This window comes from Plectropomus leopardus, chromosome 9, assembly GCF_008729295.1.
Source record: "Plectropomus leopardus isolate mb chromosome 9, YSFRI_Pleo_2.0, whole genome shotgun sequence".
Classification (NCBI taxonomy): domain Eukaryota; kingdom Metazoa; phylum Chordata; class Actinopteri; order Perciformes; family Serranidae; genus Plectropomus; species Plectropomus leopardus.
This window is the reverse complement of record NC_056471.1, coordinates 33,800,057-33,924,722: the sequence shown is the minus strand read 5'-3', so window position 1 is coordinate 33,924,722 and position 124,666 is coordinate 33,800,057. Positions and strand designations below refer to the sequence as shown.

Genomic DNA, 124,666 nt, shown 5'->3' with positions numbered 1-124,666 from the left:
TTTTTTTTTTCATCCTGCTTTGATGTGCACTCTCGGATTATAAGCGTCGTAATGAGCATCGTAATTTTTCGCAAATCAAACGGGTGCACTTTGTGCCAATACACAATAGAAGCAAGTAAAGCAAAAATTAAGGCCATTCCAACTTGTGCAAAGAAAATAAATAAATAAATATCATAATCATAATGTTTCCTTTAAATTCACAGCAGTTCAGGAGTCACTGTATCCCCCCCCCCCCCCCCCCCCCCCCCCAGGGCATCGGATTGTACAATACATACAATAAAATACAAGAGAATCAAACAAAACCCCCCAAAAACCAAGAGAATCATTAATCATTGACAAATCAAATCATGCTACTTTAAAATCCAGTTCAGAACCGAAGGATTTAGAAACTTCCGCAAAAACACGTCTCTCTTTGTTCAGTCCGAATGCATCACGTCGTAATGCAATATAAACCCAGAATCTATCTGACGTTATGAACCCCTCCCTCCCCCGACCCCGTACAGTATAAACAATGATTAATACAATGACGTGAGGCCTCATGACCAAGCTTTAAAATGACGATGATACACACAACAGCCACGCCTGAGGAGAGGGGATGACTCATGGAAAAATGGTCGTTGAATAATGCACGATATGCTTGTAGGTCCTCGTTTTTCAGTTGCATATTCAACCCCCATATGGCACGAGAAGATATGTATGTACGAAAATGGACGACTGCTGTTGGCAAAGAGGCCGATGGGTCCGAGTGATTTATTCGGGATGCAGTGTCTATGGCACGGGAGGAAAATAACGAATCGTCCGAGTTAGACCGAACCTGCGTTTTCAGGCGTGTTAAGGCTGTGATCACAGAGGAGGTTCTTTAAACGCCACTCTGTAGCGCTGAAGGGTCTCAAAATGAAGCTGGTTTATTTTTTTCATTCAGCCCTTCGAGTTCGTCAAATCGCGCCACTCTGTCAGTGCTTTTCGGTGTACGAGCATGATGCCACAAAACCACCATCCGCGTCCAACCAGAACGCAGTTAGAAGGCGTCAGATGAAAACGCCCTCACAGAACCAGAGGTGCTGTTATTACATGCTGCTGGACGGCTGGACGCCGTGGGCGTGTTTACTTGCAACTTGCACGGGGCGGCGTCACTTGAGAACACGGCCGCACTGAACCGGGTACGAGCACATGAAACGCTGACGGACAGCGTCAGGTAATAACTGCTGCTAATAATGTGACATGAGGTGCACGAAAACAACAGACTTTCGTGTGTCTGGAGTTCGCTTTCTGTGCGGATGTGTTTTTTTTCTACACTTTACCATGTGACTTTTTTGCCTAAATCTAACCGTCCGTGACTTTGTTGCCTAATCCGAACCATCGTGATAGTCGCCGTTAGTTGCTATGTGCTGTTGTGTAAACATAACGACGGTGCTGCATCATCCCACCACGGTTGTTTGCTGACATCACAGTAACAGCATCCCGGAGCGTAAACAGCTGATGCAGAAGGATACCCAAAAAACGTAAAAGTAGACGCAGAAAGTCACTGACAGAACGGCACCACGTGACAAGCTCGCATGAGAACGTGTTGTCCTCACCCAAAAAAACTGCCAAATAGTTGGTCTATGCAAGCAGCTATTTTTCATATTTAATTGTTAGGCGGCGACCTCTAGTGGCCGCAGTAATTATGACGGGAGCAAAGGGGGAAGTCAGATGATGTCATTAAAGAGCGGCAAAGTTGGAGGACGTTAGGGTAGATGGATGGGTCAAACAAACACAGGACTTTCACTCAGGACACTGCTGTTTGTGTCCTGTGTGAAATCATCAGTCCATCCAAACCGCCATCTTTTTTTCTAAATGAAACCACATTGTTTTTGTGTTCAACACTGTTGGTATATGCCTCTGTTTCTGGTACCGTTACGCAGTTTTGGAGTCATAGGCAGATGTCTTTTGTCCCTCTGTGCTGAATTTGTCTAAAAATGTCGTTGTCATTATAAACACCTGCTGCATTCTAACAACAGTCACGTATCTGCTGTAACCACCGAAAAATAAAGCATCCTGAGTGATCACGGCCTGAAGAGTTTTACGTCTCTGTATCTGGGAAAGAACCGCTGAATTAAATGCATAGTTACTGCGATGGAGCGTATTTTATGGCACTTCCACTTTGACGTTACATGTTTGAATGTGAACAGAAGGATGTGTGTGCGTGGCGTAGCCCTTCAGATCAGTCTAACACACTCTCAAATAATTCAACTCAAAATTTAAATTTAGGGTGGAATAAAACAGAAACATCTCCCACAGTAAACGCACATGTTGACACACCGTAAAGATAACTTCTCATAATTTAAACAATCTGTGCTACCAGATCCTGATGTGTCATTTTTACTGAAACATGTTTTAAAAGTAAAAACTGTGTTAGAATAAATGGGATTATTTGATACAGAAATACACAAAATGACTACAGCCTCTTAAATTTGTATTGCACGACGGTGGCGTGTAGTTAGTTAAATTTACATGCTGGCACTACAGAAACAATAACAATGAATTTGACATTGAGTTTTGAATCTGTTTTTTCCGATCTACCGAGGGACCGTAGATGCAAATAAGCTCTAAAATATAATCTGGTACGGAGCATCAGCTGCTAACATTTATATTTTTAACTGTATTTGGTTCCTTTTAATTAAAATAAAGACACAGAAGAGTTAATTAGGATCCTCTGGTGTGGAGGAGACATGAAGTCCACAGATAACACAACACAACAGACAGTAAAAGAGCTCAAAAGTCAGAGTAGAGTCAAACAAACACAGGACTTTCACTCGTGAGGTCGACGTTTGTGTCCTGTGTAAAACCAGAAGTCAAGGTTGAGTAATTTTACCTACTTGCGTACTTTTTAGGGTTGAGCTGAATACTCAGATGAAATGAGTATCCAGTACAGTTAATGTACTTTGTACAAGCATAAGTTTCATCAGAGTAAAATCTATCAGTGTGAGATTAAATATTAATACTTCTCTTATCTTGTGATCATAAATGATCTGAAGCTTAATGCTGAAGCTCTTCTGTAAATAGTTTCCAGAAATTAAATATAGAAACTTCTGATTAACAACAACAATTTCAGGCTTAAAAACATTAATTTCTGACCAAACTACACCCAATTACCGGTTAAGCCGCGTCCATTCAGAGTGCAGATATGGAGATAATTTAGTAGGTTAAAAAGATACAGATCGTGCTGTAATAACTCGTACCTTGTACTTTACGTAACAACAGTCCATAACAATGTGGCCTATTTCCCGTACCTGCTAATTTCAAATGAGAGCACAATCTTTTTCTAAACCTAAACAAATCTTCTTTTCCCTGAACGAACCCAAACTGAAACTGTTTCTCAACATCGACTACATGTTAAAAACTTCAACTTTACATATGAACTTAATTTTGGACACATCATGTGAAACCACCACCATGTTTAGAGGTTGTGGTCATTTCATGTGTTTCTGTGAGATCAGTTTGAACAAAAAGGTAAGTGACTTACAAACAAAAATAACCACTTTTCTTTTTCATAAATAAATAAATAAATAAATAAATAAATAAATAAATAAGGGAATACAAGAATGCAGAGGGAAAATGCATCAAGTTTCTATATCAAAATATGTCTCTCTATATATATTTGGAATATGTATATCTGAAGGTAATCTGGCAAACCCGAAACACTGCATCTGGCAATCATATGATAAACACAGACCGAATGATATCACATCCTGCAACGAATCTTCATCACCTGCCTCACAACAGCAGCAAAAGGCAATGAGAAGAGCGTCACTGGAGAAAAAAATAAAACATATCTTTGGTTTTGCTTCAAAACCAAGTTGGACTCGGGCTTAAACATTTTGCTGAACCACACTTTGTTTCTTTATGTTTTTGTTTAAACTCGGTGTGACTGAGGTAATCGCTCACAGTAAAGTGGTTTAATACTGTGGGAATAGTTTTGGAAAATAGAATTATTCACTTTCTTTGAAAAAAATTAGATTAGAAGATCAATATCACTCGTGTGTGTTTTGGAGCTGGATGCTCATTCGCCAGCTAAAACAATTTTTAAATTGAATAATTGAGAAATTCAAAAGAAAAAATTCTGATAAAAATACAATAAATCTTAAAAGCAGTATGAATTTGTTCAGTTTAGCTTTGCTACAAAATTTCACCCCTTTCACCTTTTTACATTTGTGAAATAAAAAAGTGCTTTGAGATTTTTTTGAATAAACATGACAACATGAATGAGAAAAGAAATTCACTCATTTGTGCAGAAAAAAATCTAATTTCTGCACTTTTTTTTCCAAGTTGTGTTTGGCTCAGATGTTTTGGCTCAATTCGTTTCTCTGGACATTAATCGTCATGCACCGAGTCAAAGTCTTTGCACACGTTTGATTACTTTACCATTTTATCTTCTCCTTTCTTTCTATATTTACCGATGAGCTTTAAAGACCGTTTTGCAGCTAGCGGTGGGAAAAATGAGCCAGAAAACAATGAAAGGTGACGTTTTTTTTTTTTTAGATGGATTTGCTGAAAGGAAAAAATCATAATTGCATATACTGATCATTGCATAGAGAAGCCTGGTGCAAAGTAAAAAAAAAAGACCAAAAACCCTCAATGACCTGCAGAACGATCAAACCCAACATGGCTATGGCAAAATAAATCCTGCTTTTATCCTCCGTGTGCGTGATGAAGTAGCTTTTCACAGATGACGGCGTTTGCAGCTACAGTCGTGTGAATGAGATGGAAATACAGTCAATTAAGGTATAACAGGTGCTATAATCTGTATAGTTTACTACATATGTCCTCTCAGCGGGGGAAGGGTGGGGTGTCACATTAAGGCGGGGTCAAAGCAAGGAAGCACTAATAAGATGTAAACGTATCTGTGGTTCAGTCCCGATGAACACAACCAGGAAAGCAAACGAGGATCCGTCCAGGATTCGCTCCAGTCGATGAAAGCAGGGATTTAAAAAAACAAAACACCCTGCAGAAGCCCGAGACGTCGACCGACACGACGTGACGTCAAACCTCCTCTCGGCGAAAAGGTCGGAGCTGCAGAGCGCTGCACAGCCACAAGCGACATGTTTACTTGGCACATAAATTTAAAGAAAAACAACAAATGCAATATGAAATAAATTAGGAACACCACAGATAAATGAGATATTTTGTCTCAAAATCTTCAGCACTGCTCGTCCAGTGTTTCTTTATTTTTTTATTTTTTTCGTCCAGTCGTATGATTGACAGCGGCAGCAGCGAAACCTCGAGTGTCTCTGCAGTTTCGAGGTTTGTTGGCGGCGGCGGGGGCGGGGGCGGGGAGGAAAAGCGTTGAGGAGTGCTTGCAATACACGTTTGAAGCAAATCTAGATATATAGAATGCGTGATCCTTGCATCGCTTTTATTGAATGGAAGCACCGATCCGCCGTCCGTCCTTTTTTTTGGGGTGAAAAATCCCTCGTTTCCAGATGCCCCGCCTTTGCAAATAAAGTTTATTTTCTCCACTTACGATAGATATATGAGTATATTACACTGCTGTATGCTTCTCGCACGTCCCCCACCCCGGCCCGACATCACTTTGTCATATAGAACTATATTTCTGTTCCGCACAAAAAAGAAAACCCGAAAATCAAATACAAGACCCTTCACAAGCGTCTTCTTTCCTTCCTGTCCGCCCACTCCCACACAGTCTGTTGGGCGTGCCTGCAAAAAGTCTGTGTTTGTCATCTTTTCATTAATATATTGCCACATTCATATATCATGCATTTTACTGCATTGCTATTGCACTGGTCCGGATTATTCGGGAGGTGGGAAGAGCCGGAATGAGTTGGGATTTGGGGCAGGAGAGGAGGATAAAGGGAAAAGAAAGCAATAAATATCTCAAATATAGGAGCTGAGGGGCGACTGCCACAAAGAGCAACTTATCCTCGTCCACGAGAAGAAGAAGAAGAAGAAGAAGGGCGAGGAAAGGAGGCGTGGTTGGCGTGAAAAAAGGGGGCAATGATATCTCCGATAGAAGTCGTCTCTCTCTGTTTCCTTCTCTTTTTCTGCGTTCTCCTCTTCGCACTGTTCTCGCCCTCTTCCTCCTCCTCCTCCTCCTCCTCCTCCGCCTCTCGACTACTGCTTGTGGATGTCCTCTCGCTGCGGATGATCTTGTAAATGATCCAGTAGAAAATGTTAAAAATGAGGAAGACGAGCGGGAAGGCCACGCGGGACACCGTGTCGATGCGTTTGGCGCGGCCGATGAACAGCTTCTTCATCTCCTCGATGCTCTTCTCGGGCGCGGCCGAGGCCGGGGCGTTGTTGTTGTTGCCCTTGATGGCCATGCCGTCTTTGGCCTGCAGGCAGGCGGGGCCCATGCCGTAGCCGGGGAAGCTGAAGCGCCCCTCGCCTGTCTCATCCTCCTGCAACACAGGCCAAGACTCAGGCTGTTAGGAACCAGAGAAAGACGTTACTGTTGGAGGTGTGTGTGTTTGTGAACGTGTGTTTGTGAACGTGTGTATGTGAACGTGTGTGTGTGTGTGTGTGTGTGTGTGTGTGTGTGTGTGTGTCAAAGGTCAGTCTGATTTCAGTTCAGTTCATTTCAAAGAGATTCTGACATGAAAATCAAATATTCCAGATGACATGAAGATGAAAAGTGAGAAAACAAACTTTTAAAGTTCAAAGTTTTAGGTTGAATTTGGTGTTGAAATTTAAAGAGCACATGAAACAACATTTTTGGGATTGATTACAGATCATAAAGTCTGTCGGAAGCCACACATAGAATATATTAATCGAAAGCAATCGCTATTCTTCATAAAACAGGGAGCTGTTGAGTAAGAAATGTCTGTATATAATGTACTGAAGTTTGGGGAAATGCACGTGAAACAAATCTACAACCTAAAATTAAACTTCAGAAAAGACTCTTAGAATAATACAACAATACATACATTTTTCTATTATGAATCTACTAATATCTTTTGACAGGATGATCCTCCTTCAAATCTGTAGACATTGTGAATTTAAAACATTGGAAATTCTTTTTCGAGCTGTACACAAAAGCCTTCCTGTCTGTATTTTTTAGATTAAGAAAAAGAAATCATAATTTAAGAGCGCTGTTCATTTTTAAAACATGTAAAGTGAGAACAAATTTAAATTTATTTCAGTTTTGGGAAATTGCGTTGCTCTCTGTTGAGATTTTTAGCCTTAAAATGTAAAATGATTACAAATTATTATTAATATATATATATATATATATATATATATATATATATATATATATATATATATATATATATATCCTGTTTGTTATTATTATTATTGTTACTATTCTATGTTTATTCCTTTTATTTTGTTATTCTATTTTTCTAACATGTTTTTGCATCGAATCTCTTGTTTAATTCTACTTAATCTTTCCTGCTTTAGTTCTGCATCATTGTTTGGCGTCTATTGTTATTTTGCCTCTGGGGTTCGTCTCTGTTGCTTTAAAAGTCATTATCATCATTATTATAAATGGGGATCACATTTTTGTAGAAAAGAAGGTAAATAGACGGCAGTCGTATTCTTGTAATAAAGTATTAACGAATATCACGGCATTAAATGCGTTTAGGTGTTTGTGTTTTTGATGTTCATTCGTCAGAGAAACATATAAAGATTTGATTTTATTGTGTGACATTTACAGCGTGTCCCATCAGCACACACACGCTGACACCGTGACATTTCTGATATCGTTTTTTTTCAGCGGTCACTTGTGGCACATTGATTTGTTTCTGGAGTTTTAGTCCACATAATGAAAGAGCATCGAGCTGATTTTCTGCACGGTTAGTCGCCCTCTGGAAAAGGCCGATATTCAAACCCTCCGTTCTTTACATGTTCATCTCATCCATGACAGCCAGTCAAAACCAGAATAAATGCTGACATTGAACTTTCCTGCAAACCACAGAAACTTTTTTACAACCATATCCAAAAATTCTGTTGAAACTTCTCAATCTTTTAACAATAACAATTTCAACAAAAACCCTTTTCGTATCACTATCCCAGAAAATGCAGCCGCGTCTGGGAAAAAAAACAACCCAAAAAACACAGATTTTTGTGGCACTATCACAGCAGGAAATGCAGCAATGTCTCTGTAAAAAAACAACTGGTTTCACTGTTCACAGGTTTTGAACGGCGGTCTGCAGGCCGTCTACCATCTGCCGATACACTACGTCACTTTAGAAATGTTGATAAAGATACGTATTAAACATAAAATGTGACGCCTCAGTGGTTTGCAGAAAGGCTTCACCTGTTTACACCTACAGGTGGTGCAGAGTAACAAACTTTTACAGCGTCAAACTGCACACAGACATGAGAAGAACTTGTAAACTCCACACAGAAATCCCCCAAACGGAGGATTCATGATCAGGAGCTGAACACTGATCACACGGCTCGTGTCTCGCCTTTGTCAAAGTCATCAATACGAGACGAAGCCGAACAGCGAGCGTGTTTATCTCAGCCGTCATGGAGACTGAGGCGGGTGAGCCGGGGGGCGGCGGGATGGATCGGATTGATTGACACGTGCTGCAGTCAAGGTTATGGCGCGTGTGCGCTGCGTTTTCACCCGAGCACGCCGAGATATTGAAAATCCTATCAGCACCGCCACCCCGCCTTTTCATTACAGGAGACACAATGACTTCCTTATCGGGTTCAGAGACTCCAACACAAACACTGCGATGGGCTGAGAGACACTGAAGGTGTGTGTGTGTGTGTGTGTGTGTGTGTGTGTGTGTGTGTGTGTGTGTGGAAAGTAAACTAGGGAAATAGCAGGCGTTCCAAAGTGCCCTTCAAAGTAAAACAACACCCATGAAATTAAAAAATCAGCAGACAAAAAGCTCTCCAATGAGCCAAATTTATTGTGATTCACATTTTTCATAAAAAGACGATGTCGAAGGCTTCATGCATGAGCGCAGCGTCTGTTCCCTTTGGGGCGCTGTGGGGAAGCCTATCAGCGGGGAATCTTTCCAGTGCATTGTGGGTAAGAAAAAAAGGAGCATTTTGTGATCAGAAAACAAGCGAATGCAGCCCGGAGCAGGAGGAACTGTTGGCAGCAGGAGAACTTAACGACTGACGCAAAACCTCTGCAGCAACAACAAATCAACCAGCCAGGAGGAAAAAAAAGGCGGCTCGACTCTCTTCTGTTGCAGCAGCGAAGGAGACGAGGCAAAATAATCAATCAATAAGCCGATAATTGACCATTTCTATTGATAAAATAATAAAAAAAGAGGTTAAAAATGTCACAAAAATCAAATTAAAGGAGGTAAACGCGAGCACAGGTGGGAAATGTCTTACTTGTGTGTGTTTGCTGGTATGTATAACATTCGTGTGTGTGTGTGTGTGTGTGCATGTGTGTCAGTGTGTATCTATAGATGTGTGTGTGCGTTGGACCACCAGGTAGCGATCCATTTTTAGCGCCCCGTGTCCCCGTTCTGTCCTTGCATCCACACCAAGCCATCTATTACTGTTAATACATGTACACACACACACACACACACACACACACACACACACACACACACACACATTAGCCACGATGCTAGCCGACCTCTGCCCGTCCTTCAGTGACGCTGCTAAACTATTACAGATGCTCTGCTTTATTCTCCCTGCCATGTGATTAATGTGGAGGGCGGAGGGACGTGAGGAGGAGGCGCAATGAGGAGGGCGACGGAGGGAGGGAGGAGACGTGATGAGGAAAAGAAAGAGAGGAGGAGGAGAACAATAAAGGAGGAAGGAGGAAGCCCTGCAGCCTGTCCAAAAACCTTTTGACGTCAGAGGACCCCTTACTGAAGTCGAACCCACGACCTTGGAGGGTCCAGGTGATTCATCACCTTCACGACTCTTCAGAGTTTCCTCCATTAAAGCAGAAGGACTGTAAGGTTCATGGATGGGATGGATGGATGGATGGATGGATGGATGGACAGAGGAGATAAACAGTTGTATGAAAGAAAGAAGCTTTGCCCTTTGAGTTGGACAAGAGATTCAATTAATGGCGTTGCTTTAGGATGCAGCTCACTCCTCCTTCTGTTCTCCCCTCCTTCCTCTCTTTATCTTTCTCCTCCTGCTCTCCTCCTGCATTCAGCCCGTTCTGAGCGCAGAGCGATTTCTACGGTAATTAACTTGCAGGTCATTGAAAATGAAGCGACACACACTGATTCACTGTGTTTTCACCTGTGATAAGATTCAGTGACGCCACACGTGCAAACAGCTACAGCAGCTAAACGACAACAATGAAATCCTGTTCGGATACAGTTCAAATGAGAAAACTTGTCAATAAACTAAATCACGTTTGTTTATTATAACCTCTTAATAAAAAACGGCGCTGAGCAAACGGACGAGGAACAGCCGAGATACCAAGAAAAAAAAGGTTAAATCTTGTTGTGTTTGGGGGAGCTGCGTTCGAGTAAAGATTAGAGACGGTTTCAGGTTTTTCAGGTTTTCATCTGCAAAGAGCAAACGCTCACAGACAGACAATCTCTTCTCTTTTCAGTATCTAAAAAAAGATCTGACATTTGGGACAGACCAACGACTTTGGTGAGTCGCACAGAGGCGACCTTACGGTGTCGGGAGTTGGGGAAATCAGGCGGCCTCGTCTCCATGACTGAATTTGTTGGAAGCACTTTGTGACAAATAATTAATTTTCAGTAATCAAATTTGATTGATCGACTGTGATGTTGTCTCCTATGTATTAGATATAACCTCCCAACATATGAAGTATTATCTCATATGTACTGATGTTATCTTTTGTGTGCCAGATGCATTTTTAGGTTGAATTTTGGGCTGTTTTGAGAGTGAGAAAGTCGTGCAGAAAGAAGCACGTGATATACAGGGAAATTAAATTTCATCCAAATGCAGCAAAAACAAAAGGTTTTACCTTCTCAGGTAAATACAAATGTCTGCAATCAAACATTATGGAAGGCCCGCCTGTAACATCTAGGTTCCCCATGCATGCACACATGCAAAACACCAAGCAAGCCAGTGAGCGAGCAAGAGAAAGAGTGATTTCTGAATTAACGTATCCGATAAAACGCCACCATAAAACTCTGATGAGCCCACAGCACACGTTTCAAATGCCAGCTGTTATTTCAGCACCACGGATAGCACCGCTCTCCATCGACTCGCAGTCGAGACGCCTGCCGAGCTTTGGACCGCTGTTCAAAGCCAGCAGACAACAAAACTAGCTGTTTTAGTTACTTATATTTAATATATAAATATATATTATGGTATGTTCAAACTATGTGCAGCAAAGTTACAAACCGGCTGAGCATGGCTAGTTTCATTGTTGCCGAGTAGCAGTTCAAGTGAACAGCAGGTTAGTTAGTTTATTTTCTTTAAATGCTACAATAGTGACAAAATGTATAAGCGCATAAGTACAACAATCATCTGTCTGTATCTATCAGGAATTATTACAGGCAGAATACAGACCATTTATAGAAGTATTTAAAACACATTATGCATTTTTTTCACGTCTTGAAAATGATCTGGGGTTGTTGAAGCGCTCTTGATCTCGGCATTTCTCACACTGTGACTGCAGCCTTGGCGGCGGCTCCACAGCTCGGTGACGGTGGTTCAGGGGTGGTCTCTGCCCCGTCACTGACACATAATTCATCTTCTTGCCATAATGGGCACAGCTGAGATCTGAGCTTCTCAAAGGCAGAGCTCGTACATCCGAGACTAATTCAGACTGGCTCACCATTATTTTCCCCTTTTTGTCATATGAAAAAGTTTTTAAAAAAATAACTGAAGAATCCAATCAGACCTGCAAAATGGTGCAGGTTCCTTTTTTGTTGAAGCCGATCAGACAAAGCGCTTTTTTTGAAGCTTGCTCTGCGCTGTTGAAAATATTTTACCAGGTAACCACTGAATCACTGGTCCTTATCTTAAACTCAAAGATCTGTACCTTAAAATCTGCATTTAAAAATGGACAGACAACTTCTGACTCAGGAGAAATATGAAAATAATTCAACAATGACCTTTTTTCCATGACCAAACTGAAGATGTCGAGCTAAAAACAGACCTTGATAATGAAAACTATGACAGAATCTGTTTCATTTTCATTGATGAGATGAAAATGTTAGTGGTGGAGTATCAGACTTTCAAAATGAGAGACTTGGATAAAAAAAGGATAAAAATTACTTAAATGTGACTAACACTGATGAGCATTTTCATCTCAACACAAAGACAAAATCTAAATCATTGCCAATCTGAACCGTCTAAAACTGCACACTTTGAACATCAGGCGGGTTTCCATAAAAGATTTGTGCACAACTTGGGCGATATTTTTGAAATGTTGATAAAACTCAACATGGAGCTGACTGTGTTTCCTCTGAGTGATGTCATGTGACTTCTCCTCTGGTGATAACATCCCAGTAACCATGGCGACGGATGTTCAAAACATCAGCAGCTTTATTTCTATTGCAGCCACCGCACTAGCCGTCATTATTTCCAATCCAAGGCCACGTAGGCGTGTTATGGAGCCATGGTGGAAAGGCGAGCCCCTTATACGTGGGAGTGGACACATATGAGGGATTTCTGGGAGATGTAGTCCACGATTTCACAGAGGAATTGTGGATTCAAAACTTTCTCAGAGTTATGTGATGCAGTAACAGCTCTTGTAGCTCCTGCTGCTGCTTCATGAGGGAGCCAGTTCAGTTTTTAGGATGTCATGTGACTCTACATCATTCGACCTAAAAATGTGTTTTCATGACATGTTTGAGAAATATGGCTTTTTCAAATCACCTCATATGAGCGTAAAAGCCCTTCTGTGATAAATAGGATTGGCGTGTTTCCATTAGGCGTATTTTATATTCGCAATTGAAATTTGCACAATTTGAAAGTTAATGGAAATCTGCCTAATAACAAGAAAGGGGGAGAAAAAGGAAATTGGATGAAAGAGAAGTCAGAGCGCAGGATGGAGAAAGAGACAGTAAGCGAAGAAATAAAAGGGAAGAACAGCTTGAAATGCAGACAGAAAGAGAGTAAGATGCAAGTATAATGAAAAAGATCGACAAATCTGGAAAAAAACGAGAGAAGGAGACTTTAAAATGCAGAAAGAGGTTGAGAAAAATTGAGCGATGGAGAGAGAAGAAGATAAAGAAGGGAAAGCAGAGGGAAAAAGAGAGCAGGTGGACCTCTTAGCTCACTCATCCATCATTCTTTCGTCTCCCGATTGAAGCCTTTCTGTCCGTGCCGCCGCTGATGTGATTAATCGAGCAGATTAGCAGGAAGCAGAAAGCAAACTGCGTCCGGCCCGCTATCCTCCGCCATCTCCTCTACAAATATTACCCTTGGATATTGTTTTAGGGACCCGCATTTACATAAAACACGATTCGGAAAAGGTGTCAGCCCCAACTAACGCCGGCATCAGTCTCCGCTGAACGAGGCCGCGGGACGAATTCCTCGGCTTGCGTTCCGCTTTATGATTTCCCCCCAGAAGCAATTCCAGCCGAGCGCAGGGGAAGGAAATATATTATAAATTTGCCTTTGCTGATCCATTTTCTGGTGGATTCATTTCAAACCGTCCTCCACCCTTCCTCCCCTGTTCTCCCTCTGCATCTCGCCTCGATTAAGGCCATTTGAGGCTTTTTAGGACGTTTCAGTATCAATATGTCAGCGGTGAGTGGATTCTGAGAGTAATGTCGTAGATTCGTGTTTAGGAAATTATCCTTTTTTTTACTTTACGGTTCAAAAGATATTTAAAAACTAATATTTTTTCTTGAGCTGCCCGTGGTTTTATGTATTGACGTTCGTTCTTTTTTAATTTAGGACGGGTTTGATTGATATCAGCTGTGATCGACTTCACATCCAAGTGAATGTGTGTAAAGCTGCATTCACAACAACCTCTAGTGGGTGTAGTAATGATGACGGGAACAAAAGAGGAAGTCCGGTGACGTAAAAACGGCTGTACGAGGAGTTCAGGGAGGACATATGTGTCAAACAAACACAGGACTTTGACCCAAGAAACCAGTTTGTGTCTCCATGAAAGAGTCACTGTTGACTTATTTTAACACGATGCACTTTTCTTACGTCATATGTGCAACGTCAAGTTATATACTTAATATTTTTATATAACCGAACCAAGAAAAGGTGCTTATTTTAATCACAGAGCCTGAAAACCTCTTTGTGCTCTGAAAGAGATATTTTAAAGACATACTACAGTAGATTTAACCCTTTAAAACTTAGAGCCCAAACTGGCTTGATTTTTTGGGAGAAAAACATGGGAGGACCACAAGCAACTTATCAAATAATGGCCCAAAAATGAGCAAAAATTTATAAAAAAAAAAAAAACCCCAAACAAAACCACCAAAAAAAAAAACAAAAAACAAAAACCAACTAACCAACCAAACTAAAAAAAACAAAAAAAAAAAAAAAACAACAACAAAAACACATAATTCTAAATAAAATTAGAAAATACCTTTGTTTTCTGGACATTTTCCCCTAGTTTAAAAAAAACAAAAAAAAACAATCCACTAATTTTCTGATAAACACTATTATTTTTTTTTTGATTTGCGGGGAATTTCCAAGTTGTTCATGTTTTTCAGGCTTTTTTAAGAGAAATAAAACCAATTCTCAGAGGCCAGAGACGTCCAGCAGGAGGACTGATGTCGATCCAGTTTTCGGGGGGTTGGAGACTAATTTGTTGGTAAATTTTTATGTCATATGAGTATAGTGTTGTCTTTGACTCTCCATCCACTCATCCATCCCTGCTTTTCTGTGTGTGTGTGTGTGTGTGTGTGTGTGTGTTAAAGTCTCTGCGTCTCATCAGGCCGCTGACCTGAAACGATTATCCACATGATCTGCTGCATCGCTCCTTTCTCTCTCTCTCTCTGTCAGCATCTGATCTGAATTATATTCCAGGGAAGCCGCGACACCTTTAGCTTCATGCATTAAATCTGACGTTTAAATGTGGATCGGGGGTCACTTCAGCCTAACGTACGGTTAAATTTTGCCTCCATGTCAGATGAGCACAATGAAAACAGTTTTCATGTTGACCTACCACTGAAACACTGTACTATAAACCACAGCTTTAATTAATATTTTATATTTTCATGTTAATTTACTGTAAACATATTCCATGAAAAACCAAAAACAAAGTTTAAATCTTCTGGTGCTCTCATGAAAAGTAATCTTTTCATTTTAATAATAAAAAAATATTATTATTTATTATAATAAATATTATTATTACAAAGGGTAAATAAAGTGTATATTTGTAGATTTTTTCCTTTTTTTTCGCAAAATGTTTTTAAAATTAAAAAAAAAATTTAAAAAAAAAAAACAGCAAATATTCTTTAAAGAAAACACACAGGCCTGTGGGTTTGGACGGTATGTTTTCTTAAAAAAAACAAAAAAACAAAACAAAAACTTGTTTAGCAAAAATTTGTAGAGAAAAAGGAAATCACCAAAGGATTTTAAAAGAAAAAAAAATCAATAAAAAAAAAATCCTTTAATAAATAATAATAATAATAATAAATAACAACAACAACAACAACAACAATAACAATAACTGTTATTATTATATGTTCCTTTTTATTCTGGAGACTGTGCTGACTGCAGCAGTTTGGCTCACTTCTGTTTTTAAGAGTTTTTGGAAATATGGAGGAAGATAATAAATCAGGATTTAGAGATACAAATCCATTCTGTAATGTTACATATCATATCAATTTGCACTTTGTTTATAGTTTAATTGCTCTCTGTTTTGTATTTAGTGATAGTATTTTAACCACGTGGCTCATACAGTGATGCAGCACATCCAAAATCAAATGAAAAGAACCGGCGTTACAGCATCAGAGAGTCCAAAAGGTCGACCCTTTGGAGTCTTGTAGGAACACGCAGCGCCTGATGATGAGAATCCGTGTTTTTTAACTAATCCACTGGCTTTTAGGAGCATAATCAGGCCAAGAGGTCGCAGCATTTCCTCGGCCGACAGGAAACCACATAAATATGGATTAAACACACAGATCTGCGAGGTAATGTGCTAAAGAAGCTGCAGAGAGCTCCAGACACAAAGTATCGCCGTGCAGAAAACACGCTGCAGAGAAACAACGAGGCCTTCCTCTCTGTCAATTAAGCTCTTCTTCTCCCTCTAATCAGGAGACAGCGAGCGTGTTGCACGTCGCTTCTCAGCCGAGCCGTCAATCAGGAGGTGGAGTTCAGCCCGCGGAGATCACTGATCGCTCCTTAATCCCCGCGCTCTCTTATCTGCCTTTGTTCTCAAAGCTGCCGAACAGCCTGCGAGATCAAGGCATTTTAGAGCAAACCAGCATGTAGAGCCCCCCCCCCGCCGAAAAACGCCTAATCACAGCTAACGAGCTGATTACAGACGATCAGTCAGGGAGTCCGTTTGCCTAAAAAGGCTCTATCATTGTTTAACAGCGTGCACGAGCCGGGGTCACGGCCCCCAGGTCAATTCTCAAATGTACATCTCTTTTCCCAGAAGGCCGAGCGTGCCAAAAACAGAGCGAGCTGCAGGCGAGGAATCATCTGAAGGCTTCACGCTCACTCTCATTTCTCCCCTCGTGTACCGTCCGAGGCTTCAGCCCCGAATGTTTTAGAAATAGCCCCAATCCTAAATATGTGTATAGATTTTCAAAAATATGAACAGGCCTTCGGTGCTGTGTTTTATTTAGCAGAGGAAGTGGGATGGCTGTTTTTTCATTTAACCCTCCCCAAAGCTACAAATATTTTTCCTTGAGCCTCTGTGAGTGACTCGCAGAAAATGCATCAAGTGTTCATCCCTCCTAATGTGCTCAAAGACCGCTGAGAATTAAAAATCCAACAATAATTTGTGTTTTCATAGTTTCTGGCAATAATAAATGGTGTAATTTGGGCTAATTTTATTTTGAAGGGCCAAAATCAACAAAAGTTGTAAGAGTAAAAAGAAAAAAAATGCCACTATTTATTTACAGAAAACCTGCAGAAATAAATTCTACAAAAACTTTTACAGAAAATGAAAAAAAAGAAAAAAACATCAAAAAGATTGTTTGTGAAAAAAAAAGAAAATCACCCCAAAATCTTAAAAGTAAAAAAAGTCCTTTCTTGGTGCTTTACAGATTATTTAACATCACCCCCCTCTCCTCTCATACATAACAAACAGTCCCTAATAATGATAAAAAGCCCCGGATCCAATAATCTGTCCATACTTCAAAGTATTCTGTTTCCTCTCAGTACTTATTACACAGCTACTAATATTTTTAACATCAAATCTCAGAATTCAAGTTTTTCAAGGTAAATAAATGCCAGAAAAAGCCTTAAATTGAGCTTGTTCATCAAAAAGGAGGATCTCACCACCGGCCTGCCCTACAGAGGTTTCGGGCTAAGCCCCCAATGTCCCTAAATCCTGGGAACGGCCCTGCCGAGGACAGCCGCCAGACTTCAGCCGCTTTCTACCTCCAGGCTGATGTTTCACTGTGATACCGGCCGGGATTTCTCATGTCGGCCGGTTTTTTTTTAAAGCATCTGACAGCGGCGCTCAGATAATTCCTCACAAATCATTTTATTTTTTAATGAAAGCCTTTTCTGGATGTAAAAAACACTCATTTGCATTCTGCGCCCCGAGTCTCACAAACGAGCCGAGGACGCACGAAGACAGGCCCGACTGAAACTGAGGCGAGAGGCAGAAATGTTCCGACTCGCCTTTGATTTCTAAAGCGGCTCCTCTTTCTCAGGCTGGAGAGCCATCTGTGTTAAACAAGCGAGCTGCTGCCGGGCGGCCGATCCTTCAAGCACGAGCGCCGCTATTGATCTGATGCCTCTGCAGCTGTTTCTGCAGCCCAGCAGGGGGAGGTGTCACTCCGGCCTGGACGCTGTGGAGCTCTCCCTCTCTCCTTTCTCCCCTCCTCTCCCTCTCCCCCTCCTCTCCTCCTCCTCTCCCTCTCCTCTCCTCCTCCTCTCTCTCTCTCTCCTCTCTCCCCTCCTCTCTCCTCTCTCCTCCTCTCTCTCTCTCCCTCTCCCCTCCTCTCTCCCCTCCTCTCTCCTCTCCCTCTCTCTCCTCTCTCCTCTCCTCTCCCCTCCTCTCTCTCTCTCTCCCTCTCCTCTCTCTCTCCTCTCTCCCTCTCCTCTCTCCTCTCCTCCTCCTCTCTCTCTCCTCTCTCTCTCCTCCTCCCTCCTCCTCTCTCCTCCCTCTCCCTCTCCTCCTCTCTCCTCCTCCCTCTCCTCTCTCTCCTCCCTCTCCTCTCTCTCCTCCCTCTCCTCTCTCTCCTCTCTCCTCCTCTCTCAGGGCTGCAGCATCCGTCTCTTCGATGCCCTCTCGCTCTGTCTTTCTAATTAGACAGCCTTCTGGAGCAGGTAGCCTCAGTCCGATTGCTCTCGTTCTTTCTCTCTCCAGACTATCAGTGTCACTGACGAATCAATAAAGCATCAGAGTAGAAAGCACAGAAATCAGCACACCTGGGACTGCCCCGACTGCTGCTGCTGCTGCTGCTAACTGCTGCCGCTGCTGCTGCTACTAACTGCAGCTACCTGCTGCTGTTAACTGCTGCTTCTGCTGCTGCTACCTGCTACTGCTGCTGCTAACTGCTGCTGCTACTGCTGCTGCTACCTGCTGCTGCTGCTGCTGCTCCTGCTAACTGCTGCTGCTGCTGCTGCTGCTACTGCTGCTGCGGCTGCTTCTGCTGCTGCTACCTGCTGCTGCTGCAGCTGCCTGCACTGCAACTTCCACTCCAACACTGAGACACCAGACAAAGAGCAGCCATGTGTCCATGTCAGAGCAGGGACGGTGGGTCTGTGAGGCAAGTTTGACCTTTTCAAACCTGGAGAGACATCTCTTTTTCTTGTCATGTTTTTAGACGCCATTTACAAGTATGTAACCCATTGAATCCCAAGCAAGTTGGTGCAAAAAAAAACAAACTTGGCAAAAAATGTTCCACAAACTGCAAGAAATTAGTAGATTTAGAATTTTATTTTAGGAAAAAGCTAGGGAAAAACTATATTTGTAATTATCACAATTACATTTCCACGTTACAGAAATGTTATAACATTTTAGGCACTTTCTCTAAGTCTCGTTTGCCTTGTTTGTGTTATCCATTTTTTGATTGCTTTTTTTTGTTTTCATACTAATTTTCTGGTATTTTTCTTGTACTTGTTTATGGATTTCTTACTATTATTTCGGTCATTTCTGTTATTGCTTCTTGCCATGATTTTGAAAGAAATCAAAATATTTTTCTCAGGTTTCAAAGGGTTAATGTCTGTTTTAAAAGATTAATGTTTGTGAGAGGACCAGACAATTTAAACTGTGGTTTTGGTTTTCTTTAAAAAAAAAAAAAATATCGGAAAAAAGACAATGACCAATTTGGCAAGAAATGCTCCACAAATTGCAAGAAATTAATAGATTTAGAAAATTATTTTTAAAACAAGCTACAGAAAATGTTAGGGCAAAAGGAAAAAAGCCAGGGAAAAATTCTATTTATAATGATCATAATTACATTTTTTACATGTTACAGAATTGTTTTAAATTTTAAGCATTTTTTTTGTATTTGTTTGCTAGTTTTCTTTTTTTTTCATAACTACTTTTCTGGTATTTTTATTGTACTTGTTTTCTAATTTCTTGCTAGTTTTTGGGTAATTTCTTCTTTCGTGGCCCATGTTTTTGACAGAAATCCAGCCAGTTTGCTCAGGTTTCAAGGGTTTCATTCAGAATTACATATCTGCAAATTTCAGCAATCAGACTGATCAAACACTTTTCCACCTCTCTGATTCCTCAAAAAATCTTGACTGTTGCTTCCAGGAATCACAGTCTTATATATATGTACTCTCTCGCTGCTTCAAACAACAACAGCACACATGCACCCAACAGTTGCATAAAAGCCACAAAGCCCTGGAGGACAGATTCTTCAGATTCGGGAGACTTCTGACTGCACCTCAAAGCTCCTCATCACTGCTGCGACCACAATCACAGTAAACAAATCCCTCCGGGGAAATATCGCTCTAATCCCACACATCCTACCGTCCTAACACAATTAGCACACAGCACTGAAGACGTGTGCTAACCGTGCTGCTGATTCCCATCGAACATGACTGCATGTGCGGCACACTGTGTTCTTTCTAACACCAGCACAGATCGTTAAGTTTCTCCTGTTTCGACTTTCACACGCCGCACGTGTATCGGTAATCGCTGTCTAATAAACCCTCTGGAGAAATGATGCATTTCTAATGACGGCAATAAAACACAGTCCTGATGCACTTTTTATATATTCAACAGAACAAAAAAAGTTCTTGAAATGAATCTTTACTTATTCTGTTTTACACAGGGAGCACTGAGCACAGACTGAAATCTTCCGAACACTCGGTGGGTTTACATTAACCCTCAAATTGGGCAAATTGTAACTGTGACTGTAAGATACGCCTAATGGAAACATGTCAATTTTGGGAAAAAAACATTTATCCCTCCAAAAAGTTTATATGCTGACATGAGGTGGTATTTTAGGCAATTGGAAAAAGCACATTTCACTAAACTGCTATGTAAACACTTTTTTTTGGACTTTTAGGGGTCACATGATGCTATGGCTATGAGCTCTTTCGGTAAAAACCGGCTGGAACAGCGATGTCTTAATAAAAAAAACAGCTGCTTTTCGTGGCGCTCTCTTGGCAGGAAATGTGGTCACGTCTCTGTAAAAACCAACCACTTTTCATGGCATCAAACTGGCAGAAAACACAGCGATATTCTGCTAAAAAACACTGATTTTTGTGCTTTCCCAGCATTGCACACAGCAGTGTCTTGTTAAAAAATAGACACCTTTTGTGGCACTATTCTGCCAGACAACTCTGTTTTTTGTGGCAATACCCCAGCAGGAAGTGCAACAATAGTTGGGTTTCTATTAACCCTCAAGTTGCGCAGATTGAAACTGTGAATATAAAATATGCCTAATGGGAACATGTCAATTTAAAAAAAAAAACAAAAGTTTTTATACTCGCATGGGGTGGTATTCCATGACAGTCGCAAAGCTCCACATTGTGTTATATCGATATTTTGAAAATATCGTTTAAGTTTTGTCTAAGTCTCTGATAAAAACACACCGATGAACCTGGATCGGTCAGTTGCACCTTTATGTATGCATGACAGCGAACACATGTCCCTTGCGTCGGTTTTGTGCGTCGGCTGTGTGTGTCCTCAAAAATGAATGTGACGCGAGATGCAGTACCTATATTTAACCAGCGGTGGCAGCGTAGAGCAGATGTGACAGAGTAAACACAGCGGACACGTGCTCCCCGTCCTCCTGACGGGTTTCATTTAGAGGACTTACGTATCACCGACGTCGCCACTGTTGCCTTTTCTACCATGATCTCAGCATTAACACGATAGTAACCTCCTCGAGTGTCGCCATGTCTGACGTTTACGCAGTCAGTAGCCGTACACAGCCTGGGCTCTCTGGTGTGCCCTCTAGAGGCATCCTCCAGTAACACACGTCGAGTATAGAAAAGGATATATACAAAAACGCTCATGGCTGTGGCTCAGAGGTAGAGCGGTCGTCCTCCAACAGGAAGGCGGTACATGTCAAAGTATCCCTGAGCAAGATACTGAACCCAAAATTGCTCCCGATGCTGCGTCATTGGTGTGTTAGTGCGTGTGAATGGTTACGGAGTAGCAGGAGGCACCTTGTGTGGTAGCCTCGGCCACCAGCGTGTGAATGTGTGAATGTGACGTGTAGTGTGAAAGCGCTTCGAGTGGTCAACAAGACGAGAAAACTGCTACACAAGTGGAGTCCTTTCACCGTGACGCAGCCGGACACGGACGTCAGGTTTAAACATTAAGTATATTTCAGCCTTTACAGTTTCTGGTGTTTCACAGTCGTGCTGCGTTCACAGTCTCCACCCGTTCATTTGTTTCTGGACAAAGAGAGTCGAGTGTGCGGTGAGCGGCCGCACCGCGGCGTCTCTGCAGGGAGGTTCACACAAGCTGCAGGCCAGCTGAGATGGTGTCCTCAAACCTGACAGATCGCCCTCTCAGAGCCGTAATGGAGGTCTGTGGATCACATTAGACTCACATTAGAGGGACTGGCCAGAGAGGTTAATTAAGAGCGTGCGCCGCCCGAGGACTCCTCTCGCTCTCTCTCCCGCTCTCCACCATCGCCGGCTTTCTTTACCAGCACAGCAGCTGGGATTAATGGTGATGATCTTACCGAGGATGCTCCTACTTTTAATAACGGATTTTATTCTTGCGTCCCGAGGAGCTGAATTTGAACTGTTTTACACTTTAAATGAGTCCCACATTTAGAGCGCATTATGCAACCCTCTCAGCAAAATCCGGTTTACAATGCAAATAACCAAAAATTGTTGTTTTCTTAGTGTCCTTAAAAGTCCTTTTAGTTTGTGGTGGAAAACAGAAATCTCCTTAATGTTTTACAGCTGTCAGGTTTGTTTTTTAGTAGTAGTCGCAGTGGGAGTTGTAATTTATTTTGGTCCTTGTTAGGAGTTTTTTCAAGAAATCCACATAATTAAGAATAAATAACAACAAGGTGATGAATGAAAAGGGAGAAAGAAAAAGGAAAACAAAAATATAGACCAAGAAAGTGTAGACTGAAACTTAAGTGTATTATATCTACACGTATTATTTATCATATTCTCACAAGTAACTTCACTGTCAGAAAAACTGTATGTCTTTAGTACAGTTTTGATCAGAGTTGATTCTGTTCACGCAAACTATGACTAAACATGTCCGCCAACGTCCTTTTTAGTCTAGATGAGGAGGAGCAATGTCAGTAAACACCAACGGCTGACAGGTAAGGATAAAAATTTAAGTTTAAAAACAGAAATATTTACTAAAAATCTCTATTTTGGTTGCTGCGTCTTAAGCTGTGTTAAGGTGCGTTAGCCAGCTGCTGACTGTTACGAGATCACCAAGCTTTGTTTGCCTGAAAGCTAATGAGCACGTATGAATTTAAATCTGTTTTCGTTCAGTTTCCATCCAATATTAATTTCCACTTTCAGAAACATCTCTGTCATTTAGCTGATGCTTTCATCAGATGGCCTGACGGTGCTACAGGAACATTTATTTTTCACCGTGTGGCTTCGGTTCAGTGTGTGTTCACATATATTCGCCTCCTGCTGCTGCATGTTATGGATGGAAAATCCTGAATAAATAAATCACACAGCACGAAAAATAGACTGTGGAGTCACCCGAATTCACCTCCAGACAGGAAAAACCCGTCAGTCACGTGTAACGAAGGAAATTAAACAGCAGCTTTTGTTCCAGATTCTCCTCCAGCATCACAACATGACATCAAAAAACTCATCGTGTTACGCAACAACACCTGGATTCACCTATTTTGGGATATCAGCTAAAAAAACACATTAATAAGGATTCCTTAATAATGAAAAATGCTGTCAGCTGAGAGATGTTTGACTCAGCTGAACAGATCGTTCATTAACCCTTTGAGACCTGGATCCACATCCGTTTTCTTCTGCTGCATTCAGACGCCTTTAACAAGCATTTGAAATGTGTGCAAATTAGTATGATCATACTGGGAAAAAAGGCAGTCAGCAACTACATGTAATGTCCCCGACACAACAATAAGAACAAGAAAATGACCTAAAAATTAGATGAAAGAAAGGAACAAGAATCATTTGGAAATTATTAAATAATAGGGGAAAAATTTGCAAGAAAACAATATTTCTGATTATTTAAAATATGTTTACAGAAAAAAATCAAATAAATTTATTATTTCTATTTTAGCACGTTTCTAGGTAATATTCTAGTTTTATTCTTTTTGTTATTTTCCTTTTTGCTAATTTGAGGTAATTTTCTTGTAACTTTTTTTAATATAAATCTCTTGTTAATTTTTCGGTCATTTTTTGCTATGTTGCTCATGGCCTTCTTCCTGTGTTCTTGAAAGAAATAAAGGTTAGGTTAGGTTTTAGAACAAATGAGGTAACAGATCGACGGCCTTGGTTCACCTCATCATGTGAGTAAAAATAAACCATGTAACAGTTAAAAAAAAAAAAAAAAAGAGGCGGTAGACGTCAGAGTCTGATTCACCTGAAAGTGCAGCAGCAGCCGGACCGCTAATCTACCTCTTCACCCACCAACACAGCTCAGGGGATTGGAGATTACAACAACAGGATTTAGGATTTAGACTTTTTAAAAATGTTTTTATTCATTTTGCCCCAAAACTCCCCTCAGGTCTCTGACTCCCCATTCTCTCTATGTTTTTTAGAGATTTATTCTCTTCTCTATGCGTCATTTATTCATTTAAACTGAATTTTAATCCTTCAATTTGGATTTATACGAGTTAGAAATTACATTTTGTTTAAGAAAAATAAAAATAAAAAGAATAATACTAATACGATAAAGATACAAAAAAAAAGCAATAAACGAGTAAAAAGTTACTAGAAAAGTACCTGAAAATAAGAAATAAGATAAATTAAAAAATGCAAAAAGAAACAACAAAATAAATGAATGAAACTGTTTAAAAATTTTAAATGTATTTTTTCCCCTTTTTTTTCAGCAACATAACTTTAAATACAAAATTACAAGAATTCCGAATACAGTTTTGTGGATTTTTTTTCTTAGTTTTTTAATAACATCCATAATCCCCCCAACTATTTTCAGATAATTTCTTGATCATCATTACTTTTTCTTCCTCATTTTTGCATCTTTTAAGTTGCTCATTATGTTTTTTTTTTTCCTTTTTACTTTCTTGGTTTTCAGAAGTTTAATAATTTAAGTGTCCGTATGAGAGCTGCTCAGTAGTGCATGAAGCAAAAAAAACAAGATATTTCAGCGCTAAAAACCAGACTTTCTGGGGCCCTGATAGCATCTGCACTGGAGAATTACGGTGGCCAAATGTGCCCGTGCGGGTAACTCCTGCTGGCGGAGCGACTGGCGTCCGGTTTAGTGCGTAGCGAGCTTGAATGACGTGACAGAAAATCTAATGTTGTCGCTTCTTTAGACTTTCTTAATGTTACTGAACTTGGTTGTTTAAAACTGGATAGTGAAATGAGTCATTTTTCAGGGGTTTTGACCCTCAAAAAAAAGTATCCACTGATTTACAGACGTCTCTTTCCTGATGTAAGCCAATACGGAAAAAGTCTTTCTGGGCCTGTTGGCATCACGACCCGGACGCTGTAATTCCACTTTGGAATATTATGTAAAATTTGCATCAGAGCCTGGTGCACTTCATGGTAACATGTAGGTAATATGTAGGTTTTACGACAGTGGTGTTGCACTCAGAAACCTTTGGAGGGCGCCAGAGTGCACAGAATTACATAAACCAAAAAAAAAAAAACATTTATTCTGGTGACTGGTTGCAATTTATTGAAAAAGAAAAAGATCAATGGATACTTATGATCTGACAATAATCAGCCCTCACAATAATAAATATAAAATAAAAGATGACCTTTGGACCAGACTCTCACCTAAACCTGATTGTGCCTCAACGCTTTCACCAGAAACTAAAACAATCTCATCCTGAATTGGACCTTCTGGCACAGTGTCCTCACTTCGCAGGACCGTTGTCCCCTTCACCATCATTGTGACACAAGGTCCTCATAAATACTGAAACACACGAACACATTCACACACACTAAAAACGTGTCAGACTCAATCAAGCAGCGCGAGTCATGGCAGGCACGAACACATGCCCTACAACTCCGAAACGCACAACAGCACTCGTGAATGCACTCATGCATGTTCACCGGCTGTATGGACACACACACACACACACACACACACACACACACACACACACACACACACACACGGTCGGGGACTGTATGGATACTTTACTGCGGGCTCATCGTTGCGTTTCTTGTGGCTGTTTGTGTGTTTTGCCCTCCGCCCACACAAACACTCAAACCACCAGTTTCACAATCAAGCAGCGCTTCAATATTCCCCCGCAGGCCTGACAGCTTTACTCCTTATTCAATACGACCGCCTCGGACTGAGAAATCCAAGCGGACACACACAAGTGATTGATTAAATGCTTCAAAGACAAACCAACGAAAGAAAAAAAAAACCCTCCTCAGTCCTCCAGGGAAACATTGACATCGTGCTCTGTCATTTTTACTAAATATATCCAAATCAGTTTGGATAAATTAAATTAACTGACACATTTTTCAGGTCTTCGCTTTATCTCAGTTTCATCAAAGGCAGCATTCTTCAGCCCGGAGACAGTTAATAAAAAATTAAGGTGGTTTTGAGGTTGATATATGTGTGTTTTAGACTTCACAGGGATGTCGAAACAGAGACAGACGAAGGTTGTCTGAAGTCATTATTGTGTTTAAACGCTGCTGTTTTTTTCCGTCAACAGTGGTTTAAGCAATACTTTTAATACACAAACACATTCACTAACACACATCAATACGACCCTCACAAACACAAAACACCTTCCACCAAAAATCTGGCAAAAAGTTAAATTTTGTACTTTTTCTCAAGCTTTTTATCATATAACCTGATTTTAATCAGCAGGTAGAGTTTACTCAGCTGTCATTGATATTTTTTCTGAGTATTTTAGAGACTTCCTGTTCATGCTGACTTAAAAACTAAGATCATTCTCAGCCTCAGAAACAGAAAATAATCTCACTTTAAGGGCCATTTAGTGGCTGATCCAGAGCTTTTGATCATATCACATAAACTTATTTCCACAATATATATCTCGATATTTTTAAACATCCTCGAAACTACTAACTACTAAAATATGAAATTATTAAACAAACTGCAATAAAGTGAAATAAAGTTGCCACTGTCATATAATAAGGTTGAATACACAACTGTTATAATAACATTTAATAAAATCCAGTTAAAGGATGTTAAAGAACTTTAATAATGACATTTTTAAAAAGTATTGTTATGATTAAATAAATCAAAGTAGGACCCGCGGTGCTTTTATTTTGAAGGATCCTTATTTAAGGATCTGAGAGTGAGAATATGTTTGTTATTGGGAGTAAAAATCAGGATTCAGTCCAACACAGACACACACATTCAGTCAAAACCAAAAAAACCTGCGACACTCTCATGGCTGTTTCTCCTGAATGATGCACTCCAACAAAGAAAAGTTTCAGAGCCGGAGGGGAAAGTTTCTTTGTTTTTCTTCTCGTCTGCATTGTGAATCCATTATGAGGCTCGTCTGTTTGCTCTGAAGCTCGGCTTTTAATCGCGCTCAACGCTCAACGCTCCGCCCATGAAACATTGATGCCACGAGTCTCTGTGCGGTGATGAGCTCCAACACAAAGCGATTCTGCAAAAAGGCCCGAGGACGGACGGAGGGGAGCAGGGATTTTATCCAAACTGCATACTGCATACGTGTTTACACTGCCAAAAAGTGAAGGTTTTAAACTATTTGTTTCTCTTCTGTTTGGAGACATCAACACCAGTTTGGACAAAGCTGAAGCTCGTGTGTGAACAAAATAACCGTTTGTGTTTGAACACTTTGAAACAGAACTCGTCTGTGCGCTCCTGCTTCTTAAAAATCATTTCTCAAACGTTTTCTCTCTTTATGCCCTTTTTTCATTTGCATTTTAAACAAAGATTATGGATTCAAGTTAAGCATTAAACTATCCAAATTCATCTTTGTCAAATCCTTATGTCAAGTATTTTGGTGGTGTCAGAATCACCGTCGTCACGTGGATAACTTCTGACTTTTAAGAACTAAAAACACACTGGTTTATGGATTAAAACATGATGAATGTGAATGTTTGTCTGCGTCACAGATGCGACAGTGTGTTCACCTTCATGTGTCGTCGCCTCCGTCTGAAGCGCAGCAGCTCCTTGTGTTGGCGGGCGATGAAGTTGACGGCGGCGTACTCCAGCAGGGCCGAGAACACAAACAGCAGACACACGGCCATCCAGATATCGATGGCTTTTACATAGGACACCTGCAGAGAGGGGACGAAGCGCCAGAGTTTGAGGAAGTGTCAGTGAGATCATCGTGGTTTAGTGCCGAACGATGGAAAAAAACAAACTGCGATGACGAATATTGATCTAAAGCTCTGGTGCCCAACAAGAGGTCACCAAGACCTTTTTGATTTTCAGCCGTACAAAAAACTTCGTTGGGTCAAATTTAGATTATGATTCAAAGTATAAAGTATAAACTCCTGAACATGCTAAACTGCCTTGTATTGAAATAAAAAATACGCAATAAAAACATCATTAACAACAAAATCAAACAAAAAAACAAAGAGCTACTAGAACAATGACCAAGAGTCAGCGAGAAGAAAATACTGAATTTGACAAAAAAGAAGCGTCTTATATCTGTGGAAGTGTGTGACAATCACAACAAAACAAAATTCACACAAGAAATCACATAAACAGTTCAAAAAATCGCACTTATTGCAATCAAAATTTAGGTTTGTCGTACAGTTTATCAGTTATTCTGCACTGTTGTTGTTGTGCATTAAATATAACAGGAAATTCTATACAACATCTTATCGGGGCGTCAGTGTCCTTAATGAGCGGGAGCCGCTGTTCTTTGGGTCGCCGAATATGGGATCAGCCACCGCAGTGTGACGTCAGCTTGTGTTTCTCTAAAAGTTGAGTCTTACGGCGTTTTCCCAGCAGCAGCCCAGATTCACCATCTTCATTCATACGAGCGGGAGAAGTTGCATTTTCATCGCAACACTGGATTTGGTGTGAATGCAGTCTTAACTGTGCCCAAAACGTGTCTAAATATGTGGCCGTGGGGTGATTCAGTGGAGCGAAAAAGCTGCAGAGTCTCAGGTTTTGAGGCGAGGAAGAGACGCGAGCGGTCAGTTGTGGGTTAATCCAGTTTGAATGGAAATTCTGAGAGAGAGAGGGAAATTAAAACACTCTCCGCTGATTAAAACTCTTCAGCTGAAGTGCTCCTGAACGCGACTTTTCACCTCCACAGAGTCAGACGTTAAACCACTCAGCTGGCTTTGCTCAGGGGCCGCTTTGGAAAAATGACAGGAGGCCGGGGGCCGGGGGCCGGGGGCCGGTGGGGACAGCTCACAGCATTTAGCATGTTTCTAGGATTTAAAGACATTTCTCTGATTTTAGGACATTTCTCTGATTAAAGGACATTTTCCAGATTTTAGGATGTTTTTAGGATTTAAGGATGTTTCTCTGATTACAGGACATTTTATAGATTCTAGGATGTTTCCAGGATTTTAAGGCATTTTTCAGATTTACTGACATTTCTAGGATTTTAGGACGTTCATAGGATTTTGGGATTTCTACAGGATTTTAGGGACAATTCTTGGAATTTAGGACATTTTCCAGATTTTAGGATGTTTCAAGGATTTTAAGGCATTTCTCAGATATAAGATGTTTCTAGGATTTGGGGATGTTTCTATGTTTTTCCAGATATATCTGTGACTTAAGGACATTTTTAGGATTTTAGGACATTAGGGTCTTAGCCAAGACCTCTGTCAGGGAATGTGGGGGCTCATTCACTGACACTTTTTTTGATCAACAAGCTCTATATTGATAATGTTTTATGCACTCTGGCACCTTATTTATACTAAAAGTACTAAAAAAGGTCCCAGTGTGAATCACTTTATTTTTATTGTGAATTAGAATCGTTGAGGGGCCACCTGGTGCCGTATTGGGGGCCAGCTTTGGCCTGCGGGCCGTAAGTTGAATATCACCAGTCTGGATCAAATATTATGATGCCGGTTATATAACAGCAGACTGAACAGACCAAAAGCTACAACACGAGGACTCAGCACACAGAGCCGGCCGCCTGTCAGGAGCTTCCTCATACAATCAGAGACGGACAAGGTGAGCTCCGTCCACGTAATGAGGGCTAAACGATGTCTGCTTGGATCTTTGTCTGATTGCTATCTGCCCGCCAAGTGCCATTTTTCAAGTGCATTCACTCCGACCTGTCATAACGGCGCTCCGCGTCTGCACGCAATTACAGCGTGCAGCCTGAGAGGGAGATCCCCGCTCTGTCGCACAGAGAGAAAACCCACAATCAGCCGTTTAAAAACCAATTAAACTCTGACTTCAGATCACTTTCACAAACACACGCAGTGCTCATCATCGCCGCTCGGCCTTGTTGTGATTCATGAGTCTGATGCACATTTATCTCCGAATGCCCGACTGATTCTCCCTCAGAGCTGCAGAGAGCCGCTGAGGCCTAAACGGTCAACTGGTTCACTCGGTTTGATGGTCATCGAGGCAGAGCGAGAGAGCGAGAGAGAGTGAAGCAGAAAAAGAACAAGAAGAGGATTCTTAGATCTGACCAGTTCAGAGATATGACAGTATTTTAAGAAATGGAGAAAAGGAGAGAAGACTGCCTGCTCCGGATAATCAAACGTAGGTCAGAAACTTGAGTCGGGTGCTCATGGAAAATCCCGGCACTCCAAAAACTGAGAAAACGAGGAGGAATTACATTAAAAAGCCTTGATTGTAGTGGCTATAATCATTAAAAATCCAACATGTTTTCACCACTAACGGCCTTCGTCAGGACTTTAAAACATTTAAATTTATAAAAAGGACTTACCATCTTTCTGTGTGTGAAATGGTTAATGACACACGTCAAAAACATTCATTTTCTCATATAAACAGAAACATTTGTTTGGAGATGCTTCAGTCAGAATTCTGTTCTCAAAATACGGTTTCTATATTTCATTTTTTTCTGCTGTGTTATATTTACTTTTGGAAACTGTATGTGTTGCTTTAAGGTTTTATTTTGAAGGTTTTTGGATGGAAATTTAAAATAAGCTCTTTGTTTTGGGATAAAAGCAGATTCAGAAAAAAAGTCAAGAACTCTCAACTTCTATGAAGCAATTTAGGCAAACACATCAAACCCTCCCCCCCCCCCCCCCAGCCTGGAAACCTAAACACAAAATGAATCTCTCTCTGAGAGCCGCTTGAAAGGCATTCTGGGAAAGAAAACCACTAAGTGAAGTAAATGAAGCCGGTGGAGAGAGAACAAATTGTTGGACATCATGTCTCTAATCAGTTTATTTCCTGCTGTCCTTTTCTTTTACTGCCAGTTTGTAGCTTTGTAACGTTCTGTAGAAACATTTACAGTCAGAGACAAACTGAAAAAAAAAAAGCTGTTTTATTGTGTTGGTTAAACAGAGCGCCACGGGGACGGCGTTTTTCTGCCGGCCGACCCTGAGGCTAATATCACCGCAGTTTCCTTCGTCAAAAAGCCGATGGGATTTTTCCATGGGATTTTGGATTATTGCAGAAAAAAATAAGCTCTGTCTGACATTTATGATAATTACATGTTTTGTTCAGTAAGATAATTTTCATAAATAAACACCACTTTTAGGATTTTTTAAGCCTTAATGCAATCAGAGGTAAAAAGCTGACACTAGGCTATAAAGAAATGGTCACGTCGGGTTCACTGCAAGACTGTACAGCCATATTTGGCATGAGCAACTGCCTTTTTATCCCTAATACCTTTTATTTATTGTATTTTATTTATTGTTTTGCTTTTTCAGGTATTTTTTTTATATTTTCCTTTTATGATCTAATTTTTTTTTTTTTTTTTTACTAATTTTGTTATTTCTTCTTAAATTGCTTATTGCCTTCTTACTATTTTTAGAAAAAAAAAAATAACCAAGCCAATTTTCTTAGGTTTCAAAGGGTTAACCATGGCACTGTATTGGATATTGGGGTGCCAATCTTGATTGTGTTTTCCCCAGTCTGGAAATAAAATACTGGATTTCCTAATTGTCACATTAAACACATCATGTAATGTGCTAAATAATTCTCAAAAATCAAATATTTCCTCTCCCGCCTTTATTTTCTCCTCCCTCCTCTCCTCTCTTTGCTTCGCCTGACATGGCAGCCCTGTGTGGCATGTGAGAGGAGCCGTGTGTTTAGGTGAGTGTGTGTGATTGATAGTACACACACACACTCAGATGTGTGTGTGTGTGTGTGTGTGTGTGTGTGCGTGTGTGTGCGTGTGTGTGTGCAGTATGCCCACCTAAGCTCAGCTGTGCTGTGTGATCATTATTGTGACAGCTGAACTGCAGAGGAATCACGGTTCACTTGTTCAATTTTTAGAGCGCATGAAGCACCTAATGTCAATAAACAGTGTGTGTGTGTGTGTGTGTGTGTGTGTGTGTGTGTGTGTGTGTGTGTGTGTGTGTTGGGGATTACAGCTTCCCTGGACATAATTATACAATCCTACTGGCTCACGCAAAGTCGGACCGTTTTTTTTTTCTCCCCTTTAATCTGAAAATCCCTCACAGGAAAAGATTTCTCTCGCTTTTTAAAACTTATTTTTCTCATCTTTGTTTCCTTCAGCTTCCTCTGTTGAATGTGTTTTTTTCATTCCTCTCCTCCTTTTCCATTATTTCTCTCTCATCCCTCCATCTGTCTGCCTCTTTTCTCTCCTCTCTGACAGAAATGATTCAATGAAAAGGACATTTTTGTCTTATCTCTCCCTTTATTTCTTTCTCCACCTTTCCCTATTTGTTCCATTAATTCCCCTCCGTGTCTCTATTTCTCTTTCCTTCATTTTGCCTCTCCTTGTTTTCAACGTTCATTTCTCAGCAGAAACTGAAATGCTCTGTCTATCTATTCCAATTGTCTCTCACATCCGTCTTCTGTTCTTCAGCTCTCTCGCTGCATTTGTTTATTGGAAATCTCTGCTGAAAACATCAGCCGTCCTCAAACTTCACGCCACAGCTCAAACATCTTTTTTCAGCTGCTGATAAAATAAAGTTTACCTCCTGTATTTAGCCCGATGTGTCCTGATAAGCCATGATCGAAACAGACACAGATGTACTGTAAATGTAATTTGTTCTTTGACCCAAATATTTGTTTCTTTAATTACTTATTTGATCACTATTTTATACTTTTTTATTGTTATACCTAAAGGAAAAGTTTGAGGAAATCTCCTTCTCTGTTTCTTGCAGAGTTTGGAGAGGAGATTGAAACCATTCTCATGTCTCAGTGGGTGAGTTTGCATCACAGATTCGTGCAAAACGTAAGCGATATTTTAGATATTTAATCACACAACACGCTCTCGTCCCAGCTCGTCACACGGAGCCGCTCCGTCAGCGACCTTCTGAGTCTACTTATGATGATTTAGGTTTCCTTCTGCGTCAGCTGTTCACGCTCCAGGGTGTCGTTACCGTGTCAACAAATGCACATGGCGGGATGATGCAGCACGCTATTTATGTTTACACAACAGCACACGGCGACCACGGCGGACCGTTGCGATGGTTAGGTTTAGGCACAAGAGGCATATGGTAAAACCCCGAACACATCCCCACAGGAAGAGATCTCCGGACTCCTGCACCAGAGTCACTTTGTGGGAGCGTTGCGCGCGCCCTAAAGCAGCGCACTCTTGTGTTATTACCTGACGCTGTCCTTCAGCGTTTCATGGGCACGCTTGTCCAGCTGCGTTCTTAAGTGATGCCGCTCATGCATGTTGCATGTGGACGCGCCCGGTGCAGTCCGTGGTTCTGTCCGAGCACGATGTTATCTGAGTCCGTCCAGCCACGTTTCAGTTGGACACCGAAGGCGGCTTTTGGCATCACGCTCGTACGAGTGGCGTATTTGATGAGTTGGGAGAGGTACCAGGCTGACCAACACCTTTAACGCTCACTAACTTACAGGCTGGTTTCAATTACGGACAAACCGTCGGGTTAAAATGACTATTTGTGAATTTAGTGGGAGTTACAGGAACAGTTGTTTTTTTGCAAACAGGCGGGTACAGTAACGTCCTGGTGATGTATTCAGGGAACTACTGGAGACACAGCACAGAAGTCCTGGGCCAATTTTCCAATTTCAGTCCCAAAATATGACTGTTTCTCACTTTAAAACTCTTAATTTTACACTGTTATTGTCTTACAGCAGCTCAGTCCGGCTGGCTCTGAAAGGTGCGTTTGATTCCTCACCTTGGGCAGCGAGGCTCTGGAACCGGAGCTCTGTGTGGTCATGGTCAGCACGGTGGTGATGCCCAGACCCACCCGGGCGGGCGCCGCGTCCATGTTGATCCAGAAGGAAACCCAGGACAGGATGACGATGAGCAGCGACGGGATGTACATCTGGATCAGGTAGTAGCCCATCTGACGCTCCAGGTGGAAACGAGCCTCGATACAGGTGAATTTACCTGCCGGGGGAGGGGAGAAAATGCATCATTTCATTAAGAAGGAGAAAATACATCATTTCATTAGGAAGGAGTTTACGAAGAGGAAGATATAAATGATTCTGACAAACAGTCAGTATGTTTCGGTGCAGTGAAGCCACGGTTATAGATCGATCAGGTCATGGTGTGTCACTTTTTTATCTAAAATAAATCTAAAATATGCACTGAGCCCGGGAGGTGACAAGGATGTGTGTTTTTGTTGTTTGTTTAACTTGTTTTTTTTAATTGTTACTAAAATGTACCCGCAATGTATTTGTGTTTCACGCACGCAATCTATTAAAATGTGCACGCAAAACATAAATAAATGAAGTTCATAGGAGGTGGCATCAATCCTCTCTCAATTTAGCCAAAACAGGTCAAATATGACGATCATGAATGAAACCAGGTCATACCGAGGCAGAAACAGCCTTTCAGTAACAAAATGGGAGCTGCAATCACTTTTTCGGCAGGTTGAAAAGTGCTTTTTATGTGCTGTAATTTGCGCATGCTTTATTAAAATGTGCAAGCAAATACGAATGAATTGCCTGCGCACTTTAGTAAGATGCTGGTGTGATTAAGTAATTTGTGCATGCGGAAAAAACAAAACAAAAAGCCCACATCTTTGTCACCTCCCAGGCCCTGAGCCAAAATTACAAACGCAAGTCCCTCCTCACCCCCCCCGCCATAAAAAACACACACTCACTGTTGTAAACACGCTGGTGCGTCACCACGTGACGGAAAAGCTCGACTTCTAATCGAATTATCTGGGTGCGTTAGTCCGATTTCGTATTTATTCGATTTAGTTCGATTTCAGTCGCACCAACACGTTCACATGGATTTTAAAAGTCCAGTTTTAGTCGGACTGCCACAATAATTCGAACTTTTCTAACTTTATGTAAATGCGCTGAATAGATGCTTTCTTACATCAAATGAACCATAACAAAGCTCAAACTGAGCGGAGCTGCTTTTCAGTATTAATTCTGAGCATAAAAGATTCATTTCTACAAAACTTAAAAGCAAATCACAGCTCACAGACAAAGTAAAAACCTCCTGTTATGTTTTACTCCGTTTTGTTGAAATCTATTCTGATTTTAAAAGCAAAAGAAAACGAGTCGACCCTCCAAAAAGGTTATTACTTTGTAATGAGACGGCTGCTGAGACTTCCAGCTTCAAACACGCTCACGACTCACTTCTGTATTCAGGGAGCCAATCATTTTGTCTCAGTGGGTGTCCTGTTTTTCAGCATCTCGTTGGGAAAATTGCAGCACATCAAGAACAAGAGGTTGATTCCAGGAAAAATAAATAATAACGGCCGGTCGATGTTTAAACTCGACTTTAAAGCAAAATGTGCTCTCATCAGTTTCCCCGAGGCGCCACCGTTTCATTAGCACTGAGGAGCGATTCTGAATTCTCTATTATCTTCATCTGAACAGGCACATTATCCCAACAGCGACACCGCCGCGTCCCCCGGAAAGACACAGGTGATGAGACGGAGGGTGTGTGCTGAAAGAGGCGAGGAGAGAGGGAGGAAGGAGGCGAGAAGGAGGGATTAGAGAGGGAGAGGTTGTTGGACCGGCAGTGAAAAGGAGGATAAGCCGCGGAGGGAAAAATAGAGGGACTGAAGACAAAGTTGACAGCTTTGAGACAAAATGTCATCTTTCTTCAGCTCCGGCACTCTAAGCCAAAGTGTAAATCATGAGCGGAAAATCAGAGGGACACAAATGCTCGGCTTTGCTGAATATCAAATGAAAGCAAACACGGTAAATACTTGACAACAAACACAGCAGGTGGTTTTAAACTGCCAGTTACTTGTTGCAGGAAGAGCAGAGTCGCAGATCAGACGAGCATGTTCGACTGAAGAGGGAGATGTTAGCGCCTTGTCTTCCCTCATAAACGCAATATTTTTGTGAGGTGGTGGCACATTATTAAAGCAAACTAAAAATAAAAGCTGTGACGCACAACAATAATTATTTCAACCGATAATTTCCAGCTTCTCATGATAAGATACTGATAATCGATAACTTTGTTTGTTTTTCATTACCTGAGGGTATGAAAGGCTGAGATGTGGTGAGTTTGTGCATTTGCATAAAAAAATCAAATTTTTTGCAAAAGAAAGTCATTTTCAAGAGCAAAATCAATTTAATTTATATATATATATATATATATATATATTTATAAAGTCTTATATTATATTATGTCTTATCTTCTTATGTCAGCTTGAATTGTACAAAAATAATGCTGAAAATAATAATACTGTGTTTGAGTTCTAGTGGAACTACAGAGAGGAACGTTTCCCAAACTGTCAGGAAGCAGCAGCTACAGAACCGTCCCTAAGAAACGGCTCTGCTGTGATCTCTGCAGGTTTAACATGTTGTTCTGCTTGTTGTTGGAAGGAATCAAACATCAGATATCAGTTTATTCTTTCAGCAGAACTGAGCTGGAAACTCACTACACCTGAACTCAAACCACGTGTCCTCTCATCATGTCCTCTCATCGTGTCCTCTCATCATCATGTCCCCGTCACACACACAGCAGAAGGAGGGAGACGGCGGCCGCTTACACCGGCGTTCAGCGGTTACGGTGAGCAGCGAGCACGCTAATAAATGACAGTAACAGGACCGGATTGAGACATTTTGGTGTCATAGAAGAGACTGAGATCACCGGAAGGACAATGAGAGCGGAGAGGACAGACGGAGACACCGAATGAGAGTAGAGCGGACATTCGAGACTCGGGTGCATTTACATTTGTTTAAATGTGGATTAATGCACACTGTCCCTTTTTTAAATAAACAAATTACAAATTAAAATAGCTCAAACAATATTTACCAGCGTTTTTGTCGGTATATTTTGGCAACGATGATATGATATGCATCTGAGGAACAATGTTCTCGTTAACACGGTAATTCCTCGGCAGAAGGCGGGGTAAAACAGAGCATTAGCCTAATAAAATATTTCCTGAGTGTTAACACAGAAATATGCTGCATTTATTTGCATTTATATGCTGCAAAAACGATAAACAATATGGATACTGGAAAATATCGGCATATTGTTGGCATCTGTGCTGCCTGTATTACAGTATGTTGTAGAAAAACAGAAATATACCATGTTTCTGTTTTTCAGTGATAAAGTTTAAAGTCATTTCACGGTATGAAAACTGTAAAAATGCAATTTATTGCTGGTGTCTGCTGCCAGCTCTTACTGTTATTTTACAGAGAAATTATTTACAGCGTATGCTTTTCCTTTGCATAAAATCAGGTTGTTTTTCAGAGTTTTATTGAGTGTCTGTTGATAGATTAGTCCTCCAATTGGCTGTTTTTTTTCTTTTTCAGAGGATATTAGGCACCAATGCATCAACTTGAACTTGATATTTTATTTTATTTTATATTACCCTCCCGGTGTCACCTTCCTTTAACTTCTTAATTTGTATTTACTGCTTTCTTATGTGCTGAGAAAACTGTGTTGTTGCAGTTGAAAGTCTGGTGATCTGCAGCTGCCTGTTGTTGTCTGCCAGGAGCGCCGTTAGTCCTTGTGTGACTGCGAAGGGAAAGTAACAGCGGATGTTTACGCTCGCAGCGTGTTGCCGTGAAAAGCGAGCGGAGAGATTAGGAGAAATGAAGTCCACCGCCTTCTCCTAATCTCTCTGCTCCCGTTTTACTACAATATGCAGTGTGTGTAAAAAAAATAATCACAATAGCTCAGTTTTAATTTCAGTCACTTTTTTAAAATCTAATTTCTTTTACTTTTTCTGCACGGGGCCTCGCAGCAATCACCTGTCAATCAAACACTGTGGGTGGGATATGTGAATACTCTGGAGAAAATACTGAAAAAAACGAACAAAAAGTGGCATTTTCTGCACAAAAACAACGTGCATACAGAAAATCTGCACCAAAGATAATTACATTAACACACTGCAGTGGTCTTATTTACATTGCAGTACAGTAGCAACAGTAACAAAATGTCCCTTCTTCTCTTTCTGTAATGTAATGAGCGCGCCGGGGCTCATAATAAACCGCCAGAGAGCCAGGGAGCAAGATGGCCGACGATCCATTTAATCAAAGAAGATCAATGAAAGGCAGCCTCATCAATTAGAGTTAACCCTAACAGACCGGAGAGGAGGAAGAGGCCGGGAACGAGCGGAGGAAATGTGATGTTAGAGCGAGAGGAGAGAGGGATGAGGAGGAGAGAAAGATGTGAGAGGACAGGGGGAGAGAGGGAAGGAGAAACTGACAGCAGCAGGAGGAGGAGAGGAAGAGGAAGAGGAGGAGGAGGAAGAGGAGAGTCGATGGGGTTGGACTTGATTTATAGCTGTGATACACTTCAGAGCTTTTAAGTGCTGTCCATATTTTCCATCTGATAAGAAGATTGAAATTATTCAGCCGGACCCCCTATCTCACTGAGCAGTCTGTGTGTGTGTGTGTGTGTGTGTGTGTGTGTGTGTGTGTGTGTGTGTCCTGTTTCTAATACTGCACACACTCTCTCTGGTATGTACAGAAAGCTGTATGTGCATGTGTGTGTGTGTGTGTGTGTGTGTGTGTGTGTGTCGCAGTGTTTCCTGATGCGATAGTGCCCCCTAAACCAGGTATTTTTATCCAAAACATGATCTTTACTCATCATTAAGTGGGTTTTTGTGAGTAAACTGAAGCAAACTTTAACCACAGTTTTGCTGAAACTTAAAATTTCGACATAATGGCTACATACTAACGTAGAAATGTATCCGCGGTTTGCAGAAACGTACAGTGGCTGCATTTATTCTGGCGATGGGGTTGTTAGTGCGGCTGCAGACTGAAGGCGTATTTGTACAAGACTAGTACGACCTGGGGACCTCGAGCTATTTTTAATAATCACAGAGGATGTCTGTGATCTTAATCTTGTGTTTTGTAAAGTAAATATTTCACTGCAAATTACCAATATTTTGCCCAAAATAGAGGTCGTGATAATATGAGTCCAACACGAATTTGCATCTCGGAGATTTCAGGTTGTATTTAGGTTTATTGTTTTCTGAGTGCATCTTTTCTGCCTTTTGATATCATATCTGAGGGATAATGTCAGTAAATCTGACTAAAGCACAGACTTTTCTTATCCAAAACATAAGGTTATTTTTCTATGAATGAAATATTATCTCCTATGTAGATTGTGTTATTTCCCAGGGCTATCGCCTACTTCCGAGAAAAAACAGCCTGATTAAGCCTAAACTTTTATCTCCTAGCCTATGTAGGAATCCAATATGTCCTAATGAGATATTTCCTACATAGGAGATAACATCCTGTATATAGGAGATAATAACTCATATGTAGGAGATAACAACCTACATGTAAGAGACAATATCTCATGTAAGAAGTTAAAAGTTTGTCTTTTAAGCCTATGTATGAGCTAATATCTCCTATGGGATATTTCTTACATAGGAGATAACATCCTGTATGTAGGAGATAACTCATATGTAGGGGATTAACATCCTAGATGTAGGAGACAATATCTTGTTTGTGAGAGCAGAGCAGCCTAATTAAGCCTAAAAGTATATCTCCAAGCCTACATAGGAGATAATATATCCTAAATGAGATATTTCCTACATGGATAACATCCTCTATGTAGGAGATAATAACTTACATGTAGTAGATAACTTCCTATATGTCGGTTCGTAGTAGACAAAATCTTGTATGTAAGAGGAGAGAAACTTAATCAAGCAATAAAGTTTATTTCCTAACTGAGATATCTCCTACATAACAGCCTGTATGTCTATCTTGTACGTAGAACATAATATCCTGTATGTAGGAGAAAATATATAGGAGATACATTTTTGGTCAACAATTGCCCTCAAAACCACCCCCCAAAAAACAAATGCCTCTGTCTGAAAAACGATCGTGGCAACAGTCATTTGATGGTTCACCACGACCAGAATCTGCAGAAATGTAAAGCAGCACTCACATTACAAATCATCTACCAAAAATGTGCACAAGTTCAATTCACCAAGTCAGCGAAATCACATGGTACTGCGACAAAAGTTTAGTATCGTTTCACTGTAGTTTGGCTAGAATCAGAGTAAGTGGGTGAGGGTTTGGAGTAAGCGGGGAGGTGTTGGTTAAGTTTGGGTGAGGAAATGTCCCGAAATGTTTGAGTGTAAACGCCTCTTGTACCCAAACACACTATTAACATGTCAGCAGCCAGAAAACAAAAGTGCCCTGCAATGCAGCAGAAAGTGTAATTAGTATTTCAAACAGGGATTTTTCTTTGTGTGTGTGCGTGTGTGTGTGTTGGGTTGGATGGAGGGATGGAAAGAAATAAAAAAGACAACAGAGAGTGGGAGAGGAGGAGGAGGAGGAGGAGGGGAGAGAGATACGAGGAAATGCTCGCTCTCTCTTGGAGTCACAACAGACTGCAGCTAATAAATCTGAGGAAAAACGACACCTTAATTCCCCCTTAATGCTTGATTGGAAAGCAGCGAGGCGTGTGCGCGCTCAGCCACGCACGCTAACACACACACACACACACACACACACACACACTTATACATGCGCGATCGCACACGCACACAAACGTGTGCAGACACAGTCAAAGAGCAGCAGCATGGCTGGAGAGTAATAAGCCGGAGATGAGATGAGAGAGGGGCAGAAAGAGAAATATGGGGAAAGGAGAGAAGAGATGGAGGTGGGAGGGCTGGGGGTAAATTGTCCTTGAAGAATTCGTGCCTTCTGCTGAAGAGAAGAAGAAGATAGCGCAGATTTTAATTCATTATGTTCAGATTCGACAGAATGTTTGAGCCTCTTCTCGCGCAGAGTTTTGGTTTTACGGCACGTAAATTTATCGTAAGCAGCACTGTAAGCAGAAAACTTTGCTATTGAGTCTCCACCTACAACAATCTGAGCAGTGTGAACTTAGTGATTTTGCTGGTAGGGGTTAAAATCGAAACAATAACAAAAGATGCAGCAATGCCGTCATTGCAGTCAGTTTCTTGTGGTTTGGATTCCTTAATGTTAAGTGTTCAGGAGGTTTTTAATGGGAGCCGAATGAGCTGCAGAGATCTCTTCCTCTCCAAAATAAACGTAACAGGTGACTTAAACCAGTGAAACCACCAAATAAAGCAGTTTCACTTTAAAAATCAGTGTTTTTCAAACACTGTTTGGCTTGTTGTAGAGGGGCTGATGTGCGCTCACCTTTTTACTCTGATTACTCAAGACTTAAACGTTATTAGGAGCCAAATTCTCCACAGAGGCTTTCTCCTTTCAGAGTAAACAGACCAGGTAATTTAACCCTTTAAGACCTGAGCAAAATGGCCTGATTTTATTTAAGAACACAAGAAGAAAGCATTGAGCAACTATGCGAGAAATGACCCCCAAAAATTAACGAGAAATTAAAGAAAATTTCCTAAGAAATGAGGGGAAAAAAAAAAGTAAAAAACAAAGACCAATAATAAAACAACCTAAGAGAGTGTTAAAATAATACATATATATTTTTTGTAACATAATTCTAAATATATATAACTATAATAAAATATATAAATATGCAAATCTTTTTTACATTTTTCCTTGGTGTTTTTTTTTTTAAAAAAAACAACAATTTTCTTATATTTTTCTCTCGCTCTGTTTTTGGACATTTTGCTTGTCGTTAGTGGTCTTCAGGCATTAAACGACCTGGCCTGTTTGAAGAGGGAGAGGTCTTTTCTCTAGGCTGAACAAATATATTACATTGTTCATGTTGTTTTTACACATTTTAATTCAGAAAAGTTACATAAAGCAACAAGCTTTGCTGAGATAAAACTTATTAGTTAGTTTGTGACGAAGTTGATTCTACGGGATGGCATTTGATTTTTATTTGTTTAATTTTCAATTATGTGTAATTGAAGTTATTTGTATTATTTATGTTTGAATGTATTGCTCCTGTGTTCATACAGTTTGTAGTATTGTGAGGTTATCTCAGGGACAAATCCTGAATATTTAATCTGTATTTTTACATGGAAAATGTGTCGCTTTTGTTTGTGAATGCAAAGATTTGGAAACAAAACAACCCACCAAACTAAACACAACAGTCAAATGATGTGGCCACAAAATGAGTTAATAATGCAGGAGCGAGTTAATATTTTATGGTGGTGGTGAAAATCTTCGAATAAATCAGATTTTATTTAGATAACTGAATCTGAAGCTCGCCTTCGAGTCTGTCAGTTTGTTGTTGATTTTTTTTTTCACCTGCATGTTGCCAAAATTGATTAATACAGTTTAACTTTTGTTGTTCAAACAGGAAATACCATAAAAGGAATCACATATGATGACAGACTGACAGGAAACAGACTTACACGTATTTATATAACAAAGCAGTGGATTACCACTACATAGTCTCTGCTGTATGTGCATGCATGCAAGTGTGTGTGCGTGTGTTTTTGTGTGTGTGTGTGTGTGTGTGAGTGGCAGTGCTGAGTCGTGTCAAGGCTTTTTCGTCTGGTGGTGGATCGTTCATCTCCTCAGCGGCGACAGCAGACGTCAACCTCTGTGTGAGTGATGGCTCTGAATCTGAACTAACCAGCCTGCGCGCACACACACACACACACACACACACACACACACACACACGCACACACACACACACTCACACACTCTGACTGTGATCAGTGGGTCGATGTTTAGGGGATGGATTTTATCTTGACCTGTCATTTTATTTTTTATTTTCGGAGAAGACAGTTTCCTTGAAAGTTTGTTTTGCTTTGTGTTGTATTTTATTGATAAGAAAAGTAATTCAGGAGAGCATCATATTTTCTACAACAGTAATATAAAAAAGACAGACATTGAATTGTATGTTTAACCTCAGAATGCAGCACTATTTTGAGAGCATCCTCTCTCTGTCACTCCATGTGTTTCTTTAGTAAATGTTGGGAGACATGATGCAGATGTACTTGTACTTCATGTAAAGTTATGTAGGTCAGGCTGATGGGTGTCATTACATACTTAGTGTAATGCCTTAGTGTGTTGCCGTAAAATAACTCAATGTTCACCTGGTTTCACACGTTACATGAACACCAGTCTCCTGGAGGAAAGTCCTGAGTCTGTTTGACCGATCCACCTTCCTAAACCTTCCTCTTACGGATGCTCTTTGTATGACTTCCTTCTTTACTTCTGTCAGCTCTTCAATCATGTGGTCGCAGCTTTTACGATTAGATGGGTTTTATGCAATACTTTTTGTAGGTATTTGTACGAATAGTGCAGTAGCCTGAACAACAACAGGAGTCAAAGTCTTATCAGGGTTAGTGCAGCAAAAATTGGAGATTTGTAGACTAAAGTCGTATAAAAACGTCATGACTGGTTTTGTCCGGCTGCGTGATCAGCTGATGCCGACTGTCCGCGTGTAATGCTGCGGCAGCAGGTACCTTCAGGCCTTAGGGATGGGATCGAAAACCTGGTTCCATTGAGGACCCGGATCTGTTTTTTTCAAAACCTGAAAATCAATAAAGTTTGAGCTTATCTTTACAGCCATTGAGTCCCGTGGGTCCTATAACGTAACCTCACATCTCGAGTCGAGTCATTTAAATCCAATCACTTGTCTGCATACATCGCTTGCAGGCTACTTCAAATTAGACCTAAATGCAGAACATTCGACTGCTGCACGACACCAGAACAGTCTTCATCATCCACGAACAGCAGCAGGAAGCACAGCCAAACTCTGCAGCAAGTCCCGATAAAAATAGTAATCCAAGGCCGAAATCCAAGTTAAAATCGACAGGATAAGAGCTAGTTAGCAAGGTCGGCTCAGTAAAATGACTATTCGGCGAATAAAACGTCATCATGATGTCTTCAAATGAAACATCTGGAAAAAGACAATGTATTTTTTTGGCGAGAAACTTGAATAATACAGTTGATTGTGTGAGAAATTTGTTTTCCTAACAATATAAGAGAGAAAAGAGATGAATTACAACCTGTTTAACATCACAGTTTACATAATTTAAACTACTGATGTCAAGATTTTCAAAGTATATATTTAAATCAAAATACTATCATTTATTTCCAAATTACTAAAAATGTGCCTGAAAGTGACAGTAAAACCAGTTCTGTTAGAAACGTATTGAAACCTCATCTTTCTAACAAATAATAGAAAAATATTGATAGTGGTATCGACAAGGACTCAGATGGTTAAAGACTCTCGATAATGGTATGAATATCACTAAAAAATAAAAATCCCCATCCCTTGTTAGGCCGTCCAGCGACATATAATAACGCCGTTGCCGGTTCTGTCCGCCCACGCTCTCAGCTAAAGCCGTCGAGTTACGAATCGAGCGGATCAAAAGGTGGTTTTTGGCGTTGGGATCTAATGTCGGTATTTGACGACTTTGGATCGAGAACGAGCTGCACAGCCGTACATCGTCGTGACAGTTTGTTTCTCTTTACAATCTTTGATGCCTTCAACTTTAGATCCCACGTTGCAAAAAAACAAATGACGTTTCTCAGCGTGTTAAAGTCTGCAGTGAAGCAAACATTTAAATATCTCTAACTTCTTCAGCTCTATTTGTGTATTTTCTGTTGATTTCAGCCTCCTACTCACTCAGGCTGATATAGATTTCCGTGTTCATATGTTTTGTGTTCTCTGAGGAGTGTAAGAGCGGCGGACTGGCGAGGTGGACGGGACAGATGGTTTTCAGCCACACATTGGAGGACCTGGAGGGAGAAACAGAGTGCGGCGGCCGCCCCCGTCCTCCGTTAGATTCTCCTCGCTCGAGTCTTTTTCTGCTTCTCTCTCTTATTTCTGTTGTTCTTCAGTTTCTCACATGACCAAAGCAGCCCTCTCTCTGTGCTTTTTCTTTTTCAAGGCTGTCCTTTCTTCAAATCCTTTTCATACTTTCATATTTTCATCTTTTCTTTCCGTTTTACAACTCTCAGCTTTTGAATTTTCCCCTTTTTTCTTTTGACTTCTTTAATCTACACTTTCTTTTATCCGTTCCAAACCACTTTTAGCTTTTGGCTTTTTTCTTCTCCACATTTTATTTTCTCACCTTCTTTACTTTTTACTCCTCTCACATCCCTTTACGTCGATTTAAAAAAATACATATATTTATATATTCTCTGCTGCTCGTTCTCTCCTTGTTTAAATTCTAAAATGTTTTTAAACATTTTTGCACTGACATACGAACAGAAAACTCTGAATAAATCAACAGTTATTTCGGAGTTTGTGGCTGAAACAAACTTAGCAGCTCAGTGTTTCTCCTCTTCACTGAGTCACACTGAAAGTTTCATGACATCGGAAGGAAAATAGGAAAAAAAACATATTTGGGGAATATGTGCCTCCATTTCAGTGACGTATTCTCCGTTATTTCCACATTTCACACAGTCGAATAAATTCGGGCAGTGACTCATGCAGCGTTCAGCAGAGTCTCAGGCAGACTCCCAACAACGACCTTGTCTCTAATTTCAAAGATTTGATTCTCAATTTATTCTTCCGTTATTAGAGATATGCATCCCTCTCTTTACTCTTTGCCTTGAGTCCTGCTTTACTTTTTTTCTCTCTTTCTCTCCTCCGCTCTATCTTTTCTCTCTCTTTCCTCTGACAGTGTAAAGCCTGCAGAGACACAGACAGAAAGCAAATAAAAAGAAGGGAGAGAAACACGACGGCAGCATGATGGAAAAAAGAGGAAAGGGACGATTAGGAGGAGACAGACAAAGACGGAGGAATGTGAGCGATGAAGATGAAGATGAAGAAAGTGGAAAGGGAGAACGTAAATAAAGATGGATGTGAAGACGGGTTTGTTTCTGTTGTAAAACATTTTTCACATTTCTCATTTTAAAAGCCGTTGTCTGTATTTCAGGGTTTTTCCACAGAAAAATGAAGCCAAGTGTGCAGACAAAACAGTCAGCTAAAGTCCACCGCAGCATTCACATGACACACTCCTCTCAGCAGGCGGCTTTCCATTAACTTGAGGGTTAATGTGAATATTGAAATTGGGAATATAAAACACAACTAATGGAAAATTTATTGCAAAAAAAGTTTTTACACTCGCATAAGGTGGTATTTCAGGTGATTCAAAAAAAGCAATATTTAGCAAAACTGCAATGGAAACCTTTTTTTAGTCTTTTCTAGGTCACATGATGCTGTGAGGTCACATGATGCTGTGAGGTCACATGATGCTGTGTCTATGTGCTTGTCAGTAGGAACTGGCTCCCTCATGAAGCAGCAGGAGCTACAAGAGCTGTTATTGCATCACATAACTCTGAGAAACTCCCCTAAAAAACCCTCTAACGGGGGAAAAATGGCAGAAACCTCAGGAAGAGCAAATGAGGAGGGATCCCTCTTCAGGACGAACAGACGTGCATACATGTCGTAGAAAACAAAACAAAAAGAAACACTCAATAAATTAAATCCATATGTATGCAGCTGTTTTTCAACGAGTCATTGCTGTGTTTCAGCAGAAGTTTTGCCACAAAAAACAAACAAACAAACAAATAGATATTTTAAGCCAAAACACGATCTTTTCCTAACCATAACCAAGTATTTCTTGTGCGTAAATCTAACCGCACATTAACCACGGTATTATCAAAATGTAAAGAAACACAAAGTTTCAACATAACTGTGACGCAATAATGTCAATATGTAACTTGGATCTCTCTTTTATTCTTCCCCGGAAACTTTCTACAACATTACTGATAAGCAAAACACAGTTTTGCCTAAAAATCTCTCTATAGTTAGAGAGGTGATTTGTATTGTCACAACAGTGGCAGATTTTTTCATCTGTCACTTTTACATCTCTGTGAGAGACTAAATGTCCTTGATACGATGTAGATTTTAACAACGTGCAAACCAAACAGCAACAGACGCTCATCGAGAAGAAGAAAGGAGAGAAATGGTCGTTGGAGGCGTCCCCGCTCACCTGTGTTGTAGTGCTTGGTGCAGTAGCGCAGGTCCTTCTCCTCTTTGAGTATGAACTGAGGTAGCGTCAGGCCGTCGGCCACCTGCACGGCTCCCTTCTCATCCCACTCGAAGATGAGGTCGTTCATGGTGTAGCCGACTGGAGGAGAGACAGAGCGGACAGCAGGAGTCAGACTGTGTGGGCATCGCTTCAAGAGGAGGATCTTTGTGTCTGTGGTCGCGGTGCAGAGGCCCCCAGTGAGGGGTCCAAACTCCCCCCGCAGGGTTTCAGGGGGTTAACCCTTTGAAACCTGAGCAAAATGGCTTAATTTCTGCTAAATGCTCGTAGATATTAAAAAATACTCAGAGCTCTCGCTGCAAAGATGGTGTGTGAAGTTGGCCTCTCCTCCCTCTTCTTCAGACTTTTTTTTCTTTTTAGTTTAGCTTTTGTTTAGTTTAGTTTTTTTGTGTATTTTTTCTATTTAATATAATTGTTTTGTTTCTTTTTACCTTGCCTTTTTTTCTTGCTCTCTTATATTGTCTGGTTTCGTATTGTGAAGCATAAAAAGCGCTATAGAAATAGTTTATTATTATTATTTTTTCAACATAAATGCCACTATAGCAAGGGCTCCATTTGTTCGTTTCGTTTTTCTCCGACCACCACAGCGGCATAGATGGATGACGCGCGACGACGATGTTTTGTTCTTGCATATTGATGTCGATGGACGAAGGTCTTAGCCTGCAATTCGGTAGGTGATGTCATCGTACAGTCTGCATACATCACACTTGTTGTCGTACCCAAGTTTGTTAAGATCCACGACGCAGTTTTTCTGCACTAAACTTACTAAACTAAGATTACAAAATTCTCCCAGTCTGCAGGAGGCTTTAAAGTTTGTCTCCTTCAAAGGACGAGATAACATCCCATTTATTGGAGATCATGTAGGTTTTGGTCAAAAATGCCTCTCACAACTTCTGCAAAATCCTTATGCTTTTATGTATTCTTTTTTCTGAACTTGATATTTCGTGCTTCTACAGCAGCACAGATCACCGTCCTGGATGTTCGCACAGTCTGCTCACGTCGAACTTGATATCGTACTCAAGTTTGTAAAGATCCGCATCGCAGAGTGACGCAGAAATCTGTCAGTCTGCAGGAGGCTTCACACACGTGCTAAAGGCTGCGTTTGGTGTCAGTATTACGAGCATCGATATTTACATTTCAATAATGTCTACACCCAGCTCTGAGGTTATGAATGTTGCTCAGGCAGACGGTAGCTTTATGAAGCTTTTCGGTATCCGCGGCTTCCTTTTTATGTGTTAATATCAGGACTGACACCAGATCAGCGTGTTTCCACTGAGCGTTGTATTGTTCTGTGTGTGTGTGTGTGTGTGTGTGTGTGAGATGAGCGCTGACCCGTTGTATCACATCAGAGCTCTCTGAACTTCTGCTCCTGTTTCTCTCATTCCTCTCATGTCTGCTCAAAGAATGAAAAGGCCACAGAAAAAAATCTATATCATAACCCCCCACCAGACGCTCGCACTGTGTGTGTGTGTGTGTGTGTGTGTGTGTGTGTGTGTGTGTGGTGTGTGTGTGTGTGTGTGTGTGTTTGTGTAATCACTCACAGCTCTCCAGCTGCATGATGCAGGTCTGGACGTCCATCGGGAAGTTCTTCAGATCCATGGGACAGGCCAGGACCAGTGTTATTCTGCACACACGCACACGCGCACACGCACACGCACACACACACACACACACACACACACACACACACACACACACACAGAGAATTGAATTTAATAGAAATTTATTTTGAACAAATAAGAAATGAGAAACAAATACGCAGACATTTTTATACAGATAACATTTTCTTTAACAACACATACCTATATGTAATCTATATAAACAGATTATCAACCTAATCGAATATCGGGGCCGATATTCTGCATGTTGCCAATTATCTGTATCAGCGTTTTATTTTAATAATTGCCAGAGAAAAAATAATAAAAAGAGCAATGAAAGTGTCAGCATGGGAGACTTTTACCTTATCAAACCTCAGGGAGCCTTTTTTTTTTTTTTTTTTTTTTTTTTTTTTTATTCATTCATTTTTTATTAAAATTTTCACTTGACTTTATAAAAAATATGTATATGTAGTGTGTATATGATTTTGAGCATTTCAGTTTTGATTTAACATTTGTTAAATGCATTTAAATTAAGTCTTATGTTGGATTTTTTTTTATTCCAAATTTTAAGTATTGATGAAAAGATTTTTTTATTTTTATTGTAAATGCAAACCAGTTCCAAATATTAGTTATTGGTCTCATTAACTACTAATAATCGATATCGATGTCTGCCCTGAAAAACCAATATCATTCGACCCCGAATATAAACAATATATAACTTTATGTAAACAAATTTACATTATTATTTACAGAAAAAGAGAAAGAGAAAAAAAAGGAAATAATACTACAAAAAAGTACAAAACAAATACAATAATCCCTGTAAACACCTGATGACTGTCACCCATAAAAATCATATCCTCATCTGTTTTGAGCTGGTTAATGTTTGAACGTTGCTTCAGCCACATCTTTAAACTAGAGCGCGACCGTAAGTTGTTTATTTAAGAAAGCAGCTTTCTGAGTACTTTTGCACAGTCGTATCGGTGCAAAATCAATCCACATAGAAATGATATATTCCAGCTCAAAAATTCACTATATCGGTCGCCATATCCGTAATCCGTAATTAATTTTTCCACTATAAAATCTGTATCAGTCCCAAAAATCCCATATTGGTCGGGCTCTACTTTAAACTATTCAATAATTTTTAATTTATTTTTTTTTTTTTTTTTTACATTTGTCCGCACCCTGCAAATTTTAAAAATTAAAATTTCTCTTTAGATCATAACCTCCATCTCCATCACAAAAAACTCACAGAAACATCACTCAACACTAACAGGATTATCCAGATTATCCACCAGGACGCGTCTAAAACAACCTTTCAGTTTTAGATTAAAATAAAATCCTTTTAGCTGCTGTTGTTATCTGGACCGACTTGTAATGAGTGAAACAACAGCTGTAATTAATCAGTTACTGGCAGCAATTTCCATTCTGCAAACATTTAGCTTTATTCTCACACAAAAATCATTACAGAAGATAAACCGGTTTAATTGCTTTGCTCGAAAAAAAAAGGGGCAAACGTTCCAGATTTAAAGGGTGAAAGTCAAACTCAGTGAATAATAACGTAACACTGCAAAAGTTCAACAGATATCACTCGTTTTCATTAAAACGCCATTTGATTAAAACAGATTTGAGTGGATTAGCACTGAAATAATGAATTAATTAGTTGATGTTTTTGAAGATCATTTATCAAGAATGAACGCAACAGATTTGCTCGTCTAAGCTTCTTAAATAGTTTTTAATTACAGTGTGCAATATGTAAAACCTAAAAAAACAAAAAAAAACAGACATCTTTGGTTATGTGGAATTTATATATATATACATATATATATATATATATATATATATATATATATATATATATATATGTACATAACTACACACACACACACACACACACACACACATACATATACCTATCTAGAAAAAAATTACACATTACAAAAGATATAATCTGTTTTTTTACATTTTACATTTTACATATTGCACACTGTATTAACTAATTTAAAAAAAGAGACTGATCCATAATTGGTTCCGTCTATTTTGAAAACACATGATTATATCCCATATTTTAAATAAACATTTCACAGCAGCTAATATTAGGGTTTAATGGCGAGAGTGCAGCAGCCTGACGACGTGTTTTATTTCTCTGCTGCTAGATATCTCATTTTTAAAATGAAAGTCTTTAATTTCAGTAATGCATCATATCAGTTATGAAATAGTTTTTTCCATTAATTTCTGGGAAAAAAAGTTGACTTTAGCAGAGATCCATTCCCTCCATGTGACAGCAGTAATTAATTTTGGTGCCTGGGACTCTAATGTGTCACCGCGACGCGGGACCGACTGCCCGAAACATTTTAATTTTCAGAGTTTCACGGATCAGCCTTGCACGAAACAAGACTCGCTCCCATGTCGCTGCACGCCTGCTCAGCTACAGGTTTTCTTCCTGTTAGTCCTCCAGCAGAGAAGAAGACGGTCGGCAGTGAAACTGTGACCTCAAACTGCTGTCTGTATTTTCCTCGTTGTGATCTTGGCTCTTTGAGAGGTTACTCAAAAAAAAAAAAAACTACGTCCATCTCCATTTCAGGCTGCATCCAATATCTATGAAATAATGTTTTTGGTAAAATGATTAAAGGACGAAGCTGCTAATGATCTGTGTCTTTGTTATTGTCAAATAATAAGACCAAATCCAACAATATGTCCATCTGTCTCTTTACAACTTCTCCATGCTGTTGCTTATTGCTTCCTTTACATTAACAGGTAAATTAAACGCATATTTATTTTTTAAAGGTGCAGTAATAATCTCAAACAGCTGCTCACTGTAGTTTTTAATCAAACAAACAGGAGGACGTTGTGCATTTGTTTTAAGAAGCAGCTAAATAACCATTTCTTTGCTCGTTTAATTTATTCCACCTCTTATTTATTTTTATTGCATATTCTGATTATTTCTTAGGAATTTTTTATGCACTTTTACTGTTTTGACTCATGTTGTTTAATAAAAAAAATAAAATAAAACTTCTTTTTTTATTTTCCACCTCTGGCCTGTTCTGCAACTTATTTATTCATTTTTATATTTATAAATCTAAATATTTCTATAAATTGTTTGGTTCTACATTTTAGCACTGTTGCATGTAAAGCACTTTGGGTTGCATTTTATGTATGAAAGGTGCTATACAAATAACTATTATCTTCATTATTATTATTATTATTATTATTATTATTATCATTTGCTGGGGACTATTTTCAGCAGCGGAGTAATCTATATTTGATGCTCCAGTGAGTGTTTCCTGGGAGCCGGACGGTTTATGTGTGATTTAGATTTCTGCAAACGACGGATACAAACATTTGCACATTTTTATCATATCTGTGTTTCTAAAATGACGGAGTATACGAGCTGACTTTGTTTGATCAAAAGTGACCAGCGGCTTTAGGGAATTACTGAATCTTTTTCAAAAACTATTTAAAACAGGTAATATCTCATTTGATCAAAAGCTCCAGAACAGCTCATAAATAGACCTCAGCATGACGCTATTTTCGGTGTCTGCTGGTATTTTCTTTTTAAACCACAGTCCTTTTTTCGCATTACTGATGTATTTAATTGATCTAATTTTAATTATTATTTTATTTAGTGATTTTGTAATATATGTCATTTGTCTGATAGGTGACGTTTAAGTGGGAAAAATAGTTCAATAAAAAGTAAAAAAAAAAAAAAAAAAGAAAACAGTTTTGAGTTATTAAGAAGCGGATGCTTTTCTGTGGGTAATGTGTGCTTCTTTTTACACACAAAAACATTTGGTTGTGGTTCGTAAAAAAATCATGTTTTGGCTTAAAATACAGAGTTTTTCTGAAGAAGCTGCTGATAAAAAAACATCCACCATCTCCTCCACCTGAAGGACACTTTGACAGCTATGAAATGTACAAATGTAATGTACCTGTGGTCTGCAGAAATGTACAATGCCAACACTTTCCCCGGGGCACTGGCTCGTATCTGCAACACGACTTTGAGGGTAATTCTCAGGTAGTAAAAGCTAATAACTTCTGGCAGAAACCAACATCCATCACAGCTGTCATCATAATCTGTAAATCACTAAATGCTACGTTCAAGAGAAAACCAAAATAAAAAAATGAAGAAAACAGCTCCAGTTTCGTGAGAGCAGAGTTCGAGCTGTCAGCAGGTTGTCATGACGTGCAGGCGGTGATTTCGCTGCACACGCTCAGTCCTTCTGCTCTGCTCGAACAGGACACCCGCTGCTGCTACAACACACACACACGTCCAGTCGGCCTGATGTACAAAATAAACTTTGCCGCGTCTGCACATTGTTAGTCCCTGACAGGATGCTGAATATGTATTACACACATGATGTGGCCTCCACAGATGTCCCACTTTCTCAGAGAGGAGATTCAGCTCTGTGGTTTCCTGTCTGCTGCGGCGTGACACCTAAATGCCGAATGCTGACAAAGTTAGTGCGTCGCTTTAAAGTCCTGGAGCTCCGGATGGAGAGGAGCCTCCAAACCTGCACACGATTTTGCTCCACTACAAGAAGATTACACGCACGATCAAGCGCCACTAATGCAGGACAGATGCTGCATTTAATGACCTCAACAGTGACAGATATTAAAGATATCTGTTTATTCAACACATCTGAAGTCGTCACATGCTGCCGCTTTGCAGTGCGTCTGCACAACACGCTCCAGGTATCTTTCTGCGTCTGCTGTTGACGTTCTGTGACGTCAACACAAGCACATGGTGGGATGCATGTGGTTATGTTTATGCAACAAAAGCACATAGCAACCAACGCCGGGACCTCAACAAACACACATGCTGCCACTGTTACTGCACACTGCTACGCAAAAGAGGCAACGCTAAGGTGTAGAAAAAAACATCACATTCACACAGGAAGCGAACACCAGAGTCCTGCATGAAAGTCCGGGGTTTGTTTGGTCTGTCCACCGCTCCTTCTGCTCGCTCATGCTCATTATATTAATTGTAACAGCATTTCAAACTGACGCCATCCAGCGTATCATATGGCCACATCAGGATCTGACAATCCTTGAAATGTGATAAAATCCTATAAACATCCTAAAATCTGAGATACGTCCCAACATTTTAGAATCGCACCTAAAATCCTACAAATGTCCTAAAAAAACAAAAAAATTTCCTAAAATTCGGATGTGAGCTGAGAATGTGTAGAGCTGGGTGGTACGGTCTTGAAATAATATTAAAATATTTTTAGGCCATATCACGATACACGGTATATATCACAATATTTGAAATCTCCTCAAAAGCTTCATAAATGCTGGACTGGACAACAAAATCAAATGTCACGATATGACAAAAAATACGTAGGTATTTATACTGTGAAAATATTTTACTGATGACTATTTGTACTTGGACAAAATATTAACACGGTGGGATTTTTAAATTATCATTAGTAATGTGGATTTAATGACTTAAGTGGGTGAAATTAACTATTAGAATAAGTAAAACAGTCTGATGAGTTTAGAAAATGACATCACTTCACTGCAGCCTTTAAAATCCAGAAAAGACAACATTTGTTTCATATCACGATATGACGATATCCAAAATCTCAGACGTTTGTGGTCTCATATCACGGTAACAGTATGCATCAGGTATATCGCCCAGCAGTGGTTTTATGCTACGTTATCTGAAGCCGAAATCACTGACGAAGCGACGATATTTGACAACTTCAGACTGACAACAGGCTGCAGATTTACACGTTTGTTTCTCCTCTGTGCTTTGTGCCTCTATGATTACATCACGCTGCGTTTGTCTTTGCTGCCGACAGACTGGAGTCACAACTCACATCATCACCAACAAAATGACAAATGCTGTTGTTTTTCTGGTGAGGGCAGGCTCAGTTTGAATCACTCTAAAATAATGCATCATTGCTCTCTTTGCCTTTTTTAAAACTGTATTATTTCCACTTTATTTAAGAGAACTTTTGGCCTTTAACACAAACTACATGATGCATTTTGTACAAGCATTTTTTAAATTAAAGTATTACAGATTTTGCTTTTGATACGGCACCCCGACAAGCACAAATGGGACCACATATCGGGCTGAGAGCGAGTCCCGCATTTTCTTTTGAAGTACAGCAGGAGATCTGACTGCGTGTGAATCTGATCGCCCAATCTCAAAAAGTTCACTTTCATCTCGGCGGAGACGCGGCCATCGGTCACGACTCCTCCTCGCGCCGCTTCACTGTTGAGCGATAAACATCAAAAAAATGAGTAAACAACATTTACAAGACCCACTTTCTCCTTCTCCCCTCGGGACGGTTTAATATCCCGAGCCGCCTCTTCGCCTCCGAGATCAAGCTGATCAACGGAGGGTTCATTCTCATGTTGTCAAGTTAACAAATGAAAGCGGCAGAGGGGGAGCGCGGGGCTCATCCCTCCTCTGACGATATTTATAAAGGGCCAATCTCACTCCTCCTCCTGCTGGACACGAAGGTGAAAACTGAGGCTGATAACAGATTAGACTCGCCGCTGGAATACTAACAGGCTGACTAGATTACCATGGCTGCTGCGGCTCTTTCTCATTCGCCCCTGAGCAGAGGCAATAAAAGCGGAGAGGAGGACGAGGACCCGGCAGGCTAAAAGGTTTGTCGGCTGAAGGCGGCTATAACTCTGAGAGCCTTGAATGGGATGTCTCGGAGATACGAAAAGAAAAAAAAGGGGGGGGAAGTTGAGCTCTGGAGGAAATAAAAACCTCCAACTTTGACGCAATAAGAGCTCTCGAGAGCCGGAGATGAAGGTGTGTGGGATGCAATAAACAGGAAGTCTGCGCAGTCACTTTCTATCCTCCATCATAGTTTTATAACTGATTGTTTCAATATCACCTCCAGACTCATGACCTCTCTCCTCCCTCTGCTGCTGAAACTTTTCTATTACTGTTAAATCTCTTTTGAATGATCATTGAACACATTTACTCACCAGTGTCCAGACGCTGAGCTGTTTACAACCACCCACAGTTAATTCTGTTGTTTAATGAAGCAGTCTGGAGACTTTAGGATAGAGACACTCAACTTACAGCCTGCGGGACAAATCTGGACACTGACAGGGTGCTGGGTGGGCCCCCAAGCGGGTTCTCATTCACAATAAAAATAAAATGATTCTCGAAAAATCTTTAAATCTACAATTATTTTTGTACTTTTAGTATACATAAAGTGTCAGAGTGCATAAAACAGCATCAAAATAGAGCATGTTGATCAAAAAAAGTGCCGGTTGAGGATCCCCCACACCCCCGACAGAGGTCCTGGCTAAGACACTAGTGTCCTAAAATCTGAAAAATGTCTCAAATCTTATAAACATCCTAAAATCCAATGAAACCTCCTGAAATTCTAGAAATGTCCCCAAACCCAAAAAATGTCCTAAAATCCAAGAAATGTCGTGAAATCCAACAAATGCCCTAAAATCTGAGAAATGCTCTAAAATCTAAGAAAATTGCCTAAAATCCAAGAATTGTCTTAAAATCCTACAGACGTCCTAAAATCAGAGAATTTTTCCAAAATCATCTCAAAAACCTAGGAACATCCAAAGACACTGCCTAAAATCCTGGTTAACAGTTAAGGGCCTCAGTGACTGGCCCCTGGCCCCTGGCCTCCTGTCTTATTGCAGAAGTGGCCCTCAAACAAAGCAGGTTTGGGGGCCGCAGGATGTGTCCGTGCTGCAGTGACCACTTTAGTACCGCCGTTTTGTTTCACAGTTTGAAAATCAAAGCTCACACTGCCGGCGCTCACCGTATGCTGTACAGCACGTTGCCGTTTTTCGAGATGCGCAGCAGCTTGTTGTCGGTGGTGACCTCGTGAAAATTGGCCCCCTTCTCGTTGGCGAAGAACAAGTCAGGTTTCCAGATGGAGTCCAACATAGAGGGGTCGAGGTCCAGCGAGTCGTCGGGGTACTCGCTGTAGGCCAGCCGAGGGTCGTTCCACTGCTGCCGCAGGAAGATGTTGACTCTGTAGTCCTGAGACACAAAGGACAGATGACACAAAGAGGTTAGAGAGAGGGAGCCGCATTTATCAGCTCTGCAGCGACGGATGAATGAGAAAACTAAAATTACTACACATTTTGTAATGACTATGTAGTACTATGAAGTGGACTAACAGCATCCTGAGTACAGTCACACTCTGTGTGTGTTGTAGTCTGAGCTTCTCCGTGGTGCGTCGTGGTAAAAACAGCCCATTCTCATTTCAAACTCATAATATAGTGCCGCTTTTGCAGCACTTTAAATGTTGTATGTTCTGTAGTGATAAATCTGTAGTTAAAGTCTGTAACGAATCATTGTTGTATTGTATGTTGTCTCTCCTGGGAATTAGGCCACATGTCACAATGACCAGTATACAACCACTATAGATGAAGCTTAAATAAAATAAAAAGATTTAAAAAAAAAAAAGATTTTGTTGCAAAAAGCCACATTTGCATGATACGCTGCTGGACAGCCGGACAGCACATGCTGTGCAACGTCAGATGAGAACGCAGATGGACAGAGCCTGCTGTGTCTGCATGATACGCCGCTGGACGAAGCCACGTGAAAACGCTGTCCGTAATGACGTCACATAAGGAGCACTAAGGTCCCTATAGGACGGGAAGGGTGTCGGGTGGATGCAGCAAAGCCTGGACTTTCATGCAGGAGTTCAGTGTTCGCTTCCTGTCTGAATGTGATGTTTTTTCCTGCATTTTCCTCATCCTGACCATCAGTGCCAACATGTGTGTTTGTCTGCAGCTTCCATGAACATCAGCAGCAGACGCAGGAGGATACCTTGAGCATAATATGTCCACTTGGACGTCCACTGCAAAGCAGCAACATGTGACGACTTGGGATGAGAATGTGTTTAAATATCACATAAATCTCCTAACAAACTGCTTTGTGCGTGAATTATTTCTGCAGCATTCAGCCTCTGACTGATTTAAGTTGTGATGAACACAACTACAAGCCAACAGAACAAAGATATATCAGATTTATTTCCCCCAAATTATTTAAAAGAAACAAATCTGCATTTGGATGGTAGCAGAAGCTCACGACATAATTAACTCATGTTTCTGGAAGCTGTTCTGAGGAAGTTTGGAAGCCTTATAACCAAAAATGCCTTTTCAAACATTACAATTCAATGTCAGGTTTTGGAGTTAATTAAAGGTGCAAGAGCTTATTGTATTTCTACACTCAACAATCCCACAGAGGAGAACAACAAGGAGAACAATCGCTGCGCCCAAAGGAGCAGAAACAGACCAGAATCCACCGCAGCTTCACACAAATAATAGCAGTTTAGCTTCTTCTTGACTTGTAAGATCTCTCGTCTTTTTAGCTCGTATCCCTGTCATCACCGCCGCTCTCTGCAGCTGCTCTCTCTGGAGGAGCAAAGTCTCTGTGAAGCAGACGAGGCAGGTCGGAGGGAAATTGATTCGGCAGAGAAATTAAATTACAACAAAACAGCAAAAGTTATAAAGCATAAATCCCACAAACACCTCCAACACGAGGATGCGAAATGTGTCCGCAGGGAGGTGTTCTCTTTAAAAAGAAGATGAAAAACATTGAAAAAAGAAAGGCTCGTGGAGGGTCACCGCACTGCTGACTGGAGACGCTGTGACGGATCGGCAGATAGCGGCAGATGTGGAGATGGAGTGATGGACAGGATTTCGCGGCTGGATGAGCAGGTGGTTACGGCTCTTCGTCCATATGTCATTTTCTCCTTCATGTGAATGGATTTTACTGATCAGGGTGAGCTGTGGCCTGAAGCCATATCTGAGATCTTTTTCCTGCCTGTGAGCCAGCGTGCAGCCTCTGATCCGCATCAACTGACTTTTAGCTTTTTTCATTTCTGTTCTTGGAGGTTGTGTTTGCTGTGCTTCGATGATAAAACACTTTTTTTTTAAGGTTTGGTTTTAATCCTTAAAAACGTGAATCGCCATCACTTTTCTTGTGCTGCATTTGGATGCCTCTTAGAAGACTTGAACAGTGAGCTAAGTGGTTTGATTTTTTTAATAAACATGGGAAAAATGCAAAAAAGCAAACTGGCAAGACATGTCCCAGAAATTGCAAAAATTTAATAAAGTTGGAAAATTATTTTTCAAAAAGCTAGTAAAAGTTTCCAGAGATCCATATTTAAAATTATCATTAGAGTATATCTTAAATTACTGTTATTTTTTACACAGTTTTCGGAGGTCTTTTCTGTGTTTTTTATTTTATTTTGATTTTTTCCTTTTCTGTTTTTATTTCTTTTAAATTGCTCATTTCCTTGTTCTCGTCTTTCAAAGAAATCTAGCTAATTTGCCCATGTTCAAAGGGTTAAAGTATTACCTTCACAAAAGAAAAAAAACAGTAAAACTACAGAAAAAGAGGAAGGTGCCAGGAATAAGAGATTCGTGGACAGGCAGATGGATGTGAGGAGGGCTGGCCTGATACGAAGCTGGGCGGCAGCTGAAGGTCATGGAGCCGCTGCTCCGTCTTTAGTCTTACACCGAGTGATGGAGAGATACAGTGACAACGACATTCGGAGGTAGAGATGAACAGGAGATAGAAGGATGTAGAACAGTTCTCAAAGACGTTCACGTCTCACGTCACAGAGTCTTTTACAGAAGAGATAATAACGAGTGCTTCTGTTGGGTTTTGAACTACATTTTTAAGGCTTTACTTTTGTGATGTACAACAGATCGAGTTCTCCATCTGTCGGCAGGTTTCCTTTAACCCTGAAAATGCACAAACTGAATTTGCGAATATAAATTATGCCTGATAGATTTTTGAAAAAACTTCCATTTATTGCACATAACTTTGAGAAAGTTTTGAATCCACAATTCTTCTGTGAAATCGTGGACTACATCTCCCAGAAATCCCTCATACGTGGCCGCTCCCACGTATAAGGGGCTTGCCTTTCCATCACGGCTCCATAACACGCCTACGTGGCCTTGGATTGGAAATAATGACGGCTAGTTCGGTGGCTGCAATAGAAATAAAGCTGCTGATGTTTTGAACAGCCATCGTCATGGTTACTGGGATGTTATCACCAGAGGAGAAGTCACACAGCGTCACTCAGTGGAAACACAGTCAGCTCCACGTGTTTTATCAACATTTCTAAAATATCGCTTAAGTTTTGCACAGATCTGTAATAGAAACTCGCCGACTGATGAATGAAGACAGCAAGCCAGCCAGCTCTGAAAATACAGATCAGAGTGAACAAGAATGAATATCATGAAAGTCAGGTATCACCATCAGATCATGTCTATCATATTTAGTACGCGCATTTTCAGTGTATTTTCCTGATAGATGTGCACGCAGTTCACAGGAAAAACAGACCACATGCCAAAACTATCGCCGCGGATCATGAGCCTGCTGCCTGCTCGGGGTCGCAGCACGCCCCGCGTGCTTTGTGTTGCTTCTGCGTTCAACGTGAACTTGTTGAAGACCGCAGTCAAACGTTTGACGACAGTGAACGATCTTTGGATCTCTAAATCTTTGATTCTGATCAGTAAAGCAGAGTTCAATGTTGGTTTTTAAAGGTTTCATCCAGCCGACTGAAGGTTAAATCCAGACTGCAGCTTTAAAACCTTCCCTCCTCCGTGCAGCTTTAAAACCTTCAGCCCTCCACTGTTTACCTGAGAGACCAATACCTCTCCTACAGGTCTGTGTGTGTGTGTGTGTGTATGTGTGTGTGTATGTGTGTGTGTGTGTGTGTGTGTGTGTGTGTGTGCGCGCGCGTGCACAAATATGTATCTCTGGCTCTGGCTTTGTGGGGACAAATTTAAGTTTTTGAGGTTTAGAACATTTTCCAAACAAGGAGATTTCTGGAAATGTAAAAATTGTAAATATTGTACTCTATGTTTTTTATTAGTAAATAAAAAACACTTTGAGTTTTCTCAATTTAAAAATTTGACTTAAATGAATGATAGAGTGTACTAAATGACATGTTTATGGCTTTAGCACATTGTAAAATCACACAGGTATATTTTACTTATAAAAATAAATCTAGGAAATCAACTGAACAGAAAATGTGTTTGTTTATTAAGTTGTAACATGTAAATCTGCAGAGATCACAGCAGAGCCGTTACTTAGGGACTGTTCTGTAGCTGCTGCTTCCTGACAGTTTGGGAAATGTTCCTCTCTGTAGTTCCACTATAACTCAAACACTGTATTATTTTCGGCATTATTTTTGTGCAATTCAAGTTGACATAAGAAGATAAGAGGGGAAAAAACGAATTATAAAAATGAAATTGATTTTGCTCTTGAAAATTACTTTCTTTTACAAAAATGTGATTTTCAGCTTTTTGTCTGAAACGCGTTTTTTTTCATGCAAATGCACAAATGAAATTCATCTTTGCTCGACACATCTCAGCCTTTCATACCCTCAGGTAATGAAAAACAAACAAACAAAAGAAGTTATCGGTTATCTGTATCTTATCGGCCACGAGAATCTGGTTTATATTATCGGTTTATCGGTTAATAATCATCATGGTGCATCACTGGTTATGATATCTTCATATCTCACTTCGGAGTCAAAGGGAAACTTTAAGCTTGACAGAAATAGTGACTTGATGTATATCGTGATATATATCGATATCGACTGACATGAAAAAAATTACTGAGCGGCAGATGTGAAGAAGACTTTTTTTTAAATCGCCCAGCCCTCAATAATAGTTATATTTACTTTGTCAAGAAACACAAACTGTTTGTTCAATCAAACAAAGGACTAACGTCCTCCATTACCCCTTCTGAAGGTTGTTTGGAGGTTAGAATAAGAAGGTTAGGGATGGAATTAAGAATCGATCAAGGTAGAAGATATCAACTCTCATCCCCAGCTTCACAATCAGAGTTGGAGTGTCTTTATTCAGCGTGGGCTGGCATTTAGCTCGCCCCTCCATCCCCCTAATTGTCAATTATTCTCGGAATATGGAGCTCGGCCACTTCGGCCAGGCTGGAGCCATCATTAAGCTGCGTGGCGTAGCAGAGAGGCATCGGGGGGATGAGGCACGGCCACGCCGGCAGCCCCAGCGGGTGGCATTTAAAGGAGCAATCAGCCACAGTGCTGCATAATGTGTGTGTGTGTGTGTGTGTGTGTGAAATACAGTCACATGGCAATCAGCCTCACTGAGACCCCTTCCCCGTTTATCACTGTTTATTAGACGAAATATCTCACATGAAACAAATGAGCTCGACCTTTCAAGAAGGAGTCGCCTTTTCTTGTGCGGGAGAAAATGATGAATAACCTGAGACGGCGCGGAGATGAGGAGCGTCTGTCGATGGAGAGAGGGGACGAGGGAATACAGAGGAGAGGATTGAACCCACGCCGGCATCATCAGTCACACGCCCGCCTGCGGTTTGACACCGGCGTGATAATTATGAATTGAGCGTTCACACACGTCTGGCTTTTTACTCAGCTAATTGTTGTGAAGTTGCTGAACTCTTGAGCACCTGTTCTGTTTTTCTCCTTCAAGAAAGTCCTCAGTCTGACTCCTGTGTAAACTGGGTTAGTATTTCTGATGCAGTTTTAAACTGGTTTCAGCTAGTTTATCTGACAAATGGATCAATGTTTGCATCAACAATCATGTGTCCTCAGCTCTCCTGCGGTGTGGAGTTCCTCAGGGATCAATCTTTGGACCAATCGACTTTTTATTGTACAAACGTCCTCTGGGTCATTTGTTCAGCCAATTTCAAGCAACATATCCTACATTTTTTCCCCCACGAATAACTATACACACCTATACAAAGTTATGAAATTTATGCAGTGTTACAGCGGTTAGGTTTAACCCTTTAAAGCCTGATCTTCATCAGTTTTCTTGTGCTGCGTTCAGATGCCCTTTACAAGTGTCTAAACCTCTGAAACCTAAGAAAATCAATTCAAATCATTTTGAAAAAAATCTGGAGGCAATGAGCAAGTTGGAATAAAATGTCCATAAAAAAACAGGTATAAGGTGATAAGAATTAGCTGGGGGGATTATGTAATATGATCAAAAAACTAGGGAAAATTGCCCAGAAATTTTCATTTATGAATCTAATAATTATGTATTCAGAGTTATTCTACAAAGTAATACATTTGTTTTCTTTCTTCCTTTCTTTCTTTTTTTTTTTTTTAGCACTTTCTTGTGGTCATTTTTTTTCACTTTTCTTTTTTGTTGCTTATTTTCAGGGAATTTTCTTGTAACTTTTTGAAAGGGTTCGGGGTTAGGGTCCCTTCATTTTGGTCTTTAAATGGCTTTACTTTTCCTGTAAAATGCGGTTTTAAAGTGACATGCATTAACAGTAATTCCTGAAACAACAGATTATTTTTTGGAAAAGTGGTCAGCCTGCGGATGTCATTCGGTCCATAAAACCTTGACTTTATGGGTCAGAGGCTCATCGCGGCTGCAGATGGATTCACATTCAGCGCATTAGACTGCGAGGATGAACCGACACTGCTGCATTCTAGGATTCAAATGAGGGGAGAGTAATGTGAGGGTGCAAATTTACGATTTCAGGGAATTGGAGTGAATGGACGACTGGCTCGAGGTTCATTAAAAAATGTTGTTGACGCTGCGGTGGCTCTGTACCGAACACTCCCTCCTCCTGAAGACGGAGGCAAAGTGCTGCAGGACGACGGCATATGTGCAGTGAAAAGTGGCCCTCCTACGACGTCTGTAGGCTCGTGCTCGTGGTTTAATGTGCAGACATAAGGCCGGTGGACTGTTAAGTGCTACCCCAAAATTACCATCCACCACCGCCACGCTGCTATGAAACCATTAGCAGAGGAAATGCTGTACTTACACAATACCGCACTCATTTCAGCATGTATTAAACTCAGGCAGTAAACCACGCATGAAAGACTGCAATCTTTCCTCCTCCTCTTATTTTCCTCCTTCCTCAAAACAACAAACGCAAAACAACTAGAGAAACAGCAGCGGCAGCAGCCATATTCTAATTCCACGCCTGTCATAACATCCTGCCGGCTCCCTGGATGCTGCTCAGGTAGGGAGGAGAGGTAGGAGGTTACGGAGGCTCACACATTATGGCAGCACATCTGCTCTGCTCAGACAACATCGCATTGAGGGAGGAAGATGCTGTTTTCACTGTGTGGCCTCACCACCTCCTCCTCCTCCTCCTCCTCCTCCACCTGCAGCAGCACTGTCGGATGTCACATCAATTTAAAACAACAAACTTCTGCTGGTTTAACATCACTGATTGAATTAAACCCATTCTGTCAGAGCTGCAGTGTGATGCAAGAGTTAATATGTTATATATTTGTCAAACTATATCAAAAACTGAAGCTGCATTTCACAGATTCAACCATTTTGACCAAATGACGTTTACATGTCGACATGCTATTATCCAGCGACATAAAGTAATGAATGAAAACTGGAAAATGATCATGTAGTGGAAATCTGCTACAAAAAAAGCAAAACTACGAGGCACCAGGCTACTGTATATCAGAGGAAGACACTCTGCAGCAATTATACACCCAAAATGAAACATATTTAGACCAGAATTTATACATTTGTAGAGAAATAGTGGTAGATAAACAACACTGACTGCACAGACACAGTGCAGATGCAAAAAAAGTATAAAGACACAAGCTTCCATTTAAATAAAGGTCTCATACATTCGTATGTGAAATGTCACATGACAGAAATATGATCTTCTTTTTCTTTCTTTTGCTGTTTGAGATATCAATATAACTAAAGAAAATAAAAATAAAAAACTCCTAAAACTATGCTACTAGCTCGGCTTTAAAATAATATTGTGATATTTTAACAAATTTTTACTACTAAACACAAAGTTATTAAATGAACTGCTGTTATAAAATAGTTTAGTAGTTATTGACATACAATAATATGATAAAGTTGAATATACTACTGTTATAATAATTGTTATAGATAAAAATTTCTAAATTATTATATAAAATACACAACTGTAACTTTTATGTAACTCTACTTCTGCCTTTATTTCTCAGAGGGGCAATTAAGAATTCACAAAATATTAATTTTATTTTGTTATCCCTATGATACAGACTGTTCCTTTAACCATTAGAGTCTGCTTTAATGTTAAACACACTCCTATCACTCTGTGCACAAAATACCCTTTTAAAAATCAGCTTTTTAAAATATTATGCATTAACATTTTTTCTCCTTTCATTGAGTTCATCTTGAAGATGAAATAATTATTAATATTCTTTATTTTGCTGCTGACAGTCTGGGATATGTCCGTGATTTGCAGCAGCATTGACTGTGACAGTGCACCTTGTGGAAATAGCATGTATTTTTTCCATATGCCAAACTGAAAAAACTGAAAGAAAACTGAAAAAAACGTAGTAGTTTGCTGTTTATCTGCCTTTAAGGACGACTATGACTGTGATAGATGGAGGAGAGAAGGAGTGAGAGAGGGATAAAGCAGGCAATCATACTTTAAGTAACACAGTGTAAAGCCTGTTCACAGAGCCAATGAATGAGCGGTGAGATAACTGTGTGTGTGTGTGTGTGTGTGTGTGTGTGTGTGTGTGTGTGTGTGTGTGTGTGTGTGTGCGGAGGAGGAAAATAAAATGATTGAGGTTTCTGTGTGTGAAGGATAAAGAGTGTGAGAGCTCTGTGGTGGGAGAGAAGTATGGCACAAAAATTCACATATAGAGAAGTAAAATCAACGTCTTTGATAAATATCTCATATCAGCTAAGATTTAGATTGATTTCTTGAGAGAAAGACACAATGATAATGCAAATGATTTTTTAAAATTAATTCACCAATTGCCTCTTGTATCAATGTCACACAGTTGAGGATTTTGTTTCCAGCTGTGATGCTCAGAGGATTCACTGTCTGCTGGCTAGTTGGAGCTGTAACTTGGACAATATATGGAAATGCAAATTTAACGGAAATTGTCCATTTAACCATGATTTTGCAGCATGGCTAAAAATCGAGGCGAGGAATGTGTTGGTGGCTGAGCGTACTTTATGCAAAACGTGTTTTAAACTTGGCATGATGGGAATAATGGTGGTGGGATCGCACATGCAAAGTGCAAAAATGGCCAAGAAACTCATCAAAAAACACCACGTGTTTCCTCGTCAAATAGTCAATAACCTGACTTCTTTTCTTAAAAAAACTATAACTCAATCTAGTCTTTGTCTTCTGTCTGCATCGAGCACACTGATTGGCTGTTAAACACGGTTTCATCACCATCAAATTGTCCCTGAGTTCATGATGTGTGTTTCTTTTATTCTTATTTTGATTTTGTAAAATTGGTCTTAAATTGAATTCCTAGTGGCATTAAAGTCTTAAATCTAACCTGTAGGAACCCTGATGATACTCCTACATTATGTCATTCTGAAGCAAGATCTAATTATTGGTTAAATTAGGTCAGACGCTAACAACCTTAAATTGTACAATGAAAGCAACAAATCTGATTAAAAAACGATATTCGCACCTCCATCTTTCTAAAATGCAGGTGTGTTAGAAAGTATTTGGTCTCAAAAAGAAGATCTGGCACGCTGCCCTCACTCACTCACTAACGTTTCGTCCCTGTAGACCTTCGTCAGGAAGATTACTCGTCTCTCAGAAAGGTCCAGAGGGACCCAAACGCTAATATAACCAATAAACTGTGATGCTGAACGAGAGCAGTGTGCCGGATCTTCTGTCCAGGACGAACAAAATTAGAACCAAATAAAACATTTTTAATATCGACATTTTTTTTGGTGAACTTCATAATGAAAGTCCACATTTTCTAAAGACTGGTTTTTCCTTGGATATTGATATTATAATTGTTGTCTTCAGCTGATCAATAAGATACATGTACACTGCAGTCTGGTTCAGGAATGATTTAAACTGATTTTAGTAAGCTAAGTACGGCTTATTTGTATCATCATTTTTCTTTTATTGGTATTTAATGTCTTTTTTATGGTGGATATGGATGTTTTGGTCCAGTCAGCATGATCCCTACATACTGTGTGTGTGTATGTGTGTGTGTGTTGGAGAGTGAAGCAGAACAGTGTGATGAAATGTCTGAGGTTCGAGTGTGTGTGTGTGTGTGTTTTAACAGAGAGTGAGCGAGGCTGGTGTTTGTATTCTTAAAAAGAGAAGAAATAAGGGATGCAGAAAAGGAGTGAAGGAGTGGGACGAAAGGATTGCGTGTCTGCCTGTGCGTTGTGTGTGTGTGTGTGTGTGTGTGTGTGTGTGTGTGTGTGTGTGTGTGTGAGGGAGAGAGAAAGAGTGAGCGAGCAAGCGAGCGGGGAGAGCGCTGAAACAGGAATAAAGCCGTGTACCGCCGGGACTTCAACACGCACTGCGCCATTCTACCGACTCCATCTATCACTGTGCTCCGGCCCCAGCAGCACTGTGTGTGTGTGTGTGTGTGTGTGTGTGTGTGTGTGTGAGAGGATGGAGGGATATTGTAGTCCAAGCTCAAAGCGAGAGCTGCACACTGCAACGAGCGCCGTGGCTGCATGAAGCCGGCGTCCTCGGCCCGCGGCTCCTCTGCGTTGCCTCTGGAGATCTAAAATGGATTTGCTGGCTTGATAAAACCTGATAAATCCAATTATTTCTCTACTTTGTTTTCGCTCCTAATCCACCCTCGCAGAGATTAGAGCAACAACACTAACTGCGGTCAGCAGTGGGCGACTCAGCATCCACAAGTCACCCTGCCTTCAGCGCTTGATTGACGCGTTGCTCCGTCTGACTGAGCGAGCCGTGAGCGAGGTCAGAGGCTCCAATGACATCTGAGCTCTACATTTTATTCACACACACACAAAAATCTATCGTTTCCCCTCACAGGGGTGAACCATTGCTGCATCACCAATAATCCTCTGTGGTCAGTAATTTAGGCGAAGTTCCAGAGAAAAATCTGGAAATCGGAGAATAAAAAAGAAACCTCTGGAGGAGATTTGAAGAAGGGTTTTTCTCATTTTGGAGCAAACTTCACGGCTGTCAGGAGATTTCATCAAAAGTCAAAGGGTTTTTAAAGAAGCAGAAAATACACAATCTTGCCAAAATTTATTTTGGAAGGTCCAGAGGGACCCAAATGTTAATATAACCAATACGCTGTTTTTCAATAAGATACATGTATATTGCAGTCTGGCTCAAGAATTGTTTAAATTGATTTAAGTAAGATATTTCTTATTTGTAGTCTTATTCGTATCATCTTTTTTCTTTTTTTTGGTATTTGATGGTTTCCTCATTCAGGAGCAAATTTCATGGCCGTCAAGAGATTTCATCACAAGTCAAATGGTAATTAAAAGAGCAGAAAATACACAATCTCACCAAAATTTATGCCAGATGCATGAACGCAGCCAAAATGATCAAAAAATGAAGAATGAAAAGCGCATAAAATGAGCCAACAGTCTCTAAGAGTGAAGTTAATCTTTTACAGTGGAGTGTAAACGAGGGAGGCGTGAAACGGCGATGTGCTGCAGACAGCATGAAAAGTAATATTAAAAATAATAAAGAGTGTTTCTGTCTTAATTGACGGAGCCTCCGTGTTCACAGCGTTTGAGTCCAGATATCAGTTTTATTTTACAAAGATAGTGAGAACAGCCATTAGCACAGCGGTTCAGCGCGAATGTTCAAAAAAAGAGCTACTCTGTGGGTTTGGAAGAAGATCATGGTTTAAGATGACTTTTTATTACATCAGGATTATTAAAAATTAAAGATTTCATTGAGTTACAGGCTTTATCATTTATGTATAAGGCAGAAAGCAGAATACTATTAAAAAATCTTCGAAACTTTATTTGTTTTTATGTCAGGGGATTAGGAACGCATGAGGAAAATTCATTTTAAGCACCAGTTTGCACACTGAAGCAGATGTGTATTTCAGCGTTTGGCATCAAACTGTGGAAGTGTCGTAAAAATATTTTTAAATTTAAGAAGGTGTATAGAGATAAAATAATTAGACTATATGAAGCTAGCGGGTAGAATCTGTCCCCGTGTTGAAGGTGACTTATGATGTATGGCTCTTGATTTTTCTACGTATTTATTTTAAGTAACCGTCAACGACAGACCATCTGTTTCTTTTGTTTTCATATAATTTAGGAAAGGGGCACGTAAAATAATATTTATTTTGCATTGTCTCCTTTTCAGTCATGGAACGTGCATTAGAGCGGTTTTGTATCTAAATCTGGTTGTTTATGTCCAGAACAAATAAAAACGAAATAAAATGAAAGTTAAAATGAGTAAAACTGTCACATAACAAAAGTTTCATACTCGACATAAATGAAAATAAGTCAACGCTGAGCCAAACAGCGGTCTGCTGGGTCAAAGTCCTGTGTTTGCTTGAATCATCTTGGTTGCTTTTTAGACTGGGTCACCTGACTTCCTACAATTATCCAAACAAATAACATAAATAAAGACGGCTGAGTCGCAGCTTACAACCTCAAACCAACGACTGATAACATTCACAGCGGTCGGTTGTTGTGTGAAACTTTGGCTCTTTGTCGTCTTGTCTTCCTCTATATTTTTTGCCTCTGCTTGGTATTTTGTACTTTCTCTGTTTTTTTCTGTGTTTTTATTGTTTGCCTCTCCTCAGTCATCCCCCATCTGTCCATCTCACTCCCCCTTCGCTTGTGACAAGGATCGATTCGGCCTCTGCAGGAGGGAAAATCTGGAATTTGTTCTGCATGACGACAATCTGCAGCGGGCAGCACTTTCTTTGTGCGAGTGTGTGTTAGTTGGTGTGTGAGAGTGTGTGTGTGTCCTGGGGAGGTTCAGCTTGGGATATCCTCCTTTCCTCACTACAAGTGCCTTTGTTCTGTCTTTTCCTTTTGTCCTCCTTTCTATGTCTTCTCTCTGCTCTTTCTTTTCACCTGCCATTTTCCCTCTGTTCTTCTGCATTTCCCTCCACAGATATTTTACCTTCTTTCTGTCTTTTCTCCTTCACTGTTTCCTTCTCTTCCTCTTCATTTACATTGTTTTTTTGTGAATCTGTTTGTGGTAATGAAGGGATGGTCACCCAGTCCAACAATAGAAATCACAGTTATGTTTTTAATAGTTTTTGGACAAAAATAGAGCTTTTCAGCACAGATGAAGTGAAGTCAGGCTGTATATTCTCAACTGAAGAACATCACCATCCGTTATCCTTAACCTTTAAGGTTTTAAAATCAGGGACTAGGGTTGAATAGTGCTGACATTCAAACCTGAATTTGATACAAACATTACCTTTTTTGTCCCTTCACCCTCAATAATTACAAGAATGTCGTTTCCTTCAGCCTCCATATTGTAAAATCATGTTGCACCTCTAAGCTGCAAACTGCTGTTTGAGACTAAAACAAACAAAACCGGTTGTGTTTTTTTTAAGAGCTCTGTCACTGTGTTCACATTGTGCTTAGTGCCACGAAAGCTGAACACAATAAACACAAGTCCAGATTGTGCCACCAAAACCGGGTATTTTGAGCCAAAACGTGATAATTTCATAACCGAGGTTTTTCTGCTAAATAGTAACGTACAAATGTTTCATATCAAGTCAAGTCACTTTTATTTATAAAGCCCATTATCACAAATCACAAATTTTCCTCAGAGGGCTTTACAACGTACGACAGCCCTCCGTCTTTAGACCGTCACATCGACTGAGGAAAAACTCTACAACAGTCTCATTAACTCCTAAAAATCGGTATCAGTATCGGCCCTGAAAAACTATCGGTCGACCCCTACTTAAGATGATTCCGTGCTACCAACTTTACCCACGTAATTTCATCTGTACCGTTAATAATTTGGTACCAAATCCTACATGAGACATTTCAATATTTATTATTTAGCTGTGTTTTTCTCGTTCCGAGTGGACAAAACTCACACACGGCGCTGATGACGAAGTTTTTTCTTCATCAGGTGAGCGAGGTTTACACAGCTGACTGTCCACACGCTTTTGAGGATGATGATTTATGTGTTTTATGAAGGTTACAGCGGCGGGTGTGTGCTGTTTTTAGTGACATTCATGGATGCCGTGGCTTCTGAGATCACCTCACACACACACACACACACACACACACACACACACACACACACACAGTTGAGTGTTATCTGCGTTGGGCCTTGTTGCTCTGTGAAGGTTGATGCTTCTGTTATATTAACACTAATGGATTTTCTGTGTAATGAATGAGAGAAAATTCCCCCCCACTGCTCACGACATCATCGCCGCCGTCGCCATGGCGTTGTTATGCAAATGGCCGCTGCGTTGATGCGCTCTTTTAAATGAAGTGTTGGAAATGGGAGACAAGCTCAATGAGCCGGAGAGATCTCTAAACACTCGCAGGACGAAAGGCTTTTAATTTTTCAAAGGAAATAAAAATGAAACTTTGGATGCCCTGAATATCAGCGCCGCCAACTCCGTTTCAGTTAATCGCATTTTTCAGGGGAAAATTGCCCGAGCCGAAATGGAGCTGCGGCGGGATGTGACACTTTCCATTAGCCGCTCAACCATCAACACAAATACACTCACACAAGTGACAAATAAATAATATCAAAATCTACATGTCGAGATGTATCAGAAAGTTCTATTAAGAATAATTGTGCTTACCATTGTTGTTTCAGCGATGGACCCAAAACTGTTGATAAAAATGTTGCAGGTTACGTTTACCGGTGGACCTGCGGAGAGGAAGAGGAGAGGGAAAGAGACGGAGAAGTTAGATTTCATCAGAGAGAGTTTTTAACAACCAGCATGGAATAAAATGTTTTTGCATAAATCAAGAGATAAAACATTTCACACAAGGTTGTCAGAAACTTCTTTATTTTCCCGATCCGTCACAGAATCACATCTCGTCTGATAATGAGGCTAAACAGTTTATTTCACTTCATTAATCAGTCTGACACTGTGTTTGTGTTGGCTGTGGGGGAGGGGTTAATTTTCCCCGCTGGTTACTCGGAGCAGTTCACTTACTGTCAGTCATGTCGATCGAAGAAAATATGCCAATTTCAAGCTACATTGATTTATTTTTGCCACTTGGGGAAAGTGGAACAAGCTGCAACACAGCACTGATATATCATCACCTCATGTAGCACTTAGTGTGGACATGTGGACTAATCAGACGTCCAGTTACACACAGAGACATTATGACCTCGGCGAGTGTGTCGGACTGATGGATGTAAGTCCAAAATCTTTTCTTTTAGCTCTGCTTTTGGGCTCCACCAACCACAAATACCTGGCTTTTTACCCTCTAAATTCTTCCCCAGCTTGTCTCTATCTCTGTCTTTGTGCTATTTGTTGCTGGACGATGGCGTTCAATGGGTTTATGAAAGATTATGACCAAAAACATTACAACTACTAAATTCAAAATCAAAATAATGAGCTGAAAAATGTCAAAATACTCCTCAGAGCTGAAAGGAAACTGCAAAGTTGTTGATAATTCTCTTTTTAATGTTAAAAATGACCCCTGTCATTTCACACAGTCACTTGAGCCACTGTTAATCTGAAGACACTGATAAATGCAGCTTTGAGATTTCTGTTTCTGTTTATTGACCATTTTTCTGGCTCTGCCTCAAGACATCAACATCGCCTTTTTAACCCCGACTACGAAAAAATAGCTGCCATTGAGCAGGACGGCAAACCTGTATGAACAGCAGAAAAGATGCAGAGTGAACATCCACACTGTCTGAATCTTCTGCTCAGGAAAGAGATACAGAAAAACATCCACTTAAAGCTGCACTGGGCCCTCGCACCGTCCAGCCAGCTGGGAGTCCTGGTGGGACGTCGATTGTGGGCACGATTTTGATGTTAATTTCTGCTCCGAGTGCCTGGCACCCAAACCCAAACCAGTCTCGCTCCTCGTGCAAAAAACCTAAACAAAACGACCAACGAAGGCAACAAGTGCTAGCAAATCAGACGGACAGCAGGTTACCTCTCACCTTTGCTATCCCAGGAAATATGCTGCACGGGAAATGACTGTTACGAATGTATGTTCACTGTGTTGTGCTGCAGAACACCCAAACATGCATTTTGTTGTTGTGTAAACCACAAAATGTATATTTGATGGATACTGAATGATGGTTGTTGTAAAGATAACGGGACGAGGATGTCTTCAGGCCTGGAGGACGAATCAGGGGCAGATTGGACAGTTGTATGGCAAGCTCCTGTTTCATGGTTCAACATTGCACAAAAACTCAAAATCCTCCCAATATATTATTACTGATTGTTTCTAAAATGTTTAGAAGTTGGCACATGAATCATTCAATAAAGGGGAAAGATTTAAATTTATAGCCTAAATGGACAGTGTATGGTGGGAGATACAAAGTGTAATTTGAAAACTAACAGTTATATTTTGACCAGAAAAAACCTGTTTTTTAGCCTAGATACATTAGAAAATATCAATTAATGTATTTATAAAAATATTTACATGTGCCTGCTCATTTAAAGGTCAAAATACAGAATTCATGTTGTGTGTGTGTGTGTGTGTGTGTGTGTGTGTGTGTGTGTGTGTGTGTGTGTGAGCTGAACTGAGAAAGAGTGTGTGTTGGTGTGTTTCAGTCCCTGTGTGTGACCGGATATTAAAGCAGCGGAGAGGACTAAAGCTAAAGTGAGTTGTTGACAGACTGCAGGAAGTAAACAAAGCGAGAGAGTGTGTGCTGCGGTGTGTTCGGGGGCCGGCGGCGAGGACGTGCTGAATAAATGAATCTCTGTTCTGGACTTAAATACTCCGACAGCGTCCGAACAGCCCGACAACAGCGGCAAGTTTGTTCAAGAGTCGCTTAGAAAGAAGACGTGTAAACAACTCATTACGACTTAAGAAAACAAGGAAATCAATTTCACATTCTCTTTGAGACTTTTAAAAACACTGTCGGTCAAACTCGGGCGATATCAATAAACACAGAGTGTCATTTCAAAGGAATTCATAATGACAAAAAATAGTCCCCCTCACTCCCCCGTCAGAGATGAGACGCTGCGTTCAAGGTTGCTCTCAGATGAAAGTGGAAGTAAATAGCGTTTGAGCTTTTTGCGGCCGCGCCATCGATTCGCTGCATTACCAGGTTGTACAAACACAAATGCGATTACTCGGCGGCGGGAGCGGAGCTGCGGTGAGGAGCGTGGAGGACGGCCAAGCAGACAGTCAGCCTCTCTTCTGTGTGTCAGGCGGACATGATATTGACTTTAAGAGCTGAATCACAGAGTAACCTCTAAACTCCTCATTCAGGTGCTGACTGGTTTGAAGATGACAGAGAGTCGATGTAGCGAGCAGACTGAACAATGTGTTCGGTTACAGCGCCGATATAGTGAGAGGACGCATCACCTCTCAGACCGAGGCCCAAAACGCCCTCTAACTCTATTACTTAGCGTGCACACACCATTTTATGCTAAGTGGAGGGACGGAGGGGTGAGGTGAAGTGTTAGGGCTGCACAGCCCTCTAAACAGAAACATTTTAAATATACTTCTTCTTCTTTAACCCTTTCACATCTAGCTCGACATTGGGTTTCCTGTGCTGCATCTTCAGACGCCTTTTAATAGCATTTGAATCTCTGAAACCCAACAAAATTGATTTTGTTTTGAAAACAAGGGGGAAAAATAATGAACATTTCAGCAAGAAATGTCCTGATAATTGTAAAAGAGTATAAGGTGACAAGGGGGGTAAATTATTAAATATTATTTAAAAAAGGGGGTAAAATGCACAGAAAACTACACTTTTAAATATTATTATATATTTAAAATAAAAAATGAAAAAAACCTTTTGCTTATTTTCTGGTAATTTTTCACTAAGTTCTAGAAAATTTCTTTTGACAATTCTTGTTAAGAAACTTGTCGCCTTCTTCCCAATGTTCTTGAAAGAAATTAAGCCAATTTGCTGAAGTTTAATAAAGGGTTAATAAAGATCCAAAAATTACAATAACCATTGTATTATCTCCATAAAATGTTGATCCAGCCGACGGACGGATGAGAGGAGAAGCAGACTGCAGAGGGAGTGACTGCAAACTCTTAGACCGAGCACAATGAACGGTAAAGTTTCACTATGAATGCAACAACACGCTGGTGACAACAGTGTTTTCTAACACTAATCGGAATATATATAACGCTGCACTGTAAGTGTCTCAGGAGCCAGTGTGACTCCTAAAGATGCAGATTTTTAATGTTTGTTATCTTCAAACCACAGAAAGAATAAAGGAGAGGTAATACAAGACTAATCATCTTTTTACATAATAATTTCACGGGTGTAAAGTCCTTGAAACTGTCTCACCTGTTGACATCTCTCTCAAAACATTGCTCTTTTTTCAGCTGACCTTGCTGAGAAACCTCTCTGAATTCCTGAGTGTTTTTCCTCAGGTAGCAGCACTTCTCTGAATGTTAAAGAGGCCGAGTTAAAGCGTGGCATAAAAACAGCATGAAGAAAAACACTCAAAGTGTTTTCTCATCCATTTATGTAAACCGATATCCACTTAATCCACTGCTCGCAAAGACTCGGGACTTTCTGCGGATAAAAATACATTAAATTCAGTTACACTGCATTATTGTTTACATTCAGTAGTTTTTTGTTCATCATAAAAGAGGCGTGGGCCTTTGAAAAAAAACAACAACAATTATTAACTATTATGTGCTCCAATACAAGCAGGCTGGTCCCAGAGTGCAACTCTGCATTTTCTACATATAGAAATGTATTAAAATGCTTAGACAAAGACATTATTTGCTCTTTGTTTGTGACATAATTAGATCGCTGCGTACAAACTTCTGCAAAACTTTTGTAATGTGATTACTGTGATCCCATTATATTTAATCCACTTTTCATCAGACTTGTGTGTGTGTTACAAAATGTTGTGTAACACTGTGCTGTATTACAGTCATATTCTTATACATGTTCACGTAAGTTAAGGTCAAACACACACACACACACACACACACACACACCCACACGGACACAGAGGTTGCGTTTAATGTCCCTGGCTAAATTCAGTGTCTAATTCCGTTGGCCGGCGGCTAGCTGGGAATGAAGGAAGGGGTCTGGATTATTTTGATGGCCAATTACTCTCCCTGTCACAGTCTGAGGACCGCTGGAGGCCACTGGGGAGGAATATCATCTGAGAGTCATTCACTCACACACTCTCTCACACACACACACACACACACACACACACACAAGCACGCAACTATGGTTAAGCCGTAGAGTGGAATCATAAGGTTGAAGATGCACGGTTAAGAGGGGAAAAATCATTACAGCTAGCCGGAGGCGACCGCCTCCTACGTGACTTACATGTACAGCATCTAATTAGAACAAACAATAGATTACTCACAGGGCTGCGTGAGGAGAGGAGGGCGAGGTAATAAAGATGGAAGAGGGGGAAAAAATAAATCTGATATCAAATCAACCAGGTTTGCCTCCAGCGCAGCAAACAAGACTGGCTGCAGATGAGTTTGTTTCACCGTCGCTAAAAAAACAACAAAAAACAGCTGGATCAGGACGCTTTAAGTGATTAGAGGTTAACCCGTTCAAAACTGGATCAACATCACTTTTCTTGTGTTTTTGAACCTTTGAACTCTGAGCTAACTGGTTTACTTTCTTTTAAAAACATGGTGAAAAAGGCCAATGACCAACTTGGCAAGTGCTTGAAAAATTGCAGGAAATAAGTAGATTTAGATATTAAAAATCAATAAATACATTAATTAATTAAAAAGAGGAAAAAATGTCTACAAACTTTATTTGTTATTGTCAAAGTTATATATTTTTTATTTTTTTCTGAATTTTTTTAATTTCTTTTTCTTTCTCCACTTTTTTTCTTTTTCTACCTTTTTGCTAATTTTCTTGTCCTTTTTTTCTGATTTTTGGGTCATATCTTCTGAAGTTGCTTATTGCCTTCTTCCCATGTTTTTGAAAGAAATCAAGCCAATATACTGAGTCTTCATTGCCTCAAGAGTGAAAGATAAGTAACGCTTCCACTATGTGAACTATGGAAGCCTGCAAAGTGCGACACTACTGATGCATTAAACTCTAAACGTGGTGGGTCATGAAATTCCTTAATGTATTTGTTTTTTTCTGTAGTTTACTGGATTATTGCTGCACTCCTAACAAACCGCTCTGCCGTGCACGAGCCTCTCCGCAGGGAGCTCAGAATCGCTCTCAGAAAGTGATGAGAAAATTGTGGAGAAACACAACTTAGCTCATTATGCAATGGGATCCCTCTGAGATTTGGAATAACAAAGGTGCCAGATTAATTTGTGGGAACAAATTACTAGTTTGAAAAACAGCATTCATCTGCATAAATGATCAAAATATCAAAACAAGTTCTGTGCCAGGAACTGCACAGATCAGAGGATTTTTGAAAGATTTTATCCAGCAGCTTTCTGACTGATTTAGACCACATACTGTAGCACACACTGCTGCAGAGTTTTGCCTCCTCTTGTTGATTGACTGAGCAGGAAACTGGATTATATTTCCTGATGGTTACAATAACTACATTGTATGTACAGACCAAAAGAAATCTGCAAAGTTATCATCTTTGAAAATCACTGATAAGTTAAATTTGCAGGTTATTATGTAGCAGATATGTTGGAATTTTACATTTCAGGACAGCTGTAGCTGTGTAGTTGCTACAAAACACCCGTGTTTGGTGCGTAATAAGCTGTTGGAAACACAGTGATGGGTTGCTACAAAAAAAAAAGCTTAGTCCCTAAAAAGCTGCTGGAAACACAGCAATCATTTGCTAAATCACAACCAGTTTTGTTTTTTGTTAGTCTTGAATGTCGTCTGCAGCTTGGCAGGCACAGTAATGTATTTGTGGTTTGCAGAAATGTACAATACCAACATCTTCCACTTATTCAAAAGTGGTGATGCTAAGTATCAGTTTACCTGTTTTGGGGAGCACAATGCCTGCTGGAAAAGCACTGATTTCTCTGTAGAAAAACAACTAAAAATCAGCTGAAAACACAGAAAATATACTCAGTGCACAGAAATCTACTGAGAGTATCTGCATAATTAAAGCACTGGGTGTCAGTTCAGTTACAAATTTTACTAATTTTCTTGATTTTCAAACAAAAAATGGATATAATGATCACTTTATTTGACACCAAAGGAGTTGTCGAGTGAGTGCACTCGAGGATAAATGGACTCTGGAAGCTTGACGGTAAATAATCACCTCAGCTCGACCACCTGACTGTATCTGTCTGATGTCTACGGGCTCGACAAACCCGGTGAGCAGCAGCTCTGAGGTGTCTGAGTGCATCAGAGGGTTTATCCATAAACCAGCTGGTATTACATTATCACTGTGTTTCTCCTCCGAATGGCTTTTCAGGCCTTACTCGAGTCCTCTGACACATTTCCTCTGCATCCGGGCTTTGTTCAAAATCCCTCCTTCAAAGTCCTCTCGCTCCGTGGCAGGAGGGAGGCGAGCAAAGGGATATCATAATTTGTCTTCTTTTGACGTCCCTCGCGGCGCGTGACGCAAAAACCCGAGGAGGAGGAGGAGCGGCTAATACCCCCCCCGAAAAACCTCCTCCTTCTGCTTCTCTCCCATTCTCCGCCACAGCAGTTCATTTAATAACCATCCAGAGGAGGAGAGAGACAGTTTGTTTTATAGCTTTCCAATAAAGACAGAAGACGGGGGTGCAGCACAAGAAGAGAAAGAAGCGACAGCTCATTAACTGTCATGGAGGACAGGCGGGCAGCATGACTCACCAGCTACTGTAGCCGCACACTGATATCTGCCTCGCTCTGTGTGTGTGTGTGTGTGTGTGTGTGTGTGTGTGTGTGTCTGTACACAAGTCTGTACTTGTATATGCTACATGTAAGGACACTTGGAGACAGTGTATCACCTCGCCTCTCGTATAATAAAGTAGAATGTGTAAGTTATTTAGTGCAGTCTCATAATTTCTATTTTCAATATTTTTCTATTCCTGATATCTTCATTTTTTTGCCGAAAGTTCGAGTTTTACCTATAGGTGCATAGTAACTAATTTGTGATGTTAAAATAATGTTACCTCGGAGCCTCACAGTGCGACGCTGCAGCCTCTAACAAAGAGCAGCTTGGCAGTCAAGAGCACTCACTCCTCAGCAAAGTCTGAGGATGAAAACATCCCACCGCACACTGACTCGCAAAAAAAACCAATAAAAACAACAAAAAGACGCTATCTCAGCTGACTGAGGGGTCTCCGACTGATGATTCGAATCTCAGTCATTTTCCCCTAGCTGTTTAAAAATAATTTTCTAAATAGAATATTTTTCTGCAATTAGTGAGACATTTCCTTTGCAGGTTTCAAAGGTTTTAATGTTTGTGAAATGTGTCCGAACAAAGCACAAGAAAAGTGACTCAGCTTTCAAAGGGTTAACCTGGTTCTAACCTAAAACCACAACAAGGTTGGAAAGTCAATCTGGTGCTCATAAATAGAGAAACGTGCACAAGGGACACACACACACACACACACACACATTCAGAACTCTAACAGCAGAGACGTGTGCACTGTATACACACACGATAAAGTGAAAAACAAACAGGACATGCATTAAATCGACACACTTGTAGTGTGCAAACACACCGAGGGCAAATGAGCAAACATGCTCGATAAACAAATACACCAATTTACACACACACACACACACACCATCTACATTAAACTGTACAGATAGGCCTAGATATGCAGGTGCATTGGGGCGTGTCTGGAACATACACACGCGTGTTAACCTGAAGGACACATCCAGTAAGTATGGAGCACGAGCACACACACACACACACAAAACATATTAACTCTCATTAACATACAGCTTTGCACGGATACATAATGTCTGCACGCTTGGTTGCTTTTTAACCTTTTGCAGCTGACAACATTTGAATATACTGCACACATCCTCTGCATGCATCCTTCGTGTGTCCCTGCTGGGCCACCGTACATCAAACCAAAGCAAGTCCACAGCCTGGATGAGTCAACGCAACATCTAGATAAGTTAAAGGTAAATTAGTAAATTTACACATAAAATTGCACTGAGGATTGTGTGTTTCAGATCTTTTATGAAGCTTGTGTATGAATTATTCAGATTATTGTGTGAATGTTCTTGTGAGATACATTCTGACTCTAGCAGCTCTTTGCATGTAAACTCAAAAGTTAACGGCACTGAATATACACGCACACACTCTACAAACACACACACACACACACACACACACACACACACACACACACGCTGAGGAGGCTTGCTGAGGTGCACGAATAAATCCCTCCCTCCCTCCCTTTCTTAAACCGAACTCCACTTTCATTAAAAACAAGTGACAACAGCAATAAAGCAGGATGAAACAAACGGCTCGGCTCGGCCTCTCAGCACTTCTGTTAACTGCAGCGGCCGCAGAGACGCTCAAACACTCCCTCCGCTCTGTGTGTTTGATTTCACACACAAACAGGAGCTTTAGAAACAATGTGTTCCAGTCCGTGTCATTAAAACACTGATGTCGTGCTGCATTATGTCAACATGTGACTTCTGGAAGCTTCCAGGTTTCATCAGCTTGTTGAAACTTACTGACCAACAAGTCTTTTAACCCAAACAAAGAAGAGTCTTTTGTTTCTTCCCTCTAATACAACCCACAGGAGTAACTCCTAAATTAGCGCCCCTACTGATGGCTCGGGATGGTATCGTTAAGATTTTAACGATACTACTACTCTTACCGATTCTGCTTATCGATCTGGTGCTTTAAAGATACTCTTATTGGGTTTTTTGGGGGGCGGTGTTTAAGAGAAAGGAAAAAAAGAGAGAAAAAAATTACGGAATTAACCTTGCTTTATTTTCAGTGCAGATAGTTGGGGCGGATAGTTCGCAGAACCTTTTCGTTATTTGAGTGTCTTGTTTGCTGGTCGTCATCATCTACTCATTTTTCACCCCGAAGCCGAGCTGACAGAGAGGAAAGAGTGTTTGGTGGTAATCCAGGAAGTAGATAGGTCTAAATAGAGATGGTATGAAGATGACAGCCTGATAAACCTGCCAGGGAAGTGCCTGTAATTGCTTTTTTAATGATTAATAGTTGGGCGGGCTTCCTGCCCCTCCCCCCCTTCCCTCAGCAGACTTGAAGCTTTTTTTTTCGAGCGTCAACTTAAACGTCTCGTCGTCGTTGTGATTTTTAAACCGACAGCGGGATCGGTGGCGGCGAGGTGTGGACTCAAGACATGAGCCTCGGGGACTGTTTTATCTTCTCTGTATCAACACTGGCTCAAATTGAGTTTTTCCAAAAACACGGCAGCTTGGCGTGTTTTTGGCTCCGAATCTGGTCACTAGCTCCAAGATGAAGCTTTCCGTTCCCATCGGAGCCGGCTTCATTACAAATGCATCCAGTCACGGCACTGGGAGGCGTTTTGGATTAAAGCATCCACCAAACAGCAGGTTACACCACATCCACCAAATGCCATATGTTAGGGTGATACAGCAGGTGCATAAAGGCCGCGGGGAGCGTCATTCCTGCCAATGTAGGGCTGAATCGCAAACCCAGGGATGCCAAGTGAATACTTTAAGATCCGATGCAGTCTACATCTCGCCGTTATAAGAACAGAGAAGCGTCTTTAACATCATTCTTCCCTCTACTTTAATTTATTTGGCAAAAAAGCTTGTTACCCTGTTTGGACATTCATTTGGAGAAAAAAAAGCATGAAAATCAAGACGGATTCAGCCAACATCTCTGCCAACACACACGCCATTTCCCCTCTAACTACAACAGGAGACAATATGATGCATCATTCATGAAATTAATTTTCTTTCACTGTCAATCGACCAAGCCAACAACCAAGTCTGTGCTCTTCAGTACATTAGCATGAAGCAGCGATGTACAAAAGCCCGAAGCAGGCGGACTCGCACAGAATCACTGTCTTTTTATGTCGTTATTTCAACTCTGCAGTAACTTCACATGGACGGAGGTGAGGTCAATCGTTCTCAGAGGTGTTCAGAAACAACAAATTACGACATACAAAACATATTCGAGCATTGTCTTACTCCAGACTTGAGACGGTTTTTAATCCACGTCTGCTGCAGTTTCTCTGTGAATTTTTCAAACTTCTCGCCTCTATGCGTCACTACTTTCAGGAATAGCTTGTTTATTTCCACAATTTGACCGGTACGCACAGCTGTAAACAGCACAAAACTTTGGTACTTTTATGGCGCTTCTCCATACAGAAATCATTTCCTGCCCCTCCATCTGCTGTCCTTCACAGCGACATCACATCATGTGCAAACTACTTATAAAAATCAAAACTCATTTGTGGCACAATCCCACCTAGAAATGCAGATTTGTCAAAGACAAATGCTTTTCGTGGCATTATACCAGCTGGAAACACGGCAATGTGTCCACAAGAAAAACAAGAGCTTCTCATGGTACGACCCCAGCTGGAAATGCAGAAATGCTGCAGTAAAAAAATCGCTTTTGTGGCAATATTCTGCCTAATAACCATCCACTATCTCTCCCACCTCCTGATGACAAAGTCAGCTCATTAATTGCATCACAGTAGTAATGCTGATATTATATGTATAACATGACAAATGTAACATACACTGTATGTAGCAGCAATGATGCCACTTCACTGAAAGAAAATCTTCCTCTCTTTGCACAAGTGAAGACTTCTGTCAACTTGCTCAGTCTCTCACTTTAGAGTCCTATTTCTGCCAACAGATATATTATTTAACACGTCACTCGAATGCACAACAATACACAGATCCATCATCTCTGCGTGGTTTCCAGTTGAGTCCTCGGCTCACAAACATCCTCGTCTTGCCTCGTCTCTAAACTCCAGCGAGGCTCAGGGGTCTTATCAGCATCAATCAGGGACTCGCAGCAGCCGTCCTCAGGCCTCTGGTGGTGGCTTGATCCCCATCTGCCAACAATGACTCAGCCAACAATAGCCTCACGAACGGAGCTGCTCTGCAACGCCACAGCGCTGCGAGCTGGGAGCAGCCGCAGTTCACTTCACGCTGAGGACGGACGGAGGCGTTGGAGCTGTGCGTGTCTGGGGAGCAGATTTAAGTTTTGATGAGCTCGGGAAGTCAGACTGCCAGATGTCGGTGGGAGAAGTTAAATCCAGAGATTTCTTCAGACACGTGTTTGAAAACTGTAAAAATCTGACTATTACTACGGATTATTGAGCGCATTTCTGTCAAAAACTCACAAATTTTTGAAAACAGCATTTTGTATCTTAAATAATACAAACAGATATCAAAGAATTACGTCTGATCAATTATAAAACTGCTGCATTCATTTTTTTTTCACGCCAATTTTGAAATGTAATGTTCTGAAGAATTAGGTTGTCGAGAATATAGGGTGAGGGAAATTAGGAAACCTTTTGGTTGGTGAGAGACTTGTGACAATGTGTTTGTAAAAAACATAAAAGCGTGGTAAATCGAAACAACACAGTCTCACAGAATACATAAAAAGGTAAAAAACCCTTCACGACGCATCACGTGGTCTTGGGCACAAAACAAGTTAAAAGTACTAATGGCAACACAGAAACAACGCTAATGCAAAGTCTATAACGAACAGTTGCAGTTTGAAACATGTCGTTACGTGGTAAATGTGAAACAGCCGCAGTTTTTTAGGTTTACAGAAAGAACAACACTTTCTTAAATTTAGAGAACAAAACATATTTTGTTAAGTTTAGGAAAAGATTGTGGTGTCACTTTGAATAATTAGGATTAGGTCATGATTGATTTAAATTTAGGCACTTTGGGTAGTTAAGTAGAGTCAGTACTACGATGACTTTTGGTTTCACACAGGACATGAAGTCTCTTGGGTCAAAGTCCTGTGTTTGTTTGACCATCCATCTTTCTATCCAGAAAATCCTGCCTACGCACCACTGGAGGTTACCACCTAACAATAAACGTAAACTCGGGTAAAGTCATGTAACAACATTAACTGAGGATGTAACGATGCATCGCGAGGCAGTTAAAACTCGATACTAAATATATGTGATTTAAATCTGTGAAATGAAAAACGAACCGTGATACTCTTTTTGAACAGCAGAGGGTGTAATCTGCTTTTCGACTTCGCTTGTTCGATGTGTCACATCATACGTGTCCAAGACAAAAGCCAGCTTGCCAACGTAAATAAGACGAAGCAAAGGCGGGCAATATTAAAAGACATCGGGAAGAAATAAAGGCGAGAAGATAACAGAAAAGACCGCAACGACAACTACACGTCCAAATGCAGTATTTTGTATCATTTTGTGTGACATAATTAACATAATATTTTTCAATCATAATTTTTCTGTAATCTCATTTTGTGTTTTCAAAAAATCATCAGAAAAACGTATAGTGGATTGCATCAAACTGTGAGTTGAGTAAATCGTTACATCCCTAACATTGACCTTTGTTTTCAAAAGGAACACGAACAACATGTACGCAGACCAGTGACTGCACTTAAAGGACCCGACTCGACTCGAGATGTGACGTTATGTCACAGGATCCACGGGAGTATTAAAAAGATCAAACGTTACTGATTTTCAGCTTTTGAAAAAAGAAGAACGAGCTCTTCTATAGAAGCAGGTTTCGATCCCTATCGCCTACTAAATTCTGGTATCCAAAGACGCCAAGCTAAACATCCAGACTGCAGGTCTGTTCTGAAATGAGGTTCAGGTAGAGACCGTTCGCACACCTCGTGCTTTCACAAGAAGGAAAGAGTGTGGGTGGTGCAGCAGACCTCAGGAGGGCTGTGAAACCAGGTTTCTGTAGGACTGTCTTGGCCCTGCTCTCCTGTGCTTTATTTAACTCTCTCCTCTCCTGACGCTCAGTTTCCTCTCCTCTAAGTGACACCTCAGTGCAGCAGCTTTGAGGCCGGATTTATGCACACCAACAAATGGCACCGAGCTGAACAAAGCAAACGGAGAAGAAAAGTCGCAGGCTACAAATTAAATGAATAATACTCTGAATTACGCAGGATCGCCTCCTTTGCAATCGAGCTGCCTTCAGCACAAAATACTACAATGGCTGCGAGACATTAAATATTTATAGGCCGTCGTCTGTTGGCTATATGGTCCGCAGAAAGCAGTTTTACTTTTTATTGAACTAATATATATTCCCCACACATGCTCATGGAAGTTAAGGAACGCGGCTCATTTTACAAGCGGGACGGAGGTGAGAGTGTGACGAGGAAAGAAAGAAGAGAGAGAAGAAGAGGGTTGTTTTTCTTTCCCTATTGCTGTTTTTCCTCCATTATGTTTGGACACGACAGCTGAGGAGGTGATCATTTTCTTCTTATCCTCAATGCATAAACATCAGAGCCGAAATGCCAGCGCGCACAAGAGAAAAAAAAGGTTTCCCCGGGAGCTTTAAAGCGTCATAAATCTCCTGCCTCGATAGTGAAACAGTGAAATAATGAACATTTTATCAAACGCTGAGAGCTTTATATTCCTGGAAGTTACTGCTAAAAAAGTTTGGAGAAGTCGTAAAACTGATTTTGGTCTCAGTAAAAAAAAAAAAAAAAAAAAAAAAAAAGGCCTTCAAAGGATCTCTGGACACAAATTCAGAGTTTGTGTTGCAGGTGTATTTTGGCAGGTGTGTGCACTCTATTTTTTACTACTTTAACTGAAATATTTGGCTCTTTAATGGTCAAAAGTATCAATTGAACACTTCACTCCAAATCTGAGTGTTGAGTGTTAAGTTTGAGTTGCTCTAATGGCATCCGCTCGTCTGCTTTCACGCTGCCTTCATGTGTTCCTCCAAAATACTGTATTTATGAGTTACAAGCACATGAACGGCCCTCCAAAGTCTTAATTAGGAGTGGGAAATTTTGATGATAACTGAGTTGCAGAGTTTTGACGTTTGTGTGACGTTTCAGGGCAGCAGAAATGATGGAAATCATGGAAACAGTGTCAACAACTGACGGTAAAAACATTTCTATTTTGTTATTTTGTTCCTTGTAGCTGGTATTTACTTTTAGTAGTTGCATATTTTAGTATATTGATCTATCAAAGAACGACTTCCCAGCTGGGAAATTACGACCGTCCGACATCACATGAACGCAGCCTCTTGTCCAGATGTTGAAGCTGCTGCAGGGATTCAGACCGCGGAGCATCAGCGAGGTCCAACACTGATGTTGCTAATAAGTTCTGGCTCACAGTCTGTTTGAGTTCATCCCAAAGTGGCTGGATGTGGTCGAGGTCATGGATCTGTGCAGGACTCATTTAGGGGCCATTTCCAAATCGCATACTAATTAAAGCTGGGGGAGGCAGATATCTGACGGTAAAAAAAAAGGCAGAATTGGAAAAAGCACCCTCCTCCTGCAGCTTTCCGCTCGCCGTCCAAAGCCCCTCCCCCAACACAACCACAGGCATATACAAGCGCTTCATACAGTAACCTGATGTTTCCCACAGTGATTTGTTTCATCTTATTTTACTTTAGAGCTGCACAAAGTTCATTCTCTCGCTCCCTCCTCACCTTCGTCTCTCCGTTTATCAGAAAACAAATGAGACAAGAATGAACCCCACAGTCCCTCGCCTCGCTCCCGCCACCGCGGACTGCTTCACTTTACTTGAACGATATTTTCAAAACACCATAAAACACAATTATGAGATGACTGTGTTTCCACTGAGTGATGTCATGTGACTTCTCCTCTGGTGATAACAGCCCAGTAACCATGGCGATGGATGTTCAAAACATCAGCAGCTTTATTTCTATTGCAGCCACCGCACTAGCCGTCATTATTTCCAATCCACGTAGGCGTGTTATGGAGCCGTGATGGAAAGGCGAGCCACTTATACGTGGGAGCGGCCATCGCAGTAGCAGCATCCTGGAACGTCAACAGCAGACGCAGGATACCTACAGCGTGGTATGCAGACGTAGAAGTCCACATGTGAGTTTCTTCGCAGTGTCGCCAAAATTGAAACTGCTATTTTCTCTGCAGGATTCTCTGCTGTTGAATCAGACTTTCACCATCTGAAGGAACGGGCTTCTCCTCTCTGATATGACCTGTGATTGGCCAAAGTCTCTAATGATGGACCTAAAAAACAGAGCCGAGAGGAGGTGCAGAAGTTCAAAGCTTATTATGGGATTTTTGCCCAAAAACGCCAAAATAAAAGTGCCTAACCCAGCTTTAAAATGCCACAAAAACAGACACGAGCTGTATTTTTCTCTCAAATTCTCAAACTTTCAAGGATGTTCTCTGACTTTCCGAACACGCCTACAAGCAGGACTACAGGAAAAAAAAGAGTGCCTCTCAGTCTTCAGCTGCTGTTTTATTCATTTTTTTCCTTCTCTTACATCCAGACACGACAACGGAGGAGGAGATAAACATCAGCGCCGTGAAACGCCGGAGGGGAGAGGAAAGAAAACGCTCGAAAGCCGCGAAACATTAAAGCGCCGTCCGTCTCCCAACTCAAACACTATCGAAACAAGACGTGTTTTTACCCCTCGTCTCCTCCTTGTGTCTACTTCCTCTAAAGCCACCTGAAAAAAAGAAACCTGTCGGCGCTCTTGTTTGTTTCTGCGTCTATTCCCATGCAGATGCCGTAGCCCTTCCTTTGTGCCTCATCCCTCTTCATTTACACCGACGGCTCTCATTATTCTGCCACATATAAAAGAGCATACCTGGCTTCTCCTAACAACAGTAAACCCTTTTGGCTCTAAGCGAGGAGGTAAACAGTGCGGTTGATCAGCGGCGGGGGAAAAAAACACTTCCTGTCACATTTTAATTGGAGTGGTGCGATGAGGAATAGCAGTTTCTCCCGCCGACATATTCAACCATCCATCATCGCCTCCTCATGGAGTGAACTTTAGGGAAAAACTTCATTTTCCTCCCCCGGCGAGGGAGGAGAAATGCCATTATGATATGTTTTACTCCTCCTCCTCTCTCTCTTTCCATGAATCTATTTCACTCTCCTTTTTTCTTTTTTATTTCCTTTCTTTTCTGGTCTCATTGTCGCTCTGCCTCTTGCTTCTCATTCATATTCTGTCTTTCAGCCACAGGGTGTTCAACTTTCATTATGAGATGAAATGTATTCAAAGTGGGAGGCAGGAGAGGATGGAGAGATGGATGGATGCATGGGAGCCTGGTCAGAAATCACCTGAGGCTGTGTGTGTGTGTGTGTGTGTGTGTGTGTGTGTGTGTGTGTGTGTGTGTGTGAGAGAGAGAGAGAGAGTTTTTCTATGCATATTTACTCAAAATTGGCATTCATGCCTGCGAGCATTTCCAGTTCTTCCGTGTGACGTTATGTGTGCTCTGTATGTTTGCAATGAGAATATTTGTATGTGAGTGTGTGTGTGTGTGTGTGTGTGTGTGTGTGTGTGTTTGTCAGTGAGTGCTGGCATGTAAGTATTTCCTGTCTCTGTTTACACATATTATTCCAACACACACGCACTAAATATCGGCTTTCTTTATGAAATAACTTGTTGGACATGTAAGATGGAAACTTCCGGAATAACGAAGGTTTTAGCCAATGAATTGATGCAAATATAACTATTTTGATAAAACACATTGTCTACATTATCTGTACAGAGCTGTACGGAGCTCCCCTAAAAAAAACTCTTCATTGACATTTGATTTCCAGATGATCCACTTTGAATCAGCCTGACAGCATCCTGTCGATATGCAGAAAAATGAAAGTATTTAGCGTACAAACACTGCATGGTGGTCAACAAACAGTGAATTGCAATATGTAAAACTCAAAAATTACAGATGGAGATGTAACAAACTCCAAGAAACTGTTTTTTTAAACAAAAAAACACTTAAAAATTCTAAAATGCATTGAAAATTTTGCTAAATATTAAATGGACCTGCACTGGTAGAGTGACTTTCTAGTCTTCTGACGACTCAAAGCACTTTTGCACTACGTCACATTCGCACACACACATTTATACACTGGTGGCCGAGTTTCCCATACAAGGTGCCATTCTCTCTCTCTCACACACACACACACACACACACACACACACACACACACACACACACACACATATATGACAGGTCACTTTCCATATTGCCTTCCTCTAACCCCTGATAGTGAACGGAGCCTGCAGTGAATTAGCAAGCAGCGTCCCTGGAACCTTCCAGGGCTTTTCCAGGCCTGGTTTTGACTGACGGGCGGACATGACAGGCTGGCAGCTGCTTGACTGCAGAGGGACAGAAATCAATAGCAGGTCTCTACGGCTGCAACGCGGCGGCAGAGACGAGGTGACTGAAGCTTTATTCCACTGGATTACTGAGGTAGTGATGCTGCAAACTGTGTGTGTGTGTGTGTGTGTGTGTGTGTGCGCGCGTGTGTGTGTGTGTGTGTGTGTGGGTGGGAGAGAGAAATAGAAATGTGAGCAGTGCTGTGTTTATATTGGCACTGTACACATGTGTGTTTGTGTGTGTGAACACGAGCGTATGTGTTCGCCTGATTCTTCCTGCTTGTTGTTTGCACGTTTGCCCGACCGTGTGTTTGTGCAGATGTACTGTTTGTCATTTGTGTGTGTGTGTGTGTGTGTGTGTGAGTGTGTGTGAGAGAGAAAGAGAGACAGTCATCTGCTCAATAAATCAGTGTGTGATTTAGCAGTGTGTCGTGATGCTGCGCTGCCAGCTCAATGCTTTTAATCATCTTGAGAGGAAGGTAGATAGTCATGTGAGATTAGCGTAGAAACACACACACACACACACACACACACACACACACACACACAGTCCGCCCCCACACACACCTCATCCCTCAAACACTGGCATGCACTTCGTCTCTCCTCACCGATAACACAGGTCAATTCGATATTCTCCCCTTCTACCTCTTTTCATGTTTCAGATCATTCAGGTGGGAATTAAAGGTTTTATTATTTAAACACCGTTTTACTGTCGTAGTAACAGAATCCCATTCAGAAAACTCCTATTTCATCTTTTCATTTCATTTAGGCCGCGTGTTGTACTGCCTGGTGTTAGAGAGGCGACGGATTTTTAATTTAAACCCTCTCCAGTTTCATTCGGCTTCTGACAGAGACTCGCACAGAGCCCACGTCTTTACACTGAAACTAAATTCCCATTTTGGATTAAAATGTGTAATACGCACTCCCTGCAATACAGAACGCTTAATTAGGGACTCTGCTCTTTTTCTCTTTAAAAAGTTACATCCAGACTGAGACGATGATGAGTCCACACGGGGATTCGTGTTTTCACACACTTGGTGTGTCCATGCAGTATTTACATTCTGCAAATGAGATTTTTTTTCTTCTTTAATCCCTTGCATTCATAATTTAATCAAAGCCAATTTTTCACTATTTGATCTTGATATCTTTATAAGACACTAAAAGAAAATTCAGAATCTCCTCTTTTCAGTTTATTTTCTTTCTGATTAAAATGAGGAAAAATACAAAGCATTAAACCTTTGAAACCTGAGGAAATTAGCTTGTTTTGTTTGAAAAGCGTCGGAAGAAGGCAATGAGCAACTTAATAAGAAAAGCCTCCAAAACTAGCAAGAAATAAGTAAAAAGTTACAAGAAAAAGAAGAGAAAAACATATTTAATATTTTTATCTATATTTTTTCTATATATTTTTTTGTCTATATTTTAAAATATATATACATATATATATATATATATATATACATATATATATATATTTTAAATCTTTTCTTTTATTTTTTTTGGGAATTTGCAGGACATTTCTTGCTGAACTACTCATTGTTTTTCCCACATTTTCAAAAGAACTCAAACCAATTTTCTGAGGTTTCAGAGGTTTAAATGCATGTGAGAGGCGTCTGAATGCAGCACAAACTGGGGTCGATCCAGGCGTTAAAAGGTTAATGTGTATCTGGATTTTACTGTAAAGAGATCCATGTAAGCCAAGTGCCTTTTTTTTTTCTTTAAATGCTTTAAAAAATCTATTAAATTTAATGTCTTGTCAATTGTAATTTAAATGTGTGTGCAGCTCTGGTCGGGTCACTGCAGCTGACGTTATTTCCTGTCAATAACGCATGATCGATCGGGACACGAGCAGCGTGTTTTCATGCATCGTGAGTTACGGCATGCTTTCACGTGTTGTTAAGTGCGTCTGTGTGTGAATATTACGTGTGGATTTGGAGTCAGATCTGCAATTTTCAGCAAATAGTTCCCTACGCCACCAGGCGATGAACACAGAATAATTGCATTAGGAAAAATGCTATTTTGTAAGATGTTTTACGGGTCGACAGATTAGGCGCCTGGCTGATTATTGGGGCCGATATTTGACATTTTGCCGATTATCTTTATCTGCATTTTATTTAAGTGATCTACATGATGATTTAAATGATTAAAAAGTGCAAATGCATATCGGTTCCACATGTTGGTTATCAGCCTAATTAACTCTTATCAATTGGTATCGGCCCTGAAAAACAATACTGGTTGACTTCTAATGTGAAGCAGGATCACGGACACATCTTAATTTCAGTTCTTTAAAACCATGTTTAAAAAATGATAAAAAATCTACCTTGCACGTTTTATTATATATAGATTTTACTGCTCCTGCCTGCCTGTTTGCACTATGTATTATTGTACATTTGTGTCTGTTTGTCAGCCGCAGCGTTGCTTTGACATCAGTCGGGATTTCTATTGAGTATTTATTAGTCTGAAAAGCTGAATAAAGTACCGCACCCACCGTCAAAGGGGTACACACACACAAACTGTCATAAACCTTACATCCCAGTCAAATTTCAGGAATGTATGACATATTTCATACAGCCCAAGCTTAGTTCTGTTGTGTAACTATGAGGATTTATAGTAATTTTTTTAGTCGAGGGGAAGCCCTGCATCACACCCAAGTGTTTCCTTTTGACAGCAGCTTGCACTCATATTATACTCTTTAAAATAGGCCACTCGGACGGGCATTAATCTGTTTAGGGGGATATTCTGCTTTACATTCACCAAAACCACTCTATGTGCTCCAGCCTGCAGTAATCATTCTGCAGTGTTAGCTTTCTGCACCACTGTGCAATCACATTATGAAGGTGTTCTCCATGAGACAGGCCACTTGGATAAGCATAAATCTACATAGCAGCACTTTTTTTTTCTTCCCTCTCAATAAAAAAAAAAAAAAAGTAAAATAACTGCAATATGCTCCAACCTACAGTCGTCACATTAAAGTGTCACCTCTCTAAAGCACTATGCAATCACATTACAAAGCCGTCCTCCATGAAACCGGGCACTTGGATGAGCATAAATCTACAGAGACAGATTGAATCCTCGGGCCTCTCGCACGCCACCGAGGGGGAAGGAGAGCCCGGAATCTGTTAGCAGACAAATATCCCTTGGCCTAACATTAATCTGCATAAAGCGCCGGTGCGAGGAGGTGAGTTGTGTGTAATATGTGCTCAACATCCCACAACAGAAGGAGCCGAGCAGAGCCTCTAATCAGGAGGAACGGCTGCTGCCGACGGCGGCCGCGGCGAGGCGCCGGGCCCTGACCTGCTGACTGGATTCTGCTGAACACGCTGGAAGAAAAATCTCCTCTCCCCCTACTCCATTTACCTCCCCCCTTCTCCGTGTGTCCTGGTTCGTATCTTTTCTCTCCTTCCTCCTCCCGCTCCTCCTACATCCCTCCTTGATGATGGCTTTCTCTCCCTGCTGAGTATTTGCTCAGCTTTCCCTCTCTACAGTACGAAGCCCGGGAGGTGCCACAGAGAGTAAAAACAAGGGTCGACAGATTATCAGCTCATTATTAAGGCCGATATTTGGCATCAGCAGATTATCTGTATTTGTATTTTATTTTTATGATCACTGATAAAATCAATTAATTTAAAAGCACAAAGAAAGTGTCAGCACAGGAGGAACTTTTACCTTCCAAAACCTCAGGGAGTTATTTTTATTTATTTATTTTTTACTTAAATCTTCACTTGACTTTATAAAAAAGAAATGCTGGGAACTTGCTGTATATGATGTTGACAAAAAAATAATAAAATAAAAAGGCCACATTTTACCAAATCGAGCGCACGATTTTCTATTGCACGTCCTCGAGATACATTTCATTTATTTTGGTGAATCCATTGCGTCATTTTGGTTAATTTGTGCCATTAAGATAAGTGTAATGTGTATGACGTTACAGAGTCAGCACAACAGAAAGCGTTTCTCTCTGACGCCTGAAGTTCACCTGCTTCAAGTAAACGACGCTGAAGTTAGCTTCCAACTCAGCAGTTTAGGAGAGAGTTAAGGAGCGTAATTTGCTATGCTTGACACCAATTCTTGGCTTTTTGCACCTCCAACTGTGGTGAAAGTATGTCTGAAGTTTTTTTTTTTTTAATTGTCCACATTGCCTGAAATCCACTTTCAAATTAGAGAAACCTTTATTCTATTTGTAAAAACGCAATTTTTTTTTGCATTTTTCACATTTAGACCATATTAAATCAGGTGTCCCTCAAAAACCACGAGAGTTAAAGGGAATCTTCTGAATTGGAAGATGCAAATCAGAAGCTAAATTCAGCATTGTTTCCTTGAAGCAGTTGCAAATTCAGACTTCAGGGAGAAGAGTCGGGTTCTCGGGCTGGCTCTCTGTTACGTTATATAACACTACACTTATCTTGAGCGTACAAATTAACCAAAACGACAGAACGAATTCATCAAAATGAGGGAACAAATGGATCAAAACAAGGAGATGAATCAACCAAAACGTGATAACAAATTAAAAGGCGGGAATGAAATGTAGCCTTGATTTTATTTTTATTTCTCTCTTTGGCACCTCGTGGGCTCCGTAATTTTACCCTTTTTTTGTTTCGCTTCCTTTGTTCTTTCTTTTGCTCTCACTTCTTTCACCTTTTTCATTTTTCTTTAACATTCTTGTCTCTTAGTTTCTTTTTTTATCTTTTCCTCAATGTCCTCATCTTTACTGTCCCTTAATTGAGTTTATTTAATGACTTTATTTACTTTATTATTTTGTCCCTTTTCTTCCGTACATAATTTCATTTTTATCTTCATTACCCTTTTCTTTGGTCCTTTCCTTTGCTCTCTCAGTCTCTCATCGTCTCTTTTCTCCTCTTGCACGCTACATCCGTCCTCTCTTTCCTCTACATTAACCTAATCTTTTTCCCTTCATGTCTCCTCCGCTGTCCTCCCCTCGTCTGAAATTGACATTTCCACCGAAGTTGTCTAACGCAGAGCGGCTCTGCAGATTAAAGAGATGAGCCCGCAGGCAGCTTTGTAGTAAAAATTTGCGTTTGTGTTTGTGATGATGAAGAACAAGGTGTGAACGTCAATAACCATCATTACGAGTAAAAGGTTTGAGGGTCCCACGGGGGACACTGAAGGACTGAATCAAAGCACCGAAGAGAAATAAAATACTCTTTTATTGCTTTCTGTGCAAAGTGAGAACTGCGATCAGAACAAATCAATGAGCTTTAATCTCCAGCGTGCCAAATTTCTCTCTGATAAGTTATTAGTTGTCAATAAAAGTACTTTAGTGCGATTTAGCAGCTCGTCTGAAGGCCAGAGAGGACGTTAAATTCTGTTTGTTACTGACAGGGAGTGTATCAGCAGGGACGGCTGATTTTTTTGTGTTTAGAAAATGTCCAATTCTTATTTAACTTTTCTTTTTTTTTTTATCATAGTTACAAAAAGTGCTTCACCCCAGTGCATGCTGGAGAACACGGACTTATGAAGCAAACAGAACCACATCGTCTGCATAAAGCAAGCAGAACACACCTCCTCTATATATTTTCAGACTTGATCAGCCAATATTTCACCATCCAGTAGCTACTCAATCTGTGCGTCAATGCTCATGCGGTTACCAAACATCGTGGGTGTTCAGCTCGACAGTCAGACTCCCTGCACACAGTTGCCCAGGCCGCAATTGTACAATATCACGATCTGCATCACACTGACCACCAAGTGCAAACACAACACAAGTTTTAGCCCTCTGGATTGTTTGCTAGCTGAGCTGATTTGTGTTATGGCCCAAATCATGGTGTTTTCAAGAGAGTAAGAAATTGTGCAACTGTCTATTTCATTTTAAAACCTATTTTATCAACCTTTTCTGCCCTGTGACTCTATTTTAAACATTTATGACTCCAACAACTTGAGAATTTCTTACATCAATATATGGAAGACCTTTTCATTTTATGAAGAAAATCAAGCATCAAATACAGAACGTGACAAAATACCAGTATATCCAGACTGTAATGTCAGTTTTTTGATCATCAAAAATAGGGACCATAAAAATGTTCTTCATGCTTGTCATGTCAAGACATATCGCTATAAATTTGCACAGTAGTAATTAGAATTTATTAGAAATATTTCTATTTTTGCTGTCATTTCCGGATAATGCCTCAATTCACAACAACAAATATTATACTATGAGATGAAGACTGACATTCACTTTCCCCCCAACACATCTCTGAACTCCTTAAGATATGATTCTCCTCCTGCTATTTGCACATTAAAATGAGAAATTATTTCTCATTAGCTCTGCATTTCTTCTCCCCTCTGCCGAGCCAGTGGGTAAGTTATGCATCGCAGCAGCCTGGAGGCAGACGGGCTGCTGCCTGCTAATATAAAACGTTGTCTCCTGTGAAGCCAACAGTATTGGCCAGTAGAATAAGCTCAAGAGGTAATTGGGGTCTTTAGTCTGCAAACCAAGAGAGTCTCTCTCAATAGCATTAGTCACCCAGAGTAATCAGACACAAAAGGATCATATCTGCAGTACTGCGGATAAAGACGCTGCAGAAGTTGAATTTTTGTTTTAATCTTCTTAAGACGGGGTGATCACAGTCCACTTTTTGAGCATTGGGACCTCCAGTGTTTTCCCTGCATTGTTGGTATAATTACTAAAGAATATTCCGATGCCAGGAAACATTGAAATAAGCTTCCTTAAACTGTGTCTGGCAGCATTGCCCCAAAAGATTGCCCCGTGCATCACCTCTGCTTTTTGCTCCATCACCAGCAGTAATTGTCTGGAAAGTCCTGCAGCACTAATTGCAGGATGGAGCACAATGTGCATCTGTGTGTGTGTGTGTGTGGAGTGTGTACGGGGGGTTTCTACTGTACCGTGGCTTCCTCTCTGTGCATGTAAATTAGGGCCACATACACATTAGTTACGACTGACAGGAGCCACTGTGTAAAGGACTCGCTGTGCTAACAGCATTAGCATGTTAAGCTAACGAGTAAAGTGGGCTGAGACAAATTCTTCAACGCAGATCAGCACAGAGCAGTTCTGTACTGTACTGTACTAGATCATACTGTACTCTGCTTATACTCTACTGTATATAATACACAAGCCTTCCTCAGTCAGAAGAGTACAAGATGTTAGCTGATTTTGCTTTATTTGCGGCTGTGGGCTGTAGACAATGCCTAAATAATAAAAACAGCAGACTTTACTGCCCTAAGAGTCTTTCACCGCCGCGTGGTTTCTCACTGCCTCGAGTCATTTCATTGAGGGGAAAGCAGCAGAGAACGCCGTTTTCAAGCATAGCAGTAAGTGCACACAGCGGTTGCTACCTTCATGAACGTGCGCAGATTTTGCACATTCACCGCTCCAAACATCTGAGGACAGATACATGGCTTTGGCCGAACAAATAGAAGAAGGCAGACATTGCAAAAGAAAGAAGACAGTATGAAGGCGCTGTGTGGTGACTGAATACCTCGGGTTGTACAACGCAGCACAAACAACTCATCACAACAACCAGAAGAAAAACTAGGCCTGCGATAATATTGCCACCAAATGCAAAATACAATCAAATTGTTTCATTAAACCTTTTTTTTTTTGCATCTTGTTTACTCTGCCAGCATCACTTCTTCTTTGGTGCTCATGGTTTCAGTAAAATGAACTGAATGGTTGAATCGAATCCTGCAAAGCTAACCATGTGAGTAGCATGTCTATACTGTCAAAAATTTAAACATTTATATTTGTATGCATTACCTTAGCAGCTAACTGACATTATCTCCAAAGGGTAACTAAAAATCTGCTTTTATACTTCTAATGAACTTCTATAGAAATGAACTGCGTGGTAACCAGACTGAGCCTCTAACTGACAGGCCAAAATGTGCAGCCACACCAGGCTAGCATAAGAAGTAATATTTGAAATGTTAGAATAAATTGTCAAAATATGCAGGAATCATCGGAAATAATAATGACCTAAGTTGTTGCTAAATGCAAAACGTTTTCGTAAGCAGCTGCTGCCGCTATGGTCCAAGCGGACGTGTGCGGTAGCTCGCAGCTGCTTACGAAGACGCTTTGCATTTTGGTGAAACGCTTTTGGAGTTTATGCATGACGGTGTGAAAGCAGCTTTAGCATCAACTTTTGCTTAACTATTTCTCAAACTAGCAAGATAACAACATCACCCCTAAAACTTCTTCCAATCAAAGGTAGGCTGCCTCACACAGTCACTTATTTACCTCCAACATGCTCACTGACGTCTTTACTGTTTTATACTGAATTTCAAGAGAGAATGTGGCCTAAAGGCACGAGATGCCATGTGGGACGAGACGTACCATCTTGTGAGGTAATCTAGTCTTGGGATGTTGGGTGTGATCCTCACAAGATGGCACCCGTCTCCAGAAAATTGAACACCGTGTGTCACCAACTTCACATTCTCTAACTGCTCTTCACGTACTTCACTGTACTGTTTTGTAGTATAGTGCTCTGCTCTTTACAACACTGTACAATGCTTACTGTCCATTAGACCGTTTCACTGGAACTACACTGTCAAACAATAGCTTGGGTCCATGTTTACTTCCTGTCAGCTGATGTCATTCACATACACCGAAAAACAACTTTGCACTATACTGTACTAACACCGCTACTACTTTCACTATACTAAACTATTCTATAACATCCCTCTATGAACTACACCACAAGTTAAATCATGATTTATGAAAACAAGGACTGTGTGTGAGCAGCTCTGCAGCGTTTGGAAAGCCTCCAAAAAGATGTGAAACTTTTTTCAGCTTGTTCCTCTCTGCAGAACACTACGAGGACCCAAATGCAATTTTGGGCGAAACATTTGAACTTAGTAAAGGTTGTGCTGAGTCAGGATCTGTGGTAATGTTAGCTCCCAGCTGTCAGGGACACAAAGGGATACAGCACAACGACAATACAGACATTTTACTACTGTAGAGTTACTACTACAGTATGTTGCAACAGTAAAAATCCTCTACACTGTACGTCTGTATTTACTCCTGCTAAAATGAAATGAAAACATTTCTGTGATTTAAAAGCTGTGTAACAGCTTGTGCAACATCCAGTCCACACTGTCAAGTTTTTTTTTCACTTTTTACTCTCACTCATGACTCACTATCAGTGCATCATTTGGCACCCAGTAGGGATTTCATTCAACTTGACGTTGAAAGGTGTCGTCCCATCATACAGCTACTACACTATGCACAAGAGCTGTCCACTGTCAGGTGCAGATCTGCTGCAAAATACACACACGAGCCATATACGTGCAAAAAGGCTTGCTGTTAAGCTAAAAATGAAACCTTTCTTCCCTGCAGAATGATAATGAGTTCAGACACAAGCCAAATTATACAGAGCTGTGTGTCTTCAGGAATCTTAACTTCCTCAGAAAAGGCCTTTTTTTGCCAGAGAGAAGAGACACTTTTATTGTGATGAACAGCTTAATATCTGCTGTTTTGGCGGAATTAACTGTTGTCATGCTGAGCACTTTTTCCCCAACATGTTCACTAATGAAACAATTATGTGCGCTATTAAAGGAGAAAAATGTCTCAGTCAACATAACTTAAAGCTTGAATTATTGCTGATGTCTGACAAAAACTTCTTCTTTCCACTAAACAATTACATTCGGAGCATTTTAATTGACATAACCTACAGTAATACATCTCTACATACTCAAACCAAGAAGGCATTCTTAGTTTTCTCAACATTTCTGGAAATGCCTCATCATCGCATGACAAACACAAAACCTTGGTCAGGGAAGAAAAGAAGAAGAAGAAAAAAACAAGAGAAAAAAAGGGAAAAAAGAAAAGGAAAGTACCTTTCTTGTGAGTAGCTTCATTTTTGGAGCCTTTGGGGTCTAATAAAAAAAAGATCAGAATTAAACACAGCATATTCTAACAACACGTTACCAACTATACGTTGTTTGTCCTCGTTAAGGAAAACAACCGCTTTGTCTATCAAGGAGCGAGCAAGACAGCAAGGCTCGATTATCTAAGGTGTCGCACTGCTGCCAACACTCAGCGGGGGTGAGTGTGTGGCAGTGGGGGAGACTTAGGAGGGGCAGGGGGGAGGGGGGGGGGCAACATACTGTGAAGGCAATAGCAGGAAGGAGGGATGCACGAGTCTGTAGAGGAACAATCTACTGCCATACTGCAGCGGGCAGGAGAGGAGAGGCGATGCACTGAGATGAAGAGCAGGAGGAGGAGGGTTGCAATGCAGTTCTGTCAAGAGGAGCTGAAGTCAGACTAGCAAAATGCACTACAGGAGATGCAAGAGGCCAGAGAGAAAGAGGAGGAAGAGGAGGAGGAGGAGGGCGGGGAGAATGCAAAGACTACATGTCAAACTGGCTTCGTTTGGATTTTTGCCTCATTTGGCCTTTCAAGGAAATTACACTTTATGTTTTCTTGTCTTGTTTTGGGCAACAAGTTGGTGCTGAGATGAATGTTCCAGAATGACTTGACTGAGTCCAAAATTAAACCCGTTTTTAGGGCTGACCCGAATGCTTTGATCGTTGCCATGGTAATTAGGGCTGGGTTTAAAAAACTGCATTACAGGAATACTAGTACCTTTAAAGTAATACTAATACCAATAGTACTTCATATGACACCCTTAATGTAAATGGAGTGGTGTGTAGTATGGCCATACTGTCAAACATTTCGGCGGCATCTCGGCACACTGAACTGCCAACTTAGTCAAATACACCGCAGTCAACTTCTCCACACCACAGACTGTACAGGTTGTAGCTATTGCTGCAGGAGTGTGAGCTCTGTGCCAGGTCACAGTCAGGGAGAGTCCTCCTGGCCGCAAACACAGTGACTGGGCTAACTATTGGCACCACATGGCTAATGTTATCAAATTATCTTTAACAGGTTTAACAACAGAGTCAGAGTTAAAGACGTGGTACTGGGTAAATTTTATTGCTGCTCCAGGAGTGTGAGTTCTGCGCCAGGGACAGTAGATGAGAGTCCACCAAGCCACAAACACAGTGATACGGCCAACTATGAGCGTCCCACAGCTAATGTTACCTAATGGTGTTACGTAACGGTATTTAACTGGTTGAATGACAGAGTTAGAGTTATTGACATAGAACTGGGTTATTTCTGTTACCGTTGCAGGAGTGTGAGCTCCATGCGCATTGTGAGAGTCAACCTGGCTACATACACAGTGACTGGGCTAACTATTAGTTCCACATGGCTAATGTAACCTAACAGTTTTTAACAGGTTTAACATCAGAGTCTGTGTTAATGACTTGGTACTGGGTTATTTCAGCTGCTGCTGCAGGAGTGTGAGCTCCTCACCACGGACTGTTGGTGAAAGTCCACCCGGCCACAAACACAGTGACTGGGCTAACTTTGAGAGTCCCATGGTTAATGTTTTATATGGCATAACATTTTTTAAGGGGTTTAACGATTTTAGTTCTTGGTAATTTGGTCATGCCTTAAATTAGTTTAGTACCAATACACAGCCATAAAGATAATCAAGTTGCAAATCATAATTTGAATGTCAAGTTTATATACATATCTATGGATAGATGCATATCACAAAAATCCCAAATAGCCAATAAATTAAGAAAAAATAATCAAACATCAACCATTATTCATCAGTATAGTTATGAGTTATTCTCAAACAAGGTCATTTAAATTTAGTTAAGATTTTATTACTCAACTTGCTCTCACTTAACGTCTGTCACCAGTCAGCTAGTTAGCCAACTCTAGTGACACTAGCACAGTTTGACCGCATGTGATAAGCTAGCATCAGCTGGAATAGTTTCAAAAGTTGCAAAGATGTCCCCCAAAATGTTGAGATGTGCAGAAGGAAACTAGCATATCAAAAATCTATCTACTTAAAAACTGTAAATGCAAAGTATTCTTTTTTTTAGCTGCAATGGCTAACATTAATGTGTCCTGCGTGCTATCAAAGTAGCAAACTGCCGCGTTATTTTAGGTGCATCCAAACTGATGTTTCAAAAATTTTGACTTATGTTCTCATCTCTCATAACCCCCTCGAAGCTCCAATTGATTGTGGATATTTCCCACTAAAGCCTTGATGCCCAATAACTGGTATTCAGGACAGCCCTAATATGTTTAGTAAAAAAAAGTTCTCAAAATGGATCTTTTCCCCTCTCGCCATAATTTGACTGCGGCTACAGAAATGGAGCTGTAACCCCATAGGAATGGATAAATGATCCCAAAATCTGAAATGAAATTATACTTCTTGCTTCAAATGGGCGCTATTAATTTGAAGTCATTTGGCTGAAATGGAGCCCATCGGAATGACAAAAGGTTCTACTGCCACCCCAAAAAATGTAAATCTTCAACCGCTTCCAAATGGGCCACATAATTTCTGTCGTTCCACAGAAAGGGAACTTTTAGTCTCCGCAGAGGGTGATTTATAACAGAGAAACGCCTGATTTCAACGAAGTGGAAGTTAAGGCCGAACGATTCATTGTTTCACAGTGACAAGGCCTTTTCCCGTTCCCTCCAGGAAAGTTTCAGTCTGTCCTACAAGAGACTGATGTATCATTGAAGATCGGCGGCTTATCTGATTCAACTAAAAAGTCAAGAAGTACAAGAAGCAAAAACAAGTTTTAGATTAGCAGATACTCAAGCAGAACACACGTGAAAAATACACTCCTGTTCAAGCCCAGGAGTCTCGAGGACTGTGAATTAAAAGTCCTTTCTAAAAATATCCTCATGTAAAGGTCAACCAGCTCACTCTGACCTTCAAACATTTAATGGTTTCGGAGCAAATAATAATCACATCGAGTGTTCGACAGCAAATGTATTTCTTTGCAATTAATCTCAACAGAAAAGCCACCACGCAACCTTTGATTTTCATCAAAATGAACAGCTTCATTCTCCTCTTATGACTCTGAACTATGATCGAAGGCCAAAAAAATGTCCTCCCACTACATACAGAGGAGCTTATTTTTCATCCTTTCACAGCTCAGATTTGTTGATTGATGTCCTATTTTGCCTCCGAACCGCTCTGAACTGAGTAAACCGGGCCTGGCCTGCTTTGCTGTACTTGACAACTGCCATTGTGAGGGATGGCGAGTACGCCGAGTGGAAGTCTGGGAGCGATATTGTAATCTGTCATTGTCAGCCCGAAAAAAAAAAAGGGAAATGGCTGCTAAGATAGATGGAAAGTATTCGTCGTGACCATGAACTGTTGTAGACAGGTGACTTAAACTCTATAATCTGCCTGAATCCATGAAAGGCAATTTTTCCTCCCTCTTCTGCGCGCGGCAATCTCTCTGTGTCAGGGCTAAGCCCGGGCTTAGCCCCGCGGCCAGGCAGCCTGTCGAACATCTGAGCACCTGATCCTGGCATTAAAACCGCAGCAGCTTTGGTTTTCGGGCTTTGCTTTGCTGGCAGCAGGGATCTCATAATGCGAGCTAATTACTAGCGCTGTGCGGAATCAATTCTCCTGGCTTTGCAGAGGAGGTGTAGAAACAAAACGTGAAAAAAATCGTCTTTGTGTTGGAAAACAAAGGTGTTTTTTGTTAGATGAGTACAGGGATTTTCCCCTAAATGTTTTTTCCTCTCTGCGGTGTACTCGCAGGCTGCCTGCATCAGCGGACGATTAGACACGTCTGCCATGTAGAGCCTGGAAACAGCAGCTTACCGCCTTCGTGATTGTGTCACAGTGGTAAACAATTATGTGCCAACCTCTACGTCAGGCTTTTTACACTGATACAGCGGGTTTAAACCCTTTTTCCTCGAGCTGGTAATTAGAGGTGTGATGGGATTCCACGGGAGGACTGAAAGGCCTTTTATAAAGCAGTATCCCCCTCCTTATAAACTTATTAGCCATGGACCAGTGGACTGCACAGGGAGGAAGACAGAGTAATGTGGCCGTCAACTGTTCTTACACATCCCAGATTAGCCGTGCAGTGTGCATCGCCTCCAGCTAAAGAGTTTTACTACCTTTAGATCAAGAGAAAACAATGCTGATTTGATGTATTTATAGCAAACTGCATGTCTGAAGAGGTATGGAGTTCTTGGTTTTGCTCTAATTATCGGCTTGATTGCTTCTCTTTGAGCTCTTGATAAAACAAAACTGCCACTCTTGGCTGCAGCAGTATCAGTGCAAACATCCTCGCCTCTTTTTCATTCGCCCGCTCCTCTCCCCCCGCCCTCCTATCAGTCTCTCTTTCAGTCCGTCTTGAGTGCCCTCGTACGTTTGGCTGCCTTTTGCCATTACCCTCTTCAATATTCCTCTCTTCGCTGCCCTTGCCCCGCTCCTCCTCCCGCTAGACGTTGAAGCGTGATCAATATTTTTGTCATAACTCAGGGGAGAGTCACCTCTGCGACGACATTAAAATTCCTCGCTCTGTGCAATATAGTCCCCATCCAAATTTCCTGGCTCGGAAAAGGATGGGGCCATTACCTAGAATACTAAAAGAGCCACGAGACCTTCCTCTGGGCAAGGATGTCCCTTTACTCCAACATATTTCTGCGTTTGCATCCTTGTAGAAAGTAGCTCTAAGAGGAAGAAGAGGGAGTAGATATTACAGTTTGCATCTCGGAGCTGCTTATTCAAGTGTGCTGCAAGTGTTATACATAACTGAGCAATACCGAAGCCCACTGGGAACTGTGTTAGCATCAATATTCTGGCGCTAAGCTCGTGGAAACATATTCTGTGTTTGCAGAGTGAGAACCGGGGATTGCACTTCTGCCATCTGCAGTTCTTTCCAATCTCCTGCCGTAAGCAAATCCCTCCAAGACGGTTATCCATTTGCAATACCTTCCTTCACCTCTCCCTCTCTCTCCCCCTCTCCCCCTCCATGACCCATCCGTCTTTTTCCCCCGCAGCCATTCCTCCATCCCACGCTCATTACCTTATGCCCATTAATCCCATTAAGTAGCCATTAAACAAGTGCTGATAACACCAAATGAACGTCAAGCTCCGACAGCTAATAACTACAGTCCCACCTCGGCACGTTCAACCCTGGCAAGGAGAAAAGGAGGTGCAGGGAGGAGCAGGGGGGAGGGGTGGGGGGGAGTGTAGTACAACACAAGAGTAGTATAGTGTAGCATTGTGTAGTAACAAGTACTCCAGCTGTGAAGGAAGAGAGAGAGGAAAGAAAAGGGGAAGAAAGGAGGAAGCCAAACATGTAAATATACTGCCGTACTTTGTATATTTACTCGTGTCCACTCGTTCAGGCGAGAAAGAGCGCGTCATTCAGCTCAGAAGCAAAGGAGAAGATTCAACAATTTTTTCTATTTATTTTTTTTTTACACTGATCATCACTTGGATTTAAGAGCAGAAAGAAGGAGGGAGCTTTGCCAAACCAACCGTAGGAGCAGCGTGAAATAAAAGGATTGTATCCGAAGAAGCAAAAACCCCGAGCTAAGGCAGCCGCAGCGGCTGTTCAAGAGAGCTGGAGATGAAAACCTGCAGACCCACACAACCATGATGCACACTGAATTTAAGGTTGGCGGTGCGTTCAGGGTCTTTTTCAGGCACGGATTCCTTTCTTGCGGGGGGGGTGAGTAGTGGCGGCAATAGATAGCCGGCACACTAGAAGCTCGTTCTGGTTGAGCTTAAAACCAGAAGCTGGCTCGCGGTCGTCGCTGTCCTCGCTCGGCTTGAGTGATGAGTGAGGACAAGGTTATGGCGGAGGGCGAGAGGGGGGAGTCGCAGCTGTAGTCGGTGCCATTCATTCATCAAGTGTGCGCACACTCAGACACAAGAGGAGTCGCACTTGTGCAAAACAGACACTCAGAAACACACCTTTCCCTCGCTGCTACTCTCGAAGTCCCTATCTCGCTCTCATTTATCTCTGCAGCACCATGTGGTCATTCATTAGCGGGGCAGGTAGATTAGAGAGGCCCCGTAGTTACATCTCCCGTCCTCACTGTTGAGGAACTTTAAAGCATCGACGTCTGTCTACCCAGCTGGTCAGCCAGGTTAAAAGAGTCCAATTTGTTTCACGAATCAACACGTGCACAAGACTTGAATACTGAGGAGGCCCGGAGGAGCGGATGGAGGGAGGAGGAGGGAGGTCAAAGACCGATGTGGAAGTTAGCGTCGCCCTGGTTCCCTCATCAAAAAGCCACTGGGAGTTTTTCTTTGGAATTTGGATTATTGCAAAAAAAAGCTCTATGGCAAACACATTTATGATACTTTATTAGAGTTATTCAGGGTTATTTTTGTCGAGTTTGAATCAAGTGTGTTTTATGACGAGTTAATGAGACAAAAAAGCATCTTAAGTCTTCTTAGACTGAGAGAAAGTTGAATTCAGAAGGTGTACAGTTTTATTTATCTGGTTAATAAGGAAAATACATGTGGAAATACTGCTTTTCATAACATGTTATGGGTTTCTATTGTATATTTATTAGTCTGAAAAGCTAAAAGTAAGTAGCCCACTCACTGCTGAGGTGGGAGGTTCGTACTAAACACTTATTCTGTCATATGCAGTAAAACCTGGTGAAATTTCAGGGAGGTATGAAGGTATGAAATATTGCATAGCACCTAAGCCTATTAATGTGTTATTTTTGAAGTCTTAATGTCATTTTCAAGAATAAAAGCTAATGTTATGCTATTAACAGACTACACTACGGTTAAATGACTTAACATCGCCAGCACAACAAGACTTTAACGCCGTGATGACGTTCTGTAGTCTCATTGAGCAACCGCCTTTTTAAGACCCATAAAAGTTTCAAAGTTTACAGAGGGTGATTTTGGACAAATTTTATGTTGTAGAACAAAATGTTTAAGTATCTTAAACTTGTGTTTACCACAGACAGATTTCAGGCTCCTGACCAAAAACCCACTCAAAAAACCCATTGACTTTGAGACGAGGGAACCGCAGGTGCTGACATGCTGACTAATTTCCAAGTTTTAAGGCACTCTATGGGTTTGTCTCTCATCCATGCAAGAGGAAAATGGATGTTTAAAGAAAAAACTAGACAATAAAAACACTTAGGACGAGATGAAGCAAAAATGGCAGTGTAAAAAGAAAAAAGACGGAAGGTAGAGGGGAAGGACACATTAAAAATGACGGATAAAAACACAGCAAAGAGCAGGATAAATAAGGTGATAAATGATGGCAAAAGATTGATGAGAAAGTAAAGGAAGGTGCAGAGCGGGTTCAGATACTGAGAGAATGAAAGACTGAAACAAAGCAGAAAGGAAGAAAAAAAGAAGGGAAATGTATGAGGGGAAGAAGAAAGGGACACAAATATATTATGTTCATAAAAAAAGATTAAAAAACTTTAAGAGTGTAAGAAAAGTAATCAAGAAAGGTACAAAAAAATGAATGAGTCAGTGAATGAAGGGTAGAAGAAAGGAAAGAAAAGAGGGGGAGGAAAAAGAAAAGAATGAGAAAGCAGGAAGAGAGAGAACGGATGAACTCATGGATTATAAATGGCTTGTCCCGAATGTGTCAGGAGTGTTTGCTCTCCTCTCTCCGCGATGGAGGGACCTGCTAAATCAATCGGAAGCTTTTTGCCCACACAGTGGACCAGCGGTCATGATCAGTGTAATTTCCTCTCATGCTGGCACATTTGTAGCTTGCGGCAAATCTCATCTCTTCCCTCCCCCGCCTCCCTCCCTCCCGGCCCTCCATCCACTGTTGCTCCGCGGCAAAAATTAGCATGGCTGGTGCTAATTTGATGAGGTGTGTGGGCGGAGGAGAAGAGCAATCATACTGCATTTAGAGAAACTAGCTGCACTATCACGCTGTCAGCATTTAGTGGCTTTTACCTTCAGCGCTCCGGCTTCAGTCCCGGAGCTGCCGACTAATATTCAGAGGAAGTTGCTACAGGCGGGAATATTTGTTGCTATAAGTTTCTACGGGACGTTTTGAAGCCATTACATGATTTAGTAATGTACAAGGAGGCCTAAAAGTACGTTATTATGTAGAATACACAAACTGGCCACCTCAACGACAAAAATATAAGTTGCATGGGCGCTTATGGAAGCTTGACTTGCCTGTAAACTCTTGTCCTCTTTTTATTACCACTTTTAAGTCAAAGCTTACAATGTTCCTTTTTCTTCTGTCTTCTGCACCCTGCTAATGACATCAAACTTATTTTACATTTGATTTTAAACCATTTTCTTTTTATCTTTGCACCTCTTGTCTGCACTTTTGCTATTTTTAATAGTGATTTTAAAAAAATCATTTAGTAATTGATTTTGCCTTGTATATCTGAGCTATTTGATTGTAAATCTTTTCGTATGTTTTATATTTTATTGCTCTGTAAGGCACTTTGAATTGCCCTGTTGTCTGAAATGTGCTATACAAATAAAGCTGCCTCTTCATGTGTACCATTGAAAAATATTTAATTCTGAAGTCTTTTTCAGCTTTTTCTTCTTTTTTGTTTTGCTGTTTTTTTTTTTTTCCTTCTTTCTTTCTCCTTTTCTTTTTTTTGTGTTAGCTGTTTGCTACTCATTAGATTTATGTTGCTACCTTTATAATTTCTGTTGTTAGCTTTAAAAAATATTATATATCCTTTGATGTGTTATCCTGTAAAGCGGTTATTCTTAAGCACTCTCCTGGTTATATTGTTATTCACAGTATGCCAAATCTCTAAAAAACCGAAAGCTATAAATCTTAAAAAAAAATTTAAAAAATTGCATTTGATAGTTTTGATTTGTTACTTTTTATAATCATATAAACATTATTATTGGATAAAAACATTTGGAGTTTTGATCTGGAGAAGCTGCAGTTCAAAATGAGATCAAACTTTTCAATTCACGATGAAGACCGAAGTGTGGCCCGTAACAGACGGACTCCCGTCCGTTAAAGAGGAGCGAGAAGTCGACAGTGACAGTTAAAATTATTATTTAACATTTATGATTAGGACTGATTAAAAAAATCAATTCAATGAAATAATATTAATAAATAATATATTTTAAAGATTAATTTTGAAAAGCGCATTTTGTGCACCGAATGATTTGAGTGTGTAATTTTAATGAGGCTCTAAGGGTTAAAGGATCATTCTGCGCATTTCAACACTAAATTAAACCTTAAAATCCTCGTATATATTGTGTCATGTTCCCTCAATCCAGTTATTATTGCTGCTATTATTATTATTATTATTGTTATGTCGGTTGACTTAGAAACATTTTGAGAAAATTTGTCCTCTTCCTCACTGACTCCCTCTCATGTGGTGCAGAACATGTTTTTGTTCCTTTTTTCTCTCAGAGTTTATTAAAGAGCAGAGCTGTCAAGCTGTTTATGTCCTGAATGGCATTAATGCAGGGGGCGTAGTTAGCTGGTAGGACACACACACACACACACACACACACACACACACACTATTAAAAAAAAAAAAAAAAAACTGCATGAATGAGCAAGTCGGAGAGCTCACGCTATGCCGCTCTGTCGACCTGACAGCCATGACAGAGTCAGAAAATTCACATCGGGCCCTCTCTGCTAACAGTGGCCCCTGACACAATTAGCTTAGCACATTACATAAAAGATGTGCTCATCCTCCCAAATATGAACGTCTCCATCACTGATTGATTTGGTTCACAATGACCCAAAAAAGAAGAAGTGAAAGACGACAGTATACCTCTTTAGGAATATGAATTTCAACACTTCAAAGGCCATGTTTTTGTGTTGACTCTTACATTTTTGAAGCTTACTGAGGTCAGCTGGAGGACAGTTTTATTATTATTATCATTATTATCATTATTATTATTATTATTATTATTATTATTATTATTATTATTATCATTATTATTATGATCTGCACGTCTAACAACATTTAACATTTCTTACTGACATCCCCTTAGCAAAATAAAAGCCATAAATTCACATATTTGTCTCAACGGCCTGTTTAAATCCTGATTGGTAAAGGTCAATGAATCGCAGTGAATCACGCTGGATTGATGCCAACCAGAGCTAAGGAGAAATCAAATTTGAAAAATATACAAATGGTCTCAAAAATGGACTCTCGATGATGCCTCAAAAAAAAACACCCCGTCACAAATTGTCGGCGGGGCAGGAGGGGACGAGCAGCCTCAGCCGTTCTGCAGCCGCGGCAGGTTTAAGAAAACACACTTAGTCACGGTGAACCCCCTCCGCCCCTCCCTGGTCTATCTTGCATGAGCTGCGAAATCCCACGTACAAAGATCACCATATAATGGGTTATGCCATTATGGGCTCAGCAAAAAAAAAAAAAAGAAAGAGAAAAAGCTCCATGGCAGCATTCATAAAAACATAAGCTGGTGTTCACTGCTGCACATTCTCGCAGTCCGGTTTCCTGTGTGTTCAGTGTACCAAACATCAGGACAGCTATTCATTTCACCTGCAGCCAGTCAGTAACAAGACACGGTACGTCCCTCCAGCTTTCGTCACTCCCAACACTTCACAGCAGTGTCGTTCTCTGTGACATTTAAGCCTTTCTGCTGGCTTTTTGGTTTTACTAAAATCACAGCAGCAGTGTGGAAGTGTTACATTTGAATAAGAAGAGAGTGAATCAATCCAATCAAAAGTTACAATCTGATATTTTGACTCTGATATTCAATTTGAAATCTCTATAATTGTCACATCTCTGATGTGCTTTTGAGAAATTGGTCTCAACTATTTTACCTTAAAGGTCCATTGTGCAGGATTTTGGGGGATATATTGGCAGAAATGGAGTATAATAGTTGTATCTATGTTTTCATTGGTATTTCCCACATAATTAGAATTTATACGTGATGATAGCTCACAACGGAGGCTGGGAGGTCAAACTTCCATTTTTGGGGTTTTTTTTGCATGCATGCATCTTTGGCATCTTTCTGTGTCCCCTCTCTAAGGGGGCGTTAACACGACAACGGTTCTCGCATGAAACGTTAAGCTTTTTTGTGGTTTGGCCTTTCGTTCACATGATAATAGCGCTTTGGGGGCCTAAAAATGCAAACTTTAGAAAGCAGTTTCCAGAATGTGACCTTTATAAAACACCATGTCCTTCTGTCGCCATGCAAACTAACAGCGTGCAAGTTGACATCACAGCCGCACTTTGCTCATGCACATGGTCTTCTTTATGGTGTGTCATTACAAAGTTACACCACTAACTACTGGCCTGGCGTGCATACTAAAGTGTTTTTGGTTGTTTGTGGATCCGTGTACGCGAGGATTATTTTCATAATGTTATCACTGAACGCAGATTTTTTTTAAAGCAAAGGAGAGACTTTTCTGTTTCAGTCGGGCCATTTTCATCTAAACGTGACTTAAATTCGGATGTTTTTGAATCCAGCACAGGCAGGTCTTCTCATGAGTTTTTTCCTCAGCAGCAGTTTGTAGAGTTTGAATTGCGAGATGAATGATTGATCTGTGATTGATCTGTCAGAGCTAATAACATGTAAATCACGACACGTTTAAGATTGCAATGATAGTGTATCGTAGTTTATTTATTGTGATAATATTGCATCGTGGGGTGTCTCGTGATTTCCATTTGAGTTTTTGCTGTGGCAACAGTAATTCTACATTTCTGGCACACGTAGGAAGTTTTAGTTGCTTGCAATCTGCAACTTCACCACTAGATGCCACTTAATCGCATACACTGGACCTTTAAAGTAAACTGGTACAAGTGAATATCAACATTTTGATTTACATGTTTTATCACATATACAACTTGTTAGATTTTAATAAAATTTGGAGGGAAAATATGTGTACCTCTTCTTACTGATTGAACCAGTGCTCATATCCAGAGCGATTTAAAATTAATATTAAATATCAAAAAAAGGTGTCAAGAAAGACACCAAAAGTTATCATGTATATAAAAAAATGACTGTATATATTTGATATAATATGCAATAGAGCAGGTAGTAGCTGAAAACCAGAGCACACACTGGTTAAGTGTAGATTTACACACAGGACGGTGAAATATCACAAGGGTACTAATATTTCGTACACTCAGAACACACAAATGACCTGCCCAACTAAATATACGGCAGTAGAAATTACTCACATCCACTCTGAGAACTAAGATATGTCAGTATTTAACATGCAACAAGGCTCACATGTAACATTTAATCAGTTAAATCAGTTCATGTTGAGAAAAAAAAAAGACAAGGTGAAACTTCGGCCAATTCCACTTTGGTTTCTGTGGTTGTGCAAATTTCTGTCTGTTCCAATTACTTCAATTTTGGTCGCATGATTTTTTTTTGAACGTGTTGTATTATTCATACACTTTAATGAATATGGAGGGTTGCCCCAGTTCTCTAATGCCATACAAACGTATTAATGTCCAGACCGTGTTCCTCAATGTGAGAATATAGAAACCTCTGACATGTGTCTTTCAGGGGGCTTCCATTCAGGGAGAGGTCACGAAATATTATATCAACATCATCACCAACATCATCATCATCATCATCATTCCTGTTATAATAAAATCATATTCAGCAGCACTTGTAGGGGAGAGGCACATTACCTTGACCACCAAAACAAGCACTCAGGATACTGTGTGGATACCAAGGAATGTAGCCAACTCGCACATTTTAACTAGAAATCCTAAAATATTCTTTTACAGTGTGACGGGGGCTACAAGTGCAAGACAGGAGTTTGTTAAATAAATAAAAATAAAAGAAGGAAAAGAGGTTCGGGGGTCTAACACCTGAAATAGCCTGATTCTACATTTTGCAGGTTAAGCAGGGGGGCAGATTTACCTTTGATGACCTCTGCAAAGGGCAAATGAAAGAGATCGACAGATTGAGAACAACCAAAGACATTGAGACGGTTAAACACAAAGCAAAATGATTTTAGTAACATCTCTCTATACAAACTTTTTTTTATATGAATACAAACCTTTCTTGGTGGCAACCTTGACTAAACCCTTAAAAAGGCATTTAGAGAAGGTAATGAAATGCAGAAACAACACATTTTCAGGATATTGTTTGGCTACATTCCTGTCTTATCCGACTGAGTCTTGGTGGCAGCTCCTACCTTTGAAATTCGGTCGGATTCTGGCGTCGTAACCCGAGACTTTGCCCATGAGCTTGTCCAGGAACTCGGAGGGCGGCATCGGGGAGGCAGCTTTCCTCGCCGCAGCTTCTTTCGACGCCGCCAGGCTGCAAGACAAGAGGGGTAAATTCGGTTAAAGAGAGGGAGAGCGCGATGTGTGCGAGGGCTGCGATCGGATCGTAATGAGAGAGAGAACTTTTGACAGGCGGAGATCAACATTCTTTGTCCGAGTTGTTGAGATTCACATCCAAAACAATTCATCATCGACAACAGCAGCCTGGCAGTGATACGAGCACCCGAGAGAAAAAAGGGTTAAAGGTCACAGCAGCCTGACAACAGAGCGATCATATAAACTGTCCTCTCCGGACGAAGCTGCTGCATCGGTCTTTTCTTTAAATGGCCCAAAAAAACTCGATTTACTGCAAAGATGTCACAAAATGTGCACCTGAACTCCTGGAAATGAGTTTATTACAGGCGCTGCACGACTGGGTGTCACACAAAAATCCAACTAATAAAGTCAAAATTGTACAGAGCTCATAATAAGAGAGCCCAGCCGCCAGAAGAAAATGTTTTCTGCAAACCACAAATACATTTGCACATTTAAAATATATCAAATTAACGTTTCTGAATGTATGTAGTATATAAGCTGACTGTCATTTGGAGGTGGAGGGGACTGTGGATAGCGTGACACATCGGTAAGAACTGAAGACTACGGTTTGAGGCAAAAAACAAAAAAGAAAACTTGAAAAGCTGCGTTTTCTGCAACATTTTGGCTCCAAACCCGTTTATTTTTAAGTGGCCCGTCACTGTGTTAGATTGTGGCATCAAAAGTTGGTATTTTAAGTCATACTATGATATTTTTCATACCACAATCAAAAGTTTTTTGTGCCTATATGTAATCGTACGTTAACGACAGCAAAGTTTCAACAGGTCTGCTAAATAATAATGTACAAACGTTACATATTCATGGCTTGAAAAAGTGCAAAATGTCAACATTTTTTTGGCAAGAGAAAATTCATAATGACATGATTCAGACTGCTGCTTTACACCTTCTCGTCAAAATATGTCACTTCTAGCTCCAAATCCCGTGATCCATGATGCATGTGTGCAACCAACACGTGTTGAATTTTGCACCAGTGTACAGTTTACTGGTACTGCGTTCTTATCCTCTGTGTGAGTTGTATTTCTCTTTTTTCTTGACATTTCTCTTGTCTGTTACCTGCCGAGGGACTATGGATGTTAATCAGCAGCTAACTCCGGCATGTTTACATTTGTATTTTACACTTATGTTCAATAATATGCCGTACCCCATTTAAATAAACATTAAATATAAAAATATAAATCTAAAAATCCAAGATAGCAGCAGCCAAAATGCCAAACTTAAGGCTTCTAAATGGGAGTCCAAACATTAACGGGTGATGTCATCATGGCTACATCCATGTAAAAAAGAAAACACAGGCTATGATTAAGATGCAAAAACTACAAGTTTAGTATTTGGTACCAGTATTAGACCCTGAACGCCATTAATTATCCAATCATTGTTTACGTCTCTTGACTCCTGGAGGTGTTTTGCATTGAGAAAAAAGTCAGAATCTGCCGACACAAAGGCTTCAGGTAAGATGAATTTATCATCATTTAAATTTATGTAGTTTTATTTAATGTAATTAAAAAATGATAAAATAAAAATGAGCGTGACGCGTTAGTTAAACACACTTTGTCTCTTACAGCCGTGATTCAGACTAACTCGTCTAACCAGCTGTGTGTCCTGCTGAGTGCCACATTGATTTCACATTAAGGCCGTGGTATTTGCACAGCTGACTTCTTTACCTTATTAAGGCCGTCATGCTCATTAGATGATCTCTCTGCATAATGTCAAATCCCCAGTGCGGCCTTTAGCCCGCAGACATACGATGACTCCAGCGCCAACAGTCAATAACACACACACACTCACACGAACACACACACACACACACACACTCGATATGATGGAGTGAGCCAGAGTATCCAGACAGCGTGTGTACTTGAACGTTACGGCCAAAGAAACATTCTGAAAAATAAACCGACTGCATCAATAAGAGGGAAAAGATGAGAGTTCGTTAATTGGCTCCCTCGTTGGCGCCCTCGACACCTCAGCCGTAAAACATGTTTGACTTGTTGCATACGGTCAATGTCAATGTCAGCTCGATACGCAATATGGTCCGTTTCTTTCACACACACTCGCAGATATGCCGGCCAGCTCGATGGACCCAAAATGAATTACAAAAACAGTTTGGTGAAGCAGCGTTCTGTATTTTACGCACCATCAGCCTAAAAAAATATGAGAAGCAACTTCTGTAGATAATTTTAAGAAGCAGCTCAAGATGCATTTCGATGCTTTTGCTTTTCATTAATCCCAACTTCTATTTATCTTTCATCGCAAATTATGCTTCATACTTCTTATACACTAGTTTTATACCTTTAATGCCCTTTACTGTTTTTACTTTTGTTGTTTAACTGTTTTTATTCTATTTTATTTTTTATTTGTTTTCCACCTCTGGCCTGTCTGCAACTTATTTCCAGAGTTATGATATACATGTGCTGTATTATTTTATTTTAATTTATTTTATTTTTTATGAAAAGGTGCTATACAAATAAAGACTGCTATTGTTGTTATTATTGTCATCATTATCATCATCATTATTATTATTATTATTATTATTATTATGAATTCTTAAGCCAAAATAGCCAATATTATGTATTTCGAGGTCAGCGTGACCTTTGACCTCAGAACAGCAGATTCTTATCAGTTCATCTTTGAGCCCAGGTGGACGTTTGTGCCAAATTTAAAGAAATTCCCTCACGTCTTTCTGGCCGCGCTATCACCAGAGCGGTGGCATAAAAAAAGTCTTCACTTTCCGAAATGTCCCGAGTTTCCACAAAAGGATCCTTATTCTGCAAAAACATTCCCTTCTTTCAAATTACCTTTTTTTTCCCAAAACCTCCTTAAATTCAAGGTCTGAAACTTAAATATGTCCTCACAAAAACAGAAGTGCTAACGTGTCCTCACTGGATTTTGTAGTTTAAAACACATTTAAACATTTTGTGTGATTTAGCTACAAAGCAAACATTTTAAGGTTGATTTTTGGAATTGATCTCAGCAGAAAACTCAAGGCTTTATGTTTTTTGTTCAATAGTTGTGTGTCTCTGATCCACTGGTGTGATCCTCAGTTACTGATGTTGCTTTTATTTCTTGTGTTTCGGGCTGCGGGAGCGTCTGAAGGAGACGAGTCCGGGGATTTGAAATGAAATCCTTTGCTGCTTGAGTGAGATTGAAAGTGAACTGACAGTGACTTCATTCTGAGCGAGGACTGAGCTGACCCGTGGCCTTACAGTGGGGCCGCATTAGCGGCCACTTGTAGTGCGGTTTGTATTTGATTGCATCATTTCTCGCTGCGCCCGGAGAAAGAGCACGGACAGCAGGGCTATAAATAAGCTGCTGTACTGACCCATTTCATTTGGCTACAGCTTCACAACGAGCGTTTTAACCAACAAGACACGGGGAGAACTTTCTCGCATTTTCACCGAGTCAGTTTTAAACTCTGAATGAATGCAGTGATCAGACGGGGAAATATATGTTTTAATACAACTATTTTAGAGCTGCGGCTCAGTCACCATGAGAAAATGTTGGCGTCGTTTGCTTTGGAAACCGTGTTATATTTGTACTAGGGCTGCACAGCAGAAGCACTTTCCTTATTTGATTATTTGTAAAATTAATAATGAATCGATGAAAAAAACAAACAAACATGAAAATGTTGCTTAATTCAAACAATACTTAATGTTTTTTTGCCTCATTCAAAGCTCACAGCAACATACAGCACTGCAACGCCTGTCCATTAATCAAGTTCACAAGTTCGATTAAATTCTTGACGACCAATTAATCGACTGTCAGTTGATCATCATCCCTAATTTGTACATTTTTCATGCATCAAATCAATGTGACGTCAATGACCTGAACTGTCAGCTGGAGGTGGACGAGAGACGCAGCTCTTCAGCTCTTTAGGGTGTTTATTAGTGATCGGTCGGCGTGTTTTCACCACAGATAGTGAACCGAAAAGTGACACTGTTGGCACAAAAACTGGCAGAAATATCGCTGTGATAGTGGCAAAAAAGCCGCTGTTTTTTAAGAGTCATCGCTGCCTTTCTGCAACCAAATGAGGGTGATTTTTAGTAACTCATTACTGTTTTTCCACCCAGGACAAGACCACGAAATGGATGTTTTTATTGAGACATCGCTTCGTTTCCTGCCTGGATTACGCTACCATAAATGTATTGATTTAAATCGCTGTATTTCCTGCAGTGCCACAAAAAGCAGTTTTTTTTACCGAAACATCTCTGCCTCTGGGACATGACTGCTTTTTCTGTCAGGATTAAGCCACCAAAAGCAGGTATTTGAGTCAAAACATGCCCTTTTCATATCCATAACCAAATGTTTTTTTTTGTTTGTTTTTTTTACAGGTTGACAGTGGTTTAACAACTCGAGCTCATCCAAAAACTTTTTCCGTCTTTTGTTGACTTCTTTAAACTTTGTTCGGTTTGTGTCAAATTTCCCAACATAAAACATGTCCAGCTGAATTTTTGTGAAACATGAAATATTCTCGATGCTTCGTGCATAATTTATACACTCTTGTGTGATTAAAAATTCTCAGAATTAATATTTTACTGAATTTAAGAATCACAGCTCCAGCATTAGAGCATGTAGCCACAGAATTGGACACAAGTATAAAATAAAAAAAAAAGAAGCTAGTTGAAGAAATGAAGAGTTAAAAAGTCAAAAAATCCATTAATATGATAATAAATGATCATTATTAAAGCACAGGAGGAAGTAGAAAGCCTGATAACAAAGTGTCACTTATTTTAGGTTCGGCTCGCTCGTCATTCACTCTGCTGATCAAAATCCTCTTTGAACATTTGAGCCTAAACATGACTCATAAAAATGTATTAATATGAATGAAACATTTATTCGAAGCCTAATAGGAATTTTTCGGACATTAATGTTTTATCTTTTTTCTGCTCGGGCCAAACTTTGACGGAGAGAGGAGAAGTTATGGGCTGTGTTTATGACGAATAATTCATTTTGGTGCTGGAACATTTTCACTTTGCAGCACTCAGACGTCCAGTGAAGCAGCAGTCAGTCTCCGCCGCCGCGACGTCCTCCGCTCGCCTCAGCTGTCGGTATCAATGATTGAAAACTGACAGAAGTGTTTCCAGAGGAAGTTGATTTCAGGCTACAGAGTTTGACAACGTGAACTGACTTCTCTTTTTTTGTTTTGCTCGAGTTTTTAGACTTTTTCAAGTTCAGAAAGAGACAAAAACCTGCATCTGACCTCTTGACCTCCAGTGAAAGTCTGAAACATTTGAACAAAAAAGCAACACAGAGTGCTAAATTGAGACTTAAAATTATTCAGCCATTAGCTGTAGCTCCTGATGAGTGCGAGGGAGGACAGCATCGCCCGCATTAATCTCTCATAAATTAAAATGACAGGCGATACAGTCGATCGCGCTTAAATTTTCACCTTCTAAATGTAAAACCGCTAAGCGTGACTTTCAATATGGTAAACGGTGACGCGCGGCATGATAAATGGCGCCATTAGCAATTCATAAACACGTAATACAGTCGACGCTGTCGCTTTATCAGGAAACTGCTGATCAGAATCACAGCGCGACGGGTGAAAACGCGAATCATGGAGCCGACGTGATCGGAAAACTAAGAAAAACGGGGGCCGGCCCCCTCGTTAGTCCTCGTGTCGTGATGTGTTCATGAACGCAGGCAGAGTGTGTAGACGCAACATCACACTGTTGTCCTTCTGCTACAAAACCGTCCACATACACGCAATACACACACATAAACACACGCGCGCGCACACACACACACCGACCTTCCAAGCAACTCGCCCTCATCAGTGAAAAACATCGGAAAACAAATCATGCAGGGCAGCGAGGAGACAGTGGGAGGAGGGTGGTGTGTGTGTGTGTGTGTGTGTGTGAGGGGGGAGAAGAGGAGGAGGAGGAGGAGGAGGAGGAGGAGAGCAATAAATGAATTTTGGCTGCTGTCTCCGTCCACGCTGTTAGCAGCCGCTCAGGTCACCCTGCTGTCAGGCGACGGTGGACTCGGGGTGTCTGAGGGGCCGAGGGAACCTTTTTTTTTTAAAAGGCACCAGCTGCGTGTGGTGGGTAGGTGGGATGGGGATCAAAACCTGGTTCCACTGAGGACCCGGTTCCGCTTTTTTTCATAACCAGAAAATCAATAACGTTTGGCCTAATCCACACGGCTGTCGAGACCCGTCCAAAACGTCACATCTCGAGTCGAGTCATTTAAATCCACTCACTCGTCTGCAGGCTTCATCAAAATAAAGATAAATGCAGAATATTCGACTGTCTTTGGGATAAAAAAAAAAAAAAAAAATCTTTAACTCTGTCACACACTGGCACACTTCATCATCTTCACCCAAACTCAAGTCCAGTCAGATAAAAACAGCAATCCAGAATAAGAGCTGGTTAGCTGAATAAACGATGCTGCATAAGGTTTCATTATGAGGTGTTCAAGGTCGGCTCAGAAAAATGACTAGTAGGCAAAGGTCAATAAAACATGACTTGTTCAAATGTAACATCAGGAAAAAGAAAATTAAGTTTTGGGCGAGAAACGTGAATAATACAGATGTTGGTGAGAGAAATTTGTTTTCTCAGCAACATAAAATGAGACTAAAAACTCAAATTGTCTTTCGATGTGAGAGGAGTCGGTCTTTCTTTTAAAAGTCTTCTTGTGAACGGTAAGCACTACAAGCCACCACGTCATCGTCTTCACTGGAAAGAAACAGTATCATGTTTTCTCCACCAAAGGGACATCTAACAGGACACTGGGGGGGGGGCACATCGGAGGCAGCTACCAGTGGCGGTGGCGGTCGTGCAGTCTCCCTCCGTCTGCAGCATTAAACAACGCCGCAACAACGATGATGTTATAAACGAGCATAAATCACGGCGCTGATAATGACACTATAATGATCAGAACTGAGCATATTGATGACGGCGCTGAAAATGAGCTGACGTGACATAAATAACAAAAATAAATAACACTGATGTGATTCTGTGTCTCATGAATGATAATGACGCTGTTCAGGGAAAATAATGAGCTAAATGCTGCGAGAACGTGATCTCACATCTCCATATTCTTACAGTGCATGAAACCGGCTCAAATGCTGTGTCTCTGTGTCTCTCTGTGTCTCTGTGTGTCTCTGTGTGTCTCTCTGTGTGTGTGTGTGTGTGTGTGTGTGTATACCTGTGAGTGTAGACGGTGTGTGTGTGGTTGAACATCTGGAAGGACCTGATGTTGTGTGTCTCTGTGTCTCTGTGTGTCTCTGTGTGTGTGTGTCTCTGTGTGTGTGTGTGTGTGTGTGTGTGTGTGTGTGTGTGTCTCTGTGTGTCTCTGTGTGTGTGTGTCTCTGTGTGTCTGTGTGTGTGTGTCTCTGTGTGTGTGTGTGTGTGTGTGTGTGTGTGTGTGTGTCTGTGTGTGTGTGTGTCTCTGTGTGTGTGTGTGTGTGTGTGTGTGTGTGTGTGTGTCTGTGTGTGTGTGTGTCTCTGTGTGTGTGTGTTGTGTGTGTCTCTGTGTGTCCGCAGCTAACAAATGAGGCCATGCTCTCTCTCTCTCTCTCTCTCTCTCTCTCTCTCTCTCTCTGTCTCTCTGTCTCTCTGTGTCTCTGTGTCTCTCTGTCTCTGTCTCTCACTGTCTCTCTCTGTCTCTCTCTGTCTCTGTCTCTGTCTCTGTCTCTCTCTGTCTCTGTCTCTCTCTGTCTCTGTCTCTCTCTGTCTCTCTGTCTCTCTCTGTCTCTCTCTCTGTCTCTCTCTGTCTCTCTCTGTCTCTCTCTGTCTCTCTCTCTCTCTGTCTCTGTCTGTCTCTGTCTCTCTCTGTCTCTCTCTGTCTCTCTCTGTCTCTCTCTGTCTCTCTGTCTCTCTGTCTCTCTCTCTCTCTCTCTCTGTCTCTCTCTGTCTCTCTCTGTTTCTCTCTGTCTCTGTCTCTCTGTCTCTGTCTCTCTCTGTCTCTCTCTGTCTCTCTCTGTCTCTGTCTCTCTCTGTCTCTCTGTGAAATGATGACAGTGATGCTGATGATGCCGTAATGATCGTAAATCACGACACTCGTAATCATGTTATAACCTTCCTGAGTGATGATGTTGATGGTCAGACTGAAATACTGAATCGCATCATAATGTCACAGCAGGTCCTGATTCTGATGAATGTTACAGTGACGACTGCGTGTTAATTTGTTAACCTTTTGCTTTCGTTACGTTGTAGCGTGCTAAATACGCATTCATTTATATATATTTATTGCTCTTTTATGCAGAATTTCTCTCTCTGTTTTGTAGTTGCACTATCTTGAGAAGTAAACTTTTTAAGTCATGAAACACATGCAGAGATCTCATCTTTAAAAATAAAGTTATTTTTCTGTTTGCAGCAGAGTGGATATGCAAAAATCAGCTATATGTTCTTTGCTGTATTTCATGCTAAAAAGTTTTGGAGGGACGGAGATGCATCAGTCACATTGACATTGACATTTAAATTAAATTCACAACCTACACTCACATCAGCATGTGTAAAAGCTACTTCCGTCCACAGCGTAAAACACTGATTTCATAATAAAGGCTCTAATTATTCTCTATTCTTTTATTCCGTATTTTGAGAAAAAAAAACAGTGTGATTCCTTTTGTAATTTTTTTTCTTTTTTTTATCCTCAAAGTAAACGATGTCTGTATTAATTTTGTAAATGCATTGATCATCTTCAATCTGCATTTGCATATTTACTAATAATTGCTATATTTGTATATAATTATTTGTGCAAATTTAGCCCACGTAATAAAACGCTTTAAACAATAAAGGCTCTGAAATTCTTAGACTCCGAAGTCTTTTTGGCTTTTCTATTGGCCGGCATCCATGTCACATGACTGCTATGTGACATTATGAAACCAAACACAATGTCCATTTATATTTTAAGATACTTTTGGCATTAATATACATTTTGATAACACTTCTGGGGAAAAAAGTGCATTTTATTTTCATAATCTTCATTCAGTGAATGCATGTGAACTTTAGTTTGTTGGTTTTTATGAAGATGATTTCAGGTCTTGCAAGAAAGTTAATGAATTATGTCTTAATAACTAGCAAACTACAAATAATATACATTCACTCACAAAGACATAATGAAAAAAGGGTAAAAATTTCTTACTAGAAATGTTAAAACTATCTAAAAAATAAAGCACTTTCTGCCCACTGACAATAAAGTTAATGTCTGCTGTTTTCTTTTGTTTTTACATAAAAACAGTCATGTAACACAGAAACAGGCCAATTGAAAAGAACATGCAAAAAAAAAAGTCTTAAAAACTGAAGGCTGTTATTGTACAGCTAATATGTTTTCCACTGTGGATCAACGTAAGTATTAGTGGGTTTAAAATAATTATTTCCGTGCAGGATTTTAAAGGTGTTTTGGCTTTTCTGTTGGTAAAGTGTTCAATATTAAAGATCTGGCATCGGTTTATGTGAGTCTGGGAGAATAAGTCCAGGTCTGGAGTCACAGCGCGGACAAACACAGTTAGAGGGACTAAATGACAAACAGTCTCGCAGTGTGTGAGGGGTTTTGAGTCAGGCTGCTGCCTCATGATTCAGTCTGAGTCTGCTGGAAAACAGACGAATCTGGAGCAAATAAACATGTTGATGGAGGCACGCTTTGGGCCAATCAGGACCAAGATACATCAAGGTTTTGTAACATTTGTGGCCTTTCAAACTCTGAAATTTTGACCTTTTCATTGCTGAACTCCCATTTGGGAGGTGGGTAATTTTTTAAATGCCAGTGCACAGAGCCAACATTTGTCACACCTCAAAGTTTGATCAGAGTCGAGCCAGAGGTGCCGCACATGTCACATTCAAGAAAAAGCCTGAGATGACGGCGCTACACTGAGGCCCAAAAAAGATGTGGGACATTTAAAGTTTTAAAAATAAACTCTTTGAAACCTGGATCAACATCAGTTTTCTTGTATACACTTTTCAGAATTATTTAAACCTCTGAAACTTCATCAAATTGGTTTAATTTTTTCATGGAGAAAAAAGGCAATAAGCAACTATGCATGAAATTCCCTGAAAACTGGAAAAAAAGAATCAGTATAAGGGGACAAAAATAATCTGAAATAAGCTTTAAAGAGAGAGAGAACATCAACAGAAAATTATCAAATAACTGGAGAGACATAAATTAGATCTATAATAATAATAATAATATATTGATAATTATATGTTTGAAAAAAGGGCACAGAAAATAAGTATATATTTAATTATTATTATCTTTTATTTTATTATTTTATTTTTTGTTCTTTTACTTTTTTTTGCAAAGTAATTTTCCTATTTATTTTCTATTTTTTTATTTCTAATTTATAAAACCAATCACGCCAAATTGCTTTGGCAAAACAAATTTCTTTCATAATCATATAAAACACCCTCAACATGGTCAACATCAGCATCAACATCAACATCATCGTCAAACAACAAAGGTCAAAGGTCACGCTGCATCAGTGATGCTGGAAGAATCGTGTAGGAGAGAAGTTCAGGAAAAGAAAAGGAAAACAGTGACTAAGGAGAGACGCGACGTGTCTTTACTTCCTGTCTTTCTGCTCGTCATCATGACAAACAGAAAAACAAACTGCAGTTATTTACACCCGAGTCCTCCATGACCTCAAATTTGACATCATTTGATTCCGGATGTGCTTTTTGAAATGTGATGCCAAAATAATAATTTAAAAAATGCATCAGTGCCATATTTGGAGACTCCTGTACGTCATGAGCAGAGTTCCCTCCAGCTGTCCTTGTTGTGGGGACAGAAGGTCACATGTCTGCAGGACAGCGCTGCACTTTCCTTGTCAACCATCTAAGATAAAAAACCTAATTTGGATTTTTTTTTTTTTTTGCTCTCACACACGACATGATCTGATCTCACATTTTGACACGAGAGCAAGACGAGCTCACAATCTGCCTGGATTTTGCTTTTTATCCTCTTTGCCAAAATATATTTTGAGTTGACTTACTGTCCAATTTCAACATCATGAGCACCCATAATTTACACTTCCTGGGAACAGTTTCCTGTATTACACATGATTGGACTGTATGAAAATGCAAAACATGCAACAATCCAGTAACTGTCAATGATAGCCCAAATTTCGACAAAAATTACATAATTGCTCTTGGTTTGCAGTCTACCTGACACCTCCTGGAAAACTTGGTCTTGCCTTGGTTATTGGTTGCTCAAATAAATCATCAGGTTAAAGAGGTTTAGGGCCTTTTGGCTTAAAATACCCAGTTTTGGTGTCACTATGCCGATACTAAGCACAGCGAAAGGTCACTAAAAAATCCACATTTAGTGCCCAAAAAGCCGCTTTGGGCGAAAAATCTCGGCGTCACACCAACACGTTTTCATCCAACGTCGTCACATGTTGACGCTGTGGACTTCTGCGTCTACATATTACACTCTGGGTATCTCCTGCGTCTGCTGCTGACGTTCAGGGATGACACGACTGCCGCCGGGATGTCAACAAAAGCACAGGGTGAGATTTTGCTGCAAAATCAGAGTTATGTTTTGGCAACAAAAGCACACGGCAACCAACGCAGGGACGTCAACAAAAGCACACGGCAACCAACGCAGGGACGTCAACAAAAGCACACGGCAACCAACACAGGGACGTCAACAAAAGCACACGGCAACCAACACAGGGACGTTAACAACACCGTGACAGGTCTTTATAAGCGTCTACATGGGCTGGTTCCCTCTTATTTGTGTACATACATGTAGGGCTAGACCCAAATATTTGGCTATCCAGGTATTTGTTGATTGGGTAAGTATTTGGTTTTCAATTTGGGCATTCGGATATTCTCTCTTTTGCACAGCACAAATGTCATTTCAGAGTTTCTGATCACACACACACAGTGTTTAAAAACGCCGCCCCCCTCTTCATGGAATAACATACAGAAGAACCTGAAATTGTCTGAGCTGATTTTTAATCGGGGAATTTGAGTCACTTTTAAAGGATCCAGAAAACAGCACTCTTGGTCAATGTGATTGCTAATTCTCGCTGAAATTAAAAAAATTGCACATAATGTATTTGATAATTTTGTGTTGCATTTTATTTGGACGCTCGTTTTTATGCTGCCCTCTTGGCCAAGTCGCCCTTGAAAAAGAGATTTTAAATCTCTATGAGTCTTTTACCTGGTTAAATAAAGGTTATATCTAATTTCTTTTGGCAGCTGGGCTGATTATCACAGTACCTCACTTGAAAAATGAGCAATACTCTCAGCTGATACTCATATTTCATTTGCATCCAATAAAACAAAGCACTGGATGCATGTGTCGCACAGAAATTTTAAACACTAATCAAGTCATTTTCTTTTTTTTAGGAAATGGACAGCTGAGAGCCTCCACAGCTCTCAGCTTTCATATGTAATTGTTACAAAAAGCAAAACACAAAGAGCACGGCTACTGCTCTCAGACTTCCACTTGTCCTCGTATTAATCACAAAGCAGCTCTGAATACCGTTTAATGATATTACATTTATTAAAATCATGTAGAGTGTGATTGTGTTAGCTGTGAAAATGGTCTCAGATGACTGTGACCACTCAGATTAAATCAATTACATTTCCATAAGTGATTGCCCAGTCCAGATGATGTCTGTTTAAACGTCTAAGTGCTCTCTTGTTGATGCGTCCCTGAGCTCACACCGGTGACTGACGAGAGCCAGTCCAGTGAATTGATGATTACGACGCTTGTCAATAGGTTATCAGAGGCGAACAACCTCAGATGTCCCCGGAGAATCAGTATGGACAACCTGGAGGAGGGCGCCGTCTCTAAAGCGTCAATGATCAGATAATGGACCGCTCCCAAAACTGCAGAGCTCACACGCTGCGAATCGATCAATGAGAAGACATCAGGGTTTTTTTTTTGAGGCCCATCACACTTCATCCAATTCTTTTCTCTGTGACGGCAAATTAGGTGGATCAGAGATTATCTCGGCGCCAATAATTCCCACTGCGACGTGACGAATCTGAGCTTAATCCTCTTTATAACGACGACAAGTGGGAGTGTGATAGGATCAAGCTCAGAAAGGAAAAAAAAACACATTTCTGTTGTTTGGGCGCAGAGCTCGCCGCCGACGTGGTACAATGAAGCATAAGAGGCATGTGAAATGCCTTTTTAAATTAGCATTGAACAAACACAGTGCTCGGATGATGACGGTGCAATCAGATTAGTCACAGACTGGGATTACACCAGTGTGTCCTCAACACACAGATAATTTCCTCTGGACATGCAGCACGGGAC

The 124,666-nt window shown here is 40.6% G+C and overlaps 1 protein-coding gene across 1 annotated transcript; it reads right to left on the bottom strand.

Annotated features, from left to right (window-relative positions):
• Window positions 1–6,111: 6,111 nt before the first annotated feature.
• glra1 (glycine receptor, alpha 1) lies at window positions 6,112–113,135 on the bottom strand. The gene is given in 10 exon segments (XM_042492906.1): window positions 6,112–6,132; window positions 6,135–6,398; window positions 27,664–27,810; window positions 33,766–33,980; window positions 46,831–46,968; window positions 48,429–48,511; window positions 56,243–56,466; window positions 70,946–71,013; window positions 111,274–111,398; window positions 113,119–113,135. Coding segments are annotated over 10 exon segments (1,302 nt in total).
• Window positions 113,136–124,666: the final 11,531 nt, after the last annotated feature.